This window comes from Metopolophium dirhodum, chromosome 1 (assembly GCF_019925205.1).
Source record: "Metopolophium dirhodum isolate CAU chromosome 1, ASM1992520v1, whole genome shotgun sequence".
Taxonomy (NCBI): Eukaryota; Metazoa; Arthropoda; class Insecta; order Hemiptera; family Aphididae; genus Metopolophium; species Metopolophium dirhodum.
This window is the reverse complement of record NC_083560.1, coordinates 98,243,204-98,387,382: the sequence shown is the minus strand read 5'-3', so window position 1 is coordinate 98,387,382 and position 144,179 is coordinate 98,243,204. Positions and strand designations below refer to the sequence as shown.

Sequence of the window (144,179 nt, the reverse complement as noted above, 5' to 3'; positions counted from 1 at the left end):
TATAAATAATTCTAAATAAATTAAAATATTTACTTTTCAATGCATTTTTTTTAATTTTATAAAATATAAAATATTTTTATTTTAAACAAACTACAACAACTTTATTATGACAAATTAAAATTATTTCTTTCAAAAACAACATTTTAATATGCATATCAATTAAAATAAAAATTGGTACGACAAACAAAAAAAATTGTAATCCTTTACTTAAGGTTTTTACCCAAGTAACAAATTGCCAATGTATAAGGTTAATAAATATTGGTTTTTTATTGAAATTTAAATATTCAAAATTAAATATAGTATGATTGTAAGATAATATTAAAATAAAAATATTATAATTAAAATCAAAAATGTACAATTAATAATGATTAAAAATATAACATTTGTTTCCACCAATTCATCATCAACTCAGTTAAACTTTCTCTTTATGAGCTTCCATATGATTTATTACTGGAGTTCCCCTCATGTTCAATTGGGTCATCAATTTTCTGACCTTTCCTCCAATGATTTCAAATCGATGTCTTACTCCATGGTAAATGCAGCTTTTTCAAACTATCTTAATATACAGTTTCCCGATTTTATTATTATCTATACGGATGGATCGGTATCACCTCTTTCTGCTGGTTATGCTTTCCAAATTCCAAAATTGCATTTATCTTTCACTAACAACCTCCCTCCATCGTCTTCCTCCTTCTCAGCTGAATGCTATGCTATCATCGAAGCCCTAACATTAATTCTTAACTTCACCCCTAATAAATATTTAATAGCCACTGATGTATGTCCTGCCTACAAGCTTTAGTTTCCAACCCTTTAAACTCTCAAATCTCCCCTCTTGTTCTTCGTATAAAATCACTTGTTTTCAACCTCAATTAATCTAACTACACGATTCACTTCCTTTGGATTCCCAGTCACACTGGTATTCGAGGTAACGAGATTGCTGATAATTTGGCTAAATCCTCCTCCCGTCTAATTTGTCCCTCTCTTACACATCTACCACATTCTGACTTTATCCCATTTTTAAAACACTACCAATCTAACCTATGGTCTTCCCATTGGCATAACTTACCTGCTGAGTTCGCTTCGAGATACAGACATACAACGCCTAATATCAAAAAAAAAACCTGGTTTAATAACTTAAATTTACAAAGGTTATATAGTCCATTATAATCGTTTACGGATAGGACATTCATTATTACCTAGTCACTCATTTAAACTTGGACTAAACGACTCGCCACTTTGTACACTTTGCTCACTTCATCCTAATGAGTATATATCTGACCTTCCTCATATTTTATTTAACTGCCCTGCTCTCCGACTTAAAAGACTAATTCTTTTCAACACTCTTATGTCTCTTAATATTCCTATCAATCTTTTTTCCATCTTAAACTCTAATTCTAAAACAGCTATCAAAACAATAATTGCCTTTATACAGGAGGCTGGCTTTATTATATAGTATATATATAAGTACTTAATTTTTTGTTAATCTCAATTTTATATTGTTTTATTCTTACTATGTAATTGTTAAGCTATCATAGTCTATACTAGCGGCTTTTAAATAAATAAAAAAAAAAAATATAACATTATTCAATGTAAGTTAATTTAATTTTAATAAACATTAAAATTAAATAATTAACTAATATTATATATTATATTTTATTATAATGTGATGTGGAAATAGAAAATTAAATTAATTTTATTCTTAATTTTTTTATAGTTCAAAAAAATCCCGACAGTAATATTACCTATATCGTAATTTACAATATAATGTCGAATAAATTTTATAAATATACATGGGTTTATTTACCAAATCGTGATTATCGGATATAGATAATATATATAATTGCAGGGACTTATCGGTTATCTACCGTAATAAGTGTTATTATCATCGTTAAAGTTTTACAATGCAAATCAGGACATAATACACAAATATACAGTATACAATACACACTGAATATCAATAAGTTTTAGGGATCCTTTAATTGGCGCAACAGCTAGAAACGCGTAGATAAGTATAAATGGCTCGTCAACATATTGACAGATATTTGGATGAACTCACGTATGTCAAAAGCACGATAATCCAAATTATAAAAATTATATAAATATTACATGGCTGGATATTATTTTCCTCCTCAAGTTAATAATTAATTGAAGGGTCCAGCGTGCAACAACCTGGTATGTCCACTTTTAGAAATTGTTCAGGAGAAGAAAAAAACATTTAAATTCTTTAATATTTGTCATACACTGTATGTTTATATAGAAAACATGTAGCATTCCTTTTTCTTTATTTATATTATGTATTCAAATTATAATTATATTAACACAAAAAATGTTATGACCTATAAGTAAGATAAATTTATGGACTTACCAGGTTTCTTGCTCTGAAATTTGTTTTTTTTTCATTTTTAGTCAAATTAGTTTCGGTGCAAAAACCTTGTATGTCCGGACAATAAGGACATACCAGGTTCTTGCACTGAATGTAATAACCTGGTAAGTCCATTTTTACTTATATCTCCGTATCTAATAATCAGACATACCAGTTTGTAACACCGATGAAATGTGTAGTTTTATTTCCTCATTAGAAAACCAAAAAAAAAACTTTTTTTGAGAAAGTGGACATACCAGATTGTTGCACTAGACCCTTCAATTTCTAATAAGTTTTTATAATAGTTTTTGAAATACCTAATATTTAAGTTTTAATTTTTGCAATAATTTTTAATTAATTTTGTTTTTAATTACGCCGCGTGAGGGTTGTTATCGCGATGATAACTAAATTATTTATTTATTATCTAACATTTATTTGGTTAGATATATTCACAGATATATATAATAACTAGATATAGCCGACATTTTCTTATAAATGACGCCGGCAACCATTTACAACTATTGGGCAAAATATAATATACTCTCATCAGTCTCATCATACCAAACGAAGTTATCGACGCGAAATCCACCTATAGCTAATAAATAAGCTAATAAATAAATGAATTTCACAGTGTAAAAACTAATATTGTGTATATTATACTATAATAGCCGCCGAGCCTAAGATATTTATATTATCAATGGTTGGAAGTTGGAACGGAGTGACGCCTTCTTAATATAAGCCTTTCGTACTGCCGTCTATAACGACCGCGGCCGACCGGTATAGCGGCTATAGTGGATTATTCATTATTAACATCATATTTAATATAAGTAATATTATATATTGTTTTATTTATTATCTGACATTTGTGAGCTATATGCGATGATGCTGATGATATAATATATTGTTAAATTATAAATATGGCTACCCCCGATCGTTATATTATTATGTAATAATAATATAGATGGGTAAATATAATTTCACCGCGGTATAATCCGGACAATAATTATTATATATTATATATGCAATAATATAATATAATATTATTATTATTATCATCGTCCCGTTCGACTTAGTATAGTCCTATATAACAAAAAATAAGCAATATTTATAATAATCTATACAGGGAATAGATTTACGTATCGCAACTAGTATATCATAATAATAGTACATCGAAATTTGTACGTCGAATATGGGGATACGCTGCACGCTGCTGCCACCGCCCGCCACCAACGATAAAGATTACACACACGACACACAGACATGTTTAATATGCGTTACTATCACCGCTGTAAATAATTTAATTATTGGTTTTCCCAATTGGTATCTAATATCATCGTTATTGTATACATTATACACGCACGCCGCGGCCTGCAAGTAAGTGTACGCATGCGCAATCGCGTTTCTCGTTCTCGACTCGTATAGTATCGTATACGGTACTGGGATAAAATAATCAATGTATAGGACAAAATATCCAAATAAAAAAAAATTATTAAAATCTGTATTTTTAATACTCATAATTTTGTTGATTATAAATTTGTTAATTTTTAAAGCACATTTTAATAACATAATACTTTATAATACAGTAGCTGGTAATAAAATAATAATAAAAATAATATGTTGCGTTATATAATAATTAGTTTAATTTGTTTAATATGTTAATAATTTCAGGTTCCTTTGAAGATGCAGTATTCAAAAAACAATCAGCTTTTTCTAGAGCTAATTTATGGTGTTCATGTTTAGCATGATTATTTAAAGTCTAATAAAGTTAATAAATTTTAAATATATTTATAATAATATTAAAAATTATAAATATGTAAATATAATTTTATAGACATACTTCTAATCCTTTTTTTAAAGCTATCCAGTGGTTTAATCACAAGTGTATATAATTTTTGACATCCGATTCCTCCAGTTTTTGAAAAAACTAAACATACCTTACAAAAACCTCCTTGTCTGGTTTCTGAATAAGCTAACCAATTGAACATTTTCAATTAATGGTATTGAAATTTGAGATTCCTACCTTTATTTTTTTCTATTATAGGAAATATATATGTTTCTGATGGAACCCACACATTTGTCAGAATCTATAAATATAAATGTACTTTTTAATTTTGTTGATTTAAAAAAATAATTCATTTTAATATTAAATAATATACTTATATACTACAATATTATTTGTATTTAATTAACTTACTAGGTTTTTGTCAGTATCACTCAAATCACAGTTTACAAATAAACCAATAACATTTTTCCTTGCGATTTCACATGTCATCTTAAAAATTATAACGTAATATTGTTTTTAGAGACATTATAAATCCGTAAAACAGAGAGTAAAAGACTCAGATAAGTCAGATAATGAAATATGTAATTTTTACTCACCAAATCTACCGTGTCTGTATGTTTTTGTTGACTTGGTGTAGGTTGTGGATCATCTGGATCTGAATCGACAACCGTCTTAGTACTTTTATTAAAATATGAATGTAGAGTGTTATTTTTTCTTTTATTATTCATATTCGAGTAAAACGTAAATAACAGTAATAAACTTATATTATAATATAACTTGTAACTTTATAAGTTAGAATAGTATTACGGTCACGATTCAACATTTAATTTTATTTTTCAATGTAAGCGCACAATTAATTCAATTCGGCATAGATACCTACTATCTGTTATGACTTGTTCGTACAACTGACATAATATTTGTTATTGATTTTTGTTTTTAGATAATAATATTTATTATTTAAGCTATTTTTAGCTTTCAATGCACAAATTACTGATGGTTATTAGCTAGTATGTTCACAGAACAAACAGAAGGGAATCATATTTCATTTAACATAGGCTCTTATGGGAGATGATAAAACCACGTCCGACATTTCTAGAATTTAAACGTGCTGCCACGTACCGGGAATTTCCCTTTTTTTCTTTATATCGTACAGCACTGTTTATTCGTTCAAATTTCTAATATATTATTATATTCAAACAATCAAACCGATTTTTTTTTAAGAAATTGCATTTTTACCATTTATCTAAGTACAGAATCTAAGAAAAACAAAAACTATACATATTTTATTTATCATTATTTAGTAGATGAATGAATAAAAATGCATAGGTACACAGAAGATTACAAAACAAATTACGTACACTAATTTTAAATAATCTAAGCAGTACTAATTTTATTTTTTTTTTAAATAAAACAAATAACAGCAAACAACAACAAATAACAGCAAATACAAAAAACGTTTGGACTTAGGAGCGCAAAAAAATCGAAACGTAACCGTGATGGAGTACGAAAATCGACAGACGTGCTAGCCATGTGTTGTTGTTGTTGTTGTTGTATGAGTGGAATTGCAGATTAACAGTGTAGCCACAAACCACAGAAAACTTAAAAAAAGAGAATTTCTCGGTACGTGGCAGCACGTTTAAAATCTAGAAATGTCGGATGGTATTTCGATAAGCCTTAGGATTCCCTTCTGTTTGTTCTGTGGTATGTTGTAGGTATATCCATGTTAGTTGATAATATACAAAATTGATAATGTTGTGGTATAAATGCGTAAAAACCATCGTGCAGTATATTATATTATACCATAATAATATTCCTTTTTCTAATATATAGGAAAATGTATTATTATACATGCAGGCGTCGTCTCCGCCTATGGGGGGGGGGGGATCTGACCCCCACATCTCCCCTTGTATACGCCCCTGATTTGGTAACCCCGTCATAAATATAATCATAGCCTGTTTTTTCGTTTGGTTTTTCACTACAGTTTCCTCAGCTTTGTTCAACCCTACGGTACTGGCTGCACATAATTTGTAATATAATTCCTCGATTCTATTCGCGAATTTCGCTACGCTTTCCCCTTCTGCCATACGTGCCGTATTTAAACCTATTGATAAAGCCCTTTCTGAAATTTAAGGTTTTAAATGGTTTGTAGAACTGTTTAAATCTTGTAAGTTGTCTATAATCCACGTATCAAAATGAATGAAATTATGTAAATTATGAACATGTTAAAAATTAAAAAAATATGTTTATTTTTTTGATATGTGAAGAAACATGTAAATAAAGGTTATGTGCCCCACAGCTCTGTGCCTCAGTGGAAATGTTTGTTTCAATGTAATCCAATGAAAACTCTTAGACAATTAAGTCCCGGTCAGTTTGGGTTGTGGAAAAATATAGCACCGGTTGCTATAAAAACATTGAAGACAAGTAAATTTAATAATTTAACAATTAAAACAACAATTTGACATTTAAATTTAATTTTAGCTGAAATACAAATTATGAAAATGCTCAGACATACCAAATGAATTCAATTATACGCTGTTTTTAATATGGAAGAGCCAATTTATATTATTACTGAACTTATGAAAAAGATAATTACCAGCAAGTATAGCCAATCTATAATTATTTGAACGGCATGATTTTAGGTTATAATATTTTACGTAATATTGGCATTCGTGTTAATGTCGATTGCGGGATAACGACTGGAGGGGGATAATATGCCGTCAAATTTCTACTATAATAATTATACTATGACTTTTTCGTTGGACTTCTATAAGGATTAAGGTTGGTGAAATTAAATAAATAAAAACATCACAATTCCCTTTAAATAATTAATTAATCGTAGATATTATACTATATTAATCTTTTTGTGAGGTTAAGTGTTTGCCATAATTATTTATTGTTACTTTTTACTACTTCATTAATTATACAACATATTTCATAAAACATTGAACTTTTAAATGCGTATAAAAACAAATTGAAAAATTCACGTGGGCGCTAAACTACATTATTTTATCCCGATTTTAATAATTAATCGTAGATATTATACTCTTTTAATCTTTTTGGGAACAAATGCACTTTACCACGCCTCTCACGAATTTCGAAATTTTTTTTTTTTAAAGACATGTTTTTCAATGCTGATTTCGAAACTGTTTGAATTTTTGTACGGAAACCATTATTTTGGAAGTTATAGCCTTCCAAAGTTTGCGATTTAACGTTTATACGCATGCGCGCAACATTACTATAATCCCGCGCGGAGGAATATTTTTGTTATTTTTTTGTACTTACGTATTCTAACCTGTTTAAAACGATGGCGCAATAATAATTTATCCCCAGATTTGCTATGAAACACCTCCTCAAGTGGGTCACAGTGTTAAGAAAATTGTATTTTTGTTACACCGAGTCACCGAGCGGGGTCACTCGCTCGGACAATTAAAAACGAAAATATTTCCCGATTTGTTATGCAACACCTCCCCAAGTGGGTCACAGGGTTAAGAAAATTGGATTTTTGTTGCACCGAGTCACCGAGCGGGGTCACTCGCTCGCTGCGCTCGCTCGGACAATTAAAAACGAAAATATCCCCCAATTTGTTATGCAACACCTCCCCAAGTGGGTCACACAAACTAATTTTATTATTAAAAGTAATTGTGTGTACTAATATTTGTAAGTCCAAAATTAAATGATTGTGCCATAAGTAACAGCAACAACCGAGATCATCCACAGAATGCTAATATGCCTCCGGTCGCCTGGCTGGATGGCCAGTTGAAGTATAATAAGTGTATAGTGGCTCCATTCGCCAAACTTACTCGAGTATTCGAGTACCTCCGCGCTGCATTAAAGTAGTGTTGCACGCATGCGTATAAACGTAAAATCGCAAACTTTGGAAGACTATAACTTTCAAAATAATGGTTTCCGCACAAAAATTCAAACAGTTTCGAAATCAGCGTTGATAAACACGTCTTTTAAAAAAAGACATTTTGAAATTCGTGAGGGGCGTGGTAAAGTGCATTTTAGCCTCTTTTTGTGAGGTGAAGTGTTTGCCATAATTATTTATTGTTACTTTTTACTACTTCGTCAATCATTGTACTTATACAGTTATGTTATACCTACTTGAATTGTAATTAGAAACCTTTGTTTTATTTCAGAATGCATTTCAGAAAAATCTGTGCTTTGGTGTTGCGGGAGTTTGTCTTCCGCAACCCAAATAGTGACCCCGAAGAGGTGACAAAACCTGAATTTAAAGCCTGGTGCAATGCCATTAAATCAAAAAATGACATTGCCCAGGCTATAATTAGAAATGTGTGTGGCCAAGAACTACTCTCTGACCACCACGGTTCCAAGACCGTGGGGTGGTGGTTGGCCCACCCTGAAACCCTGGCCGATGTAAGTTTTCCTTCTTCTTAAATATTTATGATAATACTTATTCAGCAACACCATATTATATCTCCGATCTCCCCCCTATTAAACATTTTTGAATTCTGACATTAGTGCCTAACCGAATTTTTTAACACATTTTTTCTATTTTTTTAGGTGATATTCCGCGGGAAGCCAAGGAATAAACAGCTTGACCATAGGAAGCAATACCCTCCTTATAGTCTGCAGAGACAAGGATGGGTCATGGGGTCAAAATCTGAACCTTTTGACCCATCACCTGTCACTCTGCAGGCTATAATGGGGGTTATGGCTGACTATGGTCAGCCTGTTTAATGTTTATCCCAACAGTTTGTTCGTCCCTGAACCGGAGGAAAAGAGACCTCGAAGGGTTCCCTTACCTCCGGTTGAGGGCGTACAACTGTTTGGGGAAGAGGCTTCCCTTGAGTCACCGGCACCTTCCCCACCCGGGTCATTCCCCCTCCCCTACCCCTATGTCACCGGCAAATCAACCCTCCTCACCCCCCCACTTCATCAAAGCTCGGCACAAGGCAACCATTTAACCCCTCTGCCAACCCCTCCACATGTTCAAATACTTCCTCCCCACCCCCTCCCACAATCTCATCTGCAACAACATTTACCAATGGTCAGTTGGTAAATGTTGTGCAGAAGAGATTCCCTTATCTGGCGGCAATAGTCGTACATACTGATGGCGATACTATCACTGTTGAGTACCCTGGTAAAAAAAGGAACTCACAGGAGATAGTACCGCTGTCATGTGTACGACTATTTGAGCCCCAGATAAAGGGTAATGGTGTGGTTCTGCTTAAGAAACGGCAAAATAAAAGTGAAATCAAGAATGACAAGGAGATGGTAAAGCGTTATGAAACCAGGGCCTTGTCATTCTTGAATTCAAAAAAAACAAACAGAACCACATTATATATAGCCACTTATATATACTTATATATATACTTATATATAAGTGGCTGACAGCATATTTTTAGTCACCGAAAACTCCTATTATGGCCTATCTGTATATTTTAAAATCAATGTCCTGACCCACCTCCCTTCATTTTTAAATTTATTACCACCACCCCACCCAACACCTACTACCGAACTGTGCAGAAAGAAAAACCCATAATCTTTTTTTATCAATTATCTTCTTCAGCCAATTTCCGAACATCGTTCCTGCCAGCAACAGCGTTGAAGTCATCATCAATATGCGTAATATATATATATAAAAACCATTCCCCCCAAAAATGTTGTGCAGGGGTTTCCTCTATTTCTTTCTTTGCTCTCCCGTACTTACCGTCCTTAGCGATATGCCGGACGGTAACCCAACGGTTGGTGAGGTGACTTAATAAAATATCAATATTCCGCCGAACCTCGTGGGCCGATCCGAAGGATTCGCTGATTCCCCATATTATCCGAATTCCGATAGTTGCCATGTGCCTCTTTGTTATTATACCTAAACTTAGGTGCCAAATTTATTATATACATAAACCATGTGCCTCCTTTTTATTATACCTAAACTTAGGTGCCAAATTTATTATATACATAAACCGTATGCCAAATATTATATTATACCAACCTATTGTAATTCTGTGTGCGAGAGCCACTAACCTTTTTATATTTAACTATTACAGATATGTAAAATATATTCCCATCATTACCCTAAAACCTCATGTTTTATGATTTATTAATGTTATACTATTTTTTGTTTGTTTCCCCCTTTTAAATAAATCTGTGGAATTCATTTTCCCTGCGTGTACCAAAGCCTGCAAGTTCTACCGACTTAGCCTTCGGGCTAACACGCGGTGCGGCTTGCAAGTCACGACTTAAGTGTTCCCCTTGAGTCGTGGGTGGTTTATAGGGACTCAAAAACCTATATCCTCACATATGGAGGATATATTGTTGATTTTAAGAATTTTTGTGGGAGGGGGATCAGTATTATTGAGTTGAGGAAGAGAAATATTGATTGGACTATTGCTGGGGGGTAAATTAGAATGGAAGGTTTGTTGTAAGGGAGCAAGTGTTTGGGAGGAGATTCTATGGGAGAGCTGCTCGTACATGAGACGTAGGTCATCATGCCGTTTTTCGAGACTTTGGATTTTTTCATTAAAGGCGTCAGTTAGATTTTTTAAATAGATGGAAACGGGATGAAGGGGGTCAAGGAGTAGGTCAAGAGAGTGAGGGGAATATTGGGACATACTGGGGGCAGATATATGATTGTTTTAGTTTAAATAATTTGAATAATAATATTGAAGATTCCTTACACAGGGGATACAGTTTTTAATTTAATTTGATTTTTTAATAATATAGAATATGGTAAATGATAATGTTTTGGAACTCAACAGTTCAATATAATGATAATATTTTTAAAGAATATAGTAAGAATCAAATTTAAATAATAATGATAATTTGTTTTCACAGTAGTTGCACTGGATAAACTGGGGATAATAAATAATAATTATTATTTAAATTTGATTCTTACTATATTCTTTACTATATTCTTTTTTTTATCATGTAAATTATTCCTTAGCTATGAAAGTTGAAAATTTTATCAATTTTTAACTACAAAATAATTTTAAAATTTAAAATTTGATAACATTTGTCAAAATTTGAACTTTGAATGCTAATAAAAAAAAATCGTGCCTATGTATTTTTAATATTTTTCAACTACTATTGTTATAATATATCAGGAGTCTTATATTAAATTTTTACGTTTTTGGGCCAACAAATAAAATTTTATTGATATTTATAGAAAAAAAAACTAAAATAATGGAAATATTAAATTGTCCATAAATAGCTCAAAAAGAGTCGAAATATTTCCAAAATTTTATGATATATAGAAAATGAAAATATAAACACTCAGTCAAATTTATAATCCTTGTTAAATAAGAATACTGTGCCGACGTCGTTATGCTTCAACGTTATAACAACATTATAGGTATTATATTATACTATTTATCGTTTAAAGACAATGCAATATCGGTTTTCATCGTAGCTTTCAATACAAAATCTGGATTGTTATAAAAAAATAGTCGACCAAATACAATTTTTTTAGAAATTTCATAATTTTTACGGGATAATTAGTTCTTACGGGATAAGTGATAAAACGTCAATCGATTTTTTTATAATTATTCAAAGTAGCAGACCACAGAGAGGAGAAAATTTCCCGTCAACTGAAACAATTTTCAGCTCAATCTGGCGAATATCGAACATTTTATAAGCAACGGCGTACGCGTATGTACGATTCTACGATGTAGTCCTGCATGTGCCCCTCCTCTGAATCCGCCACTGCTGCTGAGTGCCGATATAATTTTGGCCCCTCCAGAAAAATGTTCCCAGTTGCGCCTATGGTTACCTTCAAAAGGGATTCACAAACAAATGTGTTTATTTGAACCCTCCATTACACCACTGCCTATAAATATTATATAATTATATTATAATTGAGTTCCGCGAAGAACTAAAAATAACTATGACGGAGGAAGAAGTGCCTTGGCCCCCAGGCAGGGGAGCTTTTCTTACCACAAAAATAACGTACGAAGCACTTAGAAAATTCAGCAAGCAAAGCCTACAAAATAGAACGGATAGGTAGGACCTATAGAGGTCAGGACGCAGCCACACCTGGCGGTGTAGTGCATAGTCTCGGGGTGTCCCGAATGAGCACGCACGGTGTAAGCGGCACAAGCGGTGGGGCACGCTCGAGCGCGTCCTGACCAGGGGCGTGCTCATGCGCCAAGGGCGAGGAGTTTCGGCCCTGTTGCTGGGGCCGTCCGAAATTCAGCATCAGTATTCCCTGCTTGTCGTAAAAGGCGACTGAAAGGGAGTCTGGCCAGTCGGGGCCGGCGCCTGGGGCGCGGACACACCGAAACCTCCGGGGACTAGGGTGTTGGAGGTTCTGACCGCGACCTCGAGAAGAGCGGGTCGATCACTTCGGTGATGCCTCCGGGAGGCGTGGTATAGGCTACCGAGCCGCAAACTCGGGGGTCGCGGCCACCGCGCCGGCGGCGAGCGCCGCAGGTTAGGGCCCTCCACGAGCCCGTGGTACACGACCCGAATCATGGTAGGATCACAGCCGAGGCTCTTAGCCGACGAAGCTCGGTCCGTCCATCTCACCATTGATGTGCCTTCCTAACGGGGGCGAGAATGGTACTTCGAGATGTGGGGGAGCCCCACGGCGCCGAGCAATTGGCGACGCGCCCTCACACGACGGCCCGTCCCGACCTCGGTCATGGCGTGGTCGGCGGCGGTTTGGTTTCGGAGTGGCAGTTAGCGGGAGCTAACCTTGTGGTTAAAAGACAAAGCTCGGTCTAGGGGAAAGTTGCCGAGTGAGAAACCTCCTTAGCGCCCACCCAGCCTACCGGTGGGGCTATATGCACCGGAGGTTGCTCGTGACCAAAAAACGAGAAGCGAGGAGGATAGCCTTGCGATCCCACCTGGATGGCGAAAGGCACGTGAACGCCTCAGCCAACGGTACGGGCGCTATCTCTCCTGACTTCGGCGGGAACGGGTGTGCGCCTGGTGCTCGTGTGTCCATAGACGACGCGCGGCCGGCGTACTGTGTGGGTCAAACCACCTTACGCCGTCCGTGAACCTCCGCGGCTCTCGACTAGCGCACAGTGCTAATGTGAGGTCCGCGGTTGTAGCCGCAAGGCACTAAACCCAGGAGTCTTCTTGCCTATAAATAAAGTTAACAGTACACACCCATATACTCTTTACCCAGAAAAATAGACTCAGGATTGGGAAATCTTAAATAAAATAGTCTAGTCAAAACAATGTGTTTAATTTCTTTGGAACCCACATATTTACTAATAAACTACAAGGAATTTAAATTTAAATTTAATAGTTTATATTCTAGGTAGATAACTATTTACTATTACACATATAGGTATACACATATTAAATAATATTTCAAAACATTTTCTACTTATATTTATTGATTTATTATAATAATTAGGCTCGTTATTACAATTTCTGGGTGGGTTTGAAGGTGAACTGGATAATATTATGTTCATTCATAGTTCAACCATGAGGCGTGAACACGACGAAAAATGGACTTTACTAATAGTGAAGTTTTAGAAATACTATCTAACATCCACCCCATAGATGAAGGTGAAAAAGCGGAGTATATTATTGATATGCCCGGTAAACTATTGGGCATAACCAGACACTGGATTGAGTCGGGACGCCGTGTGATGGTTAATGTTGAAGGTATGTAACCATCTTTATGTTAGACATATAGGTAGACAAAATTTTGGGGAATCTTCAATCTTGTATTTAATTTTGAAAACTTAGATTTAAAAAGATTGATATTAATTATTATACGAATATTGATATGATTGAGATTGATTCTCTTTCCAGATGGTCTTTTGAAACTGGCTTCATTGTATTTTGGTGTTCCTCAAACCACTCTAGAAAGAAGAGTAAAAACATTTTCGGGAACTGACAATTTAGCTAAAGCCAGCACAAAAGGAAAACTAAGTATTATAGAAACAAACCCAAATGCAATACAATATTTTCTAAAAAACAACACAACAATAACAATGGCAAGGTTCACTGAAATTAATAAAATTATTCAGTTTATTGGTGAGGCAGTTGAGGAAAACCAAGAGATTGTATTAGGTGACACTAAAAAAATTGAATATCATAGCTAAAAATGATGTACAATTAAAATATGATAAAAAATTAGTAAAAAGAAAATTGCTACAAAAATTAAAGATTCTATCAAAATACTACAAGGCCAATCAGTCATCTATAATTCTAAATTTATTTTATCCTTAGGGACTAAATTACCGGCTCCAGAAACAAAATTATTACTCCACCCTCCACCCACCATTTCAAATTTTTTTTAATACACAAACCGTTCATCAAAACAAATCACCATATAACTACATCAATGACCAGCAGCTGCATCTGGAGAAAATCTTGACCATTTGGTATCAACCATAATCATGTGCAATTTGTACCAAGCAATTGATGAATAAGTGAAATTGTGTAACATACCTACTTATAAAAAGTTATAATGAACAATGAACATACTTATATTTCAATGATGTTTTTTTATGTTTTTTTCAGTTACCAGGGACATGATTTGAAAGAAAGCATGGATTTAAAAATTGAATTAATAAAACTAAATATTATAATTGCATACATTGATTTATTAAATTTAAAAACAAACAGTATCATTGTCCGGATGGGTTGCAAATCATTAATAACATTAAGTACATCAACATAAATAAAATAAAAAGCTTTTGGATGCACCCATATTTTGATTAAAATTTTAAAAATATTGTGTAAGTTTTACTAAGTATAAACAATATTGAACTATACATATTAGTGAAATAATTAAAATAAATAATGTAAACATTACATTTATACAAAATAGATATACAGTCGAACAATTTAATTGCAATGTAATTTATTTGAATTCTGAGGGAACTGTGAAATTTGTGTTGCCACTCACTCCAGAATTACAAGATCTTAATTACAATGAATTGTTGGAGGTAGCTTGTTTGAAAACATATTTCGACGACACAGTTAAATCTTATCGAGATACAGTATGTAATAATGTTCTGAAAACACATTAATAATTATTTTAATTTATTCATAACATTTAAACATTTTTTTTCTAGCTAAACAACATATATAAACATATAGAAGTAATCAAGGTTGTAACAAAATTCCAATTTATTAACAAAAAATATCTGAAAATTACCCTACAAAATTTAATACGTAAACAGTAAATACATCAATATTCAATTTCAAATTATACCCTATGTAAACCAGTGGACAATGACAAAATTGAGTCCATCATTTCAGCATTTCAAGATATTGAAATGATTAATGTTTTGCTAAACATAACAAAAGAAAAATATTTAACAACAGCAGTATACTATGAGACAATGTTTATTTATATTTTAGCTACCAACCACTGTGTACAAATATACAAGCCTGCAAAGACGTGAAATAAATGAAAATAAATGTATGGGCAACATTCAACGGAAAGTTGTGTTTGTAAAAAATCATCAATCAACTATACTGCAACAACCTCTGAAATGTTACAATATCAAAAAAATTCAAATGTACAACTTACATTTAATAGGTATTTCAAATAGTGCGTTCCCAGTTGAACCAGACGTTATAACTCCAAATATACAAACAATAAGTCTGCACACAGTTCAACCCGCAATTATAAATCCAAGTGTAGAAACAAATGATAACTCAACTCTTTCTCTATGGGTGACCGCACACTGGTAAAGCAAAACTGCTTTAAAGCGACTAAAGTCGCTTTATTATGACTAATCAAAAATAAAACCTTTATATTATATGGAAAACGCGCACACTGATAAAGAGTAGTCAAAACAAAACATTTTTGTCTTCAGTCATGACTAATATTGTTTTATTGAAATAGAACGTGCGCTATTTTCATTAGTCACTGTCAAGCAGTCACTGGATAATTATATCAAAATTGTGCCAAATATTATTTATTTATGCTAAATTGTCTACAATATAAAGGTAATTATACATTATATATTATATATTATACATTATACACTATATCTACAAGTACTGAAATACGTAATTTTGCATTGAAAACATTTATTTTATTTTTTGTTTTTATTTTTAAGTAATAATTTGTGAAAAAAATATAAATATCTATAACATTTGTACAAACTAAATATTTTAACTATAATATAATAGTTCAAAATATGTTAGCATATTTATAAGCATTATTTTACTTTATTCTGGGATTTCCACATAAAGTTTTTCGAGCAGTGAAAATTCAAAAAATGATAAGTGTCACATTGCACTGCATAATTCTTTATTATCATTATTTTATTCAATAGGATTATAAAATGTCGATTGAGCATGAAATGAACATCGAAAATTTAATATCATTAGTCCAAGAACGTCAGTCGCTTTATGATTACAAACACAAACATTATAGCAACAGAAACATACAAGAACAATTATGGACAGAAATATCGGATATTCTAAAAATACCAGGTCTTTATATTTTTATTATAATATTATGTTATTATTTCAATTATTATATTATGTTATTTTATTATATTTTTTTATTTTCTACTCTACATAAATCACGATAGTAATAATAATATAATAATAAAGTAGGTACTTAAAATAGTTATTAATTAATCAATTCTTTATTATTTAATAATTTTACTATACAGTGTATTTATTTTGCCAGGATAAAGAACCTTTATTTGAATTAAAACATTCTGTAAATTTATTTCGAAGTGATATTGCTGCTGTGGAAGATCTATTATTAGAAGATCTAATTATACTGATATCTTGTTCAATTATTTCATTCTGTTCTTGAGAATTTATAAATTCTTGAATATCAATACAATGTTGCTCTCTCGTCATAATTAAGTTATGTAATACACAAATAGCTTTTACGATCTGGGTAGCTTTTTCTGGGCCTACCACAATTTTGTTTTCCAACACTTTAAATTTCTTAACCATAATTCCGAATGCGCATTCTACTATTCGTCTTGCCCGGGACTGTCGATAGTTAAAAATACGTTTTTCGTTTGTTAAGTTCCTACGCGGAAAAGGTCTCATCAGGCATGGTAATAAAGGGTATGCTTCATCCCCAACAAACACAAAAGGATATTCTTCATTTATGTCATTATGAATTTTTCTTGGTGGTGGTAAATTTAATTCATTGTGTAGTAACATTTTACCAAAGTTAGATTCTTTAAATATTCCACTGTCACTGGACCGGCCATAATCCCCAACATCGATTGTTATAAATTTTGCGTGCGCATCAACCACTGCTTGAAGCACAATTGAGTGAAACCCTTTATAATTAAAATACTCGGAACCAGCACATGGTGGACATTGAATAGCAATGTGCTTACCATCAATTGCTCCTGTGCAATTAGGAAAATTCCAAATTTTATCGAACTCATTTGAAATTTTAAGCCAGTCTTCTTCTCTAGGCGTTGGCAAATAAATGGGTGATAATAATTTCCATATAGCAGTACATACTTCATTAGTTATCAATCCTATTGTCGTAGCACCTAGGCGAAATTGGTAATGAAGACGTTGAAATCGCTCTCCCGTTGCCAAATAACTAAAAACATTAAAAAATTTGTTTTTTAAAAAAAATTAAATAAAACAAAATATACATACAAATTTGTATTGTAATTAGTATCCAATTTGTTGATTAATTACAGCTAATGAATGCAAGGCAAAATGGACCACGCTTCGAAATTCATTTTCAAGGCAGCTGCGTGAACAAAAAAAATTGCCATCTGGGTCCGGAGCATCATCAAGAAAAAGAAAATGGTATTTGTTTGATAATATGTTGTTTCTCTCTGATTACGTGTTGCAACACAAAAAAATGGAAAGCAATTTGAATAGTTCCCATATAGATAACTTAGAAAACGATAGTTTCGTTGAAGAATCTATAGTGCTAGATACTGAACAAAATGTAGAAACAGTTGAACAAGAAGTGATTTCACAAACAATAGTTAATGAAGATGCAGAAAATGAAAAATCTAATAATGAACCATTATTTAAAAAACCAAGAACAAACAAAAAAATGTTACCCAGTGAAAGAGTGGTGGAACCAATGTTGGAATTTCTAAAGACAAGAACTCAACCAAAAAAAAATAATGAGGATACACCTGAACTTTCTTTTTTTAAAAGTATTATTCCAGATTTTTTAAAATTAAATAATAAAAATCAACGTCAATTCAAAAAAATTGTATTAAATACCATTGATCAGCTTCTCGACAGCCAAGAAACGTCGTATGAAATGCCAAGATACAATAATGCGCCACATTCTAATATTATACCTCATTTATCACCAGATCAGCAGTTAAATGCAAATCAACAACCACAGCAATTTAATGCAATTCAGTACATTGCGAGTTCTCCAGATTTCTCCTCGTCGGATAGTTCAAGTTCTTATATTTTACATTGATTTTTCATTATAATAAATTATCATTTTTAGTATTGTTAAAAATTAAGTATAATTAAGTATAACCTTATTAAGTGTTAACTCATTTTATTATAATAATATTATAACAATAAAAAGTAATACGTTTAAGAGAATTCACAAGTCTAAAAGAATTATTTTTATACTACCTGCTATTTTAAATTCTGAGTGGAGCGAAAAAATGAAAATGTAAAAAAAGTTGGACAAGTGGTTACCGCTCTGCTGTTCAGTAGTTGTCAAGCATGTCGTTGTAATGGATATGTTATATTTTATTTCAATGATAAATCATTGTATAAACAAATTTTTTTTTTAAAATGTATTGTAAAATCAATACATTATTTTGCTATGTTCCGCTCAGAATCTAATATCTAATAATTTAGAATGTACTATTAACTTACCTCAATGTCACCAATAATTTATCTTCTGGAGTGATACTTTTTCTGAAATTAGTATCAGGTTTTCGAATTTCATCGTTAAGTATTTCTAGAATATAATCAAACGTGTCGGTACTCATTCGTGTAAAATTTCTAAATTTACATTCGTCATTTCGAAGTTCTTGAATAAAACATTTAATTGTATTATTTTCAGTTCGTTTCAAGTTCAAAGGATGAACCCAAAGTTTTTTTTTATTTTCTTCCTGTTCAATTTCTCTTAAAAGAAACCATAAAATAGGAATAGCAACGTCCTCCTCGTCGGACGACATTTTGACGACTACTTGATATACTTTGATTTGACTAACTATGTTTTATCTAGTGTGCGACAACAATGCTTTATTATGACTAAAAGCAAAATGATTAAATATGACTTACATTTCTTCAGTCAATTTTGCTTTACCAGTGTGCGGTCACCCTAACACAACATGATTCACCAGGATTCAAAAACCAGTTAGAAAAGGATTTTTTGCTTTATCTTCTGAAGAAATTCTACCTATTCCTAAAAGTAATAAAACCACTGCACGTATATCGAAGAGAAGAGGAAAAACAGCGATACTCACGTAATCATCATACAAAAATGAGCTTCTAGCTACTAAAATATTATGTGCAACAACCAAACCAGTAAAACGTTCATCATTCGGCCAAAAAAAAAAAAACTAAAAAAAATCTTAGTTAAAAAACTAAAAATGATGAAAAGTGTCTATACAGTGGTGAGTTACACTCAATTTCAGTTGATGGGTGGATCCAGTGTCTGTTGTATAAGAAATCTTACTGGCTCACTGTCTTTGTGCTGGGATCGAAGAAACAGATTGTGAAACAATATTTAATTGCGAAATTTGTTCCTAAAAATATTTTAAGTTTATGTAAAAAAAATAAAAAGTTACAATTTATGTTATTATTTTTTGTTAAGTTATACATTCAAGTTAGCTATTGTTTTTTTTTTTTTATAGATAATTCGTTTTGTTTCTCAAATTAATTAAAAATATATAGTATTTAAATGATTTTTTTTATGTACCCACTTTGCCGCAGGCAAACTGTACTTTTTTTAGATACTTTTGAACTTTGAAAAAAAACCTAAATTTTCATAATAAATTCTTAATCAATAACAACAACTTGTTGTCTGTAGGATTGTGTGAAAAAAATTGTTTTTTAGTGAATTACAGGCCTTCACCCTATCATCCACGCTTTACCCCATGTTCCCCTACATTTTAAAAGATTTAAAACTATCACATACTAGTTTGTAGAAAGAACGGTTAAAAAGTATAGGTATCATGCTTACTTACCAACTCGTGTGCAGCAACTTTTACAACGGATTATGAACGGCTTATAACTTTTGTTGCTTTTATGATAGTTCGATTGGAAAAGCATCCCAATTTTTGGGAGAAAATTATGAGGACTGATAAGACGAGGTTCCATAATAATGGAACCGTATACCACCACAATAATCATTATTGGAGCGATAAAAATCCCCACTGGTTAAATGAATCTATTAGATAAGTTAGATGGGGTGACATGGTGTCGCATAATGAATGGTAGTTTGGTAGGTCCATATTTTTTTGAAAATTATTTTAATGGAACAGCTATCTTAGTTTTTTAAAAAATTAACTTGAGATTGAGGATATATTATTAGATTAACGCTTAAATAAGGCGCAGTGTCAAAACACCCCAACCCACAAAAATCAAATTCTGATTTATGTGATAAAACGTTTCAGATTGATATATTTAAAATCCACTGTGGCCCATCCCACAAAAAAAATATTCGCTATACTCCGTGCCACGAGAGAAGTAACCCTTCTCCAGTGCCGCAACAATAGGGGTGGCAGGGTATGCAATGCATTCCCTGGCCAGGTTTTATGTTATGAGGGGGGGGGGGGCATCATCAAAAAGGAAAAATTAAGCAATTTATTACTAAAAAAAAAAAAATAGAAAATGTACATTCCATATTTCTACAATAGATTGATATTAAAATCATACGCCAAATGATGAATAAATATCCGATAAAATTGAGACCACTGATAACTGATAATCTTTGTTTACATCTACGATGGTAATTCACATTTGGAAATTAAAAATAGATTTATTTATAACTCTCAACATAGTACACACACAAACACACGCTCGTGCTATCCGGCCATGGATATTATTATACGATATATCAGTAATCAGTATACCTAAAACCTAATACCATTGATTAAACATAATGCTAATACCTACTATTTACTAATATTACTCGTTGCATCTGATCATTTTTGTCTGTTATACCTACTTAATTTTTAACTTTTGTAACTAAGTCAAACTAAGTACTTCTGTGAAAAATTATGAAACCAAAAGTCCTTAGTGGTGCTGCTAAAAGGAAGAGAAATAAAGAACAAAAAGAAATTATTAATTCTTTGTTGTCTACCTAATAAACCCAAGTAAAACAATGTAAAATTTATCATGTAACAGTGCGTGTATATTCATGATATCAGAATTTATGCTTAACCACAAATATTATAGGAATCTTTAATTGTGTTCTATAATTTACTTATATTCTGTTCTTTTTCACATGATGACAAAAAGGGGGAGGGGTTTAAATTTTTGCAGTGGTATTTAAATTGGCAGTAAATTATTATAATAATATATTGGTTAAATTATATTTTTGACATTTTATGTTTTTTCTTTAGCACATAGAATCGGAATCGAAAAACGTTGTTACAAAAAAAATTGCAAAATATAATTTTTCTCATACGATATTCGAACTTGATTGACGCGCTTATCACACGATAGTTAGGCGCGACTGCACCGACGCTCAACGTGTTTGATACTTCGACCATTTGAGCATATAGCAAATGTCGTATGTGCTACATAATTCGGTGAAACTGCAATACCTCGTAAGTCCAAAATTTACTTTTTTCAGGAGACACATAAATGTGTTTATAAAATCAATATTCTTCTAATTTTGCTACAAATATACGAAAATAATCTATAAATTATAGTTGTATTTTAATTATTTTATAAATTAACCAATTATTATTATTGATAATTTTATTTATGACTTACGAGGTATTGTTTGGTAGTTTTCATAAATGTATGCGACATACGAGGTATTAAGTAATGGGTTTTTACTACAGTATGACAAAAAATTCTGTCATAATAATTTAAGATTTGTTCTATAAATTGAATAGACAATAATATAAAATATCTTTGTTATATTTATTAATTAAAACAAATGAAAATAAAAACAATTTATGTACTTATGTATAGGTAGTGTATACTGGTTCAGTCTTGAACATTTTCACTGGTAATTTTAGAAAAAAAAGCATAATTTTCATTTAAAATTTAACATTAAAACAAATTGTGTACCTCTTATTACAAGTTCAGTCTTTAACTACTCATTGGTAATTGCAGTAAAAAATAAATAACATTAACATTATAGTATAAAACAAAAACAAAAACATAGTTTTTGCATGAACAGTTAAAATTAAAAGAATTTTATCTACTAACATAAAATGAATATTAATAATAAAAATAAATTATTTAAATATTATTAAGATAATAAAATTATAAAGATTTTATTTGGTCATAGAACGGATGACAATCCTTTGGTAGAACTGCCTTAAGTTGCTGTAGATCTTGCCATTTTGATTTAGGAACTTTTAATGGAGATTCATGGAATTGTTCATAAATAATAGGAGAATGTATTTCTACTGTCTTTCTCTTCTTTTGAGCAATGGCTAAATTCTATATTCATCATCAAAGTTCAGCTTATATTCTATAGTGCCATCACAGTTGTAACGGAGAGCTTTAATTTGGGTAACTGTTGCATCTCCAATAGCTGTTCCTGGCCTTATATTATCATATCTATTAACATTCTTCTGATAATTTAAAAAAAAAGAGATATCACAATCTTTTACTTCATATGGAAATGATTTTGATCTTGCAGTTTTGGTTATTTTTATGTAGTCAGATGGTAGATGAATATCTGTATTTTTTATTTTCCTTTCGATTAATGAGTGTACAGAGTAGACTCCATTTGAGTGTAACCTTTGGTCAGATATTTTTGTTCTATGATTATTTTATGTGTAACAGAAAACTCCAGTAACGCATTAGACTGTATTCTGTATTCTTGGTCTGGTAACAGCACCCATCACTCCATAATATTATATTCTTATTTTGATTCTTGTTGTAACACATAGATAATTGGTCAATAATACAACTTGTAAAGGCAGAAGCAGTTAAGTTACACTGAGTTTCGTTCCACCAATAACACATACACTCATGGGTACCAAGATTGTACATTGTAAAATTGTGTACACATAGCTTGCATTTGTAGTACAGAGCACTAGCTTTTAAGAATGGACATACCTTTACAGCTTGTAAGTCCATGGTGAAGACAATTAGTTCTTCTGAAAGTGCCTTTTCCTTATCAATTTCCTACTCTTTCCTACTTCTGTTTTTGTCCTCAATGTGTTTACTCCAATCTTGATCACTAATGTTACCTGTTCCATGACCACAGCATTGATCACATTGATCTTTTTTGGGTAAAAACAAGGACAGATTATTTGCCTCAAAAGCATCACTGAAATATGTTCTTGATACAGGTGTTTTTCCATTTACATTACATTCATCAATATATATTTTGTATAGCTGTGATTTTGATTGTACTAAAGGTTCTAAGTAGAGTTTTGATGTTGACTTTCTACAGTAATGGGACTCTCATTTTTGGTAGTTAATTAAAAAATAATTCAATAAATTCTTTTTGGCCAGTGTTGTTTTTGAAAGGCTTTGATCGTGTACCTTGAGGTTGTTCTGTGGATATATCATTAATTGAACACCAATTATGTACTTGAGCTTCCCCCACACTAAGAGTATTTAAAAACATATTTTTACAAACATTTAATGGGTCACCATTGAGTTTTAAAAAGTAGAAATGTGTATAAGTCCTTCAAGAAACTGATGCTTCAGTTTTTCTTTGTTTTACAGGAACTTTTTTGACTAACATGTTAACATAATTTTATTTTGATCCCAATTTAAAGTAGACCAGAAATGATTAAATATATTTAATCTATCTTCGTCAGAAAAACTATCACACATTCTTTTAGATGATTTTTTACAAGCGATATTGATACACGTAGAACCCATATTTCTAGCTTTTCTGTTTACATCATGAAAAATGTGTTTATTACTTGTTCGTCTATAACCCAAATAACATTTACCTTTCATACGCAATGACTGGTTAGAGTTCCTTTTCCAGTTTTCAGGTATACTTTTTTTTGCTCGTATCCTTTCATTTGTATACTTTTCAGTTTGCACCTCCAGTAATTGTACTATGCTCTCATCAGGGTTAAACCCCATGGTTTCATTAGTCATTCATTTCTATTTCATTTTGCACCTCCAGTAATTGTACTATGCTCTCGTCAGGGTTAAACTCCATGGTTTCATTAGTGTCATTCGTTTCCATTTCATTTTGTACATCCAGTAATTGTATGCTCTGGTCAAGGTTAAACTCCATACTTTCATTAAAGTCTTAAAAAATAAAAATAAATAGACATAAATCATGATGAGCAGGTTTAACAAAGTAATATATTATGATTGTTAATTAAAAATAGAAAAATTACCATCATCTTCAAATTGATCTAACAGATCGACAATCTCGTTCGCATTCATGTTGACGCACAATAAAACAAAATAATATTACTAATTCTAAGTAGTTTTATAAAATTAGAAACTTAATAATTAATTTATAAATTATGATAACATATTGTTATGGAGATACGATATGTTAGTATCACAAATTTTAAAGATTGATATACGATGTATTGTTTGAACATTTATAACCTCTTTGGAAATTTGATATACGAGATATTTACACAACAATCTTAAAGAGTATTTTGATGTATATATCTCATTTTCGACTTTTTTGGACTTACGAGGTATTGCAGTTTCACCGACGATATGATAGCAAGGACAACAAAGACATAAAATGTGGTACTTCATCGCAGACTCGTATGCAATATGTTTTGTTAAAAACCATACAAACACCTTAACTGTCATTTCTTTAATTATACAGGACACACTCATCCATTATTATGAGGTTATTTATTTTAGAATTCAAATTTCAACATCCATCAAGATTGTTGTTCCATTTGTTTTGGTGACTTAAAAAACAAATATCATACAAATACATGTAAGCATTTATTTTGTTTCGCATGTTTACAACGATGGTCAGAGGAATGTTTGGGACTACGCCCAAATGTAAGTTTAGATACAACGCAATAGTTATTAATTGTTAAACGTATCCATATTACACTATATAAAAATATATGTGATTTAAATTTACCTTCAGATAAATGTCATATCTGAAGTATTTATAAATACAACTGAAAAAATCTAATTTAATTGATTTATTTATTTTATTAATGCAGATAGTATAAGAATTAATTTTATTATACCTAGTTAGAAACGTGTTGAATAGTTGAATAGTATTTATGTCTTATCACAATAGTTAAACATCGTCAGCTAAACACAAAAAAGTTTTCAGCTAATTTTACATTAAAAGATTCCCAACAGCTTTGGGAAAATGTGACCATTATTTTAAATTCATGTGTTGGCGCAACTAAAACATGGCAGCTTTGGAGAAGAGTAAAGAATACATTTTTTTAATTATAAACTATTTAATTACTAGTGCTACAATGACATAAAGTGGTTGACTAAAGGCAAAGTCCCATCTAAGGCGTCATATAATAAAACGGGAGGTGGTGACAAACCGGACAGCGATTACGCCGTAATTAGTCCAAATTAGTAGATGCCAGCTATTCTGACTTTCTGCGGTACCTCTCGATTTTTTGACGAAAAACCACAACTACCCCGATCGACACTAGCACTTACGACGTTGTTCGGGGACCTTAAGACAGTGTATTGCCAAAGTTATAAAACGTTGTTAACATTATATCGTAGTGTAGATGTATCCGCGTATAGTTATACACTGATTTGACGTTTATATGGACATGCTGCGGTAATCATCTCCTCATCGCTAACCAGCTCAAATGTTATCCCTAAAAACTTATTCCCAGGATAGCAGACTACCTACCCTTTCCAGGGATGTATTTTTTTTAGCTGTAGGAACGTCGGTTATTTTTTAATTTTTTTTATTTTTTAATTTTTCAAAGTGGTAGATTAGCTTTCGGTTGCCGCATGATGCCAGCTATTCGGACTCAGCGGTAATAACCCCCTCATCGCTATCCAGTTCAAATGTTATCCCTGAAAACGTATTCACAAGATAGCAGACTACCTACCCTTTCCAGGGACGTATTTTTTATAGGTGTAGGGTGGATGGTTGATTTTTAATAATTTTTTAACGTAATAGTTTAGCATACCGTTGCAGACGTATTTCGTAAGGAAACGACTAATAGGTCATACGAATAATCACGTAAATCGTTTTTAAACTTTTTGTTACGCAGATTACGGACGAAAGGAAGGTCGTACGTACTCGGACCATTGAGCCTTTTCGATTTCCCGTACGCCAAATAGTCTGATTCTAGAGTTCGGTAGCGATCGACGGGGAAAAAAAAACCAAAAATTCACGCGCCCGCTTCATTTTCCAAGTACAAAAACTAAACTAAAAATCATAACTCCACAACCAAAAGTCGGATCACCTCGCTATCGGTGCCGTTGGATTCGGGGCAAAGTAAAATACGACAAAAAAACCGGCTCGGACCGCCCATAATCCAAGTGTTCCTGCCGAAAAACGACTGTTCTTAATTTTTGACCTCCCCAAAGACGGTTAAAATCGGCTTGTACGGTCTTGACACAAGACGCCGAATTTCATCACGGGCCTCCAAACAATTGAAATCGCGGAGTTTCAGAGACGTTAGACGACATGCTGAGTTTTTCCGGAATAACTTTGAGGGGGGGGGGGGGGTCAAAAGTACCCAGAACACGGGGAGGAGGGCGTTTAGAGGGCCTCGAAACAAAATTTTCGGCGGTGAAACGGGGCACCCAGGTTGAAACCCGACCGAGATATACTTAAATCAAAAAAAAAGGGTTAGGGGGCCAGTAATCGTTATTTCAAAATTTCCGAACAGCTTAAAAATGCACCGATATGTCGTCTAAAAGCCTAGGTCCTAGCCTAAGAAAATCAGTAAAATATCCTAGGTCTTTTTTTCGCAATCCACAAGATTCAAAATTTCGGTTTTCATACTTACACAGCACGTCACTTGTGCCATAAGCTACCATCGCGGTGAATTTGGCGAGCGTGAGACCATTATCGCGGTGGCATTGATCTCATATATAATATATATTACCTGGTAATAGCTGTGGATGATCGCGGTAGTTGTGGTTTTTCGTCAAAAAATCGAGAGGTACCCCCCCGTTGAGTACTTTTGACTTTTGACGGGCATCATGCGGCAACCGTTTGCTAAACTATAACTCTGAAAAATTATTATAAAATAACCGACGTTCCTACAGCTAAAAAAAATACGTCCCTGTAAAGGGTAGGTAGTCTGCTATCCTGTGAATAAGTTTTTAGGGATACCATTTGAACTGGTTAGCGTTGAGGATATGATTACCGCAGCGAGTCCGAATATCTGGCATCATGCGGCAACCGAAAGCTAATCTACCACTTTGAAAAATTATTTAAAAATAACCGACGTTCCTACAGCTACAAAAAATACGTCCCTGTAAAGGGTAGGTAGTGTGCTATCCTGTGAATACGTTTTTAGGAATAACATTTGAAACTGGTTAGCGATGAGGAGCTGATTACCGCAGCGAGTCCGATTTACTGGCATCGTGCGGCAACTGTATGAATGATATTATATCCTAAGTTTGGAAACTTTGTAAACAAAAAACCGTCGTCCCTACAGCCATGAAAGATACATCCCTGGAAAGGATAGGTAGTCGGCTATCCAGTGAATAAGTTTTTAGGAATAACATTTGAACTAGTTAGCGATGAGGAGCTGATTACCGCAGCGAGTACGAATTATTGGCATCATGCGGCAACCGAAAGCTAATCTACCACTTTCAAAAATTATTTAAAAATAATCGACGTTCCTACAGTTCCTACCATTCAATCTTTAGATTATTTTATCTCAAAATATTTCTATATACAGTTTCCAAATTTGTGAAAAAAATCTACTTACAACTGCATACAAAGAAAAAAAATATTTAATTAAATTACATCTCATTCTTAAATATATAAATAAATTTAAATATCTATCTTATGGCATAATTGATAACAATAACATGTAAGAGTTTGGTAGATTTTACCCTACCAAAAACTACCCACGACCAAAGGGGAACACTTCAGTCGTGACCTGTGAGCCGCACCGCGTGAGACCCGAGGGTCAAGTCGGTGGAGCTCACAGGCTTTGTTACACGCATGGGCTAATGAAAGCCCAAGATTTATGGGGGGAAATGAGTTAAAATAAAATAAATAATACGAAGGTTTCTTTTTTCGGGTAATCAGGTGAGTGTATTGTACACCGGTAAAATAGTGATTAATTTATAAGGTGGCGCACGGCAAATACAATTTACATTAATATAATAAACAAACGAAACATGGGGACACTTTTCCCGGCCCACGGGAGGCTACACACCGTATCAATCACGGTGTGCCCTCACGGGGTTACCGGGAAAATGTACAGGTGGTTCGTTTAAACCGGGGAAATAATACAGCGGGGGTCCCGCGTCTTGCGACGCCTAATATCTTTTCAGGGGGGGACAAGGGAGAGATATAGTTACGACATCGACGGTGCTGGTGTGGTCTGGATTAGACGGTGCTGATGTGGGTTGACTTCGCCCCATCGGGCCCATGGAGGTCGGCTTAGCCCATCATGGCTGGTATGGACCTCGTTGAGAAAACAATAAAATCGAAAAACTGCCGTCCGTGTCGTGGGTGACGTAACGCTGAACAATCTTTGCGCGATCACGTGGTCTGTGGTAGCCGTGAGACCGGAGTGATTTTTACCAATTTGCTATGAAGAAAAGGCACGTCCGACGTGTTGGCCGTTGGAAAAAGTAGTAACTGGTCGGAGGCCAAGCAGTCAGGCCGTTGCTGAACTTGGTGTTGGGCCTTGATGGAGTGGGGCAGGTCAGTGTCGTAAGTTTGCGGGAATTCATACAGTAATTGGGATATAGAGACAGTATTGCCTGCGGGCCGTGCCAGCGGACGCGACGAAAGCGCCGGCGGCAACGGGCGGCGGGGAACCGCGACACTTTGACGACGGTCACTGCATGGTAAAGGGGGGATCGGGGAACAACTATTACATAACACTGCGGTCATTAGTGCACTAGCGCGCGATATCTAGTTTTATTACCCATGGTGGGAAGAATAAAGGTGCGTTGACTTGTCAACAACGTTAGAATAGGTATGCTCGGGGATATTATAATATATTAAGGAGGCTAAAAATTCCGTGACGTTACAAACAGAAAAATAATGAATTTTTTATAATTCATTAGTGTCAATAATATATTGTCAGTGGACAAATTGTTTTGTCAATTTGTGGATGAATTGGATTCTTGGTGGCTGAACCATGTGACTGATGTATCATATGAACCCACAAGGTAAATATTTATTGACTATTCCAACATCACTAAAATCATTAAAATAAATAATATAAAATATGAATTTAAAATAAATAGAATTCATTCATCCACAAATACACATTCAATAATCATTGATGATGATGAAGTCATTAAATTTTCAATCCCGGCCAGCAATAATTGGAATGATGCATTAATTCTGGCCTGCCTAATAAGCATGGAAACAAAACGCACGGTGTGCCTTAAAAAAAATATTTAAAATTCATTACATATAATTATTTAAAATTTATTAATAGCATTTAATTTTTTTTTACAGTTGTCAAATATTTTTGATCATATCACAATTATAATGTGTGTGCTAAAATTTAATTTCATTGAAACAACAATTAAAAGAACTGGTGATTAAAAATTATCTAACTATTGAATTTAATAACACACATACAATTTATAATTTGAATATAGAACATATCATGAATGAAATTAATAAAAATATACATACCAATAAATATGTCAATGAAATAATAACAATACGACGAGATACTTACTACATAACAGCTGCATTTTACAATGTAACTTTATTTCTTTTATTCTTATACCAGCAATAATTCATAACTTCAAATTATCTTCTTCATTGTGTATTTGTTTCAGCTGCCATCCATTTTAAATCCTAAAACGAAAATAAATAACCAAAATCAAATCAATAAAAATAATATATTCAACCGCTTTCAGAAAAAAATAATATTCATACAACACTTCATCGACAGCATACTAAGCCAAATTTCACACAAATCAACACTAACAATATACAAGAGAATTATGTCAACGAAGTAAAAAATTATGAAAAAACTTTAAAAAATCTGCTGCAGGTTTTACCGAAAAAAAAACATCATATACGACAGAAGAAATCCTACAATTACTCAAAAACCACAAAACACTTGAATCGATACATTACAGGCCTCCACAGACGCCAATAGTTATAACAAAATTCTCTGGGTCCAAACTTATATATTATTCTAAATGTTCAAACATAAAAAAATTTAAAGACTCATACTATCCCAAATAAAATATAATATTTAATACTAAACAATTAAATTTTATTAGTTATATAGATATTTACATTACTTGTTTCAGCTCCAATTTTATCATAGCTTCAAAGCAAATCCTAAAACATCACAAGGATCATTTCAAAACAATGTGTATTAGGTACCGAAGGAATACAATTAACAACTACAAAATATCAAAAAAATAAACGTTTTTTAGAGTGGCCCGTTAATGATATTCTTCTAGCAGACGTACGACAAATAGAAATGTGCTCAATACGGGGGTATTCTATTATTTCATGATATCCGTGTATAATCGTTTTTGTTAGTTTGAAAATCGTAATAAATCACGGTTTTCGACATAGGGTTATGAAAGTGATATCAGTACATTTCTATGTAAAATGGACAGAGAATCCGAACGAGTAAAGGTAAGTAAGTATCATCAGGTAACAAACGGTGGACAGTGTCAACAATTACAGGCGTGTCACCCTAGATTAGAAGGGTCTAGGACATTTCGCCGCCACCGTTTCGCCACCGGACATTTCGCCGCCACCGATTCGCCGCTAGACCAAATTTCCGACCCACCATCCCAATTCCCAATTTTGAAAACATATTCATAGTTTGTTTATTATAGAATTTTTATTGCATTTTATAGCCGTTTATGTCTTATCACAATAGTTATATTTTTATTATTTAGTCAGAACATAGCAGAACCCACTTGTCCTATATGTAGAAAGAATTATACGTATATCCACTAGACATTTGACAATTTGGGCGTCCATAAAACAACATAGACTGTTTCAGGGGGTCTATTTTTGAACTTGATCGAAAATAACGAACGAATTACTCGTATACGAATCATTCGTTTACTGATTTTCGATCAATAATGAAAAACCTTATTTTAGAATGATAACCTATTAAAAATGAACTTACGGTTACTGTACGAATGAATATTGATATAAAACTTATGAATATGCGTTGGCGTCACTGTTTTATCACAGCTGCTATTTTAAAAATACACGGATGGTTGAAAAATTCGTAACACACCTATGGAAAACATTTTTACTATTATTACTTTTATTTATTTCACATTAAATGTGCCCGTGATTATTGTTTTGTTTGCTATACGTGAATAATTAGAATAAATAAAAGTTTAAATTTAAATTTCATTTTAATGTGTAAAGTGACTGAAAAACGCGCAAAAGGGCAAAATACATATAAGCGAGGAGCAAGAAAAAATTTTGGCTGAATGGGACATCAAACTTCCACAGCTAAACACAAAAAAGTTTTCAGCTAATTTTACATTAAAAGATTCCCAACAGCTTTGGGAAAATGTGACCATTATTTTAAATTCGTGTGTTGGCGCAACTAAAACATGGCAGCTTTGGAGAAGAGTAAAGAATAAATTCTTTTAAATAATTAATACACAACATTTTTTTAATTATAAACTATTTAATTACTAGTGCTACAATGACATAAAGTGGTTGACTAAAGGCAAAGTCCCATCTAAGGCGTCATATAATAAAACGGGAGGTGGTGACAAACCGGACGGCGATTACCTTAGTGAAATAGAAAACACGGTTGTGAATATGATTGGTCCTACAGCAATTCACGGTCATGAAGATATCATGGAAGCAGAGGCATCAATATCTTATTTAAACGACTGTAGCGACGACACAATAAATTTTCCTTTAGAAGATAATGAGTTCGTATTTTGTAATTAGTATTTTGTCATATCGGGTTACTGGCAATGTAATTAAAATTTGTAATAGTTTTGATATTACTGGGTACACTTGAGAATCACATAGAAAATATTTATCCATAACAGATCTTGTGTAATGGCTGACTGATCCCTGGTAATCACGACTTTGGTACCATGTCAAATTCTCCAAAACTCATTTGATCACTTACAAGAAAATCAGAAGTCAATTCGAGTTGAATTTCTTTAGTAATAACTTTTACTCCTGGCTTTGATAGTAGACAAATGAAACTTTTGACATTTTATGTTTTTGCTTTGGCATATAGAATCGGAATCAAAAAGCGGTATGTTACGAAAAAAATTGCAAAATATAATTTTTCTCATACAAGATTCAAACTCGATTGGCGTGCTAACACGATAGTTAGGCGCGACTGCACCGACGTTCAACGTGTTTGATACTTCGACCATTTGAGCATAGAATGTCGCGAAAATGTCGTATGTGCTACATATGATATCAAGGACAACAAAGACATAAAATGTGGTACTTCATTGCAGAATCGTATGCAATATGTTTTGTTAAAAATCATACAAACACCTTAACTGCCATTTCTTTAATTATACAGGACACACTCATCCATTATTATGAGATACAGTATTTATTTAAAAGTTTGTGGTGATAACTGATAAATGATAGTATGATAACCAATATAATGATAACTAAATATAATTTACAATTAATAAATAATAACTTTAAACTTTAATAAATAATAACTTATACTTATTTTATTTTTTTATTTAAATAACTAATAGCTTATTCATTATGAATGATGAAAGCGAATTAGTACTAGTAATTTTAAGCTATATTAAATCATATAATCGTTATCACTTATCAGTGGATATCAGTAACTGGAGACAGTTAACGTAGTTTTTAAATGGTTTCTTAATTTTAACCTAACCAGGTTGTCGAAAAGTGCATTCAGTTATCAACAATTGCAGTAAACATTATCGCCAAAACGATTTGTTTGTTAAATTAGTTACCAGGTTGCTCAAAACTGCATCTACATATTAGTCAAATAATTAAAATAAATAATGTAAACAATACATCAGTTAAATCTTATCGAGATACAGTATGTAATAATGTTCTGAAAACACATTAACAATTATTTTAATTTATTAATAACATTTAAACATTTTTTTTTCTAGCTAAACAACATATATAAACATATAGAAGTAATCAAGGTTGTAACAAAATTCAAATTTATTAACAAAAAATATCTGAAAATTACCCTACAAAATTTAATACGTAAACAGTAAATACATCAATATTCAATTTCAAATTATGTAAACCAGTGGACAATGACAAAATTGAGTCCATCATTTCAGCATTTCAAGATATTGAAATGATTAATGTTTTGCTAAACATAACAAAAGAAAAATATTTAACAACAGCAGTATACTATGAGGCAATGTTTATTTATTGTTTATTTATATTTTAGCTACCAACCACTGTGTACAAATATACAACAAGCCTGCAAAGACGTGAAATAAATGAAAATAAATGTATGGGCAACATTCAACGGAAAGTTGTGTTTGTAAAAAATCATCAATCAACTATATTGCAACAACCTCTGAAATGTTACAATATCAAAAAAATTCAAATGTACAACTTACATTTAATATTTCAAATAGTGTGTTCCCAGTTGAACCTGACGTTATAACTCCAAATATACAAACAATAAGTCTGCACACAGTTTAACCAGCAATTATAAATCCAAGTGTGGAAACAAATGATAACTCAACTCTTTCTCTAACACTACATGATTCACCAGGATTCAAAAATCAGTTAGAAAAGAATTTTTTGCTTTATCTCCTGAAGAAATTCTACCTATTTCTAAAAGTAATAAAACCACTGCACGTATATCGAAGAGAAAAGGAAAAACAGCTATACTCACGTAATCACCATACAAAAAATGAGCTTCTAGCTACTAACATATGAAAAAACAACAAACCAGTAAAACGTTCATCATTCGGACCCCCCCCCCCCAAAAAAAAAAAACTAAAAAAAATAAAAATGATGAAAAGTATCTATACACTGGTCAGTTACACTCAACTTCAGTTGATGGGTGGATCCAGTGTCTGTTGTATAAGAAATGAGCTCTCTGTCTTTGTGCTGGGATCGAAGAAACAGATTATGAAACAATATTTAATTGCGAAATTTGTTCTTAAAATGTGTATGTAAAAAAATAAAAAGTTACAATTTATGTTATTATTTTTTGTTAATTTATACATTCAAGTTAACTTTTGTTTTTTTTTTTTTTATAGATAATTCGTTTTGTTTCTCAAATTAATTAAAAATATATAGTATTTAAATGATTTTTTTTATGTCCCCACTTTGTCTCAGGCAAACTACTTTTTTTAGATACTTTTAAACTTTGAAAAAAATACCTAAATTTTCATAATAAATTCTTAATCAATAACAACAACTTAAGGGTTGTGTGAAAAAATTGTTTTTTAGTGAATTACGGGCCTGCATCTTATCATCCACGCTTTACCCCATTTCCCCTACATTTTAAAAGATTTAAAACTATCACATACTCGTTTGTACAAAAAACGGCTAAAAAGTATAGGTATCATGCTTACTTACCAACTCGTGTACAGCAACTATTACCAACGGATTATGAATGGCTTATAATTATTGTTGCTCGTATGATCGTTCGATTGGAAAAGCATCCCAATTTTTGGGAGAAAATTATGTGGACTGATGAAGCGAGGTTCCATAATAATCATTATTGGAGCGATAAAAATCCCCACTGGTTAAATGAATCTATTAGACAAGTTAGATGGGGTGAAAATGTATGGTGTTGCATAATGAATGGTAGTTAGGTAGGTCCATATTTTTTTGAAAACAATTTTAATGGAACAGCTTAGATTTTTAAAAAATGAACTTGAAATTGAGGATATATTATTAGATTAACGCTTAAATAAGGCGCATATTGTCAAAACACCCCAACCCACAAAAAATTAAATTCTGATTTATGTGATAAAACGTTTCAGATTGATATATTTAAAATCCACTGTGGCCTATCCCACAAAAAAAATATTCGCTATACACGGAGTATAAATCCGCTCATCCCCTATCTATTTGACATGTCGACGTACGTAGCACGATCACGACCGTTAACGGTCGGCAACGTTATATAGTAGGTAATACTATTAGTATGTATAATGTTATAAAGCGGGGGAAACCGGGCCTAGGAACGGCCTCTACCGTCGCGTCAGTCTGCATGCGCGTAGCGAGTTACTCCTCTTGTAGCACGGCACGCACATAATTGTTTTTGGCACTGCGATCATGAAATACAATTATAGAACCATAGTGGCCCAACCCTATGCTAGTGGATTAGGTCATTTTTTCCTCCAAGAAAGTAACTGATAATGGATTGGGCCAATTTTTTTCGGGATTGGGGTACTTGTCCCGAAATTTCATAGAAGAAAAAAAAGATAACCAAACCTAGACAACTGCCAAATGAATTCAAATTTTCAATTCAGAATTTAGTATTCCTAAATGCACCGTCTTGAAATACATATTCAATTATGTATTTAATAATTCCCGCGTTTTCACATTTTATTGTTGTGTTTTGTAACGGTTTTTGCGAGACGTTTTTTCCAGTTTCCCACCACCCAGTCAACTCCCTTCACCACGATTCACGATGTACGAGCTACGAATTACGAGCGACCAACAGGCAACGATGAACGAGTAACGACGACTCGCTCTACAGACATTGGACTTAGCACAACTCTCGTGAGATAATCGCATTTTTGTGAACTGTGCCCGGTTTGCCATTGTTTGCGTTTACGCCTTTTATAAATTAAATTAATAAATACAGTTTCAAGCGGCTTATAAACCATTATTGGTATATAACACTATAGTTCAAACTGTGCGTCACGGCTCCCGGGGGCGTCGCGGAAGTTGTCGAAGGGAGCCACGTCATATAATTGAAAACCAATAAATATTTTACAATATTTTTAATTAATAAAATATATTTACGAAAAATAGACCACCATGAATACCACAAAAAAATTAAAAACACTAATTTTCTTACATAACTGTCATATCTTTCCGATATTTTTCAAAGCTAAATAATATATTAAATGAATCGTTGCAAGGAAATGAAACCCACATTTTTAAGCTTCTTGATAAAATTATGGATTTCCAAAGAAAATTAGTTAGTTTTATGGAAGACTAAAATAGAATATGACACTTTTAATGACTGCTTTCTCCTATGCTCCATACATTTCTAAAAGAAAATGATATGAACTTGAATGAGATCGTCAAAAATGAGTTCATTGACCACTTATCTAACCTCAAAATTCATTTCGAACACTATTTTCGACAAAATATCATCTATTGAACAAGAACAGTGGGGATCGATATAACATCAGATTCCACAATGAAGACCATATTCGGATCATCGTCGTTAACACAATTTTGGACGCATGTGAAACTACAATACACCAAAGCTTTGAAAAATTTAACACCTTTTGCAACTTCGTACCTCTGTGAGACCGTGTTTTCTGCGTTAGCTGTAATTAAAACAAAATATCGGTCAAAAGTGAACGTTGAGGATATGAGAATAGCTATTTCCAAACTTGAGCCACGATTTGAACATATTATGAAGCATAAGCAAGCGCATCCATCTCTCTAAAAATCTAGTAATAAGTTATATTGATTTGTTATTTTATTGAGTTATATTTCTTAAGACTAAACATAAAATATTTTGTTATATTTTTTTCTACAATAACTACTTATTTATAATTTTTTTATGTATGTAATACGGTAAATAAATACTTAGTATAAAATATAAATTACATTCATATAAAAAAATCATTTTTTTGTCATTTTTAATTTGGGAGCCGTCAACGTTATGTGAAGACTCAAAGGAGCCTTGGGATGAAAAAGTTTGAATACCTCCGCTATAGTTGGTTCTATGCATAGGAATTGTACTGTTCTTGACGGCACAAAAACACTATCAGTGACTAGCATGTCAACAAATGATAAATCGGAAAAAGAAAAAATTAACATTATCGAAAGTCATAACCATGATTGTTTGGCTCTAAGTTGCACTTATAAGTTCTTACGTTGAAGATGTTTCAATATATTTTATTTCAGTGTTTGTTGCCATGAAGTCAGAAACAAAAACTGTTTATGATACTTGTAAAAATTGTTTAACTTCAACATCACACAAAAGTAAACCGGCACAGATAAAAGATTAAGGGGTTTGAAGAAACCAAGTAAATGACTACAGATAATTTGCATTAAGTCTGAGAAAATATTTAATAACATGTCTTGTGTAAACAATGAAATACATAATATGTTATTTGATCAAACTCAACAGTTTGATATGCATAGAGATCAACTCATTAAAAAATGTCTGTGTTATGTATTACAATATTTGTTTATTTCACAAAGTAAGACAAGCAAACGATCAACTAAAACTGCGAAGTAAATTTACTAAACTCGATCATTTTAGACATGAATGAAAATTGTACATTACATTAAATACTTTTAATAACTGTTTTAATACCTTAATAATTATAAGTTATTAATAATAAGTAATCATCAAGCTAAACAATATTAGTACCGTTATTTTAAATATAATATAGATCGTTAATTATTACTAATTAATCATTAATATTATTTATCATTTATAAATATATAAAAGACCATGTATGGAACAAGATGATGAAGATGAATTAAATTAAATTAAATTAAATTACTTGTAGACAATATTAGCAATGATCTGTTCATCTAAATTATTACTGATAATGCATTATACTATAATATTTCTAGTTATATAGTTAAAAACCTTATCCCGGTTTTGCTGTGTCAAAGTATATTAATTGATGTATCAAAGAACACAAACGACCATGATTATTGTCAAGAAAATAAAGTAGCATTTAATAACTAAATAAATGTAAAAAAAAACGAGGAAGCCTTCAACTAGCATCTGAAAGTGTTTCTAAAATCGTCAAACCAACTGAACAAATATTTTAACTAAGAACTGAAAGTAAATAATCACCCATATCAAACGCACTCATATGGTGGATCTTTTGATCAGCTTTCCGTAAGGGTAAATTTTTTTTTTTGAGATGCGACCATATTTTGAACATATTAAACTGTTATATGTAAATATATGATGTGATCATTCTGATTTCATGTTCTGTGATGGTACCATCTACATCCGTGATAAATAAAATGTAGTACTGATAGTGTAGTAAGCCGGTCGACCGCTTTACTACATTACAATAAATATATTACTTATAATATATATTATATCACATATACAGATTTGATATTATTTTAATATACTACAAATTTACATTTAAGCAATCGACAACAGTTAGCCACCGCACTTGTTGTTTCTACTTTCGTAAATTCTAAGAATCAAGACGGGTGACATTTATCCAAAATGCACATTGCCAATAATCAGTTTTTATTACTAATAAAAACTCAAGGATGGGATAACAACAACAACACCTGCGTTGGTACTCTTTTGACCCACCTCCTAGTTCTCTACCGTGTATCTATTAGCTAGGGGAGACTCGGTATATATATACGAGTCTCTGTCCATAGCTAAATCAGAATTAGTACAACCAACACTTGTAAGACTTGGCTGGCTGTGGAGCTTGCCCTCCACATCGGCGCCAGTTCAGGTCTATTCCCAAAATACTTTTTAACTAGTGCTAACAACTAATTTCTCGGGCAGATGCTTTTCGCTCTGTCCTCAAACTTATATAAATTTCATAAACAATTATACTGTGTTTAACTTAATAAATTACTTATATTTAAATTAATGTGTCACTTGTTACTCTGCAAACCTCTCCTTTGAAAAACATATTCATCATCAACGTCGTCGAATTCAAAATATAAGCATTAGTAAGGGATCACTACAATAGTAATGTTTTAACATGAAATAATAATATCTAAATATATGAATGGACAGCGCATTCCGCATTTCTACTCCGCCCTGCCATCAATGCACGGGAATCATATAAGAGAAAGAACATAAAGTGGAATCATCATAGACCTATGAAATTTAAACTGTATTTCCCCCCCGTTATCGTTTCTCTTTTACTCTCTCTCTCTATGAGCGCTGTCCATTAGTTTATAGGTATATGATTAAACCAGACAGTAAATAAAAACGGGTTGTTATAAATTCTACTTTGGCAAGTGTGGAAGTGCCGATGCGTGAATGGCATAACAGTGGCGACAGCCACACCTGCGTAAATATCGTTTCCCTGACTACAGGGTCGGAAAATTAGGAACTCGCCCGAGGTTGGTAAATAAACTGTCAACACCTGTTTGTGGTTGTGATGCGGTTGCGTCAAGATCGTTAATTGTTGACAAAGTAATTAGACAAACCCACGCGTGTATTGCGCTACAATATGGGTAGCTTTACATAATGTCGGGCGGTCGTTCAGCTATTCAGGTCGACGGTATCAGCTGTGCTCAATACCCGCGCAGTCGACGAAAGGCAAAAAGCGAAAGAAGAGCCGTTGTTCGTATGCATCGAGCGACGTTCTGCTTCGAAACTCATGCTAGGATACAAGATCGGAGCGGTATGGCGGAGACGATCGTACATAGTGCGCGTAACGCACTGCGCGGTCGTCGGTGGACGCATGGTTTGCGAACGGAGATCGCAAGTAGGTCAGTAACATGTAGCTCGGTCGGAGGCGGTGAGCAAAGAGAACGATGGCCGGTCGGTTGGCCGGGTCGTACCCGTCGCGGGACTTGTCGCTTGGCGTCGCCAATGGGGGACGTGAGATCGAAGTTGCAAATAACATATAACATATTAAAATCACAGAAATTTTATGCATTGTGCAATAATCAAAACGAATACAATATAAAACAGTTAATAAAGAATAAAATATAAAATCGTCCACGATGCGGAACGGTACCTACCGTGAAAGGCGGGAGCAAGCTTACCTATTACTTTGGCAAAACAAATTAACACTGGGAGCGCTGTCGACGCCTATCGTACTGTAGGTTTGGCGGGTACCCCCTACCTTGTATTTATTTTCCCGAAATTTCGCATACATTTTATCTTAAGTGAAGTGTATTTAAATGTATTTGATAATATTATGTAGTAGAAATTGTACTTACAATTATACACAGTTAGCTATAACAGCGTATAAAGTTTCGATACCAAAATTAATTAATTATAAAAAGTAAAATAACTAATATAAAATTATAACTATACATTCCGAATACAGGAGTTGAGGATGAGGCCACCAGAGCGTCGTTAGCTTGTTTTACAAATTACGACACAATTTTTATCATAATCTAAGACCGTGCGGCACAATATAGTTATCATTTTGTTGTTATCAAGCAAAAATCTGTTATCTAAAATATGCGCGGCGATTCGTATTTTGAGTTTTAATGGTTGAAACCCAATTTATTTGATATTTAACTTTATACAATGTAGGTCGTACGCATTGGTGCAACTAGGTCTAAAATATTGACGGGGGCTGAAGCCCTACATATAAATTTAGTCAATGTGAACCATGGGGGGCTTCGCCCCCCCATACCCTCCATAGTGCAGCCACAGAACAATAATTATTAATTGAAATAAAAACAATCATAAAATATTATTACCATACTATATGTATTATTAAAAATCATGTGCCTACTTCTATGTTGTATGTTTTACATAAAATATGACATAATCGATAATCTCATAGATTATAATTTGTAATTTACATATTAAGATCTTCTTCTTCTTCTTCATCAGCTTAGCGGTCCATTCAGGATCATCGCTGCCATCAAAATCTCTCTCCATCTGTCTCTCTCATAAGCTGTTTCTAATGTTGCGTTCGGGTCTAACATAACTATATCTTTGGCAACTACGTCAATCCATCGGGTTTTAGGTCGTCCTAGGAGTCTTGTTTTGTTTATTTTATTGATTAGTACATTTTTAATTAACTGTCCATCTGCTCTCCATGCATGTTCAAACCATTCTAACTGTTTTTTCCTACAAAAGGAGAAGTTGTTTGGCTTACTATAAAGAAGCTTTACATTTTTGTTACTTCTTCTTTCGTATATCTGTTTCTGTCATACCACCGATTATCTTCTTCTATCTCTGAGTCTCTGAGTGTGTTGTATCTTCTTCATACTACAATTGTTCTAAATATTATTTCAACCTAGGTATAGTTACATGCGGACCGTCAGTGATCCAAAATATGATGATTTTAAATAAGTTATAGTCGATTTTACCAGTAAAATGAAATAGTAATTTATTATAATAATATAAATTGTACAGTAGTCGTATAAGAGTGTGTATGCGGGCATGTGGCTGAGTGTGGCAAGAAATTGCTCTGGTCTCAACGGCTTTGACACTAACTCGGACTCAAACTAGCAGAATGGGAAATTATTAATTTCAAACTGCATTACGTAATTTTCTATTCAAGTTGTTTGATGTTTCGATGATTTACCCATAGATTCTAGGACACTGTTAAATACTCCTAGAAATGTTAGTATAAATGAAATTAATCATGGCCTCTATTGGAATTATGGTCTTAAAATAGGAATTTTATCATTCTTTAATATAAATAAAACATTTTATAATGCAACAGTAATTGAACTCATGATTGGCTTTAATAGTTTATCTTTAAGCTAGTCTCCTCTTGGATAAAATGAAATTTTGGTAATTTGTATTTGTATATTTCAGTCATTAGAAAAAAAAACCAGAAAGTTGTAAACAGTTTATAAACGATTTTCTTTGAGAAACAAAGTAAATTGTAGATAATGGATCATTATACCATAATAAAAAATAGTTAAATAGTACCCATGTCAAATTAAAATAGTATATGCAGATGCGCCAGTAAAATGCTTTATATTGGATTATTTGGTCATATAGGTTATTCAAGCTGTTGGTAAAAACATTGAAAGAAGCAACTGCTTTTCTCATGTCTTTGGTCGAAAATGTACTGATGAATAATTTTTACTTAAATCAGATAATGAATATCATAATTATGTATATCAATAAAACGTATTCCAAAGATTGGACTTGCTATCAATGCACCTTTATATTATTTACATTTAGTATGCTTAGATATCAATAAGGTACTCGTAGCTTTTGCTATAGAGGTAATTAAATTATATTGTTATAATTTTAAGTTAGGTGATAACAATAGTTTGAGGCTTAAGTTAAAATGTTTCTTGAGGAATTAGGCCATGCGGGCATCCTAGTTGGAGGTGGTCTGATGTTGATGTGGTAGTGCATTAAGCCTGATCACTTGTGGATGGATTCAAAGAAGATCACAGCCAAGAGTTTGATATGGTTTTGAAGAGTTAGAATTTTGAGGTCTTTGTGTATGTTTGTGTTCCTTACAAACCATGGAGCGTTCGTTATCGTTCTTGGTTGTGTTCTTGTTTGTGCACATTTACCCCAAATAAGTCAAGCGTATGTGATTAATGGACGTAGTATTTGCTCATATATAAGTAGAGAAAGTTTTTTTTGTAGCAATGACGTCCTGTTTAAGATAGGGAAGAGCATCCCCAGACGTTGATAAGCTTGTTGGAGTTTAGACGAGAGGTGTGGCTACCAGGTTAATCGTTTGTCCGACGTTACGCCAAGGTACTTGACGGACGGTTTCCATACACTTACGCTTTTTGATGGGTTTATTGATAATGTATTTAAGTGGTTTTGTAGATGTACAGATATTGCTTCTGGGTTGCGAGATTCATAGTAAATGGTAGTGTCGTCCGCGAAGAGTGCTATATTTGTGTGCAGTGGCCAGTGACTGCGGGATGTGAAGAAATAATGTTATGCCAAGTATTGATCCTTGTGGTACGCCAGCTAAGATTGGTTAGAAAGAAGAAAAGTTGTCATTTATTTTAACAGAAAATTGCCTGTTGGATAGAAATGAAGTTAGGGAGTCGAATAGATAATTTGGTGTGTTGATAATTTTGAGCTTGTACAGCAACCCATGATGTCATACCTTATCAAATGTCTTAGAGATGTCAATGAAAACAGCACCCGTGTGACAGTGTTTTTCAAATGAGTTACTTATATGTTCTGTTATACGCATGAGTTGTTGTGTAGTGGAATGATGTGCTTTTAATCCAAATTGGAATTTTGGAATTATGTCTGTACAGTTTAGATAATTTTGCAGTCTCGAGAGGATGACTTTTTCAAAAATCTTAGATGACGATGTTAGTAGACTAATTTTATTGGTCAGTAGCTGTCAGGGTCTGTTTTGTTTTTCTCAGGTTTTTTTATGAGGATTATGATTGCTTTTTTCCAGTTTTCCGGGAATTGACCAAGACGAAGAAGTGAGTTAAATATGGAAGTCATAAACATAATTGCTTTAGTAGGTAGTTTTTTGTACAAAAGATTCGTTATGTTGTCGTGACCAGGAGGTTTTTATTATGTAGTCTTTTGATTATTGTTTTAATTTCTCCTGGAGTAACAAACTTGATTAGATTTTGTACCGAGAAGTTTGGTGAACTCAGAACTTCTTCAACCCTAAGGTCATTAGAGTTGTATGCATATTGGTTCAAGGAGGAAGTGTTCAAAAGGTTTTCCGAGAAAACTTTGCATTTTTCCACGTTAGATATGATGAGACGAGTTGAAATGCGAAGAGAAGGAATGCAGTTTGTTTCTTGGTTTACTAATCTTTTTGTAACTTTCCATAAGCTTGAGTCATTTTGATGAATATTTGACAAGAACTTGCTAAATGAATTTACGCGGAATTGTTGCAAGGCGGTTTGCACTTCTTTAGTAAGCTTGTTTAACATTTTTTTGGCCGCAGGATTTCTCTGGTTTTGCCAAGCACGCCTGGCATTGTGTTTTTGTTGGATTAATGTCAATATGAACAGTGGTAAGGCATCGTGATTATTTTGATTTGGGGTTGTAGTGTTCGAGCACACCCGTGCAGCATTAGTAACGATTACAGTGAAGTGTTCGGCCATTTCGTCTGCTGCTAAGTCAGTAGTTATATTTTTAGGAATATTTAACTTTTTATTTATGTAGTTCGAATAAGTGCACCAGTTTGGTTTACCATTGAACAGTGAGTTATTTGAGCGGTAAAATTGCAATGGAGAATTTAAATGTATTTTAACTGGATTATGATACGAGTCAAGTTCATAGAGGGATTTTTGTACGACGTTGAATTGAATTGATTTGGTTATTAGAATATCTAGTATGTCGGGAAGTCTGTTCATATCTGATGGAAAATAAGTTGGTTTGCTTGGTGCAGTTATTATATCCGGCCATTATAGTGTTATTGTATAGGTTCATTACTTTGTCGTCATCGGCGATGTGCATTGCGCGACTTGGTGGTTGATAAGCGCTGACAATTAGGATAGATCTAATATTAAAATTAATTAGCACTGCTGTGGCTTCTAAGCTCTGAAGAACAGGCATGGGAATGTGTTGGTGTTTAATTTTGTTGCGAATCAGTATAGCTACGCCACCCATAGAGCGGCACGCTGTGTGTTACGATCCGTGCGGTACATTTATAGTCTGGTAATTTAATTTTGTCCGTATTGGATAAATATGTTTCGGTTATGCAGGCGATGTCGATATTGTGATAGTTCAGAAATGCTAATAAAGAGTTCCTATCAATTAATATTATAATGTAAATTGTTATACCATATACATTTGCGAAGAAAACCGTTGCTTAGTTTTAGTGTGCACCACATGCTTTTTGTTAAACGAATTTAATATTTTATAATATCACCAACATAATAATACAGACCAATCAATTGTTTTTTTCAACTTTCTTTATTTATTTTTATTTATTAACTTTAGAATTAGTAATATATATAATATAAGTGGCAGCTGCCAAGTGTATATAGGGAAGAGCGAAGACCGTGGCCGACGTAAGCATACATTTGGTTAATATATATATTGTATAAAATTAGAAATGATATCTACCGGTGTCAGAATGTTACAACTGCGGAAAAGAGGGACACCTCTCCCGGGATTGCGGTGAGTGTTTACTTTATATACTCTTTAATAACAGTCTTGATTTTATGTATATATAATTGTAATTTATATTGTAGCCAAGCCCAGTGGTGGTGGTTGGGCGGTGGAGGCGGCGTTGGCAGTGGTCGTGATGATGGTCAGGCGGCGAGGAGGTGGCACAGGAGAGTTATTTTCCAGGCCCATCTCCAGATCCCGTTCCACAGCATAACGGCTGTCGTCGAACGTAAGGATATATTAATATTTTTAAAAATAAATTAAATACATTTCTATATAAATCTAATTAAACGAATAATTTTCAAGAGTTCCGTCGGCAACGATCCCCCAGCCAAGCGGCGCCACCGCCCAACGTTATAAGTATACATTAATAAAAAATTAGAAAAAATATTCTAGTTTTCGAAATTGATAAATCTAATTAAACGAATAATTTTCAGGAGGTCCGTCGGCAACAATCCCCCAGCCGCGCGGCTCCACCGTTGCGACCGTCCAACGTTGTAAGTATATATTAGTATAATATTTAAAGATAACGTTAATAATAATTATAAGTTTTGTCTAATCAATCGCATTATTTTCAGGAATCAGAGGTGTTTCAGTCAACGCCGTCAGAAGTTGTAAGGATATATTAGTATAATATGTAATGAAACGCTATTGGTTGGTAATTATTTTCGTTTATTTATTTTGAACCAATATGCTCATCATCTTATTTTGATACAAAATATATGTTTTATAACATTATTTTCTTTTATATCAATTTCAATTATACTCCGGAGAGTTTACAATAAAAATAGTTTATTATGGGTTTACATATAAGGGGTGGAAATGTAACAATTAAACTCACGGTTTTGTTGAAGCAACGGTGTGTATAGGCTCGGCTCTGACGGCAGCGTATAAACACAAAGGTCTCAGGGTGCGAATAGAGGTCCAGTGGTTCCGTTCAGGTAACCTAATGACTAGACCGCGGATTATATGCATTTGCATATCTGCATATGCATTTGCATATAATCGTATTTTTTTACCAAGTATGCATATTTCATTGATCACGATGTAAATTGCATATAATTGTATTTTTAAACAAAAAACACACTGATTAAATGTGTTAAAACGCATACTATATAGACATCTAATACATACCGACCGAACTAATTGACCGGAGTAGTTTCTACTGCTGTCGTTATTTATATATCTTATCGAAAACTCGATAAGATATCATTTAATCGTTTGCACGTGCCTCGAACAAAATCAATTCGTATTTATTTTTATGGTCACATTTCAGTCTCTCGTGAATCACCAAATCGTACACGTTAAGATATACATTTATTTTATAAGATGCCTCCTATTAAAAATACGCGTATTCATGTTTGGATAAATGAATATCCAGGGACGTTTACTACTGACGGAATGGTTGTGTACTGCCAGATATGTGAGAAAAAAGTGCCGTGTTCAAAGAAGTTTCAAATTGTCCAGCATATACGAACAGCAACTCATATAGCAGCCTCTGAAAAAAAAAGTAAGACAACCCATACTTCTGGTAGCCAGGCGCTTATATCACAGCCTCGTACTAACAGTATAACACGCAAGGATAATTTCAACAATGATTTATGCGAGGCATTAATAGCGAGTAACATTCCTTTGAAAAAACTAAGTAATCCGAAATTCCGTAGTTTTCTGAAAAAATATTGCACGAATCAAAACATACCCGACGAATCTACTTTAAGGAAAAATTACATTATAGACGTTTATAGAAATATCTTGGAAAAAATTAGGAATGAAATTGGAAAAAACCTAATTTGGATTTCGGCAGATGAGACTACAGATTCGTGTGGGCGTTATATCGCGAATTTATTTATTGGAAAATTATCCCTAGAACCTTCTCCAGCATATCTCATTGCTTCTAAAGCACTTGAAAAAGTCAACCATTCAACTATAGCTCGATTTATAAACGACAGTATCACCGCATTTTTTGTCGATACTTCTATTGCTGAGAGAGTTTGCATTTTTATTTCTGATGCAGCTCCATACATGACTAAAGCTGGAGTAGCCCTCAAAATTTTCTATTCGAACTTGATCCACGTAACTTGCTTTGCTCATGCTATTCACCGCTTTGCTGAAGAAATTCGAAATGAGTTTTTGAGTGTGAACAAACTTATTTCTGCCGTGAAAAAAGTATTCATGAAAGCACCATCGCGAATACAAACGTACAGGGAACAATTGCCGACTTTACCACTTCCACCAGAACCTGTCATTACGCGATGGGGCACTTGGATCAAAAGTGCTTGCTTCTACAGTGAACATTTCATGGAAATAAAAGGGATAATTAACCAATTTAAAAGTTCTGACGCCTTATCAATCCGTGATGCCAAGGAAGCATTTGAAACCTCGTCAATACAACATGATTTAAATCTGATTTTTACACATTTTTCTAAAATACCAGAACTAATTACAAGTCTAGAAGCAAGAAACTTGTTACTACACAATTCATTAAAAGTTATGGAGGGATTATTAACAACAGCATCTGAACTGCCTGACGTATTTTCAGAAAAAATCAAAACAAAGATTACTCGATTACTGAACAAAAATCCCGGATATGATTCCCTAAGTATGATCGACGCTTACATTAATGGCACAAGTACTGTACTCCCCAATACAATAACGAGCAACATGGCTTCTAAGTTTAAATACTGTCCTGTGACGTCCTGTGATGTTGAACGGTCATTTTCTGCATTTAAACTTATTTTGGATGACAAGCGCCATAGTTTTACAATGGACCACTTGGAGCAACATTTAGTAATATACTGCTACGAGAACTACAGTTCTAAATAAATTTACATAAATATATATAATAATTTTTTTGTTAATAAATTTCATCACCATAATTTTTTCATATTGTTTTTAAATTTAATTCTTAGTGCATATTTTAACATAGTCTATGCATATTTCTGTATTTTATGCTGCATATTTGCATGCATATAATAGAGTATTTTCACTGCATATAATCCGCGGTCTACTAATGACGTACGCGACTTATTGCTGTTGGTGGCAGTTGACGGCAAGTGACTCGGCTCGAATGGCGGGCTTGGCGGCAAACAACGACTTCTGTTGACGTTCGGCTTGTGAATGATGATGGTCTGGTTACGACGACTGGCTCTGCTCTGGTGGCGGCGGCGTGTAACGTGGCGACAGGTTGTCCGCGGTATCGTGTTAATACACACACTCTGACGGCGCGATGGTAAACGGGAGGTGCCGGGCAAGACTATATGCACATCCATGTGTAACGAGTATAAAACTCGTCCGGCTTGCTGATATACTGTACTCGGCGGGGAGTTTGGTGCTGTGACAGCGTTTTCTGGGTAGTATATATGCTACTTGGGTCCTCTTCGTGGTGGGTAAAACAGGTAAAACACTTTTAATGACTTCGTGTTTTTCCGCGTAACTTAAAACCAATGTAAAATATGCATCGTATTCTTTACGTTCTGCTGATTTTTATGGTGCTTTCGAAAGGGTTTTACGTTACGGGGTTTTGTCTGAAAATGAGCTTTCCTTTGCGGGCGGCGTACCGGTGATATCGGAGTTGCGGTATGCACGCGTTCTGACGGACGTCGGGAACGGCTGTTGTGGTGTTCCGCGCATAATTACTGCGCGAGAGCGCGTCACGGTAGTTAATATATAATTGATGACGACTGGTAACGAGAGTGCGCTACGGGCTTAGGGCGTTCGAGTTTGTCTCGTTACATAGTCCCCTTTTTTATTTTATTTTTATTTTCATTATACGTCGAGGATTTGAGGCATAAGAAAAATAAAATAAAAACATGGTTCAATGGTCGTTATCAATATCGGTAGTTGTATGGTTTTTCATTTGTTTATTGCTGGTGTTGTTTTCGAAGGTCTTTGATCTGCCTTGTTCTACTTGATAGATTAGCTTCTTTAACTGTGTGTTTGAGATGTCTCCGAAGTCTTTGGTGAATTTTCTCATGGTGAGGACCTCTTTCTTGAAATGGTTATATGACCCTTTATTGTTCTGGAATAACTGCGTGAGTCGGTCTTGAACTGGGTCTGATTCGGGACTACTTACGTGGCTGCTGTCAGAGCTGAGCTCACTTAACGGTGACGTTCCGACTTCAAGAGCTTCGGTGTCGACTGGTTCGATGTCATCGCTATCGGTAACGATCGTGTCAGGTGATGAGGAGACGTCTGGTTCCTCATGCTTTTCTGTAGGTACATGGTTGTCTTGGGGAATGGATATTTCTTCGGGCATAACTTCTAGCACTTCCTCTGGTTCTGCAGTGGTCGGTTCTACGAATGGTTCTGGTTGACGAGCTTTGACCAATTGGACAGATTCAGGGATGTTCCATACAGGTTCTAGTACGTAGCGAGTTCTTTTCGCAGCTTCTTCTCGGTAGAACCGAGCAACACGTTTTTTCTGATCACCAGTGAGAAATCGATCTATGTGGGTCAGTTCGATTTTGTTGATGGATTGCTTGATGCGGTCTAACGGGATTCTGACATGGACAGGCATGATGATTTCGTTTCTGTTTTGCCTACGGGGGGAATGTGTTAGTTGGATTTACAATATTTATTGGTTAGTTACATTTCTTTTATTTACATTTTATTTACATAGGTGTTGGCATCATACAGAGTTATTGTTGCTCGTCAGTGGCACTGACCAGAGACGGAGGGTTGACTTCATGGTATCGTTTTATATTTTGAGGTTAGGGTTTAGCGAACGGTCTTAGGGCGTTCGAGTTTGTCTCGTTACAAATATTTAAGGATATATTTGTAAAATATTCAAGTTTTGTCTAATCAATGGAATTATTTTCAGGAAAGTACATCCGAACTGTATGTGACGGTGTTGTCGACACCGCTACTAAATGTCGTAAGGGGATCTAGGACGTTTCGGCGATATGTCAATTCGACAATGTCCGTTTCGGCGAGTGACCATTTCGGCGAAAATTAATAGTAAAAAAAAAAATGTAATATAATGTAAAAACGTATTATATAATATTATAATAAGTAATTTTAAATCATAAATAAGTCAAAATAATTATAATTATTTATAGGTAATACAGTTAAAAATGTATAAATACCACGTCACTTTAAATCATAAAAAAATAAATAAATAAAAATCTTTATAGTTATATATTATAATTGAATATAGTAAAATGTATATTTATATGTATACCACAGTCCCTATCGTAAATAAATAAATCAAAATAATTATAAGGCGAAACGCTAATGTAATACCCATCCCTAAACCGGGTAAAACCAAATTTGAAATTGAAAATTACAGACCAATATCGCTGATTAGCACTTTAAGCAAACTCCTTGAAAAAATGATAAATAAACGTTTAATTTGGGTCCTAGAATCAGAAAACCACCTCGCCAAAGAGCAATGCGGCTTTAGACGTAACCACTCGACACTTGATGCGCTATCCTTAATACACACAGATATCTGTTCCTCCTTTAGGAGCAACCAGCACCTTATTACAATAGCCCTTGACATAAAAAAAGCATATGATACCGTATGGAAAAACAGAGTGCTATCATTACTTCACAGTTGGGACCTCAACGGAAACCTCCTAGAATTTATAAAAAATTTTCTAGCCAATCGTAAGTTTTGTGTAAAAATCAATAACCACCTATCTTCCTCTCATGATATTGTTAATGGACTGCCTCAAGGATCTGCACTTAGCGTGACTCTTTTCTTAGTCGTCATAAATGACATCTGTAAGAGTCTCCCTAAACCCGTGAAATACACTCTTTTCGCTGATGATTGCAATATTTACTGCAGTGGGTCTCACATCGAAACAACCTCCCATTTCCTTCAACTGTCACTGAACGCCCTCACCAAATGGTCAACAGAATCAGGTTTTTCGTTTTCTCCCTCTAAAACTCAATGCATCATCTTCAATAAAAGGAGAAAAGACCCTCTACCTCTTATCACTTTCATGAATACCCCTCTGACATTTACCAGCAATATTCGAATTCTGGGTCTCACGTTTGATGATAAACTAAGCTGGCGCCCGCACTTGAAAAAACTCAAAGCAGACTGTTTATCAAGAATGAAAATTATAAAAACACTCGGAAACAATACATGGGGATCTGAGACAAAAAGCCTTCTCAGAATTTACAAGTCTCTTATTCTCTCGGTAATCGACTACGGTGCTATAATCTACAATTCCGCAAAAAGTAATGCTCTCAACACCATTAATCCGATACACAATCAAGGTATACGTCTGGCAACTGGTGCTTTTAGGACTAGCCCGATAGATAGTATCTTGTGTAATGCTGGTGAACTGCCTCTTGAACTTAGACATCATACCCAGATACTTAAATTCATATCAAGAATCAAAAGTATGCCCAATCATATAGCCAGTAAGATACTTCATAATCCTCTCTCCTACAACTCAGCCAACAACAGGAAAACTATTTTTGAATATTTCAAAATTATCAGTGATAACCTCAGCCTTCAAACTCAAACATTGAGCAAAGTACAACGTCCGTCGCCCCCTTGGCTGTGGTCTCCGAATATCAACACTCAACTCACCAACTACTGCAAACACTCCACTGACAGCACTATCATCCGCAATCTCTTCTCGGAAATAATGTCCCAACAATACTCCAGCAGCACACACATATACACTGATGCATCCAAAAATTCTAATGGAGTGGGCTTTGCAACAATCATAGGTCATGAAAATCATAAATTCTCACTCCCTCCTAGCACTAATATCTACACAGCAGAAACTTACGCCATCTTTGAAGCACTGAAAATCGCCTCCTCCTCAAGTTCGGATTCTTTCACCATCATAGGTGACTCTCTGAGTGCTTTAATATCTATCTCGAATCCATACTCCAAGAATGAACTTGTACAACACATCCAAAAACTGATATCTATCTCTAACAAAACTTTCTCTTTCATGTGGGTCCCCTCTCACGTCGGCATTTCTGGCAATGAAAGAGCAGATAAATCCGCAAATGAAGCCACACTTCCTCATAATGCCTTAAAAATAAACCTAACTACATCCTCAGAGTTGCTCGACATTATTAACACCAAAATCTCTGACACATGGCAAACAAAATGGACCAGCGTCCCTCTTTCAAATAAACTGAGAAATATCAAGCCCTCTATAAAAAAATGGAACTTCTCCTGTAACCTCAAAAGAAGGGATAAGGTCATTATAACCCGTGCCAGAATAGGCCACACTCATCTCACCCACTCATTCCTCATCACCAAGGAACCTGCTCCACAATGTGACGCATGCAACGTGGACCTGTCGATCGACCACATTGTCACTAGATGTCCAAAATACGCCGTAGCTCGGAAAATATTCAAAAATTCATCTTCTCTCCGACTTGCCCTCAGCGAAGAAAACACAGAAGCTATATACAAATTTTTTTTATTATACACATTTAAACAATAAGTTGTAAATATTTATAATTTTACATTGTTATAACCTTCTGCAGGCTAATAACCTTAGTTGTTGAAGCCTTATCATTAATAAAAAAAAAAAAAAAAATTATAATTATTTATACCTAGTTAATACAGTTAAACATATAGGTATAACATTATAATTTAGCGAATATATAAGAAAAAAATATTTACAATTTTATTTTAAAGTAATATTATTTACTATACCTTTTAGCAGTCCCTAAAATATCCAAATTTCCGTACTACACACATAATAGTCTTAAATCGGCCAAATCTAAATTATTACTAGACAAACACTAGTATAATCGAAGAGTCTCGCTAGAGACTCCTTTCTGTGCATAAGTAACACCGATAATAAACAGCACACCGACTGTTTGACCTAACTATTTTATGGCTATTCTATTCACTCTGCGAACGCCGTGGAACATACTACGATTTGTAAATTTTGCTGTTACAATAAGTATAATTTTTTTGTCACAAATTCGTATGATTGACATTAGCAGGTACGTTTTACGTTTGCAGAATTATTATTAATTATTATTTATTTTTATTAAATTATAAAATATTTTTAAGTACTCGCGTTGTTGCGATACCGAGGTCTCGTGCATTTACATTATTACATACGTTATTTTACGCGATTTATTGTTACAAAACAACAGCTACGTAAATATGTACCTATTATTACTATTTTAATACTATATTAATAATAATTATTATTAAATAATTGTATTATTAATATAAATTTATAATTAATAATTATATATTATATAATAATTATAAACATTTATATTTTATTTTGACAATTGTGAGCTGTTTAGTAGTGTTATTAACGCTATAACAGGAGAGCATTCATTACGTAAATGAAATTAGAAAAAAATGAAGACTCGTCTGTCACGGCTGGTTTGCCCAAGAAAATCACGATTAAATAAAATGCAAAAGTCATGATCCGACGTAATATTGATACTTCACTTGGATTAGTTAATGGAACTCTATGTGTAGTAGACTCAATTACAAGATCTGTAACCGGTGAGGTTGAAAAAGTCAATGTTAGATTATTGAGTGGAGAAATCCATGGAATTGAACGGATAAGGGTCACTTTTGAAATATCAACTGGCGTTTACGTCAATAGAGAGCAGTTTTCTTTGATCTTGAGCTATGCTATAACCGTACACAAAAGTCAAGGCATTAGCTTAAAGACTGTAGTCATTGACGCAGGGGTGCACAATTTTGCAAAGGGACAAATATATGTAGCCCTATCTAGAGTCACTTCTCTGAATGGCCTACACCTAATAAATTATGATACTTTTAAAGTTGTTGCAGATACACTAGCAATCTTGCAATACAACTTCTTGAGACAAAAATTTAGACCCGACTTGGTAGGTTATTGTCTTCCCGCCACGGGTTGCCGTGATCATAACCATGTTGAACAGGTTTGGGCTATTCCAAGAGAAGTTTTAGAAGTTCAACAGAATAATGATCCAGCAAATAACATATCCAATCTCAGAGGGTTCCCAGAAGACGGTTACAACTCATTTGCAGCGGTTACATTCCTCTTACTGTTATCAAATCCAACATTGAGGAATCAAATAAAAAAACTTCCACCAGATCATATCTTGAACGTGATGATCAATAATTACTGGGCAAACAGATTGCAAGATTTGCGAGAATTTATGCTTTTCGCTGGACACGAGTATACGTTTGCAACAAATAATAACATAACAATACCCAACTTCTTACAATCAATTTTGAATAAAAGTAATCAAATTAATGATATCGTTTCGTTCAAGGGTGTTTATATTAAAACTTGCATTGTATGTTCTTGTAAAAATGTCCAAGAATTTCAATCAAATATTATGCGAGTACCCATAAAAAATGATTCGAATAAACGTATGAGTTAAAAACACTTATGGATTTCGAACGTCCAAAAACCTGGACTTCATGTTTAAGTTGTAACAAGGCTAAACCTCATAATGTTCAGGTTGATCCAAAAATTACCAACAAAGTTTTGATTATTCAATTACAGTTGGAAAACTCCTATAATAGCAATCCTGGGGATTATATATTCTGTAATTACAAAATAAAGGCTTTGCCAACGTCTGTACTGAAAATTCACAATCACTCCTAAAGCTACACAGCTGCATTTTCTATGAGACTAATCTTAAATCTGGCAGATACAGCATAATGATCAGGGAGAACAAAACCAACTGGGTACAAATAAAAAACCAAATCACCAAAATACAAAAGTGGCCCCAGAATTCCAAAAACGCCCACATTTTAGTATTCGAAGCAAAATAATTATATTGTCCTGAGATATCACAGTAAAACGTGCTTCGGAAAAATAATTGAAATCCTCAAAAAAACTACTTTGGAGTTGTTGACTTGTTTACAACAATATAATTGATATAAATTTAAATTATGGCTGTAATATATTATATTATGATTAATTTACACGATATTTATACGATAAACAATAGTATTATTATAATGCATATTTACAATAATTACAATTAAGTATATAAGTACATGTTTGCTTATCTTTAATATTTGAATTTATAATATGTAAGAAACATATTTCCAAATAAAATTAAGTATAATAATATATATAATCCTCAGTATATCACAGTACAACGTGCTTCGGAAAAATAATTGAAATCCTCAAAAAAACTACTTCGGAGAAGTAAAAAAGGCTTTCTGTGCGTAAGTTGAAGAGATTGGGAGAAAAGATAGAACTTTGGTGTTAATAAAGATGTGAAATCAATCTCAAAGTTTTGTGCCAAAAAGGGCCACGGTTGAAAAAATAGAATTTAGGGCTTAATAAAGAAGTGAAATCAATACCCAAATTATGTGCCTCAACTTGAAAAAATTTCAAGATGTTCAACTGTACAAACATTAAAAAAAAAATATTAGCACAGAACGGCGTACAATAATGATGAATTAGCCATAAATCGGAGTTGTTAACTTGTTTACGAGTTAATCTGTCTGACTAGAATTTTTGTTGATAATCTGTAATTAGGGCCGCTTTGTGCTAATTTTCTCATTAGTATGAATTTTTGTTGACAAACTATTATTCACGCCGTTCTGTGCTAATATTTTTTTTTAATGTTTGTACAGTTGAACATCTTAAAATTTTTTTGAATAAGATATTTTTTCAAGTTGAGGCACATAATTTGGGTATTGGTTTCACTTCTTTATTAAGCCCCAAATTCTATTTTTTCAACCGTGGCCCTTTTTGGCACAGAACTTTGAGATTGATTTCACATCTTTATTAACACCAAAGTTCTTATCTCTAGTTTCTATCTTTCCTCCCAATCTCTTCAACTTACGCACAGAAAGCCTTTTTTACTTCTCCGAAGTAGTTTTTTTTGAGGATATGTATATACCACCGTTCACTACTAAGCTGATGGTAATAAAAATAGCTATTCTCAATACCTAACAATGAATAATAATAACCATGAAGAAATAATTATTTAATAGTTATTTTGTCATAATAATAACTATAATAAGAGTATAAAGGTGCGATTCCTAAGGAAGCGTCTAGTGACGCGCGACCGGCGCGGCTGACGCGGCGTGTTTTGAATTTTTGCCGCGCGACTGAATAGGTATTCCTTACAAACTACAAATCGCAGCCGCAGCAGACGCATGGCAGGACTTTATCAAATAAATTAACATATGTTATTTTAAAAATATGATATCATATCATATTAATCGTTTGCATCGTGTTTTACTTAACCTTTTTGTCGTGTATCGTGTTTGATTTTTTAACCATGTCGCTCAGTAAAAATAAAAAAGTTCTTCTACATCTGCTTTTAGAAGAAGTAGACGAAGAAGAAATGATAATCAAACATATACTAAGTAATAAAACAAAAAAAGTTCACGAGATGTTTCGAGCTAGAAAAACGGAAGGTTTTTTTAATATTTTAATTTAAAAGCATTTATATCGAGACGACAGAAAATTTAGAGAGTTTTTTAGGCTTAGTTGGGATCAATTCAACTATGTTCTAAACCTTTTCGTAGATGACATACAAATAAACCCTTGTAACAGAGTTGGAGAACCAATTACAGCGGCTGAAAAATTAGCATTAACATTAAGGTAAGCATTTATTATTTTAATTCTTTATGAGAATTTATTAAAATAAAAATTTATAAAAAATACAACAAAGAAATATGAAGTATTTTATCAAATGTATATAAGATGTGACTCCAATAATTATCCTATTATTATAGAGCCAATAATGAATAGGTTATGTATATGTATATAGTACATTATATATATATATATATACATATTATACATATTACATATATTATATACATAATAAATAAAATCAAAATTCATATAATATCTAGTTAAGATATAATATAAATTATATAAATTTAAACCAGTCCATACATAAAAATGTATTACAAATTATCAAAATTAAGTAAATTAGTATTTAACTTAAAAACAAAATATATAATATAAATATTTAATTAATAAAACAACTGTAGTACCTGTATACAATAACAAAACCATTTTTTAATAAAAAAAGAATACCCACTCCTTTTTTGAGAAACTAATAAAAATGATTAAAAAAAAATATCAAAATTAAGTAAATTAGTATTTAATTAAAAACAAAATATATAATATAAATATTTAATTAATAAAACAACTGTAGTACCTGTATACAATAACAAAACCATTTTTTAATAAAAAAAAATACCCACTCCTTTTTTGAGAAACTAATAAAAATGATTAAAAAAAACTATCTTCTACAGGAATTATATAAAACAAAAATTATTAAATAAAAATATTTAATTATTATGGAACTCTTGTGTCCAATTTGGTATTGGAGATATAACATCAAACTCACTTGAGTTTGACGTAGAGTTATAGTCAATGAAGTTTGAAGTTTGAGTCGTAGGTGTTACTCTTTCAGGGAAAACATAATCTGAAGTACTAACAGGCTGGTCTAATATTTTGAAACTCCAATTCATTTATTATTCTGAACACATCCATTTTAGCTTTTGCTTGTAGCTCTGGAGAAAACTTTTTAACAGTAAGAGCCATACTTTTAAAAAAAGCTTCAATAGGGTCTTCTTCATTTGTTTTTGATAACTCTTGTAATAAAAGTCTCCTTTCTTCACCTCTCCTATTCAAAACTTGGACTAGAGCTTCATTTTTTTTGTGCCGTTTTACTCCTGCTATTGATGATGATGTTTTTTGTGTATCTGATCCAACAGTCTCCTCAGCTTGGGGTGCAGATAGTTCATCTTCTGGCTCTATGGCTATATCAGCATTACTTTCATGTAAGTCATCATTATCCTCATGTATACTGCTTTCTTCAATTGATGTCACATTTGTTAAGGTCCTTTAACATTAATTAAAACAATGCTATTTAGTATTATGATGATAATAAATTAAATATTTAAAAATGTTAAAATTATTAAATTTACGGTCTTTCATATATCGTTTTGTCAAGAAAAGATAACATATCCTCAAGCATCCATTTAGAAGGTTTGTCTTTAGCAGCAGACCCAGTGCCCATCTTTCTGCTTCTTCTTTTTTTGTTATAGGTATCTTTCATGTTCTTAAAACGCTTTTTACAATCATCAACTAAATCAATATACATATGTCATTAAAAAAAATATACTCTGTCGAAAATTATTAAAATGTAATACAAGGTTCCTCATAAGTATAAGTTTTATTTAATACAACAATTTCAATTACATACAACAATTTATTTTCGGCCAAATTCTTGAAAATGTATTACAACATGTATAATTATAGCTAAAATTATAAAAAAAAATTAGCATATGTTAACTACAAAAAAGCGGGTAAGTAAGTGGATGTCGCTCTGCTGTACAGAACTTTACAAGTGGGTTACTGTAATGGATGGTATTAAATTGGAATTCAATGATATAATATCATTGTATACCAAAAACGATTCTGATCGGATCCGAGTTTTCAGTCTAGGATATTTTATAATATTTTAATTATATTATTCTTAAAAAAAATTTAGGTACCTGTAAAATAAATTCCAAATCAATCAAATTAGATTCATTATATTACGTGGAACCTCGCATCAAATTTTCAATCCTTAGCTATAAAAGTTAAAAATTTTATAAATATTATAAATTTTTAACAACTAAAGAATTTGTAAATTTTCAATTAAACAAATTTTGTCAAAATTTGAACTTAAAATGGTTATAAAAAAAATGCATGTCTATGTAAAGCTATTGCATATTAAATAAATAAGAAGTTGATATAATTTTAAATTTTTTTATTATTCTAGTTATTAGGAATTTGTATCATAGAAACTATAGTTTATGTTTTTATTGCTTTAATATATTATACTTTAAAGGTATATATTATTATATATTATATATTTATATATATAAATTTATTGCTATAGCAACCCATAACAAAACCATTATATTTATAAGCGCTGGATGTTCATAGTCGTTGTTATTTAAAAATAAATAACTGTTATCAAAATTAAATTATAATTTAGCTATGCGTTGCTATGGTCACCAGGTTGCTATAGTATGTATAAATAAACAATGTGGTCACGCTTTTTCGTTACGAACAATTTTTTTTCAGTCACTACACCAGACCTGCAATAAAAGCTATGCAATAGCTTCAAAAAAAAACTTAAAAATATAGAAAATTTCAAACGTCTACTTAAAAAGATTTGAAAATTTTTGAAAATTTTATCATATATAGAAAATGCCTGTATAACCATTCAGTGAAAATTTCATGTTTCTACGGTAATTAGTTTTAGAGTTACACAAATATCTAAAATCGATTTTTTCAAAAATTGATTTTGCGTAAAAATTCACGTTTTTCCTTAATTTTTTTTTTTTGGTTTTTCCCGGTGCTTTTGAAAACTATTGGGAATTTCAAAAATGACCTCCCCCAATGCACCAACTAGATTCACTTTCGAACCAAAAAAGCTATTTAAGTTGAAAATCGAAGCATTATTTCGACAAGTTCTCGTGTACACAGACACAAAAAAAAAAATAATAAAAAAAACACATCATCGTAAAATCAATACATTCATCGCCCCGTTTATTTCAGAATCTAACACTAAATTATACTATACAATTTACTTTTAATTATTGTTATAATATGTTTATATATAGATGTAAATATATATAATATATTTATTGATGTATTTATTATTTAATAGATTCATGGGACAGGAGAGTCACTACGTTCTTTGGCATTTTCATTTCGAATATCACAGAGTTATATTACTAGAATTTTACAATTGGTTTTGAAGAGTTTAAGTTCGCAACTGACACCAATTTTAATACCGTCACCATCAAAAGAAGATTTACTGCGTATTTCAGCTGAATTTTGGACGAGATGGAATTTCCCCAACTGCATTGGAGCGATCGACGGGAAACATATACGGATCTTTTGTCCCCGAAAAACTGGATCGCTTTTCTTTAATTATAAGGACTTTTTTTCAATTGTTTTACTGGCTATTGTTGATGCCAATTGTAAATTTATATACGTAGATATTGGTGCGTATGGCAAGGAAGGCGACAGCGGTATATTCACAAAATCCAGTTTATTCAAACGAATACAACAAGGAGAATACTTCCCAAATTGCGCCAAGCTTCCGAATTCCGAACAGTCATTGCCATACGTTCATGTCGGTGATGAAGCGTTCAGGTTAGAGCCTCATATGATGCGACCATATACACGAGGTGAGGCAAGGAACGATTATGAAAAAACGATTTTTAACTACCGTTTGTCACGAGCCAGAAGAACATCGGAAAACAGTTTTGGACTTTTAAGTCAAATATTTCGTGTTTTCTATACTCCTATAGCTTTAAAAACCGAAACTGTTGATAATTTAGTATTATCAGCTTGTTGCCTTCACAATCTGCTTCGTAATAGATATTTGGAAACAACAAACAATTATTACTATGAATTTGACAATAGTGAAGCACCCCCCTCCAAAAGTATGATTCCACTTGCTAGATCTGGAGGATATGCAAATTTTGATGGTTTTTTTGTGAGAGACAAGTTTAAATGTTATTTTAATAGTACACAAGGGGCTGTTCCATGGCAAGATCAACAAACACAACAAACTGATACTTGATACTTATTACTTTTATTTTATTATTACTTTATACTTTATAATTTTATATTATGACTTCATATTACGAGTAGGTATATGTATTATTATCTAAAAAAGAAAATATTGTATTCAGAATTTTAGTATTAAAATTATTAGGTAGGTATTATTTCTTGTATATTATGTTCAACTATGATCATTTTCAAAATTAATTAATTTTTTTTTACATTTTTAACTTTAATTTTTTTTAATTTATAAAATATAATATTACAAACTAATTATTATAATAATTAAATGTAAATAAATATACTTACCACTTTTCTTTAAACGCGTGGCTATTTCTTTCCATACGTTTTCTTTTATGTGTATGTCTTTATACGCATTATGTTGTAAATCATACAGACATGGATGTCTGCTAACATAATCAGCCAGCAGAGAATCCTCTTCAAATGTAAAAGTCACTTTTGAAGACATTTTACAAAAAAATATATTAAACAACAACAATATAATTTAATATAATTTTGAATTATATGTACTCAACGATGCTCGGTCGCGCGTCTCGTGCGTTTTGACCGCCTACGGAGCGGTCGTCAGTCACGCGTCTACAGACGCACGCGCCGCGCGGCGATGTTAGGAATCGCTTACATTTAAAAATAGATAAAGAAGTCCCAGCGCAACCAAAAATAGAATCGCGCCGCGTCAGCCGCGCCGGTCGCGCGTCACTAGACGCTTCCTTAGGAATCGCACCTTAAGTCGTGAAAACACAAAATATTGTTTATTGTGTGTCTGTGTAGTAGATAATAATTAGTGGTTTGGCAAAAAACCATTAAAATATAAAAAAATGTGAAGATATAAAATTATACATTATTTTATTATAAAGGTTTAATTAGAATAACACACTTTTCAATTTCGTACTACACACTATACACCAGCGGTTCTTAACCATAGGTTAGGTTAGGGTCGCGACACAATTTTGGGTTGCCAATAATTTGAAATGGGTCGGCTAAAATTTAAAACGTTGGTATAATATTTTTATTTTTAAGCCTTATAATATAAATAATAAATGAAACCGTTTTCGTAAATCCACAGTATTGATAATTGGTACAAAGAAGCTTATCAAATTACATTCGTTTCCGTTAATGTCAACCGATAAAGTATAATTATAGCTATAAGTTATAGTATTTGATAAGTTTTTCACCAGCATTTTTCTTAGAATCAACTATCAATGTTGTGAACGTCGTATGGTACTTTTTCGTGTAGTCGTGAGGTTAACGTCAACCTACCTGTACCCAGTGCGGAATAGGAACAAATAGTCTGATAACGAATATGTGATAAGAATTACGAACGGTTCAAAACAAACCGTTATCACGGTTCACCCCATTTAAATTACACAGGCAAGAAATAATTTGAACTAGATATTCATTTTTAATATATTTCTGTTCAATTCTTAGCCTAATGACCATTCATTATTTTAAATATACACGTTTTGACAAATTTTAATTCAATAACCTTGAAGATTGGTGTATTTGTTCGTGAGAAAATCGAATTTTATAAAAGTAAATATTGAAGCAGAACAATATTGCGTATAGTCGTATAGACTATCAGCTAATACTTCAATAAGTAAAAGTTAAGTCTACCCAATGACAAAAATTAAATATTTGTTCTTTACTTGTTTTTAGTTTTATAAATTTATAAATATGGTTCAGTGTTGGGTTCCGTTATGTTCCCATATTTCTAATAGGGAAGACTGTAAGTTTTTAGGTTCCCTGCAAATGATGCACTACGCAATAATTGGGCCAAAGCAGTAAGGTAGGATCTTGTTAACTTTAGTTCAATTTTTATACTATATCAAAATAATATATTATTTACTATTTATATTGGTAACATTTCCTTGTTATTAATGTAGAAGATCAGATGCTATACCCACAAAAAACACAAAAATTTGCAATTGTCATTTTAAGGAAGGATTAAAAATCAATGGTCCTAGTATTTTTTCGTGGAATAAAAATTCACATTTTAATTTTGCTTCTCCAGAAAAATGCACAAAGTATGCTGTAATATCCTTATGTAGTTTTTTCCAAGTTGAATTTTGATGCACGATATATGTTGTGACTATTAATTATGTCAATGTTTGTTCCCAGAGTGGACCAATGGGGTAAGTTGCCAGTGGGTGGAAACAAAAAAATACAATTTAAAATTATCATAAATCCTTTCTTTGAAAAAAAGATTTAATTTGAATCAAAAAAATTTGAAAATCTTTGTTTAAAAAGTAATTTAAAAAATATGTACTGATGAATGTTACCTATATTTAAATTACCTAAATTAATTATTATTTTCTGTGTCCTCCAAACTAATGCTTAAGTTTTTTTTTTCTTACTGTGCAATCAAAAACTAATCTTAACCAAAATATGGAGACATCTTATTGTTGCTCCAAGGTCTTCAATTATGCTACTGTGTTTGTGATTACTAACATTTTAAGTAAACTTATTTTTAGTTTAATTATAAACTTTATGGTTAAACTTTGTCATTTTTAGTAATGTAATAATTTTGTATGTTTAAATAATTGTTATTTCTATGTGTGGAGAAGTATTTATTGAATTTGTAAAACATTCTTTATGTCCAAAATATTATTTTTATTAGATAGTGCATGAATTATTTGTAATTACTAATATAACTATTGTTAAATGTAGCTGAAGATGATTGATTTAGAATACATTTTTGCATCAGTTTTATGTTGTATTTTATTTAATTAATTAGTTAACATTCTTGTATAATAATGATGTTTTTAATATTAAAGGCGCCAAAAAGTACTTGTTGAGACTGAAAACGATATTGATAATGGTGAATCTATGAACACTAAACTTAATTGTGAAATTGAAACTGTGAGTATGCCCAATGAAGAAGAAGCTTCCAGTAACAATGTTATAAAAGAAAAAAATCAATTAATTGAGTCACTTCAATCTAAAAATGATAGTTTAAACAAGGAAATTATGATTCTTAAAAACCGTTCTTTTGGTTACCACTCTATAGAATCCAATGGCAAAATGTTTGATTTTTATTGTGGCATTAGTAAAGTTATGTTTGATCTTATTATTGAACTGGTTTCTAAAGTTGAAATCAATTATTATTATACTTGGAGTGTGAAGAAGTTATGTTTAAATGACCAAGTTCTTATGACTCTGATGAAATTAAGATTAAACTTATGTTATACAGACTTAGCATTCAGATTTGGTATTAGTGAATCTACAATTGGCAATATTATAATAACTTTCATTAGTGTTCTTCATGAAATTTTATTTGTCAGCTTAATGAGTAAAGTACCATCTCAAAATAAAAACCAAAACTGTTTACCTAATTGCTTCAATGATTTTAAAAACTGTAGGATTACTTTAGACTGCACTGAAATGTCCTGTGATATTCCAAACTCATTAGTTGATCAGAAATTGACTTACAGCTCATATAAACATAGAAATACCCTCAAAGGACTTGTTGGAGTGGCTCCTAATGGTGTAATTACTTATGCTAGTAAGTTGTACCCAGGATCTACTTCAGACAAAAAAATTGTAAGTCATTGTGGAGTCTTAGAAATATTACAACCAGGTGACTTAGTTTTAGCCGACAAAGGATTTTTAATATCTGACATTTTGCCTCCTGGAATTTCTTTGAACATTCCTCCGTTTTTAATGACTCCACAATTTACGCCCAGTGAAGTTATTCGTACAAAAAACATAGCTAGGGCCCGAATACACGTAGAAAGAGTTATGGTAAGACTTAAAAATTTCAAAATTTTAGCTCACATTCCAAACACGTTGTATACAAGGGCTTCTTTGGTATTCCAACTTTGTGCTGCTTTAGTAAATTTCCAAAATCCTATATTAAAAGAAGTTGAACATTAATTTAATATTAATCAAGAATGATAAACTAAATATAAAATAAATATGCATTTGTCAAAAAAAAAAATTATCTAAGTTTTATACAGAACAAAATAAAAATTATATTAATAAGTTGAATTATTTGATAAAATAAAAGGAATAAATTGATTATAATAAAAGTTTAATAACAAGTCTATATTTGTTGACCAGGCATCATCTTTAAAAACTTTTAAGGCTACCAAAGATTTAGGTGTCCAAACAATAAGAATAGTAGATGTTGTTTTTGTCATATACATTTGTGCTTGAATTTGATCATAATACTGGTGAATAGGATTCAAAATGAAATTATTACTAGCAACATCAAAATTAATTATATAATCTTTAGTTTTTGACAGGCAGTCTTTTAAATCTTCATCCCTATATTTATAAGGACATTTTACTTCAATGCAACTCATTGAGTTATCATCAATAAAAGTTAGACCATCTGGACTGGATGCTAACAACCCAGACTCATGTAACCAAACTCCAGTTTTTATTACTTGCATATTATATTTTTTTTCAAATTCTTGTACTGCATTTATTTCATGTGTCTTACCCCATTCGATTGATTTTACCCCCTCAACACAATAAGTACCCAATAAGGTTTTAAATAGTGAAGTAGGATAACGATTTCTCTTTATGGACTGAAGAATTTTATGAAAATTACTAGACGTTAATCTATACTTTCGATAAAGGCACCACTTGATATTTTCAGACTGACCAACAGTTTCTGATGCTATTCTTTTTATATCATCAAAACTTACTTTAAACATATCTAACATCAATTTATAATTATGTGATACTCGAAATTCTTCAGAATGTATGAAATGGTCCAACTTCAAAATATCACTAAAATCATTAGATTTGGGTTCTGGGCTTAGTAACCAAGTAAACCCAACATTTTTTTTCCATAGTGACCAACTTGTTATAGCATATACCCGCAAAATCTACACCTGAATTATCTTTTATAGCTTTAAAATCATTTGGATACATTTCATGAATAGTCTGAATATCTTCACTATCTTTTGTACCTTTTTTCGACCAACTACAAGAAACGTCTGTAACAGATATATTGTTGTGTCCATGAAGAAGCAGAGATACCATATGATGACACTTAGTACGACCAGTTGGACAAGTACAAGTAGCATAATCAACATCACTACCTTTGAAGAATATCTGTATATGAATAAGAGTAAGTATTTATAATATATAATAATCAATAGATAAAAATTAAACATATTATGTTCATATAGAATACCTACCTTAACATCATACAGTTTATTTTTCATGCTAGCATGAACTTGGCCACTTAAAATTCCAACATCAGACAAATAATTAAAGCATACCACATGACCACTTTCAAATGAATTTTCTCCCTTCGAGAATATCTTTTTGTCATCAATAAAATTAATTATGGAAGAAAGCTTGATTGTGGTATGCGAAGTCATATTTTTAAATTACAAGAAAAAAATAAACCTACTCTATTTAATCAGGTACTTACACAAATTTTTTCACGAAGATGAAAGTTTTAAGAACACAAAGTAATAAAAGTCAAAAAATAAAATCTTCAACAGTGCATCAACTCCTAAATTATGGATTAGGGTAGGAGAGAATTACACAATTCTTACAACCTCAACAGAAATTAAAAAATTAAAACTTATTTTATCAAAGACAGTGAATAATTATATTGTTCTGCTTCAATATTTACTTTTATAAAATTCGATTTTCTCACGAACAAATACACCAATCTTCAAGGTTATTGAATTAAAATTTGTCAAAACGTGTATATTTTAAATAATGAATGGTCATTAGGCTAAGAATTGAACAGAAATGTATTAAAAATGAATATCTAGTTCAAATTATTTCTTGCCTGTGTAATTTAAATGGGGTGAACCGTGATAACGGTTTGTTTTGAACCGTTCGTAATTCTTATCACATATTCGTTATCAGACTATTTGTTCCTATAGTCGTTAGCATTAAGAGGACGCTACACCAAAACCTGTACGCGTGTAACGGCCGAGAGAACGCGCTGTTAAGTGTTTTCGCGATCCGCATGCACGCGACGTTTAAGTCACGCCCACTACCCGCAGTCGGCGGCCGGCCGTCGATTGTGCTCAGTCGGGACTTCGGGAGCGACTTTCATTATTCTATGACGTCTAGGACGTCTCTCATCATTATAAAATGCGTATACGTAAATGCCGCCGTATTATTTTAAATGTCCGCGCGTACCCATGATCTATTGATTATAATTTAAGTCACTGCTTACCTTAATATATTATGTAGCATTGTATAGATCGTATAAACTGTATATTAACATAGCTTGATTTGTATTTATTGAATAACTACTTTTCGAATATAATTAAATAGAAAACTTCTATATTACCTATTGCCTATTGGTAATCATACGTAAATTCTTTTGGAGTAGATACAATATACATACCTATAATTTTTTATTTAAATAAAAATCAAATATAGGCAAAATTTATTAAAATTATATTAAGAACTAATATATATTATATATTATATTAATATATAATATAATATGATAACCTAATATAATATATTATATATTTTTGAAAGTTATACTGCTTACCTAAATATAATATGTAGCAATATATTATAGATAGAAAAAACGGTAATACAACATAATATATTGACTTTTAGTTATCGCATTATTACTGATTCAATTATAATACAAAGAGTAAAATATATTTATTGTTGAAAAATATAAAATGCATCAATAATTCTATGACCAGAACTGCAATAGTATTTATAATATATTCATTATTATTATTATTTATTATACATATTATACAATCACTCCTAACTTTTCGCTCACAACCATACTTACGCGATTGTATTTATCTCGTTATTACTTATTAGATACCTACTTCATGATATATAATATATTAATATAGTATTATTTACTATTAGGTAAATAATAATAATGAATAATACCTAATAAATAACCTAAATACCTAACCCCTAGTCTCAAATAAATTAATATTTCCAAATACTTATCTAAATATTAGTTTTCTTGTAAGTAAATGTGTTGAGTATATTTTACGTATAATTTTGTATAATATGCCTATACCACATATAATTTGTATAGGACGGTTTTTATTATAACTAATCATACATTTATTTACATTTTAAATAAATATTAAAACCATATTACTTTCATAATTATATTAAGATTTTTAAATTTTTTTCAACGATACTATTTTAAATCTTTCTTGCTGTTTTTCTAAAATGTCATCCGGATCCCTGATATCACTTATTAACAATCTTTTGCCATATAAGGGATCGACGAGTTCAGGCAAAAGACAATTTAAATAAAACCTAAAATACAAATTCGTGTCATATTCAATTAAATTAGTAGGACTGATATTGGTACTTTAAACTACTTACGACATTAATTTTTCAGACATATTTTGTATCCAAAATGTATGATCATAATAAATTTTTTCTACTGTGGTCCACTTTTCAGTGTATACTACCAAATAGCATAGTTCACGTTCAGTAATATGCAGTTGTCCAATAACTTGAAAATAATTACTATTTCGTTTTACTATCATCGAAGAATCTTTCATTATCCAATTTGGTAGCTGTAACATGTGTTATAAACACAATTTCAACTGTTATCTGCAGTACATAATTACCTATATATATATTTCAGTACCAACAATTTTAGATTCTGAACGGAGTGATGAATGTATTGATTTTACAATGATGTGTGGTTCTTTTTATTTTTGTGTCTGGGGACAACATTTTGAGCAGTAATAGTGCTTCAATCTTACAAATCAGGGGGGGGGGGATTGTTTCGGGTAGCAAAGTGAATGTACGATTTTTGTAGTGATTGTATTTTTACGATGATAAAAATTATTGGAAATAAAATTATTCATATTAACCATCACTTACAAGTTAATTGTTGAAAGCTTCGATTAGACTTTCTGAATTACGAGCATTGTAAGGACACTTAATTTCTATTATGGCATTTTCTCCAACTAGACCATCTAATTAAAAAAAAGAATATTTAAATAACTATAAAAAATACATCTATAATTTAATAAATAATTATACCTGGACTTGCTGCCAAATATGGTAGATCAGAATCAATAATAAGACCACATGTTTGGACGTTTACGTTATACATTTCTTCGAACTTTTTCCGACCTTTCGATTCCATAACATTACCATAGGTTAGTTGTTTTGTTTTAGGATTTGGTGAGTATAGCAAGCTATGGATTTTTTCCTACAACTATAGTCTGTTCATTTTAAGAAGCGATTCAGGCGGCCAACTTCTGCGCATGGGCGTGGCTTCGTAGATCTCGTTTGTCTTAATAATCACCGCCGACGGGAGCGACGCATCAGTCTAGTGTTTATTGCTTACGTGTACACATAATTTAAAATGTATGGCAACGACTCCGGTGCGGTGTGTTATCAGTAATCACGTATTTGGTTCGCCCTACCACGCTATGTATTAAAATATTATACGAAAGAAAAACTATTAAAACTTCCAAATATTTTACAACATTTTATTAATATTAATTAATTAGTTTATATGTTACATATTAACAAAAACAATGTACAAAAAGCTAATTAAAAAAAACTCAAACACCAACGTCAACAAAATAGGCAAATAAAAAAATTTAACAAATTACAAAATACAAATTATTTACAGGTAGGCAGTGTTACAATTTTTACAGGTATTTACAAATCAGAATCATCCGAAGATGTTTCATTTGAAACCGTCAATATACATGGCTCTAATTGGTCGATAATGTCGTCCATAATGTCGTCAACTTTCATTATTTTCTCTTCTTCTTCAATCACGTGTCGAATGAAGTTTTCCCAGTTCTATTTTGTTACTCGTTCAATTGCTGTGTTCAGTAGCTGACGGACATCATCGAGTTTGTACGTTGTGTTGTTGGATTTTACATACTTTTTAACCATTGCCCATGCGAGTTCGATCGGATTAAACTCGCAATAGTAAGGTGGAAGTCTAAGCACTGTATGACCAGCGGCTTTTGCCATATTGTCAATGATGTATGAAGAATACTTGCTTTTAATTTCACGTACCATCTGCAACAGTTCAGCCCTTTTCATCGGCCTCTCGGGAATTGCGCCTTTTGAAATAAGCCATTCCAAAATGTCGGCCTTTTTGGAATTTGATGTTTGTATTTTTTCCGCTTTGACTGAATGGTATGGCGCATTATCTAACACAATCCCAAGTAACACATAAATGTTCTTAATATATTATAAGAATATTCATAAAGAAGATATGTATTATTCGTGGATTGTTCGTGATTGTTATATAGTTGTTCTATAAATCTGCTTACAGTCTGCAAAACTAGCAAAATGAGCCGATTATAGATACTCTATGAATATTCTATCTTCTATAAATATTTTTTAAGAATATTCAGGTCATATACCCAAATATTCATATAATAATCATTGGATGATTATTGCAAATTGCTTAATTCATATTAGAAGAATATTCTTACTAACAATTTTATAGTTATTCTTTGAGTATTCATTGACTAACTAAGATGCTCATAAAATATTATTAGAATATTCATAGCAAACATATGTATTAATCGTAGATTATTCATAATATGTGCTCTTTATATATCCTTACATTCAGCATTATTATAACCAAAACTTGCAAAATAAGCTGACCATATATTTACATCTAGAGATATTCTATGGATATTCTATCTTCTATTAATCTTTTTCAAGAATTCCATATCTCTAAATGTGTTATACCATTATTATAACTATGAGTACTATATTCATAAATCATAATCAATGTTTATATGTTAATGTTAATGTTAATACCTACATAATATAATATAGGTACTATAAATACATCCATCTATATATAGATATGATATTATTATGGTATTGTGGCGAACCGCCGCCACATAACTACCTCACACCGTTGATCATCAGTGTAAAACGGTTGGTCACAGTGATTCCCGGCAGACGGCGATTACCGCGACTCGGCTGACACTACGCGCCTTGTTCATCCGCAGAGCGATGCGCCGTTATGCCTCAGCACGGACGCGTCGAACATCGCCGTCGGGGCGGTTCTCGAACAGCATGTCGAAGGGAGTTGGCAGCCGCTCGGCTTTTTCTCGTGCAAGCTTTCTTCCACACAGGCACGGTACAGCACGTACGACCGCGAACTACTCGCGGCGTATCTCGCGGCCCGAAATTTCGTCCACTCAATCGAGGGGAGACCAACGACGCTTCGAACGGATCATCGACCGTTGCTGTTCATGTTTTCGCAGAAGGCAGAAAAACAGATTGACCGCCAAGCCCGTCATATTGCGTTCCTGTCGCAATACTTTCACGACATCGAGCACGTCAGTGGTGAACGCAACACGGTGTCTGACGCACTGTCCCGGCTGGAGTTGGCGACATTCGACGACGGGCTACCCGATCTCGACCAGTGGTCAGTGGATCAGGCCAACGACACGGAACTGCAAGACCTTCTCGCCGGGAGAACGGAATCCTCCTTGGAACTCGACGCACGGCATACCACGAATGGACCCGTCTACTTCGACATCGCGTACAATAGATCGAGGTTGTTCGTACCACAAAAACACCGGCGCGCGGTCTTCACCACATTACATCGGCAGGCACACGGCGGCAGCGCGGCCACCGCGCGAATCGTCAAGGAACGTTTCGTGTGGCCAGGCATGGATCGGGAAATACGACGGTGGGTCAGAACGTGCGTGCAGTGCCAGAAAACCAAGGTTCACAGGCACACGGCGACGCCGCTCGCACCGTTCACGTCGCCGGATCGACGTTTTGGACACATCCATCTAGACCTCGTCGGGCCACTACCTCCGTCGAACAACGCCAGGTACCTGCTGACCTGCGTCGATCGTTTCACGCGCTGGCCTGAAGCATGGCCCGTCGATAACATGAATGCTCACACCGTCGCCACCACGCTCGTGACGAACTGGATCGCCCGTTTTGGAGTTCCTGATATTATCACCACAGATCAGGGACGGCAATTTGAGTCTGAACTAATGCGAGCTCTCAACACGGTTTTCGGGATCCAGCACGTCCATACCTCGCCCTACCATCCTCAAGCGAACGGATTGGTTGAGCGGTTCCATCGGACTCTTAAGGCAGCACTTTCGGCACACGAGTCGCCGCATTGGTCACAGCACCTACCGATCGTTCTCCTCGCGTTGCGCAATACAATCAAACCAGACATCGGATCGACCCCCGCTGAGCTAGTGTACGGGACCTCGTTACGGTTACCTGGCGAGCTTTTCCATGCAGCACCACCTGAAGTAGGGACACCCGATTTCGTCGCGACACTCAAGACGTCCATGGCTAAGCTCCGATCTGCTCCCGGATCCAACCACGACCCAACTCGACGCGTCTTCATACCGACGCAACTGGCCGCGGTCAGCCACGTATTCATCCGCATTGACGCGCATCGGACGCCACTTCAGCCTCGATACGAAGGGCCTTACGCCGTCCTACAGCGTCGGGAGAAGGATTACAAGCTGCAGTTGGATCAACGGACGGCGTGGATATCAGTGGATCGTCTCAAACCAGCATTCGTCCTGCGCGACGACCCGATCATCGACCACTCATACGCCATGCAGTCCATCGACAGTCCTTCGACGTCAAAAATTTGTAAACCATTTTTTTCTTTTTTGTTGGGGGGGAGTAATGTGGCGAACCGCTGCCACATAACTACCTCACACCGTTGATCATCAGTGTAAAACGGTTGGTCACAGTGATTCCCGGCAGACGGCGATTACCGCGACTCGGCGCGGCGGCCGCCGGTCTCGCGTTCTTCGCTCTCGACAACGTAACCGACCGCACGTTCTACACCATCGACCGCCGATTTACGTTGAATCGCGATCTGTTCCACTTCGTTAAAACCTCACCGTGACCGACCGTCAAATCTTGGTACGCACTCATTCAAGTGCTTCTTGTTTTAAGCCTAACAACCGTTGTACAAATAAACATTCAAATTACCCTTTAATCGAGTGTAAATCTTTTGTTCGTACGGTTTCGTACCACACTCTGTCATAACGACGTACGTTGGAGGCAACTCTGTAGTGATAACAGTGGATCCTCCACAGTATCTATCTTTAAGATCAAATAAATTTTTTTCAACTTTGGTATTTATAATTAATAATATATAAAACATCATAAATTAATAACAAAACATTTATTTATAAATCTGAAGTGTTAAAATTATAATGGAATTTCTGCTGCTTGTTTGCACCTTTCGTTTGCTTTGGTAAGCCAAATACTTGCCACCAGCTCAATTTGTTTAACAGAAGTATCAGCATTGTTGGCGGATGAATGGATAGCCTCTAATAAACATAATAATTTATAATTTTATCAACTAGTTAACCTTTTAAGCCTATTTTATTACCGTTGCAAATTTATCATATTATATACAAAGCATGTTAATATACAAGTGTCTATAATAAGAGATGAGTATAAGTAGGTAGTACTTAATAATTATAAGTATAGTCGCAATCAGTTAGCGCCAATCACCTAATTTATCTATGACATATGTCATAGTAGAATTTTTAGATGAGGGAGGGGGAGGCTACTGCAGAGTACTGCAGGATTTACATTAAAACATATAAAAATAAATTTTTAAGTTTTATTAATTAATTTAATTAATGCTTTAATTGCACCTGGTTGATAAATTAAAAAAGGGGGTAATGGGGGCCCTTTGATGTACGATGGAATAATATATTTTTAACACTTTGGTGCTACTGATTGCAACCAACTTACTAAGCTAAACAATTGATTGCCTAACATGTATCATATTCAAATCATGCATGATATAATTAAAAAAAAAAACAACATACCAAAAATGTTTTGATTTTCATTAGATACCATGTTTAAATCATCATTTAGACTACATTCTATATTATGTGAAACATTTATACTGGATTCTGTTTCTTTTAAATCATTTTCTAAAAAAAAAAAAAAAATTGTATTTTAATATAGTATAAAGGTATCTTAGGAAAAACAAATGAATTAATAAAGTATATCTTACTTTTGAATTTTGGGAATGGTGGCAGATCATTATCTGATAGTTTTTCATCACTACTTGGTCCACTGCTACAATCAATTTGTTTATTCTGTTTTTTGCGTTTAGTTGATGTTTTTTTAGCAGTTAGTTGTTCACTTTCTGATGAACTTTGGGCTAGGGTCTCATTAGCAAATTTAGAAGCATCCTTATACACAGTAAACATTTTGTTGCATATGACTTTTATGGGATATAATTTCCAATCTTTTTCTGGATTTGCACCGTTTTTTATGGCCGATTGCAATTTAATTGAACCAAATTTTAAAGGCCAGAAACATGCTTCAAAGTTCTTAATCCAATTACTTGGAATTACTTCAATTATATTTTTTTCATTTTTAAATTTAACAACATACCAGCCGGCAGACATCTTTTAATGATTAGTAACTGTAACTTAATAATATAAATTGTATTTACTGTATTTAATTTGCATTTACTTTAATTCTGTAGCTTTGTACCGTTTAGCTTCTTTAATAGGCCTTGATTTTCTTGCAAATTCGTAAGGAATATATTTAATAAGGCTTAGTAATGCATTAGATATTATATTAACAGATCTCGATTGTAATTTATGAGGAGGTCGACCACAACACCATATGTTAACTAATAACTTTTTAACAACTCCCAGGCATATCAAGTGCATATAGTCCAATGGGACATCAGTAACTAGGCCTAAATTGGGAATTTTTTGTAAAATTGTCTGGCCAATGTGATGTTCTGGATCAGTTTGATTAATAAAATCAGTATCAGTCCTTTTATTAAATGTCAAATCAGGAAAAACAACATGATCTAAATATTCTCCCTCTTGCATACATTTCGAACAGGAGGAATATCTACTATGTCCCTTAATTCAAAGTACACTAGCCTTAGCAACCGCATCAAATAATAACATTGAAATTTTGAAACTGAAATATTTATTATCAATGTGTACACCATTTAATGTTAAATTAACAGCTTCATTTACAAAATCTTCTAGCAATTCATTAAAATCTGACGGTTTATCATACCCATGATAGATACCAATACAAAATATATTTAAAGGTAATAAAATATCAACATTTGTTATTAAACAAAAAATAGGATATACTTGACTTTGTGATGAGTCACTGAGAGGCAATCCCTCAATATTAATAGCAACATTAATAACATCAGGAATATTGGAAACATTTACTTTTTTCAACATATTTGTAAGACCACTTTCTAAACAAAAATGGTAGTATTTTCCAGGATTTATATCACGCAAAATAGTTTCTCTTGGTGTTTTTAAAAAAGTTCTAGGATCTTTTGGAATATTGCTTAAATCTGGTATTTCTTTTAGAATTGATAATAATTCCTTTAATGCAACATGAGAAATTTTATTCCTAATAGCCCATTCTCGCAAATTATCAGGAATAGGTATTTTTCAGTTTCCAAAAACATTATCATTTACAAAATTGTTTAATGAACTACATTTTGGACTAGTTGAAACAAATTTTGTAAAAGAAACATCATCATTTTCAATGATTTCAATCTAATGAAACACCAGATATATTTGAAACATTATTTTTTACAACACAGAAATCATTTGGCAAACCTACAAAATTAGGCTGATATGAAGTACTTGCTGCAGTACTAGGATTACATTGAGTGGGTAATGAAATAGATAATGTTGTATTGTTTTTTCTTATAACATCCAAAGTTTCAAGTTGCTGTTTTACATTTTTATTAAATTGGGACTTAGAAGTTAGGCGCATTTTTTTAATCGAATTACACTTTTCAGAATCCATAGTTTATTACAAATAAAAAATAAAAAAATTCCAAATTAGAAATTATATAAACTATTTAAGATTCCTTTTTTGTGTATTTAATATAATACAAATTGAAATAAGACCACAAAATAATAAAATTGTACTGGAAGTTTAATATTTATGTAACTATTGAAAACTTTAATAATTAAAACTGATATTTTAACTATTTTTAATAGAATTGTCTCTTATATAAATACCTATAGTGTATATTAGTATGGTAGGTAAGTACTATTAATATCACATTAATTACTGAACGTTATAAAACAAATATAAGTACCTTAAGAGTATTTAGGTGCAATGTAATTTTGTGTTTGTTTAAAATACCTAAATTATCATTCACACCTGGGCCCCAAGATTGATCTTGCACTTATTTTACTCTTAGAAGATAATTTAATACACGAGGCTGAATTTCTACCTCATAAAGGTTAACATAAGTAGGTACATAGCCACATAGGTAACATGATACATAATAATAATGAATCAAATGCTTACTTACCGACTTACGATATTATATTATTCATTTAAACATATAATATCATATAGATGGCTAGATGACGTCAATCAAAACGTTCGAACTGCGAACAAGCGCGTGTGAAATTGAATGTGAAAATAAGATCACAGATTGATAACAACGATGAACGAAATGACCGCGTGGCGCACATTACTATTCATAATAAACAAAGAAAATCCATGTCCATTTTATAAAAACAAATCACATTTATTCGATGATAACAATAATATCAATACCACAATAATACCATGAGTCTCGACAGTTTCACACGCATTTAATAAACCCCGGTGTACCCTGGTGTTCAATAATAATCCCTATTATTATATAAATATAATAGATTAGTGAGCGTACCTACCTACTTTATATATATAAACAAACGTAGTTGTAATTTTATAAACAATAAAGAATTATGTATGTATTATTATTAGATGAATATTCATTACATATGATGGTAACTATTATTCATTAAGTATTCTTAATTGGATATGTTTTACGGATATTCAATTCAGATTATTCAATGGATATTCAAAAATGAATAATAAAAAAAAAATAAGAATGTATTATTTTTAACGGAATATTCATTTGATCAGTTATGGTAGAATAAGTAATACATATTCTTCAGCGAATATTCTTTTAAGATCAATATTTTACCATGAATATATTGTGATTATTTAGATAAATCTTCAGCGAATATTCTAGAAATAATTATATATGATTTAAATGTATTATTAATAGAATAAACAAAATTGAAGAACGATAGACCATGATATGAATATCCGGTGTTATTTGGGATAATGGAATTTGGTTCAAGTCGAGGAAGAACTGACTCAAACCATTCTTGGAAACAATCACCATTCATTTCGTCGTGATAGTCCGAGCTGTTCTTCTTCGACTCAAAGCATAACAATCCACCGGGCAAAAATCCATTGTTAGATCCAATATGAACCACAATTAAGCGCTTGCCCTTACCGGTTGGATTTTTGGATCCTGTGGTTAGACCTTTATTGAATGCGTCCCGATTAGATGTGATTGTTGTATCCACCCATATATGCTCAACGCAGTTACCAGCATTCAACGAAGTCTCATCTAGGTAATAAACTGTACGACCTTCTTTACGGTACTTGCGTATGTCGTACAAATAACGTTGTCGCCAGCAAATCAGGTCATTACGTTCTGTTAACACGCTACATAGTTTGCGTTTGGTAAATACAAAATTCAATTGTTTTATCACCTTGAACAAAGTTGTACGTTTGAAATTTGGTAAAGATGGATTTTCATTCACAGCCGTAAGGATTTTATCAATGGTTGGTAGTTCACGTCGTAACCAGAATGAATGTATCATTTGACGAATACCATTTCGATCCATATCGTCAATTTTATGGAACAACGTAGTTCTTATGCGTTTTGTTTGAGGAGAAGAACTATGTCCTGTTTTCCTGTATTCTGAAATGGTATTTATGATGGTTTCACGACCTATACCTGTGAGTGTTGATATTTCGGAAATCATAGGTCTGTACTGAATGTCTGGAGATTTTGAGACGACGTCCTTGTAGATATTAATAATAATCTCCTTTTGACGACTTCTGACATACTGAAAGCAATTTTAAAACATTAAGTATACATTTACAGAACAATAATGATCAAATTCAGGGCCGTACATTCTGTTAAGTTTATTTCTAATAAAGTTTTAAATATGTGCGCATATTGCATCTATCATGATTTTTTTTCCGGGATTCGATCAAATTGGTATTAAAAAATAATTACTTACTTTTCCCTTCTTGTTTTTTCTCTTTGGAGAAATGGTTGACGTTGCGTCGATATCAGATATACCAGATACATTTAAATTGCTCATGGTAATGTCAAGCAAATGTAAAAAATAATAGTATAACACAAACGAAGACTGAACGAATAATTTTTATATTATTTGTAAATTTAATGGTTGTGCGCGGCAGCTGCAGACGAGCACGTATATTAGGTTAGGTCGAGACAGAGAGTGAAGCACAAATGCGAGGTTATAAGGTATGTGGCATGTGCCGACGTAAATCGTGCTTTATTGTCCAGCAGATGTTTGTATTGAACGGACACACATTCCAGAGAAGCGCCCCAAATGTGCGGTGTATGTACGCATGACGCACCCACGCACATTCACCTAACGTGGAGCACATAACGCACGCTCGCTCAGGTGGTAAAAACAGTGAGGTGGGGATCGGTTGGGCGTGACCTGTCCACCGCCGACAAAAACTAGTCGCCGCCTGAATCGCTTCTTAAAATGAACAGACTATAGTGTAAGGCCTTCCGCACACTACGCGATTGACATGCGACGCAATTGACCAACGATAAGTGCGATAAGTGCAATTCATGCGATTTGTGCGATTTGAGGTCCACCAACGCGAAACGTTATTCAGTCGATCATACTGTGTCAATCGCGTCACTTGTTTTGATCTGTTTTCAATTTTTTTTCAATTTTCAAAAAAAAAAATGTCTAGTTCGACTAGTTCGAGTGATGAAGAAGATATTGTTATGTACTATTGGTACAAAAGGATGCAACAACAAAAAAGAACAAAAAAGAAAAGGAAATATTGGGTTCATCCTTATATTAAGAAAAATATCAACTGCTGAACTTTTGTAGCGGCCAGAGAACTACAAGAAACCGATGCAAAATTTTTGGCATTTTATAGGATGTCTAGAGAGTCCTATACAGAACTTGTAACAATTATTTCTCCTGCCATTCATCAGCAGAACACTCACCTGAGAGAATGTGTGAGTCCAGAGGAACGGATATTAATCACATTAAGGTAACGTTCATTGCATTGTTTATTATAATATATTTATAATTAAATACTACATAATTCTATTGTACATAGTAGTACCTAAGTGATTAAAAGTTAATGTTTACAACAAAATTAAAACATTTAAAAAAAAAATCAAACAATCAAATATACAAATTAAAGAATAACAGTTACAATTAGTAATAGTAGTAGTAATTAGGAGTGTTTAAAATTTAAACTTTGTAACAGTGTCCGACGACCATATAAAATTTAAAATACTATAAGGTCAAATAATGTTGTTTATCGGTTTCGTCCTCGGATGACAATGACGATAAAAACGAACCGGCTGGAGATTGCTGTAAACGTGTTTCTACGGATGTAGCCGGACTAAAAGTACAAAGGTTTGTTCCAAGAATTTCATTTATGATAGCAATAGACCTCCTCTTGTATGTTCTGAGTTGTGCATCAGTCATAGTCAGCAGATCTGGTATTAGGCTGTTCAAAAACTGTTGAATAGAATCGGCTCTTATATCACGAGGAGAATTGTTGATCTTGGCTTTTTTAGATTTAAAATACTCAATAAAGGCTTCATCAGCATCACTGGAATTGTTATTTTTTTTACGGGCGATTTTTTTTGTCAATTTTTGACTTTCAGCCTGTTCTGGTTGGCTAGAATGCTGAATACTTGATTGTTTCGGTGGGGGAGGCATAGGTAATGTTTCCAGTTGAGGAGAGTGTGGCTGGTTTTGTATTTCAGAAGACTCTGTTACCTCGGATGTATCCAATAGGGTGTTTTCCCACATATCAGTAGTTTCAACATTTTCATCTGATGGAATAGGTGGCAAATTTCCACTTGGTACAGCACTAGTTTTAAGGAAGGGTACCGTAAACTGCATTGCATCATTTAGGTAATATGGTTTTTTTGCTTTGGATCCGCTAGCAGGGATTTTCATACTCCTAACGAAAGTAGTTCTTAAATTCCTCCATTTCTCCTTACATTCGTTCACTGCAATAATACACACGTATAATATATAAAACGTATTATTTATTAATGGAATTTAGTTTAGGCCATCTAGGTGGAAGAATTTTCCAATCAATTTTATTTTATAAATTTTGTTTAATTAATGAAATTTTTTAATTAATTTTAAAAATGTGATTAATACTTTTTTATTACACAGGTATTTAGCTACAGGATGTACATTTGTCTCACTTGGGTTATATTTTTGTCGAGGAGAGTCTACTGTTGGTCGCATCGTAGCAGAGACAACAAAGATATTTTGGGAAAAGATGAATAAGGATTGGATGCCGAAACCAAATAAAGCTCAATGGAAACGAATTTCACAACGTTTTGAGTCTTTGTGGAACCTCTCAAATTGCATCGGTAGCTTAGATGGTAAACATATTCGCATCGAGAAACTTCCGAATACTGGTTCGAGTAATTTCAATTACAAGGCCTATCACTCAATAGTGTTATTAGGCTGCTGTGATGCTGACGGCCTTTTTACTATGATAGAAACTGGATATGCTGGTAGGAACAGCGATGGAGGGATATTTCGAGCTTCAGCAATGAAATATTGGTTAACACGCAAAGAACTTGATATACCTTCACCTTCAAAGCTACAATATGACGAAAATGACTGCGAATTTCCTTATTATTTTGTGGGTGATGAGGCATTTCCATTATCGACATATTTGATGAGACCATACCCAAGACGAAATCTAAACAACGTACAAAGAGTATTCAACTATCGACTAAGCCGTGGTAGAAAAACGATAGAGTGTACATTTGGAATGATGACAGAGAAATTTCAAGTTTTAAGTACTGCCATTCGTTGCCATGATGTTGGTAAAGTCAATGACATTATAAAATCATGTTGTATTCTACACAATTTTGTACGAAAAAGAGAAGGAACTCAATATACAGCTCAAGATTTTGGAAATGTCGATCGTCGTAACACCGCTGACCTTACTAATGGTTTTTCATTAGGTGAACATACAGACACAGTAAATGAACACTCAACAGCCTATTCATTAAGAAATTATTTGGCAAGATATTTTATTACTCCACAAGCATCGATTCCATGGCAATGGAATTCTTGTATTTAATGTTTGTGTTTATAAATTAATATTAGTTTTCACATATAGTCGATATTACATAATATAGAAATAGAACTCAACCATACTCAATTAAATTTAAAATTATTTAAAATGTACTTGCTTAAATTATACTTAATTTATACTTTAAAGTAAACTTGATAATGTTGTTATTCATTAGGTAGGTAATCAAATAATAGTTATATATTATGTAATTTAAGAATTCACAAATAAACAATTTACCATCACATTTATTACAATTTATATTATTTGTAATTTGTATTATTTTCGTATACAAATGGGAAAATTAAAATATGAAGTCTTGGCTATAATAATATCTATCAATTAATAATAATATGAACATATTAATAGGTACCTTTATAATATACATACAGCAGTGAGCTCAATAATATATTATTAGATAACATTGTAATAACAATGTCACCGATACGGATATCTATAAACTCCAATATATTTAGGTCCATAAATAAATCTCTCCATTGAATACTATTAATATAATATTTAATTATAGTTTGTAACGAGACAGAATTAATAGGAATAAACGAAACAACCCGCGCCATCTACCGGACATAACAAGTGTCAGATGAAACGGTACCGAGCCGACCTAATCATGACTTTCCAACACTTTACTCATCGGTAATGCAACTAATGATCGCGTTAAGTGTTGTGGTACTTAATAACTTGATATACTATACTGTCCACTACTTTTCCTACCCGTAAAACAACACGTATGTAGAATAAAGACGAAAGTGCGTCGAACTATAAAAACGCACTGACGCCGTACAGAGCGCGCGGCAGCACACGCGCTCCAAGACCGGACAACTTTACAGGACTTTCCGACACGGAAAAGCACGAGTTGAGGTCAACAATACGAAAGTAAACGAGATCATCAAAAGCTACATCGATATAACTTAGCCGCCCACGTGAGAACCAACACGTATCACGCAGAAACCTAAGGAAATGTGGTCAATACAATTCAGCACCCCAACCAGCGGCAATAGGTGTCACACTACATTTATACAGGCCAGATCAGAGCCTACAGTATCAATAGTTCGATCAATAGTTAGTTCGATCGTTCGTTCGTTCGTACATTCCCGTCATAGTTCTCATTCTCTAATATTACCAGTTCAATGTTAACGTAAAGTAATTTCCCTCCACACCTCTCTTCCAGCCTTGACAGTGTAGTGATCCCTCACTGCTCGCTTATATTTTTGAGTTCGTCGACGTTGATGGTGAATGTAGGAGAAAAGGTTGTAGAGCGACAAGTTACACAAGTTAGTTATAAGTAATTTTATTTAAAAAGTAATTAATTTCGTATATAAATTTGAGGACAGAGCGAAAAGCACCTGCCCGAGACTCAGCGTGTGCGTAGTGCAGACTCTGTACTAAATCTAATTTTACTATAGATTCTATCTTATATTTATATAAAAACTATACGGATACAAATGTACACGGTAGAGTCCAGGAGGTGGATATTTGAAAGGAACCGGAGATGGACGTTGTTATTGCACAAACAACCCGAGTGAATGCTTGACACTTATTGGTACAAAGTTAATTAAGTTTCGCAGATATTCATAATCCGTTTGAATTGCACCGGCACTCACGGATTATTTTCATAGGTTGTTTTAGCACTATTGTGTAAAAATGCTTTTTAAGTGCGCGGTCAAACTCTAGGTACGTACATTGTACGTGGTTCTTGGAATCGTTGATGTAGTTAACCTTCCTGTTGTTGTTGTCCTATCGTGAGAATGTACTTAGAATATTAGTAATACTGTCGGTTTACTACATTCCTCCCCTCGAAGATGGAAGTCCCTGACTTCCGCTAATTCAAGAATGTCCGAAGTGTTGGGTAGCCGGTAGGGCTGTTTCTTGGTGTGAGTGGAAACTCGACCATGTCGATTCCTCTTGATGACATCATGGGGTTTGCGTCCAGTTCTTCTGTTTCTTCCTGTGACTGTGCTACTTCCGTGTGATTTGTTACTGGTTTTTCTTTAACCATATTTATTATTAATATGATTACCGTCATAAAAATGCTACTTGTTATTACATATAATATATAATCGTTGCGTTCTTGCGTGTCCTTTAGCTCGTCAATTTTGTTGTCGACTTTCCGTTGTTTTTCTAATTGTTTGTTTGACCCTGACACTTTATGTAGGTCCTCCATGTTATTTGTTTTAACATGGTAATCTTCCATTAAGTTGTTGTTGTCGGTGAACGGCATATCCTTTATGTGTTCTAAAACTGATTTCGGGTTGAAATCCATATATTCAGATTTGTAATCGACTTTTCCTGGTATGAGTACGTCTCTAGCGGCGTACGCTTTACAAGTTTCGTTTAAACTTAAGATACCTACACCTTTTAGTGTATGGCTGGTGGATTCTTTATCTTCGTCGCAGGTGATGAATACTAAATCGTAGTTAGTGACGTAGATCCACTCGTTTTTGAATCGTTTTTTGTGAAAGATGGATGTACCCATTTGTACGTGCATGATTTCGCAGTTTGTTGGAACTTTTATAGGATCTTGGAGTAATTGTACTTCACATGCTGGTCTACTAGCACGTGGATGTAAAGGATTACCCTCAGGACACAAAAGGAAGTCTCTAGCGTGTTTACAATGTGTGTAATACAATTCGTCATAAAGAGCATAGTGTTCTTTCGTTTTACTTATAGCTAGATACTTATTACTAGGTTTTATATAAAAACAATCGTTTCCGGTGCACACTGGCACAGGTATTAAATTATACAAACTAAAATCATTTTGATAAATTAAAGGTAAAGAAATTATAAACACTAAGTTGTCATTTGCATAGTATATAGTAATGTCTGAGAGCTTTATCAATTCGTAAATATTTTGTATGTCTAAATCAGTTGGTAAATCGGTGCCCCCAGGTAATGATACTTTAACGTCTTTAACGTGTTCTAATAACTCTTTTGGAGATATTAAACTTGGATGAATAATCCCCATTTTAGCTTGTTGTATTACCTCTAATAGTGTGTTTGTTTCTTCTATCTGTTTTGTAATTAATAAATTAACGTGTATAAAATGTTTTGTCAAATAGTTTTTTATTTGTTGTTCCCTTGTACTGTTTGTCGTTTCGTTCACCATTAATGTTAAAGGTACCGAAGATATAATGTTGTGTGACACTATATTATTCTGTAGTTGTACTACTTTAATTTGTTCTTTTATTAGTTTAGATTGCGAAGTGCTTTGGCTTTTTGCTATATTAAAATTAAATTTTTGTATGCATTCTAAATTGCATATTCCGTATATTAATTTAGCTGCTTTTGTAACGAGTTTAGTTAAAGCATTACGTTTAGTAATTATGTGACCAATAGAATCTAAGACTTGTGTCTTTTTATTGTGTAAATTGTCAACTATAGCGGTGGCTGTTTTAAGTAAGTTGTTACAATTAAAGTTATTGGTAACTGGGTCGTGCATGTATGCAACACACAATTCGTTCGTTTTATCTATTACTTCGTTTATGTATTCGAATTCTTCGTTATATTTAGTAAGATTAATGTATGCAGTAAGATCCCATTGAGACGTAATAAGTTTCAAAGGTCCCCGGTTCTCGTAGTATAGGCCAGAGTGTCGTGTTAGTTGTTCGTCGGTGTATCGAAAAGTCCCCGACGTGAATGGTATTATCAGAAGCATAAGTCTGAAAATCGTTTCAGCTTATTAGTTAAATATAGTTTTATAATAAAAGTTTAGCTTAATAGTATTCCATATACCCGTTCTACTGTTCAGGAAACTACTAATAATAGTAATATGATTACGAGTGTAAAATAAATAGAATGATAATAAAATAGTATTATAATTAATCAAATCCCGTAACCCTCATAAAATAATTTGATAATAAAATCTTAAGTACCGTAGTGTATTATAATAATAATAATAATACTAATAAAAAATAATAATATAATAATAATAATAGTAATAGTAATTATAATGTAATAATAAACCGTCTCCAAAATAAAATGAATATAATTGTATGACTTAATGTATTCTACAATTTGTTTTTTTTTTTTTATTTTATTCGCTGTCGTTATCGTCGTAATAACGTTTTACGTTATTTTTATGTATACGATACTCGCGATTTCCTTTTTGAATTGTAATATTTTCGTTATCGTGTACTAATAGTACCTCAAAAGGTCCTTGCCAATTTAAGCTAAGCGCATTTTTCTTATTGTGTTCTCTAATGAGTACTTTATCTCCTACGTGTAAATTGACGACATTTAAAGTTCGGTCATAGTAAGTTTTATTAGATTCTTTTTTTTTTGATTAGGTTATCCCTTGCTATTTTGTGTGCTTCCTGCATAAGTCGTTTGAGGTCGAAAACATAGTTATCATAATTATACTGTGGTTCGGGATTTTTGTTAAACGCAGAAGGAATGTTCGGTTTTCTTCCGAATACTAGTTCATAGGGTGTAAAATTAGTCGAGGTATGAACTGTGGTGTTATAACAGAAAGTTGCGAAGCATAATAGTTTATCCCAATTACTGTCTTTGTCAACAAAACTCCGTAAATAGGTTTTTAACATTTTGTGGGACCGTTCTAGAAAAGCGTTTCCTTGCGGATGCCATGGCGTAGTTTTCGATTTTTTTATGTCTAAAAGTTTGCACATGCTTTTGAATACGTCGGATAAAAAGTTTGTTCCGCAATCCGTCAAAATCGATTCGGGGATACCGTATATACACACGAAACATTCTACGAAAGCTTGTGCTACCGTTTGCGCGTCCGTGGCGGATAACGCTATGGCTAGTGAAAAACGACTTAATTCGTCTTGCAAGGTGAGTATATACATGTTCCCTGCTAATGTTTTTGGTAAAGGTCCTACTATATCTAGGCAGACTCTTTCGAAAGGTTTTACTACTGTACTAGTAATTAACATAGGTTGTTTGGTTTTAACATGTGATTTGTTTTTCTGACATAGCTCGCAATGTTTAATATAATGTTTGACGTCTTTTTTCATGTGGCGCCAGTTATAATTAAGTTTTAATCTTTTTACTGTGCGCGATACACCTGCATGTCCCCCTAACGGTGAGTTATGGTGCTCGTAAATTATTAATTTCTTTTCGTCTTCGGTTAATTGCTGACCCGTGTAAATTTTTACTACAATGTCGGTTGCTTTAAAAATATGCCGAAACATTGTTCGAATACGTAAGTAACTGGTGAGTGAGGTGGACCCGTCTAATTTATTCGTAGAAAACGAGTTAATTTTATTTGTTATGCAAAACGTTTTTAAATTGTTTATGGCTTGGTAAATGACCTCGGCTTCGAGTGGTGTTGTATACGTAGCCTTAAAACCATAAATTATTAATAAATTCGGGTCTCTTTGGATAGTACAAAACTTGTTTTCATCGGAAAACTGTATTTGACCTACGTCAATGTTTTTTATTACTTCACGCACTGCCGGGTTAGTTATGACTTTGTCTTCCGAAACTAGTATTATAACGTTCTCTGTCTCTACGGCCTTGATTATATCATTGTCGATTTCGATAATTTTTGAATTGAAGATGGGTTTGCTTTCCGCGGCTTTGAATTCATTGAACCCGTTAATTGCGTTGGTCGGACCGGTTTGTATCATTCGAATTCGTGATAAACAGTCGGCGTTCGAGTGCTCGGGGCCGGCCCGGTACGTAATGTCATAATCGTAATCGGCCAGTTGTAATCGCCAGCGCATTAACTGCGATGACGCGTCTTTAATGCCGAATAAATATGTTAAAGGTCGATGGTCGGTTATAATGTTGAAATGACGACCGTATAAATATGGTCTGAAATATTTCACGGCCCAGACGATGGCTAATAATTCCTTCTGAATAACGCTATAGTTACACTCCGCTTTATTTAATGTTCTACTGGAGTACGCGATAGGTTGGTCTTTAGGGACTTCCCCCTGAGATAAAACGGCTCCTATTGCATACTGACTTGCGTCTGTCATTAAATTGAACTTTCCCGCTTCCCAGTCGGGATAGACTAGTAACGGCGGGTTCATTAAAGCTTTTTTGAGTTCTTCAAAACTATGTTCGCAATTATCGGTCCAAACGAATGGTACGTCTTTTTTAAGTAAATAAGTTAATGGCTTTGCTATTTTTGCAAAATTATCGACGAAACGTCTATAGTAATTTAATAGTCCTAAAAATGACTTAATATCCTTTGCATTTTTCGGTTTAGGATATTCCCGAATGCATTTCAATTTGTTCGGGTCCGGGGAAACTCCGGTTTCGTTTATTACGTGCCCTAAATACAATACTTCTTTTCGTAAGAAAGAACATTTGTTAGGTTGTAATTTAAGTTTGTGTACGCGCAGCCTATTGAATACTTGTTCTAATTTTTTCTGGTGGTCCATAAGACTAGATCCGTGTACTACAATATCATCTAGGTATGCAGTGCACATTTCTTCAAGTCCCATGAGTACAGATTTCATTGCGCGCGTAAAAGTGGCTGGAGCTGAGCTCAGTCCGAAAGGCATGCGTAAAAATTCGTAGTGACCGGATTTTGTAGAAAAAGCTGTTTTATGTGTATCGGCCGGGTCTATATGCAGCTGATGATAACCTGCCGCCAAATCCAAAGTACTGAAGTATTTGGATGATCCTAGGGATTCTAATATCTCTAGTAAGTTTGGGAGGCCATAAGCTTCATTCTCGGTTACTTCGTTAAGTTTTCTGAAATCTACGCACACTCGCAGTTTGGGTTTCCCTGTCGGATCTAAATTTTTCTTTTTCACTACTACGAGTGGAAAATTGAAAGGTGATTTAGAATCACGTATAATATTGTTATGTTTCATTTCTTTAATTTGTTTTTCGATTTCTTCTTGGTATGCCCAAGGTAAACGATACGGGCGTATGTTAATGGGTTTTGTGCAACGCGGTGTGTTTATTGTGTGAGTCCCGATTTCCGTGGCGCTAAGATAGTCACCCGGTAAATAAAACAGGTCCGCGTAATCACAACAGAGTGCTAAAATATTTTCCCGTTCTTCTTTATTCAAATCGTCGGTTTTAATTTCGCGTTTGATTTGTGTAATACGATCGGTTTGTTTGTCATCTATAAAAGATGCTGTCAATACTGTTTCATTATATGGCTCCCACTCGATATGTTGTGTGGTAAGCTCGTCTATCACGAAAGGTTCTTCTGAAATATTTATTATATTACTAACAATGTTATTTTTGTTAACCGGACTGATACTGTTCGCGATTATTACGTTTTCGTTCACGTCTTGTTTTTTTATAGTTATATTCTCGTGACCTATGTTTTCGTCGTTTTTTATGAGAAGTACACAATTGCTACGCGGCGGTAATATAATTTCTTTAAAACCAGTTTCTTCTGGTATTGTTAATAGATTTTGGCTATAGTCCATGATAACCTTGTTTTGTTTTAAAAAGTTACGACCGATGATGCCCGACTCGTTTATTGGAAAATCGCCAAAAACGACGTCGAATTTGATGAGCACATCGACGTTGTTAATTTGCATAGTGGTTACCATAGTGCCTACGGTAAATATTGGAATTTCGTTAATGCCTTTTATCGTACGTTTCTCGGATTCGTTTATGACAACTTGTCCTTCTAGCGCGGTTATTTTAATGAGATTCATCTCCGCGCCGGAGTCGACTAATAATTTAATATTAGGAGGTTGGAAATTATTTGATCCACACATTATGTGTTCTTCTTCGAAATTGGCTACAACTCTTACATGATTTTGGTTGATTTCGTTTACGGTACGGCTAGTGCTAGGACTTTCGGTTTCCTTACTAGTGGTTTTTTTACTTTCGTTGTAAATACGTTTCCTACAATCTTTTATATTATGATTTGTTTTCTTACAGTACGCGCAGAACCTGACCTGCCCTTGATACTCGTGTTTTACTATACTGGTTTTATCGTCGCGACTGTTAATGGGATTTCTAAAATTCGTGCTGTATGAAGTACCTGTATTACTACGGCACTCGTTTGCATAGTGGCCCATCTTACTGCATTTATTGCATTTAATATTCTTTTTATTCGCGTTATTTTTCCCGTAATTTTTGTTAGTGTTAAAACGGCGATTAATGTGTTGTAAATCCTGTTCTTCTTCGGTTGCTATAGAAACGGCTTTTTCGAAAGAGGATACGTCGCGTGCTTTTAATAATGCTCTGATTTCGGGTCACGTCCCGTTAACAAATGCGGTAAGCGCTCCCGTTTTATAAGATGCAGCTACTGCTGTGGCTGATGCTGGCTCTAGTCCTACAGTTAGTGCTCCTACTAATTCATGAAAACATTTTTCCGTACGCCCGGCGAAGCTACGTATGTCTTCGTCGGAACGTTGTTTAATATTGCTCATTTGCGATTGTAAATAACTAATGGAATGCGGTGTTCCAAAAACAGCTCGAAGGTGGGCTTTAAGTTCGGCCCAGTCTGCAAAATTTCGGTATCGGGCAGACTGGAAAGCGGTCCCCTTTAATTTAGCTACTATATTGTTAAAAACTACCGTTTTAAGATTTTCGTGAATATTGTTCATTACATAGTCACATTCGATTATGTATGAGGCTAAATCTGCCTCAGTGCCCCCGCTAAAGTTAGGTATGCCGCGCAAGGCGGAGTCAATTCCTAATGTTACGCTCATAATTGTCGTGTGTAAAGTTTGCGGGTTATATCTAACTACTGACCAACACCTATTTGGACTCTCAGACATATACTATATAATTGCTTAAATAACAACTTACAGTGCGAAATTCATTGCTCTTTTGTCCGGTCCTAAATGGTTGCGTGCTGACGGCTCTGCTGACTCGTCGCTGATGCTCTGCTTGGCTAGTTGAGTGAAGTTGAAATGTTGAATGCAGTTGAACTGTTGATTGTAGTTGAAAATGTTGAATGCAGTTGAACTGTTGATTGTAGTTGAAAATGTTGAATGTAGTTGAACTGTTGATTGCAGTTGCAAATGTTGAATGTAGTTGAACTGTTGATTGCAGTTGCAAAATGTTGAATGTAGTTGATGTCTTGGCTCGGTCCTCCTATTGTCAGCAACGTGGTTGAACTCGAGGTCCGCTGATGTACTCGATTCTAGGTTGGATACTAGAATTCTTCCTTCAGGTGACCCCACACCTGACACCAAAAGACGTGTAGTGATCCCTCACTGCTCGCTTATATTTTTGAGTTCGTCGACGTTGATGGTGAATGTAGGAGAAAAGGTTGTAGAGCGACAAGTTACACAAGTTAGTTATAAGTAATTTTATTTAAAAAGTAATTAATTTCGTATATAAATTTGAGGACAGAGCGAAAAGCACCTGCCCGAGACTCAGCGTGTGCGTAGTGCAGACTCTGTACTAAATCTAATTTTACTATAGATTCTATCTTATATTTATATAAAAACTATACGGATACAAATGTACACGGTAGAGTCCAGGAGGTGGATATTTGAAAGGAACCGGAGATGGACGTTGTTATTGCACAAACAACCCGAGTGAATGCTTGACACTTATTGGTACAAAGTTAATTAAGTTTCGCAGATATTCATAATCCGTTTGAATTGCACCGGCACTCACGGATTATTTTCATAGGTTGTTTTAGCACTATTGTGTAAAAATGCTTTTTAAGTGCGCGGTCAAACTCTAGGTACGTACATTGTACGTGGTTCTTGGAATCGTTGATGTAGTTAACCTTCCTGTTGTTGTTGTCCTATCGTGAGAATGTACTTAGAATATTAGTAATACTGTCGGTTTACTACAACAGTGTGAGTAGTGGTACGCCCTGGCAGCGTACTGGTCAAGCTACTCACGCCTAAAGCACTGGAGAGAGCTTCCCCACAACACTCTCTGTGCGGAGACGGTAGTGGGACGTCTTAGCAGCGTATTGTTCAAGCTACCGATTCCAAACAGCAGTGGTCGTTGTCCGCAACCGCCGACCGTTGCCGTCACCCGCACGCGCCACCGTCGAACCAGTCATCTCCAACTGCTATTGCCGCCGCTGTAGGACGCGCTGTCATCGCATCCACCACTCCGCGCCGCACCTAATCCATTCACGCTGTCACGGGAAAACGGATCACCATAGGAGGAACCAGTGTTGTGCATCGAGGACGAGTCAACGCCCGATAGCCACATCCCGTTCATAGACGCCCGCCAAACACCACCAACCGAGTCGGCTGTTTTGGTCTGGGGTAGTCAACTGCCCGATCCATCAACCCTACGGCACCCACGTGAGTCATACTACTCGTCAATAACCAACGTATCAAATATTTGTAGCTCAACGAGCAAATTATATCAAAAGAAAATATTGTAAAAACCATTTAAAATTCTATACCGAAATATCTGTAGCTCGAAGAGCACTTGTCAAACTAAAAGAAAAACTGTATAACATAAATAAACTGTTTTGACTATTTTACGTAGGAATAAAGAACCATCATTCGATCACACAAAACAAACTGCGTTCTGCACTCTTACAAGTTATTAGTTGGTACTTGGGGTATTATTAATTATTATATTGTACGTATTTATTTCGTGTGTCATTCGTGATCCAAGGAGTCACATGGCTGCAAAATCTGAATTGAATTTAGGGAATAGAAACTTACGCAACTCTAGTGCTGTAAGAATTTTTTTGTGAAAAATGTATTCTTTTTCCAGATATGTACTTATTAATAACATTATTAAAAATTTCACAAGCGTTATTATCAACATCCGATAAAAGGCTAGATACGTTGCTAGTAAGTCGAAACAGTATTTAATTTATTTCTCGTAATAAACCACAATATTCAGCCTGCGGTACTAAATTTATTTCACCTTAAGTTGCACAATTCGTGTGTTGGCCTAATCTATGATAAATACTATTAGCAATATCCGATCTGAGTTCTAAAAATTAACAGAACAAATTTAGTGTTAGTTATAGATTTTATTCGATTTACGAGTATATAATATTATGTACGATAAAATTGTTATAAACTTGACAATTTAATACAAGGATTCTCATAATTTTCCACCACATTAATTTAAAAAAAAGTCTACCATAAAGCTACATTCATTTTCTACGAGGGTTTGAGTTTGAATTATTTTGTAGACATAATATATAGGTAAAATACAATCTCCACTCAGAAAATAAAATATAAAAAATGGTCTTAATAAATAAATGGTCTTAATAACTATAAATAATTAGTCTTTTATAATAAACCTGTAATTTGTTGAGCCTTAGGTAAGTCTTGTTTTTTTCTAAATTGTACCGCCTTGGTAACGTCAGAACGAAATCATAGAATTTGAGATAAAATAAATTTTCTCAAATTAATAGGAAATTCAGTTTTATTTGCTAAAGCTGTCATTTTTTGACCGAAATTCCTTAGCAAATGGTTTCGACATTCTATTTTTTCTATAAAAAAATCTGGTCCATATGGCAATATTTCATTTAATTTTTTTAACACACTGCTATCTCCGTCTCCTATAACAGCGAAAAATATAAAAAATAATGTTTTTTTTGTGTCTAATTACAGTTTTTGGAGCAGAAATAATACATTAATTCTTGACGCGGTGCGCAGCGGTCACCAGTACAAAGTACAGGTACCGCAGCGACCAGTCTACACTTTTCGTCAACCGCCACTACGGGCTACAGCGCGACAACGCCAACTCCCCCACCGCGCCACAAAGGCACAAGGTGGGACGGGAAGGCAGTCGCGTAGAACAAGTACCGGCCGTCGTAGACTAGTCACTAGTAAAAAGACACCCCTTCGACAACCTTTCACGGACCACGACCATCGACATAAGTTATCATTTTCTTTCTTTATCTTATATCGCCACGTTCCGTTCGTTGTTCTTTTTTTTCTGTTGATATATTCGGTTTTTTTGTTACCTACCTATGCTCGTATGTGAAAAAAAAAACCAATAAACCAGATCTAAAATACCTGTTAACTGAATTCGTCAATCATCATACCACAAACTCAATCAACACCAACGACCGGCTCTCCGCGGACCATCCACCACCACCGTCGTAGCCGCGTCAAATTGGCTCCCCGCAGAGGAATCATCGCCTCAAGCCAGCGAAAAGGTAAGAGTTTTTCACGCTGACACATACCTCAGTAGATTGCTTATATTAAGTTAATATTAAGACTTTTAGCCAGGAGTGTGTTTGCCGGTTAGCTAGGATTCCCAGTGAACATTACGTAAGAATTATTTCTAGCACGTAACAGGGAATCCCGCGCAGCCGTGCATAACCGTGATACGGATTGGGAAGTAGTTATATAACAACCACCACCCCTCCGCAACGCCTACCTTTCGTCCCGCGACATTACCGTCGATAACAGCACAGCGCGCAGGCCAAAACCGGTTTCAGCCGCTGCATCCGTCAACTGCCGCCGCCGAATACGTCGACCCAGTTCGGCTATTCTGGGAACGCAACGGCGGTACCGTCAACAGCTGACCTATTAACGAAATCGCCAAATAGAACACGTAAACATCCGTAGACAGCGCACGAAATTTACGTCAAAAAAAAAAAAATCTCTAACCCACGTACACACACCAAGCACAAGCTACCTTACCGACCAACAGCTTAACGACCACATTTGTAATTTAATCGTACATAATGACTGGTAAAACGTTACAACAGTTATCGTCGGCGGAGCTGCGTAGCGAGTGCTCGGCCCGCGGACTCAGTGTGTCCGGGTCGAAGTCGGATGTGTATGTCAGGCTAGAGGAGCACCTTAGGGAAAGCGGACTAGTTCCCGAGAACGTGAGGTTCGAACCAGTGCAGCCCCCAATCACAGGATTAGGGGACGGTACTGGACAACAACCACACGCTCGATCAACGCTGTTAAGCACGGACGTCAGTCAGATCTTCGAACCATCGACTAGGGGTATCTCGACTAGCCATACGGCAGGTCAAGGACCAACGGACGATCGGCCAGAGGACTACGACAACCAGCTGACCATGCAACAGGACCAGTCCGCACACCCATCAAATACCGACATTTTCAAAACCGCAGCGGAACAACTACAAAAGTTAAAACTGGCGTTGCCACAAACGAACGACACAACGTCGTTCAAGGCACGCCTAATGGCGCTCGAGGCAAGCATGACGCGGTTCTTTACGGAATCGCGCACGACCGCCACGCAGCAGCTACACGACTTTGCAGTCCCGCGGTACACCAACCACCCGTCACCCGTACACATAACAACTCGTACACACGATAGTTACCGGTCGGGTAGGTCGTATGAGCGCAACGAAGGCGGCGCTCAGCCACACTGCCGCCACGAACAACCGACCGTTCTTCACGCGCGACAGTCAACACGACTATACGGGTCACAACACGCATCATACGAAGCACGCGTACATGAACGTTCGGTACTAATACCGTACGAAGACTTGCGTACAGCAAGAGCCTCGTTACCCGAGTTCACAGGAACTAGGAACCCCGTACGGTTTATAGACAATACCGAGTCGATTTTGACGCAAGCTCGTATACACCCATCGGGTTGGTGCAGGGCGGTCGAGCCGCAATTAAAAGGAACGGCGAGTACATGGTACAATTCTATCAGGGCACTCGACCTATCCTGGACAGAATTTAGGGAGGAATTTTATGAAAATTTCAATAACACCGAAATTCAGTCTCGATTGCGCGCCGACATCGTGTCAACACGTCAAACGCCCAGACAGTCGTTAACGGAATTTGTGCTGATTAAAAACCAGCTGGCGCGCCGCGTGAATACCGGCCTATCCGAATCGGAGTTGGTAGGTATTATCGCCGGACTAACGAGTGACACTTTCCGTACACACATACGTCTACACCGGCCGTCGACGTTCAGTGAGCTGCGACGCATCGCAGGCGTTTTGGACCCGGTAACGGACAACACCAACCCGCCCCCACAACAATGGGCCCCTAAAACTAAAAAAGGGGTGGAAACCCCACAGACAGCCCCCCCGGTCAAAAAAAAAAATTTTTGAGAAAGCAACTGATAATACACCACCGGGACCGTGCAGATATTGTGGGGAACTCCATTGGAACAGTAAATGTCCAAACAGACCGACCACGTCGGAAACGGCGGGGGAGTCGACGAGGACTAGTCCCCCTCATCGACTCATCACCACCCCCCCACTCATCACCACCCACTCTCGGTAGTACACACGGAAAAAATAGGCGTAATCGAAAAGCGCGTAGTTTGGTAATTCAACACACAGAACAACCAACTACGAACATTTTTTCCGTCCAATCACCACTCGGCACCCGTTCACAGACCCCCAACCTACACCACCCCACCATTGAACACTCACCTCACCGGTGACACGTGTGCTAAGCAACAACCGGCTCATGGGGCTGCCACAGGTGTAGGGACAAAGGCAACAGAGACACGGGTGTTCACCCGCACGGGTGACGGGGACACAAGCACACACACCGCGCTTATCCCCGTATTAGGTCAGTCTGCGCACGTAAGGCAACAGGCAAGCAACGAGGCAACCGATGTTGACAGTATGGTTATGGCGGTTAACACCACCGACCAGACAGTCTCCATCGCGGTTCAGAACCAGTTGTCCCGCTCGACCAATTGCAATACGACTAATAACGGTACGCGAACATGCCAAGACAAAATTCCGACCCCCGCGGTCGAACTCGAATTTCCGTCAGGTTTCGTAATAGCCCTATTAGATTCGCAGGCACAAAAATCGTACGTAAACCCGACAGTAGCCCGTAAATACGGCAAAACACCCACCCACGGACTAACAAACACAGTCCGGATGGCGGACGGTCGCACTGCAACAACCAGTGGCACCTCCACATTCGAAGCTAGGATAGGTGCACTCGATATAAAATTCGAAGCGACCATCCTAGACAATTTGTATTGCGACGCGTTACTAGGACACGACTTTCTTGTTAACAATGAAGTCTCTTGGGATTACGCCGCGTGCACAATTCACATGGGTAAGCAAATTCGTACGTCGACATGTTGGAAAGGGAAATCTCAGCCACCCGCCACTCGTCCCGACCTGTCACAATTAGAATTCGGAAACGACCCCGAAACACGCGCGAAACTAACCAAGATTTTAAATAAATACGCGGTAGTATTCAGCGACAAAGTAGGACGTACCAAATTAATTGAACACGAAATTCTGCTAAAAGACCCGTCCCCAATCGCGCTCAAACCATACCCATATCCGCAGCAGAAGCAAACTGCTATCGACGATATGGTACGCAATATGGAACTCCAGGGGCTCGTAGAACCAAGCACCTCACCATGGGCCGCACCAGTAGTAATGGCAAAGAAAAAAGACGGAACTTTTCGTCTCTGTGTCGACTACAGAAGGCTTAACGACATTACGGAATCCGAAGCGTACCCTATGCCAGATCTCAACAAAATGATTAGGCAAATGCGGGGCGCGAAAATTTTCAGCATTTTTGACCTTAAGTCGGGGTACTGGCAAGTGCCACTACATGAAAATGCACGAAAATATACGGCATTCCGAACACGTAGAGGTCTATTTCAGTTCAGAGTCCTCCCTTTCGGTCTAAAGAATAGTCCAATGACTTTCGTGAGACTCATGAACGAGGTTATGAAGGGGTACCAGGATGATTTCGTACAAGTTTACCTGGATGATATTGTAGTATTTTCAAGGGACGAGTACAAACACCAGGCCCACTTAGACAAGGTTCTCGAGCGGCTCAAGAGGTTTGGACTAACGTGCAACACAAAAAAAATGTAAAATCGGCCTACGCGAAATTTCATTTTTAAGGCACATCGTAGACTCGGAGGGCATACAAAAACAACCGGAAAAATTGGTATGCATTGACAATTTTCCGGTTCCCAAAAAGGTTAGGGACGTACGTAAATTTTTGGGCGTGTGCAACTGGTACAACCAGTTCGTAGATAATTACGCGGATACCATAGCACCTCTCACTAATTTATTAAAACAGGGAGTACGGTGGAAATGGACAGAGATAGAACAACGCGCGTTCGAAACAATAAAAAACGCGCTAGTCACATCACCAAAATTGTCGCCACCCGATTATAGCAAACCGTTTTGTCTGCAAACAGATGCAAGCGAAATAGGAGCCGGTGCGGTACTTTTCCAACGGGGTGAGAGACCGGAGGAAAGACGCATAGTGTCCTACGCAAGCAAAAAGTTTAGCGAAACGCAAACAAGGTACGCCACGGTCGAACGCGAGTGCCTAGCGATAATCTGGGCGACAGACAAATTCCGTCCATACCTAGAAACCCGACGTTTCGAACTCCTAACCGACAACTCGGCACTAACATGGTTACACAGGGCTAAAGACAAAAATTCAAAATTAACACGTTGGTCACTACAACTAGCTAATTTAGATTTTAGTACGGTACACGTCCCGGGAATACAAAATGAAGCACCAGATTTGTTATCCCGTGACCCGGCACCGGGCAAACCCGTAGACGAAGATCGACTTGAGGAAAAATTGGTAGGGGCGCCCACAACGCCGACAACCAGTGTTGACCTCGAATCTAACCGAATATTTTCCATGTTCGATAACCACGTTAGTGACGACACACCACTCACCGCGACGACTCTCGAAAAGTGGCAGTCCGAAGACGCCACAATTCGCGAAGTAGTCGCCGGTCACAGGTGGGACGGACCAGCGCGGAACACTAGGAGCACAAAATCGGGAACAAACGCATACGTTTTTTCCGAAGGTCTCTTACGCGTAAACGTAGGCTCCCACACACCCGTCGTGATACCAAAAACCAAAGCACAACATGCAATTTGGAGGTGTCACGATCACGTCTTATCCAACCACCCGGGTTGGAAAGAGGCGTACCGGGCGGTTCGACAACGGTACTATTGGAAAGGTCAAAAAAACCACGTCAGGTTATATGTCGGTGCGTGCCACGTATGTGCGTGCACGAAACCACTAAACTCACGTCCAAACGACCCAATGCAACCAAGAACCCCCCGTGAACCACGGAAAGTTATCAGTGTCGATCTCATGGGCCCATACCCACGTTCTGGTAAGGGAAAATCGTACATACTGGTAGCAACCGACTGTTTTAGTAGGTGGACCGAGGCTTACCCCTTAGGAACATCAACCTCTAAAACAATAATCGAAACGTTAGAACGCGAGTTCTTTTCGCGTTTCGGTTACCCCCGCGTGTGTCTCAGTGATAACGGCCCACAGTTTGTGTCAAACGAAATGATGAACGCGCTAGAACGCTGGGGGGCACAGGGTTGGACGACCCCAGTCTACCACCCGAGGGCCAACCCAGTCGAACGCCGTAATCAAGATTTAAAAAAAGGGTTACGCGCACAACCAGTAACGGTCAAACAAATCTTGGGACACGAAACGACCCTCAATCCTATTTTCGATACGGAACAGGTGCAACGAACAGACATGCTACCCACCCGCGGTCCTTGTCCTCGGCAGAGAGTGCAAGAGACCCGGAGATTGGGCGCTGTCTAAAGCGGCGCCGGTACACATCGAAAAAACACAGGAAGAGAGGGTAGAGCGGGAGAAACGTATTTTAGGCAAAAAGGTAGTGGTAAAACCAAGCACGAACACCGGCACACCGGTGAAGTTCGGCAAGGGCGACGTAGTCTACTACAAAGCTCACCACTTATCTAAGGCACATAAAGATTTTCATGCCGGTTTCGCACCAAAGTGGTGGGGACCGGTAAGACTGGCGAAACAGGTCAGGAAAGGAGTCTTCCAAACCGACCAACAACCGCCGCGGAAAATACATGTGTCATGCCTGAAACGGGCACCAATAGGCCAACGTTAAATAAACAATTGTCTGTAATAACAATCATTTACAGACAACATGACCGGCCAACAGCAAGAGAAGTGGCAGCAGGTTGCCGATCTGATACAACGGCTGTGGCTGGTATCCGGTGGCCAGGATGAGCCGCGAACCGCCGCCCAGGTCGCGAGGATGACAACCCGCCAACTCCTGCAGGACCCAGTGCGGGCTGCCATCTACAACCGGGGCTGGGCGGACCGTACGACGGACATCCAACGGAGGTTGCGGACACACCGACCACCATCAACAACAACACCCGGCAGCCGCACACCGTCCCTGACAAGGCCACCACCTCCAGCAACGACACCTGCCCCCGTAACACCTGCGGAGCCGGCACCGGGTACCCAGGCCAACGGGGGTACTCCCCGGCCCAACGGGAAGGGTGAGGACGGAGGCGCAGCAGGCATGGAACCGCCGGAAATTCCAACAGCTAAAGGAGAAGAGGAAGGCCAGGGGAAAGCGAAGCAAGCCAACAACGTCGGCTTGCCAAGCAACCCAACAACGTCGGCTTGCCAAGCAACCCGCGCCAACCTCAGACCCGGAAGCAGCCGGCACGCCTCCGACCAACCCAACACCGATAGAGGTAGACAAACCGGCATCCAAGGACGGCAAGTCCGAGGAGCCGGGACAACCCACCAGCCAGGAGTCGCCAGAACAATCAGAGGCCACGGTAGAAGTAACCGAGGCAGATTGGCTTGTGGCGTTCGAGGGGATGCCAGAGTTGGACGAGAACCATTCTTTCTACACTCCGGTAGGGTCCCCAAAACACCCCCATTAACACTCACGGGCGCGGGCAAGTCTACCTCAAGCGAAAGCCAGAGGTAGTACAAGCTACCCCGTCCTATAATGACACACAGACACCGGTACAAGTGTACCCCGTGTGACGGTTTGGCGGGGGAGTATGACGCGGTACGCAGCGGCCACCAGTACAAAGTACAGGTACCGCAGCGACCAGTCTACACTTTTCGTCAACCGCCACTACGGGCTACAGCGCGACAACGCCAACTCCCCCACCGCGCCACAAAGGCACAAGGTGGGACGGGAAGGCAGTCGCGTAGAACAAGTACCGGCCGTCGTAGACTAGTCACTAGTAAAAAGACACCCCTTCGACAACCTTTCACGGACCACGACCATCGACATAAGTTATCATTTTCTTTCTTTATCTTATATCGCCACGTTCCGTTCGTTGTTCTTTTTTTTCTGTTGATATATTCGGTTTTTTTGTTACCTACCTATGCTCGTATGTGAAAAAAAAAACCAATAAACCAGATCTAAAATACCTGTTAACTGAATTCGTCAATCATCATACCACAAACTCAATCAACACCAACGACCGGCTCTCCGCGGACCATCCACCACCACCGTCGTAGCCGCGTCAAATTGGCTCCCCGCAGAGGAATCATCGCCTCAAGCCAGCGAAAAGGTAAGAGTTTTTCACGCTGACACATACCTCAGTAGATTGCTTATATTAAGTTAATATTAAGACTTTTAGCCAGGAGTGTGTTTGCCGGTTAGCTAGGATTCCCAGTGAACATTACGTAAGAATTATTTCTAGCACGTAACAGGGAATCCCGCGCAGCCGTGCATAACCGTGATACGGATTGGGAAGTAGTTATATAACAACCACCACCCCTCCGCAACGCCTACCTTTCGTCCCGCGACATTACCGTCGATAACAGCACAGCGCGCAGGCCAAAACCGGTTTCAGCCGCTGCATCCGTCAACTGCCGCCGCCGAATACGTCGACCCAGTTCGGCTATTCTGGGAACGCAACGGCGGTACCGTCAACAGCTGACCTATTAACGAAATCGCCAAATAGAACACGTAAACATCCGTAGACAGCGCACGAAATTTACGTCAAAAAAAAAAAAATCTCTAACCCACGTACACACACCAAGCACAAGCTACCTTACCGACCAACAGCTTAACGACCACATTTGTAATTTAATCGTACATAATGACTGGTAAAACGTTACAACAGTTATCGTCGGCGGAGCTGCGTAGCGAGTGCTCGGCCCGCGGACTCAGTGTGTCCGGGTCGAAGTCGGATGTGTATGTCAGGCTAGAGGAGCACCTTAGGGAAAGCGGACTAGTTCCCGAGAACGTGAGGTTCGAACCAGTGCAGCCCCCAATCACAGGATTAGGGGACGGTACTGGACAACAACCACACGCTCGATCAACGCTGTTAAGCACGGACGTCAGTCAGATCTTCGAACCATCGACTAGGGGTATCTCGACTAGCCATACGGCAGGTCAAGGACCAACGGACGATCGGCCAGAGGACTACGACAACCAGCTGACCATGCAACAGGACCAGTCCGCACACCCATCAAATACCGACATTTTCAAAACCGCAGCGGAACAACTACAAAAGTTAAAACTGGCGTTGCCACAAACGAACGACACAACGTCGTTCAAGGCACGCCTAATGGCGCTCGAGGCAAGCATGACGCGGTTCTTTACGGAATCGCGCACGACCGCCACGCAGCAGCTACACGACTTTGCAGTCCCGCGGTACACCAACCACCCGTCACCCGTACACATAACAACTCGTACACACGATAGTTACCGGTCGGGTAGGTCGTATGAGCGCAACGAAGGCGGCGCTCAGCCACACTGCCGCCACGAACAACCGACCGTTCTTCACGCGCGACAGTCAACACGACTATACGGGTCACAACACGCATCATACGAAGCACGCGTACATGAACGTTCGGTACTAATACCGTACGAAGACTTGCGTACAGCAAGAGCCTCGTTACCCGAGTTCACAGGAACTAGGAACCCCGTACGGTTTATAGACAATACCGAGTCGATTTTGACGCAAGCTCGTATACACCCATCGGGTTGGTGCAGGGCGGTCGAGCCGCAATTAAAAGGAACGGCGAGTACATGGTACAATTCTATCAGGGCACTCGACCTATCCTGGACAGAATTTAGGGAGGAATTTTATGAAAATTTCAATAACACCGAAATTCAGTCTCGATTGCGCGCCGACATCGTGTCAACACGTCAAACGCCCAGACAGTCGTTAACGGAATTTGTGCTGATTAAAAACCAGCTGGCGCGCCGCGTGAATACCGGCCTATCCGAATCGGAGTTGGTAGGTATTATCGCCGGACTAACGAGTGACACTTTCCGTACACACATACGTCTACACCGGCCGTCGACGTTCAGTGAGCTGCGACGCATCGCAGGCGTTTTGGACCCGGTAACGGACAACACCAACCCGCCCCCACAACAATGGGCCCCTAAAACTAAAAAAGGGGTGGAAACCCCACAGACAGCCCCCCCGGTCAAAAAAAAAAATTTTTGAGAAAGCAACTGATAATACACCACCGGGACCGTGCAGATATTGTGGGGAACTCCATTGGAACAGTAAATGTCCAAACAGACCGACCACGTCGGAAACGGCGGGGGAGTCGACGAGGACTAGTCCCCCTCATCGACTCATCACCACCCCCCCCACTCATCACCACCCACTCTCGGTAGTACACACGGAAAAAATAGGCGTAATCGAAAAGCGCGTAGTTTGGTAATTCAACACACAGAACAACCAACTACGAACATTTTTTCCGTCCAATCACCACTCGGCACCCGTTCACAGACCCCCAACCTACACCACCCCACCATTGAACACTCACCTCACCGGTGACACGTGTGCTAAGCAACAACCGGCTCATGGGGCTGCCACAGGTGTAGGGACAAAGGCAACAGAGACACGGGTGTTCACCCGCACGGGTGACGGGGACACAAGCACACACACCGCGCTTATCCCCGTATTAGGTCAGTCTGCGCACGTAAGGCAACAGGCAAGCAACGAGGCAACCGATGTTGACAGTATGGTTATGGCGGTTAACACCACCGACCAGACAGTCTCCATCGCGGTTCAGAACCAGTTGTCCCGCTCGACCAATTGCAATACGACTAATAACGGTACGCGAACATGCCAAGACAAAATTCCGACCCCCGCGGTCGAACTCGAATTTCCGTCAGGTTTCGTAATAGCCCTATTAGATTCGCAGGCACAAAAATCGTACGTAAACCCGACAGTAGCCCGTAAATACGGCAAAACACCCACCCACGGACTAACAAACACAGTCCGGATGGCGGACGGTCGCACTGCAACAACCAGTGGCACCTCCACATTCGAAGCTAGGATAGGTGCACTCGATATAAAATTCGAAGCGACCATCCTAGACAATTTGTATTGCGACGCGTTACTAGGACACGACTTTCTTGTTAACAATGAAGTCTCTTGGGATTACGCCGCGTGCACAATTCACATGGGTAAGCAAATTCGTACGTCGACATGTTGGAAAGGGAAATCTCAGCCACCCGCCACTCGTCCCGACCTGTCACAATTAGAATTCGGAAACGACCCCGAAACACGCGCGAAACTAACCAAGATTTTAAATAAATACGCGGTAGTATTCAGCGACAAAGTAGGACGTACCAAATTAATTGAACACGAAATTCTGCTAAAAGACCCGTCCCCAATCGCGCTCAAACCATACCCATATCCGCAGCAGAAGCAAACTGCTATCGACGATATGGTACGCAATATGGAACTCCAGGGGCTCGTAGAACCAAGCACCTCACCATGGGCCGCACCAGTAGTAATGGCAAAGAAAAAAGACGGAACTTTTCGTCTCTGTGTCGACTACAGAAGGCTTAACGACATTACGGAATCCGAAGCGTACCCTATGCCAGATCTCAACAAAATGATTAGGCAAATGCGGGGCGCGAAAATTTTCAGCATTTTTGACCTTAAGTCGGGGTACTGGCAAGTGCCACTACATGAAAATGCACGAAAATATACGGCATTCCGAACACGTAGAGGTCTATTTCAGTTCAGAGTCCTCCCTTTCGGTCTAAAGAATAGTCCAATGACTTTCGTGAGACTCATGAACGAGGTTATGAAGGGGTACCAGGATGATTTCGTACAAGTTTACCTGGATGATATTGTAGTATTTTCAAGGGACGAGTACAAACACCAGGCCCACTTAGACAAGGTTCTCGAGCGGCTCAAGAGGTTTGGACTAACGTGCAACACAAAAAAATGTAAAATCGGCCTACGCGAAATTTCATTTTTAAGGCACATCGTAGACTCGGAGGGCATACAAAAACAACCGGAAAAATTGGTATGCATTGACAATTTTCCGGTTCCCAAAAAGGTTAGGGACGTACGTAAATTTTTGGGCGTGTGCAACTGGTACAACCAGTTCGTAGATAATTACGCGGATACCATAGCACCTCTCACTAATTTATTAAAACAGGGAGTACGGTGGAAATGGACAGAGATAGAACAACGCGCGTTCGAAACAATAAAAAACGCGCTAGTCACATCACCAAAATTGTCGCCACCCGATTATAGCAAACCGTTTTGTCTGCAAACAGATGCAAGCGAAATAGGAGCCGGTGCGGTACTTTTCCAACGGGGTGAGAGACCGGAGGAAAGACGCATAGTGTCCTACGCAAGCAAAAAGTTTAGCGAAACGCAAACAAGGTACGCCACGGTCGAACGCGAGTGCCTAGCGATAATCTGGGCGACAGACAAATTCCGTCCATACCTAGAAACCCGACGTTTCGAACTCCTAACCGACAACTCGGCACTAACATGGTTACACAGGGCTAAAGACAAAAATTCAAAATTAACACGTTGGTCACTACAACTAGCTAATTTAGATTTTAGTACGGTACACGTCCCGGGAATACAAAATGAAGCACCAGATTTGTTATCCCGTGACCCGGCACCGGGCAAACCCGTAGACGAAGATCGACTTGAGGAAAAATTGGTAGGGGCGCCCACAACGCCGACAACCAGTGTTGACCTCGAATCTAACCGAATATTTTCCATGTTCGATAACCACGTTAGTGACGACACACCACTCACCGCGACGACTCTCGAAAAGTGGCAGTCCGAAGACGCCACAATTCGCGAAGTAGTCGCCGGTCACAGGTGGGACGGACCAGCGCGGAACACTAGGAGCACAAAATCGGGAACAAACGCATACGTTTTTTCCGAAGGTCTCTTACGCGTAAACGTAGGCTCCCACACACCCGTCGTGATACCAAAAACCAAAGCACAACATGCAATTTGGAGGTGTCACGATCACGTCTTATCCAACCACCCGGGTTGGAAAGAGGCGTACCGGGCGGTTCGACAACGGTACTATTGGAAAGGTCAAAAAAACCACGTCAGGTTATATGTCGGTGCGTGCCACGTATGTGCGTGCACGAAACCACTAAACTCACGTCCAAACGACCCAATGCAACCAAGAACCCCCCGTGAACCACGGAAAGTTATCAGTGTCGATCTCATGGGCCCATACCCACGTTCTGGTAAGGGAAAATCGTACATACTGGTAGCAACCGACTGTTTTAGTAGGTGGACCGAGGCTTACCCCTTAGGAACATCAACCTCTAAAACAATAATCGAAACGTTAGAACGCGAGTTCTTTTCGCGTTTCGGTTACCCCCGCGTGTGTCTCAGTGATAACGGCCCACAGTTTGTGTCAAACGAAATGATGAACGCGCTAGAACGCTGGGGGGCACAGGGTTGGACGACCCCAGTCTACCACCCGAGGGCCAACCCAGTCGAACGCCGTAATCAAGATTTAAAAAAAGGGTTACGCGCACAACCAGTAACGGTCAAACAAATCTTGGGACACGAAACGACCCTCAATCCTATTTTCGATACGGAACAGGTGCAACGAACAGACATGCTACCCACCCGCGGTCCTTGTCCTCGGCAGAGAGTGCAAGAGACCCGGAGATTGGGCGCTGTCTAAAGCGGCGCCGGTACACATCGAAAAAACACAGGAAGAGAGGGTAGAGCGGGAGAAACGTATTTTAGGCAAAAAGGTAGTGGTAAAACCAAGCACGAACACCGGCACACCGGTGAAGTTCGGCAAGGGCGACGTAGTCTACTACAAAGCTCACCACTTATCTAAGGCACATAAAGATTTTCATGCCGGTTTCGCACCAAAGTGGTGGGGACCGGTAAGACTGGCGAAACAGGTCAGGAAAGGAGTCTTCCAAACCGACCAACAACCGCCGCGGAAAATACATGTGTCATGCCTGAAACGGGCACCAATAGGCCAACGTTAAATAAACAATTGTCTGTAATAACAATCATTTACAGACAACATGACCGGCCAACAGCAAGAGAAGTGGCAGCAGGTTGCCGATCTGATACAACGGCTGGGGCTGGTATCCGGTGGCCAGGATGAGCCGCGAACCGCCGCCCAGGTCGCGAGGATGACAACCCGCCAACTCCTGCAGGACCCAGTGCGGGCTGCCATCTACAACCGGGGCTGGGCGGACCGTACGACGGACATCCAACGGAGGTTGCGGACACACCGACCACCATCAACAACAACACCCGGCAGCCGCACACCGTCCCTGACAAGGCCACCACCTCCAGCAACGACACCTGCCCCCGTAACACCTGCGGAGCCGGCACCGGTACCCAGGCCAACGGGGGTACTCCCCGGCCCAACGGGAAGGGTGAGGACGGAGGCGCAGCAGGCATGGAACCGCCGGAAATTCCAACAGCTAAAGGAGAAGAGGAAGGCCAGGGAAAGCGAAGCAAGCCAACAACGTCGGCTTGCCAAGCAACCCAACAACGTCGGCTTGCCAAGCAACCCGCGCCAACCTCAGACCCGGAAGCAGCCGGCACGCCTCCGACCAACCCAACACCGATAGAGGTAGACAAACCGGCATCCAAGGACGGCAAGTCCGAGGAGCCGGGACAACCCACCAGCCAGGAGTCGCCAGAACAATCAGAGGCCACGGTAGAAGTAACCGAGGCAGATTGGCTTGTGGCGTTCGAGGGGATGCCAGAGTTGGACGAGAACCATTCTTTCTACACTCCGGTAGGGTCCCCAAAACACCCCCATTAACACTCACGGGCGCGGGCAAGTCTACCTCAAGCGAAAGCCAGAGGTAGTACAAGCTACCCCGTCCTATAATGACACACAGACACCGGTACAAGTGTACCCCGTGTGACGGTTTGGCGGGGGAGTATGACGCGGTACGCAGCGGCCACCAGTACAAAGTACAGGTACCGCAGCGACCAGTCTACACTTTTCGTCAACCGCCACTACGGGCTACAGCGCGACAACGCCAACTCCCCCACCGCGCCACAAAGGCACAAGGTGGGACGGGAAGGCAGTCGCGTAGAACAAGTACCGGCCGTCGTAGACTAGTCACTAGTAAAAAGACACCCCTTCGACAACCTTTCACGGACCACGACCATCGACATAAGTTATCATTTTCTTTCTTTATCTTATATCGCCACGTTCCGTTCGTTGTTCTTTTTTTTCTGTTGATATATTCGGTTTTTTTGTTACCTACCTATGCTCGTATGTGAAAAAAAAAAACCAATAAACCAGATCTAAAATACCTGTTAACTGAATTCGTCAATCATCATACCACAAACTCAATCAACACCAACGACCGGCTCTCCGCGGACCATCCACCACCACCGTCGTAGCCGCGTCAAATTGGCTCCCCGCAGAGGAATCATCGCCTCAAGCCAGCGAAAAGGTAAGAGTTTTTCACGCTGACACATACCTCAGTAGATTGCTTATATTAAGTTAATATTAAGACTTTTAGCCAGGAGTGTGTTTGCCGGTTAGCTAGGATTCCCAGTGAACATTACGTAAGAATTATTTCTAGCACGTAACAGGGAATCCCGCGCAGCCGTGCATAACCGTGATACGGATTGGGAAGTAGTTATATAACAACCACCACCCCTCCGCAACGCCTACCTTTCGTCCCGCGACATTACCGTCGATAACAGCACAGCGCGCAGGCCAAAACCGGTTTCAGCCGCTGCATCCGTCAACTGCCGCCGCCGAATACGTCGACCCAGTTCGGCTATTCTGGGAACGCAACGGCGGTACCGTCAACAGCTGACCTATTAACGAAATCGCCAAATAGAACACGTAAACATCCGTAGACAGCGCACGAAATTTACGTCAAAAAAAAAAAAATCTCTAACCCACGTACACACACCAAGCACAAGCTACCTTACCGACCAACAGCTTAACGACCACATTTGTAATTTAATCGTACATAATGACTGGTAAAACGTTACAACAGTTATCGTCGGCGGAGCTGCGTAGCGAGTGCTCGGCCCGCGGACTCAGTGTGTCCGGGTCGAAGTCGGATGTGTATGTCAGGCTAGAGGAGCACCTTAGGGAAAGCGGACTAGTTCCCGAGAACGTGAGGTTCGAACCAGTGCAGCCCCCAATCACAGGATTAGGGGACGGTACTGGACAACAACCACACGCTCGATCAACGCTGTTAAGCACGGACGTCAGTCAGATCTTCGAACCATCGACTAGGGGTATCTCGACTAGCCATACGGCAGGTCAAGGACCAACGGACGATCGGCCAGAGGACTACGACAACCAGCTGACCATGCAACAGGACCAGTCCGCACACCCATCAAATACCGACATTTTCAAAACCGCAGCGGAACAACTACAAAAGTTAAAACTGGCGTTGCCACAAACGAACGACACAACGTCGTTCAAGGCACGCCTAATGGCGCTCGAGGCAAGCATGACGCGGTTCTTTACGGAATCGCGCACGACCGCCACGCAGCAGCTACACGACTTTGCAGTCCCGCGGTACACCAACCACCCGTCACCCGTACACATAACAACTCGTACACACGATAGTTACCGGTCGGGTAGGTCGTATGAGCGCAACGAAGGCGGCGCTCAGCCACACTGCCGCCACGAACAACCGACCGTTCTTCACGCGCGACAGTCAACACGACTATACGGGTCACAACACGCATCATACGAAGCACGCGTACATGAACGTTCGGTACTAATACCGTACGAAGACTTGCGTACAGCAAGAGCCTCGTTACCCGAGTTCACAGGAACTAGGAACCCCGTACGGTTTATAGACAATACCGAGTCGATTTTGACGCAAGCTCGTATACACCCATCGGGTTGGTGCAGGGCGGTCGAGCCGCAATTAAAAGGAACGGCGAGTACATGGTACAATTCTATCAGGGCACTCGACCTATCCTGGACAGAATTTAGGGAGGAATTTTATGAAAATTTCAATAACACCGAAATTCAGTCTCGATTGCGCGCCGACATCGTGTCAACACGTCAAACGCCCAGACAGTCGTTAACGGAATTTGTGCTGATTAAAAACCAGCTGGCGCGCCGCGTGAATACCGGCCTATCCGAATCGGAGTTGGTAGGTATTATCGCCGGACTAACGAGTGACACTTTCCGTACACACATACGTCTACACCGGCCGTCGACGTTCAGTGAGCTGCGACGCATCGCAGGCGTTTTGGACCCGGTAACGGACAACACCAACCCGCCCCCACAACAATGGGCCCCTAAAACTAAAAAAGGGGTGGAAACCCCACAGACAGCCCCCCCGGTCAAAAAAAAAAATTTTTGAGAAAGCAACTGATAATACACCACCGGGACCGTGCAGATATTGTGGGGAACTCCATTGGAACAGTAAATGTCCAAACAGACCGACCACGTCGGAAACGGCGGGGGAGTCGACGAGGACTAGTCCCCCTCATCGACTCATCACCACCCCCCCACTCATCACCACCCACTCTCGGTAGTACACACGGAAAAAATAGGCGTAATCGAAAAGCGCGTAGTTTGGTAATTCAACACACAGAACAACCAACTACGAACATTTTTTCCGTCCAATCACCACTCGGCACCCGTTCACAGACCCCCAACCTACACCACCCCACCATTGAACACTCACCTCACCGGTGACACGTGTGCTAAGCAACAACCGGCTCATGGGGCTGCCACAGGTGTAGGGACAAAGGCAACAGAGACACGGGTGTTCACCCGCACGGGTGACGGGGACACAAGCACACACACCGCGCTTATCCCCGTATTAGGTCAGTCTGCGCACGTAAGGCAACAGGCAAGCAACGAGGCAACCGATGTTGACAGTATGGTTATGGCGGTTAACACCACCGACCAGACAGTCTCCATCGCGGTTCAGAACCAGTTGTCCCGCTCGACCAATTGCAATACGACTAATAACGGTACGCGAACATGCCAAGACAAAATTCCGACCCCCGCGGTCGAACTCGAATTTCCGTCAGGTTTCGTAATAGCCCTATTAGATTCGCAGGCACAAAAATCGTACGTAAACCCGACAGTAGCCCGTAAATACGGCAAAACACCCACCCACGGACTAACAAACACAGTCCGGATGGCGGACGGTCGCACTGCAACAACCAGTGGCACCTCCACATTCGAAGCTAGGATAGGTGCACTCGATATAAAATTCGAAGCGACCATCCTAGACAATTTGTATTGCGACGCGTTACTAGGACACGACTTTCTTGTTAACAATGAAGTCTCTTGGGATTACGCCGCGTGCACAATTCACATGGGTAAGCAAATTCGTACGTCGACATGTTGGAAAGGGAAATCTCAGCCACCCGCCACTCGTCCCGACCTGTCACAATTAGAATTCGGAAACGACCCCGAAACACGCGCGAAACTAACCAAGATTTTAAATAAATACGCGGTAGTATTCAGCGACAAAGTAGGACGTACCAAATTAATTGAACACGAAATTCTGCTAAAAGACCCGTCCCCAATCGCGCTCAAACCATACCCATATCCGCAGCAGAAGCAAACTGCTATCGACGATATGGTACGCAATATGGAACTCCAGGGGCTCGTAGAACCAAGCACCTCACCATGGGCCGCACCAGTAGTAATGGCAAAGAAAAAAGACGGAACTTTTCGTCTCTGTGTCGACTACAGAAGGCTTAACGACATTACGGAATCCGAAGCGTACCCTATGCCAGATCTCAACAAAATGATTAGGCAAATGCGGGGCGCGAAAATTTTCAGCATTTTTGACCTTAAGTCGGGGTACTGGCAAGTGCCACTACATGAAAATGCACGAAAATATACGGCATTCCGAACACGTAGAGGTCTATTTCAGTTCAGAGTCCTCCCTTTCGGTCTAAAGAATAGTCCAATGACTTTCGTGAGACTCATGAACGAGGTTATGAAGGGGTACCAGGATGATTTCGTACAAGTTTACCTGGATGATATTGTAGTATTTTCAAGGGACGAGTACAAACACCAGGCCCACTTAGACAAGGTTCTCGAGCGGCTCAAGAGGTTTGGACTAACGTGCAACACAAAAAAATGTAAAATCGGCCTACGCGAAATTTCATTTTTAAGGCACATCGTAGACTCGGAGGGCATACAAAAACAACCGGAAAAATTGGTATGCATTGACAATTTTCCGGTTCCCAAAAAGGTTAGGGACGTACGTAAATTTTTGGGCGTGTGCAACTGGTACAACCAGTTCGTAGATAATTACGCGGATACCATAGCACCTCTCACTAATTTATTAAAACAGGGAGTACGGTGGAAATGGACAGAGATAGAACAACGCGCGTTCGAAACAATAAAAAACGCGCTAGTCACATCACCAAAATTGTCGCCACCCGATTATAGCAAACCGTTTTGTCTGCAAACAGATGCAAGCGAAATAGGAGCCGGTGCGGTACTTTTCCAACGGGGTGAGAGACCGGAGGAAAGACGCATAGTGTCCTACGCAAGCAAAAAGTTTAGCGAAACGCAAACAAGGTACGCCACGGTCGAACGCGAGTGCCTAGCGATAATCTGGGCGACAGACAAATTCCGTCCATACCTAGAAACCCGACGTTTCGAACTCCTAACCGACAACTCGGCACTAACATGGTTACACAGGGCTAAAGACAAAAATTCAAAATTAACACGTTGGTCACTACAACTAGCTAATTTAGATTTTAGTACGGTACACGTCCCGGGAATACAAAATGAAGCACCAGATTTGTTATCCCGTGACCCGGCACCGGGCAAACCCGTAGACGAAGATCGACTTGAGGAAAAATTGGTAGGGGCGCCCACAACGCCGACAACCAGTGTTGACCTCGAATCTAACCGAATATTTTCCATGTTCGATAACCACGTTAGTGACGACACACCACTCACCGCGACGACTCTCGAAAAGTGGCAGTCCGAAGACGCCACAATTCGCGAAGTAGTCGCCGGTCACAGGTGGGACGGACCAGCGCGGAACACTAGGAGCACAAAATCGGGAACAAACGCATACGTTTTTTCCGAAGGTCTCTTACGCGTAAACGTAGGCTCCCACACACCCGTCGTGATACCAAAAACCAAAGCACAACATGCAATTTGGAGGTGTCACGATCACGTCTTATCCAACCACCCGGGTTGGAAAGAGGCGTACCGGGCGGTTCGACAACGGTACTATTGGAAAGGTCAAAAAAACCACGTCAGGTTATATGTCGGTGCGTGCCACGTATGTGCGTGCACGAAACCACTAAACTCACGTCCAAACGACCCAATGCAACCAAGAACCCCCCGTGAACCACGGAAAGTTATCAGTGTCGATCTCATGGGCCCATACCCACGTTCTGGTAAGGGAAAATCGTACATACTGGTAGCAACCGACTGTTTTAGTAGGTGGACCGAGGCTTACCCCTTAGGAACATCAACCTCTAAAACAATAATCGAAACGTTAGAACGCGAGTTCTTTTCGCGTTTCGGTTACCCCCGCGTGTGTCTCAGTGATAACGGCCCACAGTTTGTGTCAAACGAAATGATGAACGCGCTAGAACGCTGGGGGGCACAGGGTTGGACGACCCCAGTCTACCACCCGAGGGCCAACCCAGTCGAACGCCGTAATCAAGATTTAAAAAAAGGGTTACGCGCACAACCAGTAACGGTCAAACAAATCTTGGGACACGAAACGACCCTCAATCCTATTTTCGATACGGAACAGGTGCAACGAACAGACATGCTACCCACCCGCGGTCCTTGTCCTCGGCAGAGAGTGCAAGAGACCCGGAGATTGGGCGCTGTCTAAAGCGGCGCCGGTACACATCGAAAAAACACAGGAAGAGAGGGTAGAGCGGGAGAAACGTATTTTAGGCAAAAAGGTAGTGGTAAAACCAAGCACGAACACCGGCACACCGGTGAAGTTCGGCAAGGGCGACGTAGTCTACTACAAAGCTCACCACTTATCTAAGGCACATAAAGATTTTCATGCCGGTTTCGCACCAAAGTGGTGGGGACCGGTAAGACTGGCGAAACAGGTCAGGAAAGGAGTCTTCCAAACCGACCAACAACCGCCGCGGAAAATACATGTGTCATGCCTGAAACGGGCACCAATAGGCCAACGTTAAATAAACAATTGTCTGTAATAACAATCATTTACAGACAACATGACCGGCCAACAGCAAGAGAAGTGGCAGCAGGTTGCCGATCTGATACAACGGCTGGGGCTGGTATCCGGTGGCCAGGATGAGCCGCGAACCGCCGCCCAGGTCGCGAGGATGACAACCCGCCAACTCCTGCAGGACCCAGTGCGGGCTGCCATCTACAACCGGGGCTGGGCGGACCGTACGACGGACATCCAACGGAGGTTGCGGACACACCGACCACCATCAACAACAACACCCGGCAGCCGCACACCGTCCCTGACAAGGCCACCACCTCCAGCAACGACACCTGCCCCCGTAACACCTGCGGAGCCGGCACCGGTACCCAGGCCAACGGGGGTACTCCCCGGCCCAACGGGAAGGGTGAGGACGGAGGCGCAGCAGGCATGGAACCGCCGGAAATTCCAACAGCTAAAGGAGAAGAGGAAGGCCAGGGAAAGCGAAGCAAGCCAACAACGTCGGCTTGCCAAGCAACCCAACAACGTCGGCTTGCCAAGCAACCCGCGCCAACCTCAGACCCGGAAGCAGCCGGCACGCCTCCGACCAACCCAACACCGATAGAGGTAGACAAACCGGCATCCAAGGACGGCAAGTCCGAGGAGCCGGGACAACCCACCAGCCAGGAGTCGCCAGAACAATCAGAGGCCACGGTAGAAGTAACCGAGGCAGATTGGCTTGTGGCGTTCGAGGGGATGCCAGAGTTGGACGAGAACCATTCTTTCTACACTCCGGTAGGGTCCCCAAAACACCCCCATTAACACTCACGGGCGCGGGCAAGTCTACCTCAAGCGAAAGCCAGAGGTAGTACAAGCTACCCCGTCCTATAATGACACACAGACACCGGTACAAGTGTACCCCGTGTGACGGTTTGGCGGGGGAGTATGACGCGGTACGCAGCGGCCACCAGTACAAAGTACAGGTACCGCAGCGACCAGTCTACACTTTTCGTCAACCGCCACTACGGGCTACAGCGCGACAACGCCAACTCCCCCACCGCGCCACAAAGGCACAAGGTGGGACGGGAAGGCAGTCGCGTAGAACAAGTACCGGCCGTCGTAGACTAGTCACTAGTAAAAAGACACCCCTTCGACAACCTTTCACGGACCACGACCATCGACATAAGTTATCATTTTCTTTCTGTATCTTATATCGCCACGTTCCGTTCGTTGTTCTTTTTTTCTGTTGATATATTCGGTTTTTTTGTTACCTACCTATGCTCGTATGTGAAAAAAAAAACCAATAAACCAGGTCTAAAATACCTGTTAACTGAATTCGTCAATCATCATACCACAAACTCAATCAACACCAACGACCGGCTCTCCGCGGACCATCCACCACCACCGTCGTAGCCGCGTCATTCTCGACTTTACCACATTTCCTTTTAGAAAAGTGAATCTATTGTTTGTACTAACGAGGTCATTTTTTTTAAATAACCATCATTTTACAAAATAAACAGAAAAAACAAAAACAATTGTGGAAGAATGGGGGGGGGGGGAAAGTACCCTTATTATCTACGTACCTACCTATTAATTTATTATATTTGAGACCATGCATTTCAATGCTGCGTGAAAAACCTTCAACCACTCCATCTGCTTCCATTGCAGTGGAGGCCTTACTCCAATTTAAAAAACATTCGTATTCAGATGGTTTCTCATTTCGATTCGATGCTCTTTGACAAACAACACAGTACCTATTTCTTATTCCTACAAATAAAACTTTCCTGGTTCTTTTCCCAATAATAGTGGCCTACATAATATTGTTTTAATACAATTAAAAATTGAATACCATATAATAATTTGCAACTTAATTTAAACAATTATACTTTCATACCGTTCCCGATAAAGCATTTTACTTGGACTTATAGCTACGTTTCGACCATTGGCCATCAGCGATAACTGTACACATAGGTATACCGTCCACGTCAACCTCACCATTTTCTAATGCCATCTGTCGTTCTTCGTCTCCAGCCTTTTGCATTTCACTCCATGCAGTTTTTTGTACAACCAAATTAATACAATTTTGCATTTTTATGTACGTCGTATTGCACATAGTAGGTAGTTCAACTGAAGCAGAAAGCTCGGTAGTGATGTCGTACGCGATCTACCAAACCTGTTTTCAAATAGTGCGTGATCTACCCAAATCCACTAAAAATAGTATTTAATTTCCGTATTTTCTTTATATCTTACTTAAAATATAATAATGTCATAACCAATTACATACTTAACTATTTATAAAAAAATTTTAATTTAATAATAATAATAATATCATAATTATATAAATTATTATGATTTTAGGTTTTTATATAATACCTTAAACTAAAAATGTTGTTTTCATATCTGAAAGAAAATCGTCAAATATTGTATCCATGGCTGGATGAAGTGATCGCCACCACTCTTCTTTTAACTGCCTTTCGAGTAATGTTGAAGCTCCGTTTACTTTTATACCGTATCTTTTCTTCACAATACGCCAAAGACCCTCGATTGACTGAGTATGTGCTCCTGTACTTGGATCAGTGAAATTTAGGCTATGATTTACTGTTTTGTGAGTAAACCCGTGTTCATTTAATGTAGCGTATGCCTTCCACTGGTCACTGTGAATTATCGTTCCCTGTTCAACTTCTCTTTGAATAATTGGCAAAAGTGTTGCTCTATCACGTTTTTGAACTATGAAAAATTTCTCTTTTTACTTGTTCTGGTAGTTTCTTTAAGATCTCCACCACAGCTGACGCCTTCTCTCACTTTATTGCACGTTAAATGATTTTCTTAATTTTGAGGTAACAACTGTTTGCTTTTTAAATAATTCGCACATGTTTGTTCGTCACAAATAATATTACGATAAAAATGTCCGATTCTTGAACTCATAATGAAATATTAAAAAATAAAATATTATTTACTATTGTCTAACGAGTAGAAAACGGGTAGTAGTTTCGGCGTAGTAGAGACGGCGATTGTGGCGAGTTGGTGACGGCGATGTGTCTGGACGGCAGGCTATCATATATTTTATCTTATCGTATTAATTGAACTATAAAAGGGAAGTCATATAAACGTATAAATAAATAGTCGTAAATTATCAAGATAATTTGGAAATTCGGAATAACCGGTAGATCGCCTATTTGGGTAGATCTCGTACGACATCACTACCGAAAGCTCCGTTAACTGTGCGTATCCTATCCCTTTTTTTGTAATATTCAATATTTTATTAATTACTATTTATTTATACCATATTTTTTAGATTCTGAATGGAGTGATGAATGTATTAATTATACAATGTGTGTTTTTTTTTTATAAAACGTTTTTAAAAACAGGAATTTTTACGCAAAACCAGTTTTTGATAAAATTGAATATTTAATTTGGCTGTCACTCAAAAACTAAAAACTGTATAAACTTGAAATTTTCACCAAATGTTTATATTGGTTCACCTATACATCGTATAATTTTTGAAAGATTTTGAGGTATTTTGAGCTATTTATGGACAGTTGACATTTTGGATTTTTCTTTTTTAGTTTAACTTATAGCCATTAAAAAAATCAAAAATCGTAAGTCACAATTTTTTTTATAACCGTAGAAAGTTAAAATTTTTACGAAATATGATAAAATTCCGAAAACTTGATGTTATTTTGTAGTTGAAAATTCATAAAATTTTAATTATTTATACCTAACATTTGAAATAATTACAAGGTTCTCCATACATTTTTCTTCAAATACCTAATAAAAAAAAAACTCAAACGTGCTAAAACCACCAATTTTTATGAGCGTTTGAAATAGGCATTTTAAATATTCGATTTTTTTTTTTTATATTAATGTCTAAAAAGATTTTTTGGCTGAGTCAAAATACTTGGGGACATTGAACAAAATGTCCACATAAATTAATCTATGAGTGATTCAAAATTTATCAAAATATATATAGGCTCAATTTTTTTTATAAGCGTTTGAAATTCAAATATTCACTATGATTACGAGCGTCTAAATTTAAAAATTTTTAAATTCACGCGTAAAAAAACGATTTATTATCAAACGGTTTTAGATATAAAATGAATAAATAAAATATCCTAGGCTGACAATTAATCGTCTCCGTTCAGAATCGTTTATATTAGTATAATGTATAAACCATTCATTAACATACCTGCAGCGATACTACCATTAACTTAAGATTTGTTAATCGGTATGTATGATTCTTTTGGATTTTCTGAATGAATTATACTTTAAATACTACAAGTTTGACATTGAAATTTAAAACTTGAAGTATACCCGTTTCTAATTTCTGATTTAAATATCATATCTAAAAATGAACAATCAGTACCACCACTATGACGACTTTTCTTTATTTGTTCAAAAATATAAGCTATATCCACTATAATTCGTCTGCCTACTAAATTCCTAAATATAAATATACATTATAAGTAAGTTAGATGGGCAAGACAAAAAATAAATAACGTTATACATACTCGGAAACAATTGTGTCAGATGTAGTGTTTGAAATTACGCTAAAATTATGAGCATCAATATTCTCTGCAGTTACAGTATCACTATACAAACATTAAAATGTATGATCAATATTATCATTTATCAAAATTTTTTGATTATCAACATTTATCAAAATTATCAAAATTTTGAAATAAAGCAAAAGGTAGAGAAGAATCATATTGGTTCTTAAAAATATCTTCAACAGTATCTCCAATTAAGTGATTAATTTTTAATAAATTTAACATTTCACACATACTACTTACTCGCTTATCTCTTCTAATTAATTTTCCTACATCTCCTATCCACAAACTTCATTCCTTTTTCACAAAATTCATCTCCTAATCTGTACACTGAACAAGCATATCTAACCAAACCTGAAGTTGATACAGCAGCCAAATTTATAAATAATTTTTATGCGTTTTAAATTATATATTTTGTAATTTTGAAATTACATTTTAAATAAAAATCTTACCTGAATATTGTCTAAGCTTTCATTTATTGCTTCACAAGTTTCAATTATAATGCCGCTCAGTGTATGCGGTGTAATGCAAGATTGAAATTTGAAGTCTTCAAAATTGGCCAGGTACCTCAAGGTTATGGATAATCTTTGAGAAGCTGGTATAGATTTACCCATAACGGTATCCTGTTTTGTTATGCGAGGACTTAACAATGTTAATAAATATTCAAATGTGTTATGGTCCATGCGCAGGAAGTTTGCGTAGTCATTCGGTTCTGTGAGCAGTATCTACCGTAATAAATTTTCGTGGTATATTTATCCCGTAATTTCAACCACTCTCCAGACCATCGACGACCTTTTTTCTTTTTCTTCATACATAGTGCTAGTGCCAATGCAAGAAACGCCTTATCTGTATCACTCATTATTATAATTATTATTATAATGAAACGAAAATGATAATCTGACGCGGTACGCAGCGGCCACCAGTACAAAGTACAGGTACCGCAGCGACCAGTCTACACTTTTAGTCAACCGCCACTACGGGCTACAGCGCGACAACGCCAACTCCCCCACCGCGCCACAAAGGCACAAGGTGGGACGGGAAGGCGAGTCGCGTAGAACGAGTACCGGCCGTCGTAAACTCGCCAGTTGGAAAAAACCCCTGTTCGTTTCCACAGCCTTCCACGCGCCGTGAGCACGTACCACGACCACAAAAATCTACATATATTTTGTCATAGACAATTCGCCGTCCGTTGTTCTTTTTTTTGTTATATATATATTTATGTATACGTGCATCCCGAACGGGATAGAATAAAAGCAAATCTCAACCATCTGAATTGTATTTATTAAACGAACGAGTGTGCTATCCACACACACAACCAACGACCGGCTCACCGCGGATCACCCGCCACCACCGTCGTAGCCGCGTCAAACCACACACGAACGTCACTTCACGGCGAGGAGAAAATCGAAACTATGGCCAAGTTTAACATATTTATTTGATCTATTGGTTTGATCGTATGCGCTTTTGTTTGATGAAAACATGAAGTTTGATAAACAAATTTGACCGTGTACAGGCCCCTTAATCGGTAAAGTAATTGGACACTTTAATTCTTAGTATTAGTAATTACAAATTATAAAGCGGAAGTCAAAATATTACGAGACTACTAATTGCTATATTTCCAAACATTTGTTCAAAAATAAATATTCATGTTATTATAATTTATAATATTCGAATACTCAAAAAGTAAACTTTACGAAAAACAATTCTTCCTCCTGGATTGTTCAATGTGATCACGTCATGCAGTTTTCAATCTAAATTAATAACTGTTAGTGTATACTGTATAGTGTTACATTTCTATTATATACTTATTATATACAACTTATTTTTGTTAATCATAGCAAATAAAAAAAATATGTTAAAACGAAAATGATCATCTAAAAAAAAGATTACTATAAAAAAAAAATAGTAATCTTTTTGCACTTCAACGATCTAAAAATACAAGGTAAGTAGGCACCCTAAGTTACATTTTATTTATTTTCAAAATTAAAGTTACAAGTGTAACTTTTAATTTCATTCTAAAATTATAGTGTAAGTACTAAAGAATTGTATATCAATGTCCAATTTATGTGAAAATGAAAATGATTAATTGGTTATATAAGTCAATTTCACAATGCACTGTAGGTGTATTTCGTATTATAATACCGAATTATGAATACAAATGATTAAGTAGCATGTACCTATTATCCTTGATTTTAAAATATACGGATAACCCATGCTGTATTGAATAGTGGCAACCGATTCCGTGCTGTCAGCCGCTGCAGAGCGCTGTTGTCGTTGCCTTCAGCTCGGTGGGGAACTTACCTTTCCATAGTATCGGTATCGGTAGGCGGCGGCGGGCGACCGGCGATGGCCGACGATATTGTTATTCAATATTAAGGGGATTGGATACCGATGCAAAATTATAGTAATGGAGACCAAAAAGCGAGACAACAGCATGGGACTTCGGGTGGTGGGATTTTATTTCTGAAAACTGCTCTGAAATCGTCGGTTATTCTACTAGTGATCGATCGAGGCATTTTTTTTTAAAGTCATTAAAGGTCGGGATATTTAACATTGAAATCTTTCTTTTTTAAACATTTCTAATAATAATAATTTTGATACTAGAAACAAATCCCTCGATCGATCACTTGTAGACAAATCAAGTAAATATTATCTTTTTTCAGAATTAAAATCCGTCCGTTCAAAGCCGTGCAATTTTGTCTAGCTTATAAGCATTTTAGACATTAACGTTACCGTCAATATCTAAAAGACCTCGTCTGCCAACGCCTATTGACGTTGCGGACAATATTAGAACTATTATTTACTCCCACCTAATACCAAAGCGGCAAAGCTATTATTTATAAACGCATCACGATAAACGACCGCACCGGCGCGGCGACCCGCACCCAAACACGGATGACGATAATATTTGATATTTATACACTATAAATATAGAAATTGATTAGGTACGAATATAATTGTTGTGTTTATTATTTACATGTGTTATCGACTATCTGCTACTTATTATTATATTAATTTGTAGTAATCAGTAATCACACAACGAGTCTGGCGTTTGTCGTCTGTCGTCTGTGTGTTGATATTTTTTTAACAATTTAAATCTATACTTCTTACAAACTGTATATAATGGACAAGATTACGAATTGGCGCAAAGGTAAAAAATCTTACACTCTCCTGTCGAAACGTAAAAAACACAAAGGAAATATTGCAACTTTGAATGCATTAAGAAAGGTATAATACACATTAATAAATTATTGTGTTTAATTTGAATTCAATGATAAATCATTCTACTTATATGCATAGGTGCAATTAGGGTTTAATTTTTAAGGGTGCTATTTTTAAAATAAATGACTTATTTTTAATTTGTATCTGTACCTTTTATGTGAAGGTTCCATAAATATTCGAGGCGGCTAGACAAATCTTTGGGAGGCTAAGCCCCTCTAGCCCCGACCTAATTGCGACTATGCCTATATATGATAAATATCGATTGTGAGCGGAGACAGTCTGTCAGTCTAGATTTTTCAGTAATAATAGCTTTATATTAATCTAAATATTGGTGAAATAGTATAATGTTAAAACTTTAAAGCACAGTAGAACACTAGAACCTACTATAGTACTAACTTACTGATTATCCAAACTAATTGGGACTGCACCTATAGTTCGGGAACGTGAAAAATCGGATATTGGAATAATTGTAGAAATAAAAATAAAACAACCTTCATTGTAAAATCTACAATAAATTCAACACTCCGCTCAGAATCTAAAATTCTTTTATCATCTATCAGAAAAAAATTTGAATTATATACATTGTGCATTTCCACTTAGGATAATGCTTTTGTTGATCGTATGAATGAACTTCAAACAGTTGAAACTGGAGCAGCGTAAGTACTTATTTTATGTTTAAAACTATCATTTTAATGTTCAAAAAAAATCAATTTGAGTCATGTTCAACCTATATCTACCTAGAAATAATTATGAATTATAATATCTATGAATTCGAGATTCATATACGAGCTTATTTGTAAGAATTATTTATTTAAAAATTATTTCAATCTTTATTCATATAATTTACCTAAAATAATATTCTCTGAAATTACAATCCTACGAAAACACCTAATTAGGTATGATATAGTAGCTGACTTACTAATTACTTATATATCACAGTAGCAGTTTTGAACTGGGGCGTCGGTATTATACTTATAAATTATAATTTGGGCTGGGATTTGAATACACTTTGCACTGTTTTCCAATGCTTACATACAGTAAATTCATACATACCTACATGCTCGTATTTTCACGAATTCATTTTATGTAATATTGAATGAAAAAATTTAAAATTTTGATGTTATTTTTTTAATTTTTAATAACATTTTATAATTTTTGGAGTTTTTGGATATAAAATATGAATTTGAAATTTTATTTTAAGATTTTTATATAAATATAACAAATTATAAAGTACCTACCTACATACCTGCCTTCTCGTAATTCGTTTTATATTATCGAATTATTGATTTAAATAATTTATGAAAATAATTTAAAAGTAAAAGTAAAATTTTTTATATAACTATATATTAAAATACTAATGTTATTACTAAAAGTGTTAGTTTTAGTCTAAAACAATAAAACTTTACGCGTAAAATACTATTCAAACACTTGTAAAATATTTTTTTTAATTTTTAAGCTCAGTTAAATAAATATTTTAAAGTTATTTTTGTTTTTTTTTTATAGTTCATTTTTTGATATTTTTTAGGGCATTAAAATGTCAGCTTTAATTATAATATATTATAAAATCAAAGCTTTATTTTTTTATTTGATATAGTTTATTGAATAAGAATGAAGTAAACGTTCGTGGGAAAGTTATTTATTCATTAACTACAGATGACATTGAATTAGCGGTACCTCTCAATACCACAGTAAATACTATAGAAAACTCAAGTTCAGAATTAGAAAACAATTTCCAAGTTCCAAGTACTTCGTCGCCTAATCATATAGGCATTTCTTCAACGAGTCTTTCCTCAGCTATGCAACTATCACCTATTGAAAACCTATCACGAGATACAAATTATACAGGCAATGAATATGACAATCTACATACTTCAAATTCGCCTTTAAAAAATAATGTGCAATCAATTGAAATATCAGGTAGACGAATAGTAAATATGTTTCATTTGTTTGAAGAAATTAAAAATATTGATGATCATTCGCAACCTTTTGATTGTGGGTTTAAAAATATGTATGTTATCGGAGAAAAAAAATTGGGTTTTAAATCGATTTTCACATTTCAATGTGCAATGTGTAATATTAAAAAAACTGTGTCTACAGAAAATAACTTTTTCATGCCAATTAATACGTCTGCAGTTCTTGGAGTGATAAGCATAGGTGGAGGTTTTAGACAGCTCGAAGAATTCACATGCGCTATGGAAATACCAACAATTAACCAAAAAACATACAAAATTGAGCATGATCGTATTTGTGACGGATTTGAGGAAGCCGCGGTTAAAAGTATGTATGAAACAGCTAAGACTGAAGCAGAGTTGGCTATTGCGGCAGGAGATGTAGATGTAGATGGAACGCCTCTAGTGACAGTTGTAGCTGACGGTAGCTGGTGTAAACGGTCATATAAGACAATGTACAATTCACCATCTGGAATGGTAACTATTTCTATAATAATATACATTATAAACTATATCTATTGTCAACTACAGGGGCATGCAGGGGGTTTCGGAGGTTCAAATATAATAAATATCTTATACAAAATATTAAATATTTATGAAATTACGCTAGACTTTTTTATGAATTTTTATCCACAAAATTAAAATCAAAAAATTTCAAATTACTAAATTCTATATTATACTTAGGTACCTAATTACCATTTTAAATTTGGTATATGGGTAAAATTTTAAATTAATAGGTACATGCAGTATAATATAAACTATTTGTAAAAACTAAAATATCAATTTAATTGTGAATAAACTTCTAATAATGCATAATATTATTCATAAATCATAATGCTATATTTATATTCAAATATATGTATAATTAAACTTTAAATTTTTATATTAATATAATTAAGTAATAGTATTAGAGGATGCTACCCATGCATTTGTTAGCTCCGTCTTACAATACGTACGACATAGCAAATTTTCATTCAATAGTTTCAATAGTGTGTTGTTAGTTTTGATATTAGAGTGATTCGACATACAATCAATTTTTTAGATAATAACATTATCTGTGCTTAAGCATTGGCTTTTATACGATATTTAGGTACATTTACAAGCGAGATATGAGCATTTTTAACTAGGTCAGTTTACTCTAGTATCAAAACTAACAGCACACTATTGAAACTAGTGAACGATAATGTGCTATGTCGTGCGTGTGACGGAGACAACAAGTGTATGGGTAGCGTGCTATCAAATATATATAAAAACAATAAATAATAGTTATTAAATGTATTGTATGATTAGATTTTAATAATTACCCCTACAGGGAATAGTAATAAGGAAGCCTTAACATTTTATATATAAATTATTTAAGATTCGCATTTAATACATTTCCAGGCTGCATTAGTCGGATATCGTACTAGAAAAGTATTGTTTATGGGTGTCAGAAATAAGTTTTGTGCAATTTGTGCCAGAACAAAGAGTGAAGATGGGCCAAAAGAACACGTTTGTTTTAAAAATTGGAAAAATTCAGATGGGTCGTCGGCAATGGAAGCATCAATCGTTGTAGAAGGGTTTAAACAGAGTGAATCAACTTATGGAATAAGGTATCACAAATTAATCGCAGATGGAGATAGCAGTGTGTACAAGAAAATTTTAGACGCCCGTCCTTATAAGAATTTAACAGTAGAAAAAGTAGAGTGTAGGAACCACCTATTGAGGAACTTTTGTAAAAAATTAAGGGACTTGTGTACCAAAAAAGATGCAGGAAAACTTGAGCATAGAAGAATATTGCAAAAAAATATTTTACGTTTAAGAAAAGGTATAGTTTCAGCAATTCAATATAGAAAAAAAAATAAACACACAGAGAAAGATCTTCAAAACGATATTTTAAATTCTTTAAACCACGTCCTAGGTGAACATAGTAAATGTGCAGATTATTTTTGTGATACGGTCGATGATATAAATTTCGCTGAAAAAATAAAAGCTACAGACCCCCTATTGTACTCGACTATTATGCATCATGTTCGTTATTTGGCTAGGCATAGTCGGAGCTTACTTCAAAACGTTGATAGTAATGTTGTCGAATCGTTGAATGGGATTATTGCAAAATTAATCGGCGGTAAAAGAATTAATTTTGCAATGTCAAGATCTTATCAAGGCCGTTGTTCCGCCGCCACGCTCATGAAAAATACAAAACGTCCTTCCTATAATTTACACAAAACTTTACTTAAACGAAGTCCAGGTACGAAAAACCCATCATCAATTCTTGAAACGCGTCGACTGAAGGAACGTATTCGTCAAAATGAATTAAGATCAAATTCTTATAGAAAAAAAATAAAGTTTCAAAATTTTGATCTTGATTCAGAATATGGTGACAAATCTCAAAAACCTGATATGAATGACGAACAATATAATGAAGAAAAAGAAAGAATATTAAAATCAATACAGGAAATGGCTGATAATCGAGATCAAATACAGAAAGAAACTATAGAACAAAGTGCATCTAGAAAATGGTTTGAATACAGAAGAAATATTATAACGGCGTCAAATTTTGGTCGTATAATTTGTTTACGTATAGATACTGGATGTGAAGGAGTTTTGAAAAGTATGTTGTATTCATCTGACGTTGACACAAAATGTATGGAATATGGCCGAGAACACGAGCAGACGGCAAGATTAGCACTAGAAAAATTGTTGGATGTTAAAATTTATGAAAGTGGTTTATTTATCGATAAAGAAAATTACTTTTTAGGGGCAACTCCTGACGGTCTAATAGGAAGTGATACATTGGTTGAGTTGAAATGTCCTTTTTCAGCTGCTAATTTAACACCCGAGGACGGAATTCGGCAAAGAAAAATCACATTTTGGAAAATAAATAAAAGTAAAGACATATTTGAAATAAATACCAACCACAAATACTACTACCAACTTCAAGGTCAATTACACGTAACTGGCAGAAAATTTGGTATAATTGCATATTGGACGAAAATGGGTATTAAATATGAAACAATCGAACGTGATGATAATTTTTGGAAAACTAAAATGTTCCCTAAATTAGAAAAGTTTTTTTTCAATTGTCTTTTACCCGAATTAGTTGACCCTAGACATCCAAGAAGCATGCCCATTCGAAATCCGTCTTACATATTGGAAGCAAAAGCAAACAAAAAAATCAAGTAACAATTGTATGTGTTATGTGTGTAAAAATATTTTTTTGTAATTATTACTAAATAAAAGCAATAAATTAGTTTATCTTTTTAGTGCATTTTTAAAACATCTAAAGATTATAGATAATACAATAAATTCAATTTAGTTGAATTACTAATTAGTATTAGTATAGGAATTGATATTATAATATAATTTTTCATAAATCAATATAATATAACTTATGTAGGTAATTGAATAAGAATATTTTTTACATTTGATTTTCCTAAGTGAATAATCGCAAATTTAGTTTTGTGTAAATTAAGTCAATTCTTTTATACATCGATTTATGTCATCGATATCAACACATAAGGTACCTATAAAATTTAGGATTTTTGTATATAACTTTAAAAGGGATTTTCGATTTTTTTCGTGTTTATTTATAGTTAGAAAAAATCTTATTAATGAAAATTAAATTCATTTTAAAATATTAAACTAGTTACTAACTTGAGTAATTATCACCAATTATTTAATAGGAAATGTTAGTTTACTTTCACTGGATGTGGAAAAGCTTTACAGTAGATACCTTTGCCAAGAACATTTTAGCCCGAATGATTTTATTTATATGTACGATAAAAAAAAAACTAAAACCAAAGGCAGTTCCATTTAAATTTAATTCTTTAGTTGAAAATCAACCGTCTACGTTATCTGGTAAGAAATAATCATTTTAACATGTAGGAAAAGACCGGGGTCCAATGAGGCATATTTTATAGTTCACACGTTTTTGTGATTTTTAATTTTTGAAATTGGTCACGTACTTAGCCTTACCGTGCTCTCTTAATACACTGTACATATTATTTAATAGAGTAGACATTATTACTGAAAAATGTATTAAAATTATTTTTCAAGGTTTTTCAACGTCACATCAAACAGAAGATGAAAAAGATTTAACATTATTGACTCCAACCAAAACGTATAACAAATATAAAACCAGTACTGAAGTAGAGTTAATATTCAGTTATAATATCTACATCACAAAATGAAAAAAAATCCGATTTTTATTGATATGCCTAGTCCAAGTTTTAAAAGAAAACATTCACATGATAAAGATCTCGATACGCCCACAAAAATAAAATTAAAGCAGCAACTTGAAAAATAATCGAAAAAAATAAAAATGGCCAAATTTGTAAGTTAAAAAACTGCTTCTAAATTTAAAATTCGAAATAATTTAAATAATCGTAGATGCATATAAATTACCATCCTGTAACTCTAGGGCATTAGTAACTATGCAGCTAAAAAACAAAGGTCGTACATGGGCAACTGCGGAGGGAAATTTAGCTTTAACTTTTTTTTACAAATCTCCAACTGCATATAATTTTTTACGCCTACAAAATATTAATTTACCTGCTCCGTCAATCATTAGACGCTGGATCAGAGAATCAAAGTTTTTACAACGTTACAATGCTTACTTTTTTGATCACGTTCGAAAAAAATTTGAGCCTAAGAATTTATTATAAAAAGAAGGCATGCAGCATTGGTTTTGATGAAATGTTTATCAAAGAGTTTTTAGAATATTCTAAACAATATGATTTTATTGAAGGTTTTCAAGATTTAGGAACTTACGGTAGAATGAATAAAAATGCGAACTGCGTATTAGTGTTTTTAGCAAGTGGTAGGTATATATTCTGAATGGAAATTTCCTGTTGCATATTATCTTTCTAATTCTGGCGTAAAAAGACATTTTAAAAGATTTAATTGTTGACATTTTAAACAAACTATTTGATATTGGCTTATGCCCGAAACTTAAGTGCTTTAAAATTGTTAAATGTTAATGAGACAAATACGTTGTTTTTTTGTAAATTGTCATAAAATATATTCTTTATTTGATGTTCGGCATTTACTCAAAAGTGTTCGTAACAATTTCATTGAAGCTTGTTTTCAAAAGAACGATCAAATTTTTTCATACAAAGTCATTAAAGATACTTATGATTTAGATAAACTAAGGAAAAAAGTAACGCTGTTAGTAAAATCACTGATGCACATATCTATCCAACGTCTTTTCAAAAAATGCATGTGGGTCATTTCAAAAGTATGGGTTATTTCAAACCTCACTTTTTTCCAATAATAAAAACTAAATACCCCCATTTTTTTCAATAACATATATATTTGTATAGACCTTACTGCAACCTCATGAAGTATGCACACATAATCATTAATATTTTCGTACATATTTAACTTTTGAAATTATCAAAATATAGGGAGAGAGGATTGGATGTAGGGAGAGAGAAATTATGAAAAAATATGTATATATCTAATATATGTATTTTGCCATACACAAATTATAAACAACAGCTGTAACTTTCAATAACACTATAACAATCTTAAACAATATTAAAAGTTTTGAACAATATTAACAGTCTTGAACAATATTATAAACAGTATTGAACAATAACAGACTGAATACATTTAAACTTAACCAAACCTTGGTTTAAAATATTAAAACAAAAATACCTAGGTACATCTATAAAAACTTTTACATGATGATTTTTCAAGGTATTAGTAAGAACTCTTTTTTGTTTTTTTTAATTTTAAACTTTGTTATACAATCTTTTTTACCTGACACACCATTGAAACTTCATCATCCTCAAAAAAATCATGGATGTCCTGTTTGACTAGCTCATTTATTTTATTTAATCTTGTTCGAAACTGCTTATTATTGTTCAGCATATGTGTACTGTTGAATACCTCTGTTGAAATCGTACCACGCAAATCACATAATAATTTATATTTTTTTAAAAAAATTGTATTCCCCACCAACAGTTCACCAAACTCTCTTTTTCTTCGCCGTGAAGTGAGCTGTTTAAATTGCTGTGTCAACTGACATTTCATCGCTTCGCCAAACAACAAATTTCGTCTAATTGCTTGTTTGTTCCCATGTTTCATTAGTTCTGAAACTACTTTTCCAGGTGACTTTTCACTACTAAGTAGTCTTGTTTTATTGGACATCCTCCAACATCTTTTCCGCCATTTATTTGATTGCTGTGTTAGAGCAGTAACTTTTTTTTTGAGTATTTTATTATCCCTAACTACTTTAGCTCTGTCTCTACGGATTTTTTTTTTCCGGATCGCTGACGTGACAGCACTATCTTTGGAGAAGTCTGTGAATCACTGTCAGGAGGGGAATGTTCTGTCCTGTTGTCCATTTCGATCTGTTGTTTTTTTTTTTTTGGTAAGCTTCTTTTGCCTTAGCTTTCCATATTTTTCTTTTTGCCCTCAGTTCTCTGTCATTCATATCTTTTACTAGTTTCACTTGTTTTTTGTTTTTTTTTGTTTCATATTTTTTGCGTTTTTTTTCTGTTTCAATGGCTTTCAAAACCGGATCATTCTTCTTCGATCTTCTGTCTTCGATTTTTATTGTACTCTCTCGCTTTTGCTTTTAACTCCTCCTTACTCAGTTTTTTTTTGGTGCCATAATCTAATCTGGTACATGAGCGAGACCACCTATTAAATAGAAACCATCAATCACTATAAATTACTTTATACAATAATAAAAAGTAAAATATTATCTCTCCCTAATTTGTATTCTCTCTCCCTAAAAATTTAATTTTTTTAATTATTTTAGGGAGAGAGGTTTTGCCAGTTAGCAGTCATTGTTGATAGGATTATGAACTATTTCTAGAGAGTTTTCATGGTTCAATACATTGATCAACAATGTACATAAAATGTAATTATTTATAATCCAAAATACACTTACCACAAGTATTTAACAGGCCTTAGGGAATGAGGTTGAATAAAATCACGCGCAAACGAATCGCACTGTTTACGAACGCGCGCACAACTGAAAATTTTTCCTAATATCATAAACAAAACTCATGTGGTGTTATCATGCTGAAGCAGTTTTGCCACATTACATTGATACAAAATTTCTTTTTTCCTATTATGTGGTGGCAATTAAAAAAAATGTTTAGGGAGAGAGAATAAATTATGTAACTAAATCAAACTTAAGACAAAAATACTTACTTAGTGACAATTGTATTTATTTAACAAAACAAATTCTAGAGAAGAGTATTATGATTATAATAATTGATTGATAACTCACTAAATACTGTATGGTATCTGAGATATTAAAATAAAAGCTAGAAACCTAATAATTGTGACAAGCTTAGGGAGAGAGATTTAGGGTACTTAAGTGTGTTTCATACTTAAAATAATAAATATTTTAACTTGAAAATATTGAGTCCTTGTAAGGACAATAATATTTTAGTTAACACATTTATTAGAATTTTGTTAAGTCCATAATTGTGGAAACAACAGCTGTGTGACACGGAATAACCCATAATTTTGAAATGACCCATGTGAAGTTAGGTGTGCAACTTAAGCCATTCTATGTCTTCAGCTATACGCACATGTGCAGAACTGGTCAACTTTGCAGTAACGCAATTGATACCGCTGATTTTATTGAATTTATGAACAATTTATTTTATTCAACATAGTACCTCTTATACCTGTTTTTTCTTCTGCAACATTTTTCAGTATTCTTTTTTTTTAATTGGAATATTTCTTTTTTAACACTAATTCAGTCTTCGAAACATTCCCCGTATAATTTCTATTGAATTCGTTTTCAACAATTTTCCAGGTATCATTTTTTTTCCTTAAAACAATATTACCAACAAAACGTATCTAGTTATATTATTTTTGCAAATTTCTGGAAGTGAAATCTCGTGTCCAATTTAATTTTTTTTTTAGTTCCTATATCTACCTGATGAAATATTTTATTTAAGCCTTATTATACTTAATAATTTATCTTAAATTACATTAATCTGAATTTTGAGTTTTTAAAAACTAAATACCTAATCAAGTAGACTAATTATTGACAATTTTATAAAACAAGATGCATATACACATTCTAAATAGGTAGAAAACACTAAAGTAAAAAGGGTAATTAATATTTTAATAAAAAAATATATAAATAAATAGGTATCAAGTCCTACTAGCATACACTATTAAGTCGTGGTCGCACGATGATAGTAAAACGCGATAGTTACTTTCATGAGAATATGCGATAGTACTGTCCAACTGTCAAATGTATTCACACGAGCGGGTGATACTGTGATATAGTGAATTGTGATAGTAGGTGGAACATTGATTAAAATTGTTAAAATTTGTATTCAAGTCAATGACTATATTGTTGCATTATATAAATGTTAAATATTAAATATTAAAATGTTGACCGATGCAATCGAGCTAGCTCTTATTGAAGTAATCAAAGAATTGATTACTTTAAAAAGAGGAAATCGAAGGGCAAAAAAAATATGGGTGCGAAGTTGGATTGGGCAAAGAAACCAATTAGGAATTTCAGACACTCTTTTAAAAGAGTTAGCAGTTGAAGATACGTCTAGTTACTTCAACTTTTTAAGAATAAATGAAGATATGTTTAATGTATTACTTCAAAAGGTAAATATTTTATAATATTTATGATTGTTATTTCTGTGGTATATATAATATATATAATAATTAATTTACTTCGGTGCTTAGTCAAACCGTGTTAAGTCAAAATTATCAACTTTTAGGGATATCTAAACATTCATAAGTCCTGTTTAAATTCATATTTGTTAATTTTTTATTGTAGTTGATTCAGTTATTATTATTATGATGGGTATATTAAAAATAAATTATAAAAAATCAATTATTTCAAATATTTTCATGATTTTGGTGTATTAAAATCATTTAGATTTTCAAGAAAAAATGTCTTAACTCATTTTGATCTTCACTTAATTCTCTTTGATTTTTCATTTTTTTACATTCAGATTAAAACAAAATAATGTTGTTATTCTCAAATGTTTTATAGTCTATCTAGTTGGCCCACCTAAGTGATTCAATTTTTTTTTAAATCTATGACATTATTTTGCAGGTATAATAATTTATTAGAATATCTCAATTACCAATGTTGACTTAAATCTAAATGACCAAAAATATATTTTTAAAAAATTAATATATAAGACTTAAACCCTCTGGACCAAAAAAAACATAAAATTATGTAAAATTGAAATGAGTCAAAATCTAACTTTTGGAAAAATCTGACTTAACTCTTTTTGACCAAGCCCCTGAAATATATAGGTACCTATATTATACAGAATATAATATAGTTCTAAGCTTATATTTCATCAATAAAGGTATAGTTTTTATATGTATAGGTTTACTAAATAATATTTAGCTGTACAAGACGATGTCAGAGCACTATTTATTTTCTTCTCTGACCCACGCACAACATATCAAATTTTACGTAAACAATAATGATTATAAATTGTAATTTGGATATCATAATAACTTATAAAGTTAGAGCGAAATTACCTCTTAAAAAAATTAAAGGTAAGATTATTAGCTAGGGCATAGCATAGCTTTTTATTACAGTTTGATTTTATAAAATACTCATAACTCGCTTTAAAATTAAAACATAATAAAAAGCCTATGAGATGCCCTAGATAATAATATCTTATATTATTATCTTTAAATTGTATAAAAGGTAATTTCACTCTAATTTTAAAAATGATTATGATTATAATCATTACCTATAATTGTGAACGTAAGCTTTGCTATGTTGCGCATGGGCCAGAGAGAGATAAAAGAAATATTGCGCGTTGCATAATATAATACATAATACATTTCTTACCTTGAGGTCGAATCGTTTTCTGAGATCACGGTACTTAGGCTAAATGTTGGTTCGAATATATTTTTTGAAGTTTCTGGTGATAATGGATAAAAGTATTGTACCATACTATGATCATTAACCCTTAAATAATCATAATGGTGTTATTAATAAAATAAGTCTTAAAAAAAAAAACCGAAAAAATCTGTTTTTTCTAAACTATACAAAGTACAATACAATATAATAATAATAAAAAATTTAAAAATATACAAACATAATGTAAAATATCCTATACTGACATATCAGAATCATTTTTCGTATACAATGATATTATATTGTTGAATTCAAATTTAATACTATCCATGACCCACTTGTAACCTATTGTACAGCAGAGTGACATCCACTTATCCACTCTTTTTGTAATTCATATGTATTATTCTATAGTAGAAACTCATCGGTCATCGCTGTATGTTATTATTAAATTTAAATATACACATTTGAGTAATAAAAAAAATCGGGGATGTCTTTCTGCTGTATAGTAGGACGTGTCGAGTGGACCTCGATCATAGGGAACTATAACCAGTATTAGCAATATCTATTGGAGACCAACGTACATTTGTGCATTATCCGTTTCTGTTATAATAGTATCATCGATAGTATTAGGATGGTTCTCCGATGTCGACAGATTATTTATTTCTTCCTATATTATAATCATACGTACAAAATTAAAATCACATGCACATACTAAAATTGTATTCCTATATATAAGATGTAAATTATTTTGACTTACCGTGTCACTGTCAGTTTTAAGACTTTTTCGCCATTTTTTTAGTTTATCGACATTTCCCTTGTGTTTTTTGGATAAATATTTTCTTCGTCGTTTTTTAATTTGTAAAACGTTTTCCATTATAAGAAGAATAACGGAAAACGTTTATGAATTATAATTTATTATAATTTAGAAGCCAAAATAGTAGGCAACTGGCAATAATTACCGTAGCATATATTATACGTAGCCGCTAATAAATAATATGTGCAGTGCGCAGGAAATACTCCGGTAATATCAATTGCATAATATGAGTTATTTATAAATTTTAATTTATAAGTTTATGGATATTTTCATTTTTATCGCAGGCGTGACGTCATCGCGCTGGAACTACTATTATATTTGGTTTACTCGTGCGACGTACAGTTTCATGGAAACGGGACACTTTCGCACGCGCAGTCACATGTCAAATACGCAGCGTCGCGCGCTTGACGAACAATATATACTATTTTTTTTTGTCTAAAAGTATCTATCTTTTGCCAATTGAACAGATTTTTCTAGTGGTCGGAAACAAATTCTGAAAACATATTTGAATTCGTCATGAAGTTTACTTGAAAACGACTTTCTTACATTTTTAAAATAATTTTTTTAGCTCAATATTACTATTATTTAAAAATTCTTAAAATTCAAAATTTTAGATTAAAATTTGATAGGTTTAAGCAATCAATTCCAAAAATGCTGAAAAGTCGTTTTAAAGTAAACTTCATGACGAATTCAAATATGTTTTCAGAATTTGTTTCCGATCACTAGAAAAATCTGTACAGTTGGCAAAATATAGGTATATTTTGGTAAAAATCACGGTCGGGTGGAATCCCCTTCAATTACAAATCCAATGGCACTTTTATGATATTATACGATATGGCTATATGACAATAATTGTTTGAATACAAACAACACTCTACATGTATTTTGTGTAGAATAATACATACAAAAATATAAATCCTAAGTATCCTAGTTGTTTTTTTATCAATGTACATTTAACTTCAAGGATGGAATTTTCATTATCCAGTCCGTTTATACAGGGTGATTCATTAAGCTTAAAACGGTCATTATCTCAAAAAGTATTTGTTTTTAAAAATATCTTTCACATAGTTTTAAGATGTTAAAAGAATCATATTTTTAAATATTTTTTATCCTTATATTTTTTTAAGTTTTTTACTATTTCTTGCGGGGTAACCCCATACCACTCCACTTCGCCCATCTAAATCATAAACTAGGTACTCACCCTAAATTCGATTTTTATGAATCAAAATACTAGAAACATACATATTCTGCTTTGGATTAAAACTCTATGCCGTCGTTCAAAAAAGTAAAAACTTAGAAAATTATAAGGATAAAAAATATAATTTTTTAATAAAAATGTTGTTTTATTAACAATTTGAAACTATGTAAAAAAATATTTTCAAAAACATTTATACTTTTTGAGATAATGAGTGTCTTACGCTTAATGAATCACCCAGTATACAACAAATATAATATATTATTATAATTAATATAAAATAAATGTATATTAGGTACCTATACAAATTTAGGATTTAAAAAATGTTGAAAATTGGATAATTACCAGTAGTAGCCGTAAGGTATGGCCATTCAATATCAGAAATCTGTCCACATACCTGTACAGAACGGCCACTTAACTTTTCAAATTTAATTCTTGCATGTGGTTCCATTTCGATTTCATGTACCATTTCTTTTGTTGAAGTATGAGGCTTATATAGCATAATATATACTTTTTTTCGACAGCTCGTCTCTGATCTCATTTTACAAATGTCGCCAAAGTTCAACGCTGTTAAACGTTTTTTTACGTTAATTTAACCAATCTTGGCTATGCACCTGTTCTCGTGTAATTCGTTCCAACTCAGCTCTATTTACATTTGATATTTTTTGTAGAAAACATTTTTTTTTTCATATTCAAATCTTCATTGTTATTTAATGGTTTAGCCAGGCCGTAGTCTGAATCTGGTGCATAATATCGTGTTGTACTAGATTTATTACATTTTATGCCCATGTCAAATAATTTTCTTCCACGCATTACCGTATTAGTTCTAATTCTTTGGATATCTGTTGAAGAACGTTTAGCATGTAAACCTAGGTAAACAAATAACTAATAAAAAAAACATATTTATATAATATAACATAAAATATTGTTTTTTATTTATTTACCTGGACCGGTCATTATTATTTTTCTTTTGTAATGACGTAAATAATTTTTAGAATTAAATCCTACGACTGCGGCATCTACTCTCGTTTTGTAATTATTTTTTGGGTAAAATTTAACGTTTACCACGTGACGAGTCTAGCACACGCTGCTTAATATACTCACTATGCAACAACGATGAGGTGGTGATCCACAGGTGGCGTAAGAACTTAAAAGCACTCAGCACAGAATATTTAAAAGGTATAGCAGTCGCAGTTCCAGTGACAGAAGCTTAGAACGGACTATGGTTCCAGATTCCAATACTCCAGTCTACTATATAGCAGGGCTTATTCTAACGGGCGGTCGGGCCCAAATTGGGCAGTAGAAAAAATCAAACGGGCAGTTGACTTTATGAATATGAAATTGTATTGATATTTATAGAAAAAAGTTGAAAAAAATTGTAAATTGATAATGTTCATTACAGCTCAAAACAAGTCAAAATAATTTGAATAATTTATCAAAATAGGAATTGATATGATATTAATCTCAAGTGTCTACGGTTATTCTTTTTTGAATTACAACTAAATAAGATAATCATTACATGAGAAATCGAGTGAATATCCAATGTTGTAAAAATATAATTTGACTTTTTTGTAGATATTTTTTTTTTTATAAACGTAAATAGTCTCTAAGGAATCTTGTGTTACATTTTAAAATCTTAGATTTAAAAAGAAAAATCTTTAGGAATTTCTAACTCGTATTTACGTATTTGTCAAAATTCAAAATTTAAATGCTTATAAAAACAATTGTAACTTTGGATTTTTAATAACAATATTATATTAAGATATTTAATTACAATATTATAAATTTGGAAACCGTAAATATCCGTAAATAGTTCAAAACAAATCAAAATATTTTGAAAATTTTATCGTGTATAGACAATGCTAATATTAACAACCAGTGATAATTGCATGTACCTACGGTCATTTGTTTTAGAGTTACACAAAAAACCAAAATCGATTTTGTCGAAAACCGATTTAGTGTAATAATTCCCGGTTTTCATTAATTTTTTTTTTGTTTTTCTCGGCTTTTTTATACGTAAATACTGCACAGCAGAGCGAAATCCACTTCCCCACCTTTTTATTTTTATAAATTAAATTAAATGACTATATGATAAATGTTTCTAGATCTAGTTAACGGGTTTACAATATTAATCCTTTACTGTAAGGCATCAATTGATTCCAAACTCCAACCACTCCTTGTGACAAAGTCAGATTCTTTCTTAATAAGTTTATTAAACATTTTTTAAAATAAATTTTCGAAATTTGAAAGGGATCCGGAAGCGTTACTCCAAAAAAACTGATAAATGTCGTTAGTAGATGTATACTAAAAGGTATATCACCTAATATGTGTTTCAGGGTGCTCTCAATGTCTTAAAAAGGGGTATATTGTCAAAGACTGCCCGGGTGAGTGTATGTTATGTTCTACCACGACCATTGTTATTGTGTGTTCTATTATACATTTTTATAATTTTCTTAGCCTCCTCTAACCCTCAATGGCCGCCGCGGGTATCACCACCATTAGCACCAGCACCATCACCGCCACAACTGACACAGGACGACCCCGCTGTGGTCCACGTTACCGATACATCAGTCAGTTGGTAGTTAAATACAAAGAACACATTATGTGTGTAATGTATAATGTATACAAAAAAATAAATATAAATAAATGTTACTGAGCATAGGATCTAAATTGTACAAAGATATAAATATTACTGATATCTTAGAAGTAGAGTAAATTAATTAATAACTAATGAGTTGTTGTAACAGTACAAATGTATTTAATTAAATTTATTACATGTTGAATTGTGTTTTAAAGTTGTTCAAAAAAACTAAAATAACATATAAAAAACATATTACAAATTCAATGTTAATTTTATGATATATGTAGGTATGTAACAATAGTTGGCAACATTACAAATTTATAGAATTGAGTTTAAAAGTTATTGATACATATATAATGTATAAGAAAGATATTACAATGGCACTTTTAGGGTATAAGTGTATAACAATAATAACTATCATTATTACAAACATGAGTGTAGTGTATTTTTATATAAAAAAAAAAATAAATACAAATTAAATTATTATGTACAAACGAATTGGTGTGGTATTGTAGGTGTAGTAGTGTAAATAAATAAACAGGTATTTGGATTATTATTAGGTGTATATTTAAATTACAAATCCAATGGCACTTTTATGATATTATACGATATGGCTATATGACAATAATTGTTTGAATACAAACAACACTCTACATGTATTTTGTGTAGAATAATACATACAAAAATATAAATCCTAAGTATCCTAGTTGTTTTTTTATCAATGTACATTTAACTTCAAGGATGGAATTTTCATTATCCAGTCCGTTTATACAGGGTGATTCATTAAGCTTAAAACAGTCATTATCTCAAAAAGTATTTGTTTTTAAAAATATTTTTCACATAGTTTTAAGATGTTAAAAGAATCATATTTTTAAATATTTTTTATCCTTATATTTTTTTAAGTTTTTTACTATTTCTTGCGGGGTAACCCCCTTACCACTCCACTTCGCCCATCTAAATCATAAACTAGGTACTCGCCCTAAATTCGATTTTTACACGGAAAAAAATAATTTTGGTATGGTAAATGGTTAAAAATATAATAGTTGATATTACCATAATATATTTGTTATAACTATGCCCGTTTGGTGAAAAATACAATGCAGTTTTAGTTATTAACTTATAGTTAAATTGTCCAAATAAATATGTACACTAAATATTTCCGAAATTTATATCAACCATGTTATTATGTTTGTTGTATATGGGCATTATTTTCTTTGTCTACATACATTGTACACGCGGGCGACCATAATAATGCGCGTGCCAGTTGCAGCCACTCGCTTGCAATGTAAATCACAAACCTGTATAAATGCATTGGCGAAAATAAGTTTTTCTAGGTACGTCGGTGAGTACTTATAGGAATCAGAAATTTATGGAAGTATAGTAGTAGGAACTCGTCGAAATTATTTTTCTTTGTTTCGGACTTCGGTAATATGCCGCTGCCCGCTAGTCACAGTGCAAATGCAAAAGTGCAATAGTTCTTGTTTCGTATTTTCGTATTCATTGCAGTTTTAGACCTCCGACTTAGTGTAAAGATTTTAGTTTAGATCAGTTTTCACGTCAACGTCTATAAGATCTTATATTGATTCAAGTTTGTATCAAAAAAAATAAACTCATCTTTAGGTAAGTACCTATAATTATATATTTATATTATAGGTATATTATTTTTAGTTATTTTTCATAATTTAGTATTTACGATTACAATTGGTACCTATTGATTATTTATATTACATTGATATTAATTTAGAATCTTTATTTTCACACCTACTTAAATTATTGTGTATTTACAAATTTCAATAAATAAGTATGCTAACTATGAAATGTCAATGAATTCCGCCTATGTTTATATTTATAGAATATATGTATACTCTAGTTCTACTACAAAGAGACATAAATACTACCTATTTAAGTTTAATTATTTAAGAGATGAGTCGGTATAGACCAATATCTTTATTATAATAACTGATAGTTACTAGGTAATAAATATAACAATAAAAATAGAGAGTACCTAGGTATAATTTATTATTTTGTATGTATAGATCATGGCAGATGAATTTACAAAAAAAATATTAAATGATTGGAATTTGGGGATGCTGATTGAAACATTTGAAGGTATGTTTATTGTTTACCTACCTATGTTACATTTTACACAGTTTATAAATTTGGTATTGTTTTTATGATGTGTATTGTAAATTAATTCATGCATTTTGTACAATTAGCTTAGGTATTTGTATGTTTTTATATTTTTATTTGAATTTGTGATACCTAAATTTTACTTATACCTTATATTTTTCTTTGGCAGTAAAAGCTCAATATTGCCTAATTAGTAGATTGGTTCTTTAAATAAGTTCGTCATAAATGTAGGTTTTTATGGTTATGTAATTATAGGTATGTCGTATGCATATGTATTATTTGTATATTTATCATAATTATATACAAACACAATGAATCTATAAGCACTAACACTTATTAGATATCTATTACTACAGTATTTGTACTACCTAGTACCTACCTACTTATATTATCAACCAAAAATAAAAATTAATAAGTTTTTAATTATTATTAACAATTTCATTAGGCTATTATCAATTAAAAATTAATTAATCCAATAAAAAATAACATACTTCTACACAAACAATGAAAATTTTTTTTAAGAATATATAAGATGCATATAATATCTACATATTATATTATTATATAATCTTAGCTTTGATCCCAATTTTATACTATAGAATCATCATGTTAAAGTATATTTTTTAATTCATATTATTTTTAAAAATTACCTATTTATAATTAGTTTAAACAAATGTATAGATGAAGGGGTAGACAGAGAAGCATTGATAAATCTGGATGAAGATATGATCAAAACATTGATCCCAAAAGTCGGTTACCTATCAAAATTTTTAAACAAATTTAACTTGTTTAAAAATAGTATTACTGTTCCAGTAAGTAAATAAGTTATGCTTTTTACTCCATTTTTCTTTAAACATCCAAATTGTATGTACACATTTTTCTGTATAAACCTATCTATATCAACCCTATCTTGTATTAAAGGTGTTAGAACTATCCAGTCAAAATGAAATAAACATTGCTGATATTAATGTTATTGAATTTGAACCTCTTGAGGGTATAAGAAATGATTCCACAGTTAACCAAGATCCTGTTCTCCCAACATCACAATCTCCCAAAGTAATAAATTATTGTAATTCTTTAATGTTACTGTAGGTAATATATATACTTAAATAATTAGATTTTTAATATATATATATATATATATCATATAGGTGTATATACATCCTAGAACTACTGGAAGTAATAATGGTAATATAAAAAATATACTACAAAAGTCCCAAGAGGGAAATATGATAATAAGACTTTATGAACAAAATAATATATGCAATATGAGTATGAGAAGTAAAATGGTGAAGTTAATTATTGATCATGAACTAAAAAAAAGTTTAAATGAGACATTATCTTCAGCCCAAATTCAACAGTTAGCAAAGGAGATTGTTGAATGTTTTGAAACAGAATCGGAATTCATTTATTATACACCATTTCAAAAAATAAATAAAAATATTAAATTAGCACGAGGTAAATTATGGGACCGTTACTGCAATGTACGAAAAGACATTCGGAAGTTACAAAACAGCTCTAAAGTAAAACCAAATACATTATACGAAACCATCGAAGCAAATGAAGGTTCTAATTTTTCCTTTGCATTATTTTATTAAAACACATTGTTTCTTTTTATTTAAATATTAACATTTTAGAATTGTTTTAAAAATAGTTTTGGATGATATGATAATTTGGCTAAGAAATAATGATGAGCCGATGACTGTTGTACTAGACAAATGGGCCAAAACAAGTGATTATAGGTACAAGAAATTATTAGAGAGTGACCTAGAGCTAGAATATTTTATTAGTTATCCAGCCATGAGAGGTGTTAATGCGTGTCAGTTGGTTAGTATAAATTACAATAGGTAAATTAAACAAATTCTGAAGTTTTTAAAGTTTTGTACCTACTACTTACATAATGTGGATAGATTTTTATTTAAAATAGCCAATAGGTAAATTAAAACAAGATGATTTGAATAATAGACTAAATTAAAGACTTCCTATGGCAGGTACTTTTAATTGTCATCATTTTTCATTAGGTACAATCTTTAATTTAATTTACAGTCTTATAATAAACTAATAAAAATTATAATTAAAAATTATTTTTGTTATCCTCTTAAAAACAATACCTAGTATATACGTAAAAATGTAAAAGCATACCTAAGTAGCTATATGTACAAACATATACTTATGTATTATTATATTTACCTTTTATAATATGATGAAAGATCAGTTAGAGGGGAAAAGTAAAATGATAATTTTTTAATATATAGTATACCTGAAACCTATATTGTATAATATGTAGCAGTTGCAGACTGCAGTTATAACTGTTTAAAGTATTAATATACCTACTGGCTACTATTTTAATAATTTAATTTAATTATAATGTTCGTAATATTATTTTAGATTGATTTGGATTTTGATCTACTTTTTCCAAATAAAGAAGTTGCATTTTATAACAGTTTCCAACATTTTGTCAACATTTTTTATAAGTATTTAGAAAAGTGTCAAACTAAAATTGTAAAGGAAGTACAATATTTTAGCTATTTAGAAGTGCTTAGCAAACCAGAAAATCCAGGTAATTATATCTACAAAGATATAATATTTTTTTATGCAGGGTACCTAAATCTAACATTTTTTTTTGGTTTGATTGCTAAGCCTACAAATCGAAAACTGAGGATACATCTATCCTAACCTAACCTAACTTAACCTTCAGATATACTATGTACCTATATAGATTTCTTTATTTGATAATTAATATTTTTATGTTTCTAATTGTAGACATTAATATAGCTGCATTATATATTCTTCCAAGAATATTTCAATCGAAAACAATTTGCTCATCTACGTCAAATGGTTCAAAGAAAAGAAAAGTTGAAAAGTGGAGACCTTCAACTGAAGAAATTGCTGATGGATTTGTTTGTTTTGCTAAAGTAATTGTTTTCTAATTTACATATACCTAAATATATACCCTCAATATCTATGTAGCTACAATATACTATACATAACTAAATACCTACTTAACAAAAATAATTTTACTATTATGTTTACAGTCTGCAACACAAATGAATGACATATATTGCCAAAAAGAAAACAAGGCTAAAAGATCAAACACTACAGTACAACCATATATTACATTTTTATGTCTAGACATCGAAAATCCTCTTAAGGTAACTGCATCTTATGTGATAATTAATAAGTACCAATTTAAAGTAGAAACACCTATGAAAGCAGTTGATCTGGCGTTTAAAAGTTTTTTTTCGTTAAACCTCAATTATCCGAAAGAATCTGAACATTTATGGGAATTTATCCAAAAATATTTTTATAATATTACCACCGATCACGACAAACGATTCACATCCACAAATATAATCTTAAATGATCTAAAACAATTTTGATAGTCATATTATTTTTTTTTGTTTATATAAAATACTATTTATTACATATTATCATATTTTTCAAAGTAACTTACTATACTCTTTTGATAATCTTATATACTGTTATATTATCTATAACATTTAAATTATAAATTATTAATATGTAGTGCTATACTATTGAACTTTAATTTTTCTATAACAAAATATGTTCATTTTTTAATTGTTATAATAAAATTACCTATTCTGTATTAGGTATCTACCTACCTACATTTAAACTATTGCTTATATAAATTACATTGTACTGTTTATATCTAATTATATGTTATATGTTTGTATCATTCTTACATTAAAAATGCCTAAATGTTTTAAATGTTTATCAAATCTTGCAAATTTTAATTTATTATTTTTACATTTCAAAGTTTATCATGCAAACAATATAACATTTTATAAGTGCCTTGAAGATAACTGTTTAAGGTCTTTTAGTAGCCTAAATTCATTTAAAAAACATGTAAAATGTCATATTAACAGTTCTCCAATTTCACATGATTTGAATAACATTTCTAACAACGATCATTTTGACTTACCTGATGCATCTAGTATTAATATTATAAATAATAATGTATTGGATGAGTCCATCACCATTGTAACTGACAATGGTGACAACTATGAATCATTTGTTAATAATAAAGCAGTAGAATTATTGTCAAAATGGTATAACGAGTCAGGGTTACCAAGAAATAAAGTTCAAAGTATTATGAATGATATAACAACATTTTTAAATGATATAGTTCCTCCTTTGAAAACTGAAGTAGAATCAAATTTTGCTGGTGATTCCATAATACGCCTAAATGTTAAGTTTAATATTTTGTGTGATCCTTTCAAAAATTTAAATACTGAACATAAAAGATTTAAAGCATTTCACAGCTTGGGTACATTGATAAAACCACTTGGATCTATTGTAGGTTATAGACCAAATGATTCTCTCCAAAGAGGAGATGTGATTATTAAATCAATTCCTGTCAAAATCTATAGCGTACAACTAGAGAAATTATTTAGACAATTTTTTGAAGTACCAAATGTATATAATACCTTTTTGAAATATTCAGAAACTATAATAGAAGCCAATGATAATTTGATCCATAATTTTATACAAAGTCAAATGTGGAGAGATAAAATTTTACTCTCTGATAAAATATTAATTCCTTTTTTTCTGTATTTTGATGATTTTGAAACAAATAACCCCCTTGGAAGTCATGCTGGAATACAGAAGTTAGGAGCAATTTATGTAAGTTTGCCTGGTTGCCCTCCTGAATTTGCTTCTAAGTTAGAAAACATTTTTATGGTTTTATTGTTTAACACTACTGACAAGAAACTGGTAGGGAATCGGGAACTCTTCAAACACATAATTTTAGAAATTAATGATTTGGAGTCCAGGGGTATTCAGATATGTGTTGACAATCAAAATATTCAAATATATTTATCATTAGCTCTAATATTAGGTGATAATTTAGGCTTACACAGCATTTTAGGGTTTTCGGAAAGTTTTAATGCAAACTATCCTTGTAGATTTTGCAAATGTTCCAAAGCTGAATGTAATTCTTTAACACTCCAAGATACTTCTAAACTTAGAACAGTGGAAAATTATTCAATTGATGTTAACATTAAAAACTTATCCACAACTGGTGTTGTCGAATCTTGTATTTGGAATGATGTTACCTCTTTTCATGTTGTTCATAATTATTCTGTCGACCTCATGCATGACTTACTAGAGGGTGTTTGTAATTATGATTTAACAGGTATTTTAAGGCTCTTTATAATTGAT

The 144,179-nt window shown here is 35.1% G+C and overlaps 6 protein-coding genes and 3 pseudogenes across 6 annotated transcripts; 7 read left to right on the top strand and 2 right to left on the bottom strand.

Moving 5' to 3' along the window:
• The first annotated feature begins 16,372 nt into the window (after nt 1-16,372).
• LOC132948055 (uncharacterized) lies at nt 16,373-18,471 on the top strand. The gene is made up of 2 exons (XM_061018336.1): nt 16,373-16,523; nt 17,720-18,471. The coding sequence occupies exons 1-2, from the start codon at nt 16,373-16,375 to the stop codon at nt 18,469-18,471; spliced, it is 903 nt and encodes a 300-aa protein (XP_060874319.1).
• Nucleotides 18,472-29,331: 10,860 nt separating this feature from the next.
• Nucleotides 29,332-30,501, top strand: LOC132937294 (uncharacterized; annotated as a pseudogene).
• Nucleotides 30,502-30,879: 378 nt separating this feature from the next.
• Nucleotides 30,880-32,202, top strand: LOC132948051 (uncharacterized). The gene is made up of 3 exons (XM_061018321.1): nt 30,880-30,906; nt 31,684-31,872; nt 31,942-32,202. The coding sequence occupies exons 1-3, from the start codon at nt 30,880-30,882 to the stop codon at nt 32,200-32,202; spliced, it is 477 nt and encodes a 158-aa protein (XP_060874304.1).
• Nucleotides 32,203-51,762: 19,560 nt separating this feature from the next.
• Nucleotides 51,763-52,581, top strand: LOC132934123 (uncharacterized). The gene has a single exon (XM_061000396.1). It carries the CDS (start codon nt 51,763-51,765, stop codon nt 52,579-52,581), a length of 819 nt encoding a protein of 272 aa, XP_060856379.1.
• Nucleotides 52,582-59,082: 6,501 nt separating this feature from the next.
• Nucleotides 59,083-60,682, top strand: LOC132948038 (uncharacterized). The gene is made up of 2 exons (XM_061018299.1): nt 59,083-59,112; nt 59,759-60,682. The coding sequence occupies exons 1-2, from the start codon at nt 59,083-59,085 to the stop codon at nt 60,680-60,682; spliced, it is 954 nt and encodes a 317-aa protein (XP_060874282.1).
• Nucleotides 60,683-63,507: 2,825 nt separating this feature from the next.
• Nucleotides 63,508-64,554, top strand: LOC132948027 (uncharacterized). The gene has a single exon (XM_061018289.1). The coding sequence runs from the start codon at nt 63,508-63,510 to the stop codon at nt 64,552-64,554; it is 1,047 nt and encodes a 348-aa protein (XP_060874272.1).
• Nucleotides 64,555-64,933: 379 nt separating this feature from the next.
• LOC132948026 (uncharacterized) lies at nt 64,934-66,070 on the bottom strand (annotated as a pseudogene).
• A 2,405-nt stretch (nt 66,071-68,475) lies between these two features.
• LOC132948021 (uncharacterized) lies at nt 68,476-136,801 on the bottom strand (annotated as a pseudogene).
• Nucleotides 136,802-138,907: 2,106 nt separating this feature from the next.
• LOC132948016 (uncharacterized) lies at nt 138,908-142,531 on the top strand. Its single transcript, XM_061018249.1, has 8 exons — nt 138,908-138,977; nt 139,680-139,810; nt 139,920-140,054; nt 140,150-140,564; nt 140,653-140,825; nt 141,387-141,558; nt 141,762-141,913; nt 142,034-142,531. The coding sequence occupies exons 1-8, from the start codon at nt 138,908-138,910 to the stop codon at nt 142,376-142,378; spliced, it is 1,593 nt and encodes a 530-aa protein (XP_060874232.1). The 3' UTR covers nt 142,379-142,531.
• Nucleotides 142,532-144,179: the final 1,648 nt, after the last annotated feature.

Coding starts and splice junctions, on each gene's coding strand:
- LOC132948016 (XM_061018249.1), top strand. CDS start 138,908: ATGGCAGATGAATTTACAAAAAAAATATTAAATGATTGGAATTTGGGG. Junction 140,826..141,386: donor GTGTTAATGCGTGTCAGTTG/GTTAGTATAAAT, acceptor ATATTATTTTAG/ATTGATTTGGATTTTGATCT. Junction 141,559..141,761: donor TAGCAAACCAGAAAATCCAG/GTAATTATATCT, acceptor TTCTAATTGTAG/ACATTAATATAGCTGCATTA.
- LOC132948051 (XM_061018321.1), top strand. CDS start 30,880: ATGGACAGAGAATCCGAACGAGTAAAG. Junction 30,907..31,683: donor GAGAATCCGAACGAGTAAAG/GTAAGTAAGTAT, acceptor AACGCGCAAAAG/GGCAAAATACATATAAGCGA. Junction 31,873..31,941: donor CATGGCAGCTTTGGAGAAGA/GTAAAGAATAAA, acceptor TTTAATTACTAG/TGCTACAATGACATAAAGTG.
- LOC132948038 (XM_061018299.1), top strand. CDS start 59,083: ATGCGTTGCTATGGTCACCAGGTTGCTATA. Junction 59,113..59,758: donor ATGGTCACCAGGTTGCTATA/GTATGTATAAAT, acceptor ATTATTTAATAG/ATTCATGGGACAGGAGAGTC.
- LOC132948055 (XM_061018336.1), top strand. CDS start 16,373: ATGTCGATTGAGCATGAAATGAACATCGAAAATTTAATATCATTAGTC. Junction 16,524..17,719: donor GGATATTCTAAAAATACCAG/GTCTTTATATTT, acceptor GATTAATTACAG/CTAATGAATGCAAGGCAAAA.
- LOC132934123 (XM_061000396.1), top strand. CDS start 51,763: ATGTCCCAACAATACTCCAGCAGCACACACATATACACTGATGCATCC.
- LOC132948027 (XM_061018289.1), top strand. CDS start 63,508: ATGAACACTAAACTTAATTGTGAAATTGAAACTGTGAGTATGCCCAAT.